Genomic DNA, 144,179 nt, shown 5'->3' on the forward strand with positions numbered 1-144,179 from the left:
TCAGGCAGCTTCAGCGCTGCCCGGTTCCCTCCCCTCCCCCCCCGGCTGTTACATTACAGCCTGCGGCACCGGCTTATGACAATACGGGTCACGGTAGGGATGGGGAGCAGTGGCGCAGGGGCGGGCAGTGCCGTTAAACCGCCAATCAGCCGCTGCCCGGGGAGACAGTGGTAGGTTTTTTTAGGGAACGCTCCCCATAAAAAGCTCGCATAGTGGGGAGCGCTCCCTAAAAAAAAAAAAAAACACCACTGAAGGGGTTAATGTTCCAAATATCTTTCCTAATATTAAGAATATATTATAGACTATATAATATATATATAGGTAGAATATATAATATACACATCGTCACCTCACCTGCAGCATAGCGGCCAGACACAGCACTGTCACCTCATCTGCAGCACAGCAGCCAGACGCACAGTCACCTCATCTGCAGCACAGCAGTCAGACACACACCGCGACCTCACCTGCAGCACTGCAGCCAGACACAGCACCATCACCTCACCTGCAGCCTAGAAGCCAGACACATAATGTCAACTTACCTGCAGCACAGCGGCCAGACACACACTGTCACCTCACCTGCAGCACAGCGGCCAGACACACATTGCCGGCACCACACATCACACAGCCCTCAGTCAGCCAGTCACACACTGCTGGCACCACACAGCTCACAGCCCGTTGTCAGGCAGTCACACACTGCTGGTACCACACAGCTCACAACCTGCTGCCAGCCAGTCACATGCCGGTACCACAAAGCTCACAGCCTGCTGTCTGCCAGTCACACACTGCCGGTACCACAAAGCACACAGCCCACTGCCAACAAGTCACACACTGCCAGCACCACACAGCCCACTGCCAACAAGTCACACACTGCCAGCACCACACAGCCCACTGCCAACAAGCAGAGGCGTAGGGAGGGCGGAGCCACCGGAGCTCCTGCTCCGGGCGCCGATTGGTTGGCTGGCGCCGCCGGCCCGCCCCCCCTCCGCAAATGATCCCTGCTACTTGTGGCGTACGCCCGGGCAGCGCCGGCGGCTGCCCTGCCCGGCGCCTGCCTCCTTCCCAGCCTGCTCGCCCGGTCCCCGCCGCCAAGCGTCACGGGCGGTGAGGCCGGGCGGCGGGCTGACAGTCACGCCGAGTCCATCATGTCCTCCTCCTGCGGGCCGCGGCTGCCTCTGAATTGCTGCTGCTGCTTAAATGATGGCTGGGGTTCTGTGGGACCGGATGTGGTCACCATCATAGCGGCAGCACTGGTCGGACATGGTGGGCTAGGTGGAGACACTGGAGAGAGACCCTCCTCCTAGCCCTGTAGCGGCAGATCGATCGATGCGGGAATTGGGGCGGTGCAGGTTCCCGGCCAGCAGCAGTAGCACTGTGCACATTCGGGAGGAGGACCGAAGGAGCAAGGAGAATCCGCAGCAGCAGCACAGCATGGGGCAGCCGCGGGAGCAGCACAAGCGAGCAGCAGAGGAGACAACAGGACTCCGGAGCAGCAGAGAGAGGGCAGCCCGGCAGCGCCGCAGATGACATGGTAAGCTAGCGGCTGGCTGCTTCGGCACTTCCCTCCTGCTTCTCTCCCTCTGCTCACGCTGTTTACTTTAATAAGGCTCATGCTGTCTCTCAAACCCCCGCCCCCCTCACTACAGACCCCCACGCAGCTTCAAAAGTACCCTCTGAAATGTACTTTGGATAGCTCCGCCCATGGCCCCGCCCCATTTACATGCCGTAAATGGGGTGGGGCCATGGGCGGAGCTATCCAAATTACAATTGAGTACTCCCACGCTCCCTCTCTCTCCCGCAAAGCCCAGCTAAGAAGTCGGCAAGTATGCTTTACAGTGTCTTCTATAGCGCAGCAGATTCCGTTACAGCGTCTTATATAGCGCAGCAGATTCCGTTACAGCGTCTTATATAGCGCAGCAGATTCCGTTACAGCGTCTTATATAGTGCAGCATATTCCGTTACAGCGTCTAATATAGTGCAGCAGATTCCGTTACAGCGTCTTATATAGAGCAGCAGATTCCGTTACAGCGTCTTATACAGCGCAGCAGATTCCGTTACAGTGTCTTATATAGTGCCGCAGAATCCATTACAGTGTCTTATTTAGCGCAGCAGATTCCGTTAGTGTCTTATATAGTGCAGCAGATTCCGTTACAGTTTCTTATATAGCGCAGCAGATTCCGTTACAGCGTCTTATATAGCACAGCAGATTCTGTTACAGTGTCTTATACAGCGCAGCAGATTCCGTTACAGCGTCTTATATAGCTCAGCAGATTCCGTTACAGCATCTTATATAGCGCAGCAGATTCGTCTACAGTGTCTTATATATTTCAAATGTAACATGCCAACACATGTTAGCCACGCCCCCAATTCCTTTCCGGGGGGGGGGCGCAAAATATGCCCTTGCTCCGGGCACCATGGCACCTAGCTACACCGCTGCCAACAAGTCACACACTGCCAGCACCACACAGCTCACAGCCCACTGCCAGCCAGTAACATGCTGTCAGCACCACACAGCTCACAGCCCACTGCCAGCCAGTAACATGCTGTCAGCACCACACAGCTCACAGCCTGCTGCCAGCCAGTCACACACTGCCAGCACCGCACAGCTCACAGCCCCCTGCCAGCCAGTCACACACTGCCAGTACCACACAGCTTACAGCCCACTGCCAGCCAGTCATACACTTCCGACACCACACAGCTCACAGCCCGCTGCCAGCCAGTCACACACTGCCAATGCCACACAGCTTACAGCCCGCTGCCAGCCAATCACACACTTCCAGTACCACATAGCCTACAGCCCGCTGACAGACAGTCACACACTGCCGGCACCACACAGCTCACAGCCCGCTGACAGCCAGTCACACTCCTGAGGAAGCTGGAGTGCTACATCCGGGGAGACACGTTGAGTCTTTCTAATTACCCCCAACTGGCATTATCACCCACTGGCTGTTTGATTGAGAACCTACTATCTGAATACTGGACACTGCATTTGGGACATTTGCTTTGCCCCTAATTAACCAGTACATCAAGCTGCAGTTCTCAAGCATTCTACAATTGATGACAACCAAAATTGCACTGGTACAATTCATTCCCCTTCTTTCCATTGACCTCCATCCATTCATCATTATGGAATGAGCTCATCAGCATATCCTGACCATCGTGGAGTGGTAATATAACATTCAAATGACATTTCCAGTTGGAATTGTGTGATTTTTGATCTGATAGCAAATACCGCTCTAAAGAAAGTTTTTCTCTTTTCTCTTTTTTATTTTTCATATTATGGATTATTGTGATATATCGTATCAATAATTATTTTTTTTATATGCTGCTAATTGCACAACACAAAATTATTTTGTTGTTACTCCCCATAAACTGCCAGTTAACACCCCCAAACAGTCACTTCCGGTCAATCACTTTGCCATGAAATTGCGTCCAGTCGGCAAACACTTTTCATTTCTGGGTGCCATATCCACTTGCTGACATTAGCAGCACCGTAACCTTGGGATTCACATGAATTAAACTCTTATTAGTGTTTGGTATGTGCCTACAATATGATCATAACTACAACATATGGATTAAAGGTATCAAACTAATACTTGTATATATAATATTTCTGGATTGTCTCCCACAGTTGCGATAGACGGATGGGACCCATTCTCGGCCAGGGTAGCCCGGAACTAGGGATGGCCATCGGTGCAGACGCCATCGATGGTTGCCATCGATGGCAATTCTGCACCCTGCCATCGATAGTGGCAAACTATTTGATGGATAACCATCGATAGTTTTAACTATCAATGGTCATCCATTATATTTGAGTGAATGGCCCGTGAGCCAATCAGAACAAAGGGGTGGGACTTCCGGTCGTCAGGTGGCGGAGCTATGCTCCGTGACTCGGCACCTTAAAAAAAGGAAACATCACTTCTCCTTTGCCATCGATGTAGTAAAACCATCTGGTACTCCCACATCGATGGCAAAAGTATTCGTCATCGGCCACAAACCAACGATAATTTTAAATCATCGATGGTCGATGGCCATCCCTACCCGGAACCACCCGGTATATGTACATATTTTTGAATGCTCTCTCGTCTCCTAATTTTTGACTAAACATGACCAGAAATAAACGGACGGAGTAAAACAGATGACTCACTGTAACTTTCATTTAAGCAGGATACTTACAGTAGCGTAGTTCACTAGGGAGAGAATGTTAATAATACAGTAAAGATGATGGACACATGAAAGTAGTGGTAATTAATCCGCTGTTCTCTATACTTAGTGTATCTAAGGTAAGACGGAGAGTCTCCCGGGGAACCCGTACGCTGCGCGCCAGAGCAGACATGCTGGAAATTAAATGTCTACTTCCGGATGCAGTTACAACAGAGTTTATGTCATATCCATCTGTAGACAGCGCGGAGATCCAGTCCAGTGTTTTCACATCATGTTTTTGTTACAATTCAGTGGAATATCTACCATTGGGATCATTGTGAGGTGCATCTAAGGGCCCTTTACAATGACGTAATCATGTTCATTCTATTACATAAAGCAGCTGTAGAAATATTGGGATGTGGTCAAAATATACACAGTAAAAAAAAAAAAAGACCCCAGTGTCCTATCAGCAGCCAGGATGCCCTATATAAGTCTCTCCGGGGTCACTTGTCTCTACCAGAACTTCTACTGTGGTCTACTCTCTAGCTTCCGGAAATAGATTTTGACTTAATGCGGTCTAATCAATGCCGTGGGTGAGCGGTGACAGCGAGCAGGGCTTCATGCTCACTGTCACCGCTCGCCCTGTCAGTATTCAACTCAACCCCCTCATACGCCAATTCCCCCTCGCTCCGTTTTTTGAGCTGCGGGTTTGCTGCATTATCCGCGGGCCTCACTGTTTGGGGGAATCCTCGCCATCCTGTGACGGCGAGGATTCCCCCGGAACGTTGAATAGGGCGAGCGGACGGTGAGGGGGTTAAACAGCCCTCGCTGTTTAACCGCCTCGTTTACCAGGGAAGCCCTACATTACCAGGGAAGCCCAGGAACAGAGCATTTTCTCCCTGAAGGAGAGGGTCAGGTAGGCAACCCTGTAAAAGATATGGAATGGGGAAAGGGGGAAAGGGAGGGGGTGGCGTGGATTTAGCTTATCTAGAGCACAGTTTCTCAAACTCGGTCCTCAGGACCCCACACAGTGCATGCTTTGCTAGTCTCCTCACAGAACCACCTGTGGTTCTTTTAAAAACTAATTATGCACCTGTGCACCTGCCGGGTGACAGAGTTTGAGAACCCCTGATCTAGACTTTAGTAAATTGAAAGCATGGGATTGGATTATAAAACAGTTAATGGATAAGAACCTGATTGCAGGATAGCAAACAGGCAGTTGTAGTAAATGCAATGCATTCTATGGAGGGAAATGTTACCAGTGGTGTACCCCAGGGATCTGTACTTGGACCAGTGCTATTTAACATTTTTATTGGTGACATTGCAAGCAGGCACACCTCCGCTGTGAGGGACGGACTTGGTACCACCCCTTCCCTTCTGCCAAGCACCCTCAGCCAATCGAGGCAGGGGTTAGGGGGCACTGGGTGTGGGGACACAGGACCCATTCTGTACATTTGTAGTGTCCCCATCATCAGACTGGCACGCTAACCATCGGTTTAACGTACAAGTCTGAATAAGGCCGAATGTTAATGCAAGGTTGTCTACCTGACCCTCTCCTTCAGGGAGAAAATGCTCTGTTCCTGGACCTCCCTGGTAATGTATGATTGCCATCACCTGTGGTGAAACACCTTCCTTATCAATTACCTAGATCCCCACAGGTGATGGCAATCATACATTACCAGGAAAGCCCAGGAACAGAGCATTTTCTCCCACATGGAGAGGGTCAGGTAGGCATCCCTGGGTAACGGCTCTGTACAGAGTTCTGTGTACTGAGAGCTCCGCACCTGTGACACAATGAACCAGGTAATCTGCTGCTGCCAACGTTGCTACATCATTAATGTGTCCCATGATATGGGAGAGAATGGCGTCGGAACAGTTCCTGATAAGACTTATCTATGCTGTAACACTGACCTGTAATATTATTATTGCTACAGAGTTTCAATTCCTGTAACTTGTATTATTTACTGTATATGGTACACCTGCACCCAGGGCCGGATTATAATGGGGGCACAAGGGGTTAGCTAAAGGTTTTGTGCATGGGAGTGGTGTAGTGCTGCAGCTTCACCTATCTGCCAATGTGACAATGATTAATCGTGCTGAGCATCATGAGCCAAGGCATACTGATTGCACAAGTGTGCAGTGCATTACTGGGAGTTGACTAAGTCCCATGACACTTTGCACCAGAGGGCAGAGGCTGAGACGTTTGTGCTGAGCTCTGATTGGTGGAGCTCATTACATGCTTATCAGGCCCATGGAGAACAGCAGCAGCAGCCTAGTCATGGGAGGGTTTTTAATCAGAGGCAGCACTGGGACAAACACAGGCTTTTCATGTGGTGTGTGTGTGTGTATGTATATATATATATATATATATATATATATATATATATATATATATATATATATATATATATATATATATATATATATATAGAGAGAGAGAGAGAGAGAGAGAGAGAGAGAGAGAGAGAGAGAGAGAGAGAGAGAGAGAGAGAGAGAGAGAGAGAGAGAGAGAGAGAGAGAGAGAGAGAGAGAGAGAGAGAGAGAGAGAGAGAGAGAGATAAATAGATAAATAGATATGTGGTTACCGGCACTCCAAGATACACATGACAACTGCCCGGGTGCTGCACTCAAAGAAATAGTTCTATCCTTAAAAACTGAGTAAAATCTGAAATGTTGGAGCTGATTGCGTCTGCATAGTCATTTTTGTGAAGTCCAAAGGAGTGCCACTTACCACACATCTCTCTCTCTCTCTCTCTATATATATATATATATCCTGGCTATGAACTACAGTATATATATATATATATATATATATATATATATATATATATATATATATATATATATATAGAGAGAGAGCAAAAGAAGAGGGCACTCACCAATCGTTGAATGAAATTTGAAGAAAAAAACGATTTATTAACGCTTACATGACAGGGCTAACGTTTCGGTCTTACACAGACCTTTGTCAAAGCCAAGCAATATAGAGAGCAGGTCCTTCCACCATGAACACCATGAGCGGTGTTTATGGTGGAAGGACCTGCTCTCTATATTGCTTGGCTTTGACAAAGGTCTGTGTAAGACCGAAACATTAGCCCTGTCATGTAAGCGTTAATAAATCGTTTTTTTCTTCAAATTTCATTCAACGATTGGTGAGTGCCCTCTTCTTTTGCTCTTTATTGTTTGGATATCTAATCCTTGGAGTGAGCACCACCGTGGTGACTCATCTGTAATAGGTGCGGAACTTTCTGGAATTTATATATATATATATATATATATATATATATATATGTCTACTGTGTATATATCCCCTGCAGTTACCCATTGACCAAGTTTATACTGCCTTTACTCTGTGTTTTGACACTGTAATATTCTCCTATGCAGTTTGCGGCCAGTAATGACAAGTGCAAGGGGGCCCCCCTGTCTAAAGTGCCGCGGGCCCCCCGAAGGCTTAATCTGGCACTGCCTGCACCAGCAAATCACTGATCTTTGGGAAAGTTGACAGTCAAAAGGCTGATATGGGGGAAGCTTGCCCACCTTTCCGTCGATTTTTGGGAGCCTTCCGGCCATTTCAGGAGGGTAGGCAACCCTGGAAAACCTGGTTTAAGTAGACACCCCAGGATTGTTTTTAAGCATCAGATAGTTAGAATCTACCTTCAGCCATAGCCAGATTAAGGGGGGGGAGGGGGGTCAGGGGATACTGGATACTGTACCCTGGGACCCACCACTATCAGCATACCACCCCCCCAAACACCACCCCCCTCCCGGCCAGAGCACAGTGACATCACTGGCTCTCCTGATTCCTGCCCCAGTATGTAATACCCCTTTCACACCAAGAAGAAAATTACCGGGTTAAAGCTTTTCAACCCAGGAATTTGCTGAAAAACCCAGGTTTTTCTTTGGTGTGAAAGCATCAACCCGGGTCTTAAATTCCGGGTCACCGACCCTGCCCTTAGTCTTTTTTACATAACATTTGTCATATGACTTTATATAACAATTGTGAGCGACGCTGATGTTTATAGTGGTTATTTTGAACATCTCTCACAGTGCTGTTGTGCACTTGTAAATTTAATTAAAATAATTGTCTTTTTAGTTGGCTGGAGCTATAATCAGCACCCAGGCATTATTAAATATAATATACATAACTCAGGGTTGCCGACTCTCCAGTATTGTCCGTGAGACTCCCGGAATCCTGGGACATCTCACAGACTCCCGGGAGAGGACCCTTTTCTCCCGCGGCAGCAGCATGATCTTCCGCAATGCGTACTATGCATGCGCTAAATCACACCGCCGGCGCGACTGCAGAGAGAGGAACTTTGTGTATGTAACGGGGTAAAAAGAAGTACTCGTCTCTCACCCGCCGGAGCCCGGGCAAGGGATTCGCTTCCTGCATCTCTCCCTGTGAGATCGGAGCCAGGTGCAGGGCACACTCGCGCAGAGAGGCATAGCATCAGGAACATGTACTCATTTAGCCAGCAGCTCTAGCAGCACACACTCACTAGTGCCCGGCTGGCTGCTCCTGATCGGGGGGGGGGACGAGGTATCTCCCAGCCTCCCTGCCACCATTGGCTGCTGCACTGTTGTCCCTAGTGGGGGCAGGGCCGTCAAGAGAAATCCTGGGCCCCGGTACAACAACTTTCTGGGGCCCCCACAGACAGAGCTCCTCTGCGGACCTGTTGTTACGCCACTGCTTCCAAGGTGGATACAGGGACAAAAATGTACACCGTAATGTCTATTACACATGTCACACACCCATTACATATTATACCACATGCCATAATGCTCATTACATGTTATGCCACACACCGTAGTTGGAAGTACACATTATGCCATACACCGTAATACCTATTACATATTTTACCACATGCCATAATGCCCATTACACATTATTCCACACACTGTAATGCTCATCGCATAATAGGGGGTTAATATGCTCGTTGCCATTGGATTAACCTGCTCTGCCAGGTGTTACATGCTCTGCCAGGGGTTAACATGCTTGTTGCCATGGATTTACATGCTCTGCCATGGGTTAACATGCTCATTGCCATGGATTTATATGCTTTCCAGGGGTTAACATGCTCGATGTCATGGAGTTACAGTACATGCTCTGTCAGGGGTTACATGCTGACTTCCAGAGTCGGATCTCAGCCCCAGCAGCATGCAGGGAGGCAGCAGACACAGAGCACCCAGCCACCCACCTTTCACCTTGGAACACAGTGACCTAGACATGGGTGGGGTACCAGGTCTGGGACTGCTGTGCTGGAGACATGGCACTGGCATCTGCTGCTGCTGGTGGTGGCTGGAATGGGAACTGTGTGTCCAGACCAGGGCCCCCCTGACAGGCCCGGGCAAACTGTACCTGCTCCCCCCCTCTCTCGGCACCCCTGAGTGGGGCAAACTTCTGTACTGAACAGCACTGAGGACATATGATAAGGATCCAAACCTTGTTCCATCCCCTGCCTTTGAGAGTGCTCCATCCAATGGATGTTTACCTGCCTAAACATGTTGGGAGTTTTAGATCACATGGGATGTTGCTATAGGTAACCAACCAGAATCTAATTCTTATTTATTTCACACCTTCTAGAAGATAATAAAAAGTTTCTGCCCATAGCAACACCCGATGTGAAATATTACTCCCATTTCCCCTGAAGTGGTCTTGGTCAGCACGTACAGAGGAAGCCACTGTATTATAACACACATGGATTATTCTGATTGGCCAAATAGGTCAAAGTGCTATAATTGCAGTGTTGTTGCAGAAGTCTGAGACATGTCCTTACTAGTCTATGTGTGATAATCGCAGGTATTTCAGCTTTATTGCATATTCAGAGGGGGGCGGACTGTCCACACTTTGTTTATATTACTGTGACTCAGCCAGGTCACAGAACACTGTGTAATCTCCATGCACCTTACACTGCTGCAGGCCATGCTTACATAGGGAGAATGTGTACAGCTGCCGTGTTACTGCTCTGAGACATTGGGCAAATAAAAGCTGTAATTGTCTCTATAACTGTACACAGGGCCTGATGATGTCAAAGTGGTAATCCACGGCTATAGGTGCCCATCTACTGATACATTTCATGACCAATCCAATGTCTATCCAATTTCCCTTGAAATCCAGAATACACCTGATCATTGCCCACACATGATGGGTAGATGGGTTGTTTAAGTATATCTTTTTTTAAATCTTTACTGTATACACTGGCCGGGGATAGAGGTGGAGGGGCAGGAGATGGGAGCCGGGACATCGGCTAGAGCCAGAACTTTTGCCATGGGGTGGGGGGTGGAAGATGACGCTGCCAGGAGCCAGGTCATCGGCTAAAGCGGGATCTACGGCCCGGTGAAGGGGGTGGGAGTAGGAGATGCCGCTACTGGGAGCCGGGTCAATAACTAGAGCCGGACCCGTGGACGGTGAAGTGTGTGTGTGTGTGGGGGGGGGGGGGCGCTGCTGGGAGTGGTGTCATTGCCACATAGTTCATTATGCCTACACGTGTAACGATGTGGTCAAATCATACACAACGGTTTGTGGATCTTCTTGCCTGCTAAAGGGCTTGATGAACGCCCTGCAGGCACCCGCATGGGAGCGGGGGGCATTGTGGAGTGTGCGGAAGGCTAGGAGGGGGACCTCCTGACCATTCCGGGAGGGTAGGCAAGTATGGCCCCAGATTACAGTGCATATACAGCCTTGGGTTGATTTACTAAGATGGGAGGTTCTATATCTATATATAGCTATAGCTCTGTCTACAACAATCTCCCATCCACAACTATCCCTCTCTTTGCCATGGTGCCATTATGAGTCTCCTCTTGGCAACAGGGACATCTTAACAGTATTGTAGACTAGGGCAAAGAAAAGCATTTGGGGCACTTCCATACCCATTCCCACTGCTCCTGTGGTCCCGTGCCATAAATCCCACTAGCTACCATACAGTGCATGGCTGTCAGCACTCTTATTGGTGGATAGCTCCAATCATCCACCAATCCGCATCCTGACAGCCATTCACTGTTTAGCTGCAGGTTGGGGTCAGGTAGAGAATGATGGACTCTGATTGGGGAAAAGTTCCAGCCATCCACCAATCAGCATGCTGACAGCCATTCACTGTCTGGCAGAAGGCTGGGAAGCAGAAAGAGAATGCTGTGCGTGATTCAAAATTAGAGCAACCGGACTGCACTCTCTACCGCTTCCAAAGAAGCTCAGAAGGCAGATGCCCACAACCCAATCCACTCCAGATTGAAGGGACCTAAAATTGGGGGGCCGTTGGCAAGACGCCCATACCTTAAAATGGCCCTGCACCCTTCCTGTTTTCTCCTACGGAGGTCACTCCCTTAAACACATGACCAACTTTTACAGTCCATACCATCCATCTCTGCTCCAGCTGCATGTTCCTGCTCTCTCTCCCAAGCACATCTGCAAAGCCTAGCTCTCACGTGCTAGGGGTCAGCCGCCAACCACCCTAAAAATGCTTCCACCATGTTGCTTCCAGAACATTCTATGGCCTTATCTTTTCATGTCTCTGCCCATTCACAATATTTTCCTACTTGCCATTTTCATTCTCATATCCCTTTATCTCCTACACCCCCAACCCAAATCTCAGGGCATGCAGCAATGCTTGTATTCCGTCATCCTGATCCTCTTGGCCTACTCACTTGTATGTCTCCTATTACTTCCTTGTCCGGACTTGATGTGTCTACAACACTACACTTGGTGCAGGCCTAGCTGATGCAGGTCCAGCCTCTTCTCATAGTCTCTGGCAATCCCAACCCAAGCACTTCAAATGGAACAGCCACCTAGAAGAGATCCCCGGTGACTCTGAGCGCCAGGGCAGAAAACCTGTGCCCAAATCTTTTACTAAACTGCCCACTGGCCATGCAACAGCTATTCTATTGGGGGCCCCTACCATATGTCTTCATGGTGGGCCTTCTGCCCGACACTGTTTAATGGAATAAGCCAAAAGGACGACAATCTGATTACGTCCCGGAGTCATGTGCACTTCTGTGATCGTTTTTGTTTATAACTAATGTACAATGTCAACATCATCCCTAATATTTTTTTTTTTTAATGTTTATTACATCGCATCTGCACTATTGTGGTTACAATGAGGAAATAACACTTGTAAGAGGTTCAATCCCATCACATCAAATAAACATCACAAGACAAAAGCCAGGGGAAGTCCTGAGCATCGCAGAAACCGCAAAAACAATGGGGAAGAAAACAAATATTGGCCCTGATTTATTATCACCCGGAACGGGGTGAATTCAGCCCTGTTCCGAGGTATGAGGGTCTGTGCCTGTGCAAGCGTTTATGTGCTCATGTGCAGACCCCGACAATTTGGGCGGACAGGCACTCGATAAGCTGCAATGTTCGCTGATTACTGAGCCAACCTCCATCAAATGATTTCCCAGTCTGTGCAAGTGTGCATAATTCTGACCCTTCCACAACTCTGTGACAGAATCAGGCTCATCAAGGCTGGTCCTGACGTCACAGCCCCTCCCTGAAAATGCTTGGACATGCCAGTGTTTTCTCTGACAATCCCAGAAAAAAATCTTCCAACTTTTGTGGTAACAGTTTTGGTACCGAGGGAGTGGCGGTGGGTGGGCATTTGGTGGGGCGGAGTTAAGCAAACGACTGCTGCTTACCAAGCGGTGTTAAATCAGGCCCATGGTGCAACGAGCTTGGTGTGGAAGAACATCACTGTCCCAAACTGCTGCTACCTACTTTCCATAACCCAACCTTTGGATTGATGTCCGGACCAGCCCATCAGGACCTCTTATTGATCTCCACCACAGCCATTGGGGACATTTGAAACATAAGAGGCAACCGCTCCCCAGGCATCATCACAACTGGCAGATCAAGGATATAACATTCCCTTATCCTGCCAACAATCTTCAAGCACCCTATCCAGTGGGACCGGCGATTTTTGCCAACATTTGGACCGACCACTTGGACTCTGGAGCTATCCCACAGCCTGTACAACTAGGGGTGGTAATTATTACTCTTCAAATTACTAACTGTTGGGCATTAATAAATTAACATCCATCCATGACCTCTTTATCTCTCACAAATTCAACCTGCTGGCAGTTACAGAAACCTGGCTCACACAATCAGACACGGCCTCGCCTGCAGCACTGTCACATGGTGGTTTCCACTTCACTCACACCTCCAGGCCTGGTAACTGTAAAGGAGGTGGGGTTGGTATATTACTGTCACAAGACGTCACCTACTCAGTTCTACCACCTGTTCCTTCACTCACATTTACATCATTTGAAGTTCACTCTATTCGGGTTTTTTCCCCTTTCTCTCTGGGTGTTGCTGCTATCTATCGCCCACCTGGGCTTCCCAAAACTCAATTTCTAGAAGATTTCTCTGCCTGGCTCCCCCATTTCTTATCCTCTGACATCTCCACTGTCATCAATATTGCTATTGACAGTCCACCATCTTTGCATGCTTCCAAACTTCTCTCTCTAACCTCCTCTCTAGGCCTCTCCTAGTGGTCTGACTCCTCTACTCATGAGGAAGGCCACTGCCTTGACCTTGTTTTCACCAGGCTGTGCTCAGTCTCTGATTTTACTAACACTCCCTTCCCTCTCTCTGATCACAATCTCATTACCCTCTCACTCTCCTCCATTACCCCAAGCTCACTGACACTGAAATCATGCAAGCCTACTCTAACCCGCAGAAATACTAATGCTATTAATTTTCCACAACTTACCACCTCCCTGCAACAACAGCTCTCACTAATTTCTACATTTACCTCTCCTGACTCTGTTTCCCACCTCTACCAGACTCTTGAAACAGCCCTTGATGACATGGCTCCAGCTACCCATTACACCCCACGTAGGCTTAGATGCCAACCGTGGCACACCAAAACAACAAGACAACTACGACATCAGTCACGTAAAGTAGAACGCCAATGGTGCAAATCTCGTAGTATGACTGATTTCCTCGCATATAAAACTAGCTACCACTCCTACTGCAATGCTTTGGACGCTGCCAAACAAACATTCTACCAATCTCTCATCTCTTCTCATGCCACCAACCCTAAGCGACTTTTTAACACATTTAAGTCTCTTCTGTACCCTCCCCCTCCTCCCCCACCGGCTACCATCAGTGCACAAGAACTTGTCTCCTACTTTAAGGACAAAATTGATAACATCCGAGATGAAATGGTATGCTCTTCCACAACCTCTAAACCTCTTTCTTTCCCACCTGAACCCTCTGGCACTTTCTCTTCGTTTGAGCCCACAAATGAAAAGGAAGTATCCGCACTCTTCTTATCCTCTTACTCTACTACCTCTCCTCTTGATCCTATACCTGCGCAAGTCATTAAAAATCTATCTCCTGTGATTATTCCAACCTTAACTAAAATCTGCAATCTCTCTCTTACTACTGGTACTTTTCCTTCTCTGCTCAAACATGCAGTGATAACTCCTATTCTAAAAAAACAGAATTCTGACCCTAACTCTCTCTCTAACTATCGTCCTATATCTCAGCTCCCATGCCTCTCCAAGCTACTGGAGAGACTTGTCTACTCTCGCCTCACAAACTTTCTTAACTCTAACACCCTATTAGACCCACTTCAGTCAGGCTTTCGCTTTCAACACTCCACTGAGACGGCACTGACTAAAGTGGTGAATGATCTGGTAACGGCTAAGACTAAAGGCCATTACTCACTACTTATTCTTCTTGATCTTTCTGCTGCATTTGACACCGTCGATCACTCTCTTCTCTTACAAACACTACACTCCCTAGATCTTAATGATACAGCCCTTTCCTGGTTCACATCTTACCTATCTGATCGCTCTTTCAGTGTTCGCTTCTCTAACTCTACTTCCTCTTCATTACCTCTGTCAGTCGGAGTTCCGCAAGGTTCAGTCTTAGGTCCTCTGCTTTTCTCAATCTATACCTCCTCTCTTGGCAAACTAATCAGCTCTTTCGGATTTCAGTATCACTTGTATGCTGATGATACTCAAATCTATCTATCAACCCCAGAGTTGTCACCAGTGGTTTTGGGTCGAGTCTCTGATTGTCTCTCTGCCATCTCATCTTGGATGTCTTGTCGCCAACTCAAACTCAATATTTCCAAAATGGAATTACTTATATTCCCACCAACTAAGAACAGTTATCATCCTGATATCTCCATCGCTGTTGACAACTCGATAATCTACCCTACCCCACAAGCTCGTTGCTTAGGGGTCATCCTCGACTCTGACCTGTCCTTTCTTCCCCACATTCAATCTGTCTCCAAATCATGGGCCTTATTCTACTTCACTCTTTCTGACAAAATCCTTCTTAGATGGACAAAACCATGTGCACTGCAGGGGGGCAGATGTAAAATGTGCAGAGAGAATTAGATTTGGGTGAGATATTTTGTTTCTGTGCAGGATAAATACTGGCTGCTTTATTTTGACACTCCAATATAGATCTTTCTTTGAAGTAAAACCCCATCCAAATCTAATTCTCTCTGCACAAGTAACATCTGCCCCACCTGCAGTGCACATGGTTTTGTCCATCTAAGAAGGAATTTGTCAGAAAGAGTGAACTAGAATAACCCCCCATGTTACATGCATCTAAAAAACATATACAAAATACGACCCTATCTCACACAAGACACTACCAAATCTCTTATCCATGCACTCATTATATCCCGCATTGATTATTGCAATAGTCTCCTAACTGGTCTTCCCAAGAACAGACTCTCACCACTGCAATCAATTTTAAATGCTGCTGCTAGGCTGATCTTCCTTGCAAGACGCTCATCGTCTGCTGATCCGCTCTGCCAGTCCCTCCATTGGTTGCCTGTATATTACCGTATTCAATATAAAACACTTCTACTTGCATATAAAGCTATTAACCATACTGCACCAGCATATATCTCTACACTTACGCACAAAATATCTCCCATCTCGACCACTACGCTCTACACAAGATCTGCGTCTCTCTTCTGCACGGATCACTAGCTCACTATTACAGGACTTTCATCGGGCTGCTCCCATCCTATGGAATGCCCTTCCACGCACATTAAGACTCTCCACCAGTCTCCAAACTTTCAAGCGTTCCCTGAAAACTCACCTCTTCAGGCAAGCCTATCATATTTAGTTCTATATGCATAACCCTCCAAGGCACTTATGTATTATATAGCTTCCCTTCTGGACTTGTAACTGCTATGCTATTACTGGTGCCTATCCTTGTGTTTCCCCCCCCCTATAGCCCTATAGATTGTAAGCTTGCAGCAGGGCCCTCCTACCTCCAAGTCTGTCTGTTGTTGCCCAGTTTGTCTTATCACTGTCTACTATTGTAAAGCGCAACGGAATCTGCTGCGCTATATTAGAAACTGTAAATAAATCAATTAATTAATTAATAGGAACGGACATTGCCGCTAAAATGTGCAAGTAGGCTCTTCTAAAGTCATTGTTTTTATCATCATTATTATTTGTCTTACCCTGGTCTTATGCCCAATTGTGTTATTTTTAATTATTGTTTATTAAAACTTTATATGTAAAGATCATCCAATTTATCTAGAAATTTTTTCTCAAAAATTACAAGCGCTGCACTTTCATTTTCTCTCTGTGGAAGAACGTGACTGTCCCGCACAGAGCCCTGAATCACCCCCACGGTGCAATGAGCTTAGTGTGGAAGAATGTGACTGTCGCGAAAAGAGCCCTGAATCACCCCCATGGTGCAATGATACTGCTTTCACACCGCAAAAACGGCATTGACCCGGTATTTTTAAACGTTTCTAAAAATGGGTCAGACAGCTGAAACCCCTTTCATACCACATATCATAAATGGTATATTACCAGTATATTACCATTTCAGTGCTGTCTTTGTCCCTTCACATTCAGACTGAAAAAAAAAAAATGGGTCTGAAATGGGTAAAAATACGTTTTTTTTTTTGAACCGGTAAATTCACTCTGAACCTTTCACGCTGCACATATTACCATTCTGAAACGGTCAAAAAACTGCAAAATACTTAGTAATAAGTGTGGTCTGAAAGGGCATGAGTGAATCGAGTAGGGAAATATTTGGCCCATGTAGTACTGACAAGGTTCCCTGGTATAAGTACCCAGATGATGTTACCCATGCCTACAATATTTCTGGATGTAATGCATTGGACAGTGCAGACACTATGGGCCTAATGCAGGCCCGATTGGAGGGGGCCGAAATTGGCCCCCGTTCCAATGGTAGTTGGTTTGCGTATGTGCATATTTGCGCATGTGTAGACCCCCTGTGTGAACGTCTTCGGCAAGTATCTTACTCGCCAAAGTGTTCGCGCAGGTAGGGAAGGGAGGAAGGCGGGCAGGGGTGGCATCAGGGGAAGACGCTGTGTGTTCCCCTGGGAATGCAGGCATGGCGTTCCCCACTCGGGACCGGCGGCAGATATCACATGACTTCAGCCCTTGCCACTTTTTTAACTGAAATAAGTCAGTTCTGACTGACTTTTATTACAAAAGGGGAGAGAAATTATTCAATAGTCGGCGACCATCAAATTATTTCTGTCCCCTTCTGCTGCATGTGAGGGGATGAGGGGATGTGTTCTCTGCTGTTATGTGCTGTGTGGTAACATCTCACAATGTGTTCAGACTGTGTTGTCACTGTAGTGGGGGATGTCATACAGATGGGGGTATGGGAGGGATGTCATACAGATGGGGGTATGGGAGGGGAGGGATGTCATACAGATGGTGGTATGGGAAGGGAGGATGTGATACATATGGGGGTATGTGAGGGGTGTGATACAGATGAGGGTATGGGAGGGGTGTCATACAGATGGGGGTATGGGAAGGGAGGATGTGATACAGATGGGGGTATGTGAGGGGTGTGATACAGATGAGGGTATGGGAGGGGTGTCATACAGATGGGGGTATGGGAGGGGTGTCATACAGATGGGGGTATGGGAGGGGAGGGATGTCATACAGATGGTGGTATGGGAAGGGAGGATGTGATACATATGGGGGTATGTGAGGGGTGTGATACAGATGAGGGTATGGGAGGGGTGTCATACAGATGGGGGTATGGGAAGGGAGGATGTGATACAGATGGGGGTATGTGAGGGGTGTGATACAGATGAGGGTATGGGAGGGGTGTCATACAGATGGGGGTATGGGAGGGGTGTCATACAGATGGGGGTATGGGAGGGGAGGGATGTCATACAGATGGTGGTATGGGAAGGGAGGGATGTGATACAGATGGGGGTATGTGAGGGGTGTGATACAGATGAGGGTATGGGAGGGGTGTCATACAGATGGGGGTATGGGAGGGGTGTCATACAGATGGGGGTATGGGAGGGGAGGGATGTCATACAGATGGTGGTATGGGAAGGGAGGGATGTGATACAGATGGGAGTATGTGAGGGGTGTGATACAGATGGGGGTATTGGAGGGGTGTCATACAGATGGGGGTACGGGAAGGGGGGATGTGATACAGATGGGGTTATGTGAGGGGTGTGATACAGATGGGGGTATGGGAGGGGTGTCATACAGATGGGGGTATGGGAAGGGGGGATGTGATACAGATGGGGGTGCGTGAGGGGTGTCATACAGATGGGGGTATGGGAAGGGGGGATGTGATACAGATGGGGGTATGTGAGGGGTGTCATGCAGATGGGGGTATGGGAAGGGGGGATGTGATACAGATGGTGGCATGGGAAGGGAGGGATGTCATACAGATGGGGGGTATGAGAAGGGGGGATGTGATACAGATGGGGGTATGTGAGGGGTGTCATACAGATGGGGGTATGGGAAGGGGGGATGTGATACAGATGGGGGTATGTGAGGGGTGTCATACAGATGGGGGTATGGGAAGGGGGGATGTGATACAGATGGTGGCATGGGAAGGGAGGGATGTCATACAGATGGTGGTATGGGAAGGGAGGGATGTGATACAGATGGAGGTATGTGAGGGGTGTGATACAGATGGGGGTATTGGAGGGGTGTCATACAGATGGGGGTATGGGAAGGGGGGATGTGATACAGATGGGGGTATGTGAGGGGTGTCATACAGATGGGGGTATGGGAAGGGGGGATGTGATACAGATGGGGGTATGGGAAGGGGGGATGTGATACAGATGGTGGCATGGGAAGGGAGGGATGTCATACAGATAGTGGTATGGGAAGGGAGGGATGTGATACAGATGGAGGTATGTGAGGGGTGTGATACAGATGGGGGTATTGGAGGGGTGTCATACAGATGGGGGTATGGGAAGGGGGGATGTGATACAGATGGGGGTATGTGAGGGGTGTCATACAGATGGGGGTATGGGAAGGGGGGATGTGATACAGATGGGGGTATGTGAGGGGTGTCATACAGATGGGGGTATGGGAAGGGGGGATGTGATCAGGGACGTGCAGTCAGGGGAGGCAGGGGAGGCAGTGCCTCACCTGTCATAAATGATTTAAAAAAAATACAAAGATATTTTAAACACATTTACTGTGCATTAAGTATCTTATTAGTATTTTTTTTAAATAATTAATGTGGTGGGACACTGTGGGGACGCTGGGAGGCATCGGGACCTGTGCCTCCTGCTGACAATTGAAAACTGTCAGCAGCGGGGGGCAGAGCTTAGGGACCTGCACAAAAAGAGGCCGAAAACCCCATTAGAAAACAACGGGGAAGCGGCACCTACACATCTGCCTCAGTGACAGGGCTGTCACTGAGACAGATGTGATAGGACAGAAGATACAGGCTGTCATACACTGACAGCCTGTATCCGCACTCAGAGCCGTCCCTATCTGCCACGATCAAAGCCTGCAGCAGTGGGACCACCCGGGGCACCAGACATCCCCTCCCCAGAAGGTATGACCTGTATTGACGGGCACCGGAGGAGGTGGTAGCGGGCATCTGCGTTGTCAGCAGCAGCGATAGTAGCGGGCATCGGCGGCGGGAGCGGGCATCTGCAGTGGTGGGAGCGGGACTCGGCAACACATCCCTGTCAAGTTGTCACCGCTGTGTGCAGATAGCACCGCTGTGTGCAGATAGCACCGCTGTGTGCAGAGAGCAGGAGACCCGGCACTACTAAGTGTGCGACCCGACAGCAGTGCGCGAGACTCAGTGGCAACGTCACCGCAGAGCATGGGGGGGATTCAGCGGCTGAGACCGGCATAGGTATGGAGCGGCAATGTGGCCGCAGTGTGGGAGAGACCCAGGGGCAGTGTGTGTGTGACCCGGCAGCATTGTGCGCGATACTCGGTGTGGAGAGGCGACCCAGCAAAGACGTGGGAGTGACACAGCAGCAACGTGGCCGTGTTGCATGGGGTATCTGGCTGAGACCGGCATAGTGCTCCGCACGAGCGGCAGTGTGGGAGAGACCCGGGGGCAGTGGATGAGATCCGAAAGAGATGTTTGCAGAGGGGCAACGTGGCGGCAGTGCAGGAGAGACTCGGCGGCTGTGGGTCCCAAAAGTGGTGAGGGAGAGTCTCAGCTTTATGAGCAGGTAGCTAATGAAAAGTCCTGACACTGGTTTCACTCAAGGAGGGGGGGTTGGTGGAGACTCGAGAGAGGTACACAGTGTCACAACCTGTCTCTCCTTCTCTTTTGCACTACCCTCTCTCCTTCTGCCTCTCCTCTTTCCCCCAATTATCTCTCTCCCTACCAACTACCTACCCCCTCTATCTTCCAGTCTCTCTCTCTCCCTTCCTCTCATCACCTCCATTCTCTTTCACCCCATCTCCTTCCCTATCCCCCTTTCTCCCTTTCTGTCTCTTTCCTCTCCCCTCTCTCTCCCCAAATCCTCTCCTTCTCCTATTCCTTCAAAGAGTGACACAATGTCTCCTCATATGAAGTCTAGATAATATCAGGGTATCAATCAGGGGTATGGGTGAAAACCGGACCAGGACAAAACCCCCGGACCGCCGGACCAGACATCAAACTCTGCATTTTGGAGCTTGTAGCCTCCGGTCCGGGGGGTGTCCTGTTCGGGGGTGTCCTGTCCGGGGGGGCTGCCTGTCACACCTGTCACCAGGGAGAGGAGCAGGGGGAGAATAAAGCCTCCCTGCATGGTCCGGGCATGTAGCAAAAACCGGACGGTCCAGACCACACAGGGAGGCTGTAATCACCCCTTCCCCATGTCCCTGGTGATAGCTATCACAGGGACCCCCCTGGACAAGACACCCCAGGACAGGACACCCCCCGGACAGGACCCTACAAGCTCCGGACTGCAGATTTTGATGTCCTGTCCGGCGGTCCGGAGTTTAGTCCGGGTCCGGTTTTTACATAGTCCCATCAATCAGAGCCTCACCAGTGACTGACCTCACCGCACGTCACTGGATGTGATACAGATGGGGGTATGTGAGGGGTGTCATACAGATGGGGGTATGGGAAGGAGGGATGTGATACAGATGGTGGCATGGGAAGGGAGGGATGTCATACAGATGGTGGTATGGAAAGGGAGGGATGTGATACAGATGGGGGGGTATGTGAGGGGTGTGATACAGATGGGGGTATTGGAGGGGTGTCATACAGATGTGGGTATGGGAAGGGGGGGATGTGATACAGATGTGGGTATGGGAAGGGGGGATGTGATATAGATGGGGGTATGGGAGGGGTGTCATACAGATGGGAGTATGGGAGGGGTGTCATACAGATGGGGGTATGGGAGGGGTGTCATACAGATGTGGGTATGGGAAGGGGGGATGTGATACAGATGGTGGTATGGGAAGGGATGGATGTGATACAGATGGGGGTATGTGAGGGGTGTGATACAGATGGGGGTATGGGAGGGGTGTCATACAGATGGGGGTATGGGAAGGGGGGATGTGATACAGATGGGGGTATGGGAGGGGTGTCATACAGATGTGGGTATGGGAAGGGGGGATGTGAGACAGATGGGGGTATGTGAGGGGTGTCATACAGATGTGGGTATGGGAAGGGGGGATGTGATACAGATGGGGGTATGGGAGGGGTGTCATACAGATGGGGGGTATGGGAAGGGGGGATGTGATACAGATGTGGGTATGGGAAGGGGGGATGTGATACAGATGGGGTTATGTGAGGGATGTGATACAGATGGGGGTATGGGAGGGGTGTCATACAGATGGGGGTATGGGAGGGGTGTCATACAGATGTGGGTATGGGAAGGGGGGATGTGATACAGATGGGGGTATGGGAGGGGTGTCATACAGATGTGGGTATGGGAAGGGGGGATGTGATACAGATGGGGGTATGGGAGGGGTGTCATACAGATGGGGGTACAAGAGGGGATCTGTACCTACAAGCACAATGCGTGCATTGAGGCTCTGCTCACTGAGAAAATCTGACAAAACAATCTGTGTGCTGAGAAAACAGCTTAGTCACTGTACAGAGCACAACACGAGGTTTCTTCACCGCACGCTGATTGTCAACACATGATGTCAGGCTCCATGTGCAGTCATCACACAGCAGCCCAGCAATCACACAGGCTATACCAGAGACAGGGCACTCACCAATTTATTTTGCAATAAGTTGTTTTATTTCTCAAATCAGCTGCATAGTAACCAATGTTTGGGTCCTAATCTTATCTTGGATGTAGCCCATCACAAGAATTCCCAGTAATGGACTGCACCATGACTAAGGTCCCAGATTAGGACTAAGACGTTGGTTACTATGCAGCTGATTTGAGAAATAAAACCAGGGTTGCCTACCTGACCCTCTCCTTCGGGATATTTCACACGCTCCAGCTCCTGCCGGAAGGCGAAAAGCCGTGCCGCACACATTAGTTAATAATGGACACAATTGTGTCCATTCACACGGGACGGCCAAGGCCCGGCCGCCCAGTTGCAGCCGGATCCCACCACTGGAAGGGACGGCTGCCGGGCTGTGGACATTCCCACCATTGAAAACTTCTGTGTGCGGCACAGTTTCCTGGCCGTGCGGGGTTTCGCTGCCCAGCAGGAGCCGGAGCGTGTAAAATAGCCCTTCAGAGAGAAAATGCTCTGTTCCTGGGCTTCCCTGGTAATGTATGATTGCCATCACCTTTGGTGAAACACCTTTCTTATCAATTACCTAGCTCCCCACAGGTGATGGCAATCCTACATTACCAGGGAAGTCCAGAAACAGGCGGCGGCCATCTTGTTCGTTCCTGAAGCCTATGCCTTGCAGCACTAGCCGTGATGTCATCCTCCCAGCCAATCACTTCACAGCTCAGCACATAAATACTGACTAGCCGGGCCAGACCGGCAGTCAGTACAATGTTGTCCTACAGAAAGCAGCTCGCTGTGCATCGTCTGACAATTCCTGCAGCTGCTCCCAGCTACAGCCTGACTCCCTGTTCGTCGTGTGAAGCCGCTACCTTTCTACTTTTGCTGGTCATCCACTGCATTCTCCAAATACTACCACAGAACATCCATTGCCGCCTATAGGGATATATGGACTTTAGGGCTAGCACCCCAAAGGTGTGATTCTCTTTTCCTCTCGTCCCGACGGTTATCTTCTGTGGCCCAGTGGCCCTGGTCCTCTGCAGCCACGACCTCACCCAGCAATATCTCCATTCTCATTGGCTTCATCATGGTCTTCAATTCCTTCATTATTGTCTACAGTTCCTTCATCATTGTCGTCAGACATATCATCATTGTCTTCAATTTCTTCATCATTGTCTTCCGCCATATCATCATTGTCTTCCTCCATATCATCATTGTCTTCAGTTCCTTCATCATTATCCTCAGTTATATTATTATTGTATCATCGCCATCATTACTGTATATCAGACTTTTCCATTAAGATTTAATTTTACTCATTGGCCTCATTCTGCTCTGTTGTTCATGCAACAGCCCTACATTAAAGCACCCAGCCTTCGTTACACTCCGGCTGGTGCTTCACCAGGTTCACGGAATGTGACAACCTGTATGGAAACACCTTTCTTATTACTTTACCTGTTCACCACAGGTGATGGCAATCATGAATTAAGAGAGACGTCCAGGAACAGAGCATTGTGTCCCTCCTGGAGAGGGTCATGTTGGGAGGTATGTACACACACACACACACACACCTCATGCGCATACACTGGATAAGATGAAGTCTTGGTCTTTATTTTGAAGCAGGATAACAGCATAGGCAAGGGTAGACAGATGTCACAGCATAATGTAAGAAAAGTGATTCTGTTTTTTTATTCGCAGAAACCAATTCCTGAGGCAGCTGTACTAGACACTTGGAGCCTTCACCATAAAGCTCCGAAAGAATGAAACAAACATGCAAAAAAATAGTGTTTTTCCAAAAGCGCCACCAGTGGTTGTCTTTCACCAATACCAACAGAGAGTTATAAATGAACTTTCCTTAATAGAAATAATGAATCCTCTCCAGTTATGTTAGTTCGTTAAATTCTGAAAATAACTCCAAAAAAGAAATGATAGTGCAATATTGTAAATACACCATTAATCTATTTATTTTTGAATTCTCATTTACATTTATTTGGTAAGATAAAGCATGTAAATCCACTCAAAATGGATATTCGGATTCTCCTTCCTCTTAGTACTCTTCTTTATAAAGGGCACTGAAAAGAGCTCAAACACATATCGACATTGTGCAGTATTGTTTAAAATTCGGAATATATTTATTTCACAAATGCACTCATATAAGATATAACATAAAAAGCATATCACCAAATGGTTTGGTAAAGATCCTCAAGAGGTGCCCAAAATGCAGTGAAGGTATCCTATTCTGTGGGATAAGGGGTGTGCTGGATCCAGTCCCGGAAACTTTCACCTAAGACCACTCCTTATCCGTGGTTAGAGTCCTCTTGAATCGATAAAAGTCATCTATTCAAGTACAATACAATAAGAAAAGTGACATACCTTTACACCTTTACCAAAACAGTGAGCAACGCCGCATGCCGCAGCCGGACCTCCTAACCGGTGTGCCGACGCTGCTGAAAATGACGTCATTGACCGGCGGACTGCCACACTGACCGCTCGGTATCCATAGTAACAGATACACACATTATTGCATTTCTATATTGTCATCCTTGACAACTACAACTGTTAATGAATGAAGCTGTATCTAATAAATCTAAACATTTCGAGAACCGCTATCTTCACTGCAGTAACACTTATTCCTTAGCGAGTACTCCTTATTAGCTATAATAATGCACAGCATAATATAGTGCTCCATCGTAATAATTTTTGTGAACGATTACCATGAACGAGGGGATATAATCGATCAATCAGTAACGCAATGAATTTAAAGAATGCCCAGCTTCAACGAAATGTCGAGCGACCGGTTGGTCGCTACTCCCCTGTTGTAAGGCAGCTCCGATGGCCGATCTATGAGCCGCCATTCGCTCCTTGAATTTGCAGTCTGTTTTCCAATATATGACTTGCCACAGGGGCAAATGATTTGATATACAACGTATGTTGTGTTACAGGTAAGTTGATGTCTAATCTGCAAAATTTTTCCTGTAAGTGGGTGTTTAAATGAACTACCTGGTAATAAAAATTGGCAGGTTACACAACTGCATTTGAGATAACCTAATGTTTTCATCAGAAAAATAAAAAGCCCATGAAACACTGGGCCATATGGAAATGGGGCTGCCCGGCGCCCCCCGCCCTTCTCCACCCCCCGCTCGCCGTGTAGGGTGTATGCACCTGGTGACCCAGTAGGTGCAAGCACCCTGCGTCTGCAAATGTGCAGAAATGTGCATGCGCAGACACACAACATTGGTCCTCCGTACGAATGCACGGAGGACCGAATGAATAAGGCCCCAAATGTGAGCCATACATCTACGAACAACTCCCAGATGACGAATCGAATGGTCTTCATTATGGCCAACCCTTGCCTCTTGAGTTGCATGTGGCTCTTCTTAATAGGATGTGGCTCCCACACCATGGCACTGCCTTTTACCTCCTCTACTTTGCTGTGTTTGACATGATGTCATGACATCATGTTGAGGGAGGAGCATGCTGTACCGAGGGTTAGGGTCCCGGAACAGCGACCGCGAGGGGTGAGAGGCTAGGCGTGGCGGTTGGACAGCAGAGCTATTGAGGTGGCCGAAAGGCAGATTGGGTATATGACTGCAGATCGGGTGTTGGAGCTGTCTACTTACCTTACCTTTTGTGAGTCTTTTTTTTTTTTTTTTAATACTGACAAAAGTGAAATCAAAACATCAATCTGTTTTTAGTGTTCCTTCTAGGAACTTCAGCGGGCAGGGCGCCGCTTCAAAGAGGGCAGCGTGAAGGGGCAGACCCCGCCGTGACGAAAAGAGGCGGGCCCGGCCCTCGCCATAAAGAAAAGGGGCAGCCCCGGTTGCTGCTGTCACAGAAGGGGGCGGCCCCGGCTGCCCCTAAGGCTTTGCACTGCCGGGAAGCGCCAGGCATCACTATCTACAGTAGCGCCGGGCTTCCCTGTCTCACCTCAGGGACGAAGGCAGGCTGTTTTAGCGGGGCACTGCCAGAGAGGCAGGGCACATTTTGCCATTTAAAAATCGGACAGCCTAGCAGGAACACTATGTTCTTACAGACACACATGTGAGATAATTACTGCGAGTAGCTTCAACCACACACGAATCAGAATTTAAACAATTTTTTTGAAAACAAGGATTGTCTAAAGTCCCACAACAACAAAATGACAGCAAAGTGAAAAGGTAATAAAGTTTTTTTGTATTGGGAAGATTAGGTAAATTGTGCATTTTCTATGTGCTTGTCTCACCCCCGGCATAACTAAAAACAGAGGTTTGACACAAGGTCATGCTCCTAGCAACATCATTCCAAAGATGCAAAAAATGAGGCGTGGCTTTGTGGGAGCCCATTTTCTGCATGGAATCGGCTATTTGTCTTACCATAACATATTTTTTGGCTCATTATCTCTTACTAGGCCACCCCAGGTCTACACCAATGATCTGTGATTCTTGAGGGAAAGGCTTAAACCTACATGTACTTTCTGATTCTGATAATTTTTTAGTTAAAATCAGTGAACCCAGAATCTTCAATATGGATTTTACCATCGGCACAACTGGGAATTCCGTGGGAAGTGCCTGATGTATGGGTCCCTTATATTCAAATCACCTAAAAATTTTACAATTATATTTAATGACAATAATCCTCAAAATAATACAAAATAAATATAGTAAACAGACTTTTTTTTTCTAACAAACGCCACACAAAATGATAAAACTATTGTTTTAGGTAGAATACAGTAGGTAGAATACAGTCTTTCCCTCCTCTGCCCACTAAATGAATCATTTTCACTTTCGATATGATGCAAGGCGTGCCCCTGTACAGGATGATTCATGTCTATTACATGCAAATTCTTATTTGGGATACCATGTTGAAACTCTTGGACCCCCTTCCCCCTATTTACTAATTAAGCAATTGAAAGCTTCTACATAGCTTAGTCAGTCTACTAATTACATGTCGTTTTTTTGGGTGTTTAATAAAAAATGGTCTCAAATAACTCCCAAATCAGCATTTTGTTGCTTTATGCACCCCAAATTTTATAGATTTTGAGAAATAATTACTTTATATCCTTTTGTAAGTCACCTCAAAGTACCCCAAAACATATTTTTCCACTTTTTTTTTATTTATTGTTTGTTCGTTTGAAAATAAACAAAAACATTGAAAAAAAAAAATCAGGCATTTAACCAGTTTAAATACACGTCCAGTACTTTCCTTATTCCCTCTAATAGCCTTCTGTATGATTCCGCAAACTAAGGGCGGGATGTAATGCCAAGTTTGGCCACAGTGCTGGATGAACTTGGACATTTTTTGAAAGGGGCAATCAGTTACAAGCAGTGGCGGTTTTTACCTATGGGATGCAGGCCACTGTAGTGAAGCTAGATGCAGTCTGTGAGACTGCACTGGTTTCACTGTGGCGGTCAGTGACTTCCTATTGGAAGTATGACCTGCCAGTCACATAAGGCAGTCTCATTAGCCGCAGCAGCCCATAGAACCAGGGGCATGCGCAGTATCTAGTATGGCACTGCGCATGTGCCGTCCCCGTTGCTAGTCATCTGTACTGTACAGGCACTGGGACCGGGAATTAACTTCTATGGGCTGCCGCCGAAGACCATGCCTTGTAAGGGCTTGCCCCTTTAAAAAAAATGTGGCATTACACCACGCCCAAGGTGCAAGTATGTTTCATGTTACTCGCACCTGATTGGACTGACCCCTTAGACTGACAACAACAATATAAAATAACAAGTAACTTCCTTCTGTAGAATTTGCATTGCAATCTCCCTGGGCAGTGTTATATAAGAAAAAGGAAGAAAAAGTCAGAAGCAACATAATAAATAGAACAATCAAAGTGCGTAAGTGGAGTGACCAAGCACATTTCACTTTCTAGATAACTCCAGCCCTGTCCCTTTACAGGAATGGTCCAACGTCCATTACATCCTCATTCCTACATGGTTAGGAAACCTTACAATTTAAGAGAAATGGACAACTTCGATTTAAAGAGACATTAGACGATATTCGTAATGATGTTGCAGGTTCCGATGAAAACTGAGTATGGTCCAGTGTGTACGTTTGATGATGCTGATTATGCATGCTGCCGCACGTTGTCAGCACATACTCGGACAGCCATGCTGCGCTCCCGCTCCTCACCCCTCGTACATGATGTCGCTGTGTGTGCACACCATTTAGTGTGTACCCAGCATAGGAGATATGGAGTCTCCCCATGCCACCTGTCACGTGGCGCTACTCACTAATGTATAATTTGCATAATCTTATTCTGACTAACTGGCAATCCAGAAGAAAAATTTATGAAGATGAGAGTTCTATTGAAGGTGGGATATTTTCCATAGCAACCAATCAGATTATATCTGTTATCATCTAGAACAGGGCTGGGCAACACCGGCCCTCCAGATGTTAATGAACTACAGATCCCAGGATGCTTTGCATTAGTTTTGCTATGTGGCCATGCTGAAACTGATGCAAGGCATCCTGGGATGTGTAGTTCATTAACATTTGGAGGACCGGTGTTGCCCAGCCCTGATCTAGAAGGTGCTAAATAATAAGAATGTGATTGGTTGCTAAGGGGAACATTCCATCTCCCATACTCCGACATTAGAGATAACTTGCCGGAAAGACAATACGGGCAATTTTTAGCAAACCGTACAATGTGCGCCCTTGCATAGGCACCATAATGGAAGTGTCACGCGTGGCTGGTTCTCACTGTCCATGACATGGGCATTACTGGGTATCAAATGGGTGTCCACCTTTTAGAAGCATGAGATCAGTTTAATGGGAATCTCATGTGCATGTGCCAGACATCCGCAATACTGTAAGATGTCCATACAGCGATGGGATCTCTTGGCGCCTGCATGGGGCCAATACTAATGGTGACAGCTGTGGCTGCAGAAATGAGTGTGGTATAACACACCGACAGTCTGGATTCCCACAGTCATTAGCCCGACTGCACAGCGGGGTAGCGCAACAAAGCCCCTTGCGGGCTTGCTGTGCTCACCACGCTGCGGGCACAGTGGCTCGCTGCGCTCGCCACCTATTTTGTTCTCCCTCTATGGGGGTCGTGGACCCCCACGAGGGAGCAGTCGGGATTCCAACGTCGGGGTAATGACTGTCGGCACTGCGGCCAGGAATGACCAGAACCAGGTCTATAACAGTCACCGGGTCAGTCCCCTCAAGATTTATTTGAGGGGGGGCATATAACCCCTGGCAATGACCATAGAAACAATTTATACACACACACACACACACACAGACACACAGAGATAGATGGATGTACAGTATGTGGGCAGCCATTGCCCTGGACCCTGTGTGCAGAGAAGCTTCCCGCCAGCGTCTGCTATGACAACCGAGAACTCATCGGTAACCCCTGGCTGTTCCGGTAACCCGGTCCCCGCATCGCTTCCAGTAAGCAGCCGCAGCATCACCCAAAAACTCCTCATTATCCCTCCTCACCGTCATTATCCCAGACCAGGAGGGGAGGGGGAGCGTCACCCGGGCAACCAGATGCGGTCACCACAACACACTGTAGCCACGGGGTGACGTCACCTCGAAAGCGAGAGCGCGTATGAGAGGGGGGCCGTCACGTGACGTGAGGAGGAGACACGATGACGCAGTCCATGGTTCTCCCTCTCTGACCTCTCACTAGCGAGCGCAGTGACGTCGCACGGGAATCGCTGTCTCCCCCCCTCTCCCCCGCTATCGCGCATGCGCGCTGCTGCGGATTCCTTTCTCCCTGGCTCGGCCTGGGCCAGTGTCACGTGCTGCGCCTGCTTCCCGGAAAGTGACGTGTCTGCTGCCGGGGAGGAGGGAGGGGGTCCAGAAGGTTCCGAAGGCTGGTTGAGTGCTTAACCCTTTCCCCCCCTCACTGGTTCAGTCATAGAGTTGTAGTAGTTACTGCTGTCCTGTGTGGCTCTATTATGTAATTATTATAATTATTATTATTGTCCTTTATAGCGCCACAAGGGATCTGCAGCGCCCAGTTGGAGAGTTCAAGTATATGCATAAAATGATTCATGGTCTGAGCATGGGCTGGGCCCCAGAGTGAGCACAACTAAACTGCTGCAGAACTTCATTAAACTTGCTGAGAGCATTAAACCACGCCCCCGTCAGCTGTGTGCACCAGACAAGGAGACTCGTCCACTACAAAAAGTGTGAAAGAACTTTCGGTACTTGTGTACTAGCACGGCGTACACATACGGGCCCTTATTCTGGTTGGTGCGGCCGGAGCCGCACACGGTGCTCCGGCCGCACAAACCAATCCCCGCCCACGAGACGGATCGCCACGGCCGTCCGTACACGGACGGCTGGCGATCCGCATAAAAATGGTGGAGGCGTACGCCTCCACCATGGTGGGAGCTGCCCCCTGCATTCGATGGTCGTCGACCATCGAAGGCAGGTCCGCACGCCCCAGCAGCTCCCGCAAGCTGAGACCACACGGACAATCGTCCGTGTGATAGCTTGTATGGGGGCTGAGAGCTGACATCCGGCGACGTCAGCTTTCCGCCCCCATGAGTTGCGTCATACCCTCATTACCATGCATACGCCCCGCGTTTGCATGGGAACGCCCATGAAACGCGGGGCGTACACATAGGGAAATGAGGGTATGAAGCCCCTCACGCCCCTATACGCCCCCTTTGCGGCGGACGAAATACGTCTGCGGCGAAGGGGGCTGCACATGCGCAGATTGACCTCTGCGCATGTGCAGACTAAAAACATTGGCGGTACGGCCGCACGCGGGCCGTACCGTCCGATTCAGAATAAGGGCCATAGTGTGGCGAGCCCGAAGCGTGGCGAGTGGACGCGTATTACTTTACATGTATTCCGCGACAGATAAATTTACTCAATCCACCTGATTTGGGGCAAATCTCACAAAATCTCACAAGTGTAAGGGGCCCTTAAGGGCGGGATGTAATGGCAGTGCGAGATGCCGGACGAACTCGGACATTTTTTTAAAGGGGCAATCAGTTACAAGCAGTGGTGGTTTTTACCTATGGGATATGCCACTGTAGTGATTGATGCCAGTTGCAGTCTGTGGGACTGCACTGGTTTCCCTGTGACTGTCAGTGACTTTCTGTTGGAAGTATGACCTGCCAGTAAGGGGATGCTCATACGTCCCCTTACTACGGAGCTCCCCGCCAGTTCCCACCACTTCGCCGCCACCGGATTACACCTCCCGCCCCCCCAAATCCTGCCCATCGCCCTGAAGCGGAGACGGGCAGGGTTCGCGTCACCCACCACCAGTAAATTGAGACGCGCATGCGCGTGGGACACTCGCACGTCCAAGTCAGATGGAGCGCGTTCTTGCAAAACCCCAGCACTGGCTGAGAGGTGCTCCATCTGTAAGGTACAAATGTATCTTGGAAATTTGTAGGTTCCTATAACAGCCAATACTGGGGGTATCCAATCAGGCATCAGGTGCAAAATATGTTATTTTTTGGAGTTCCACTTTAGACCGCCTGTAAAATAAATACATTTTCTCAGGAAAACACACAGGTTTAATGGGGCTAGTCGGATTCCCCCTATGGCAAATTTAATAAAATAAATTACAGTTAACCCTTGGAAATTCAAATCATAAAAAAAAAACATAAAATAATAACACATTAATATATCTCAGGGTACTCTTTACCTAGAAGGGCGCCCACGATTTTGATCTTGGGCATCGTAAGGAAAAAAAATTGCGTCGGTCACATCGCATGCGACCAAAAAATCGCATGCGATGCGACCGACGCGATTACCGCGATTTCCCATAGGGAACAATGTTAAATGTCCCAATTGACCCGATTTTCCATAGGGAACAATGTTAAATGGCCCACAGAGGCCAAATAGGCACCCTGAAGTGTGAAATGGCCCCCCCAATTGTTAACGCCACCCCACGATCAACGTCAATCGGAAGCGTGGCGAGCGGAGCGAGCCCGCGAGGGGCGGCGGTACGCGTCCTACGACCTTTTCATACCCCCACTATCCACGTCGGCGTGGAGTTGAGAATAGAAAGTGTGGCGAGCGCAGCGAGCCACCGAGCCCGAAGCGTGGCGAGGGGACGCGGACACCTTTACAGGTATACGCGTCCCCTCGCCGACTTCACAGGTGTCCGCGTCCCCTCGCCACGCTTCGGGCTCGCTGCGCTCGCCACACTTTTTATTCTCAACTCCACGCCGACGTGGATAGTGGGGGTATGAAAAGGTCGTAGGACACGTACCGCCGCCCCTCGCGGGCTCGCTGCGCTCACCACGCTTCGGGTTGATGTTGATCGTGGGGTGGCGTTAACAATTGGGGGGGCCATTTCACACTTCAGGGTGGCTATTTGGCCTCTGTGGGCCTTTTAACATTGTTCCCTATGGAAAATCGGGTCAATTGGGACTTTTAACATTGTTCCCTTTGGGAAATCGCGGTAATCGCGTCGGTCGCATCGCATGCGATTTTTTGGTACATGTGATGGCCGCGATGGGCGCCCTTCTAGGTAAAGAGTACCTATCTCAGTTACATGTTTCCTCAGGCAGCCGTTGCCCCTATTGTACTAGTACATGTATTAAGCCCGGTGAAGTGATAAAGTGGAAGGTTATAACGCACCAGCCAATCACCTAAAAATGGACAGGAGTTGATTAGTTTGTGCACCTTCCCATTTATTACTTCACCATTAAGCATGATACATCTGCCTCTGTATCTGCTATAGGGGTATACATAGGGATGACCGGTGATTGGGATTCTAAGAATACCAATGCCGGCATCCCGAAGGAAGTAATCCCAACTGCAGTTAAGTAATTATGCTTACCCTCCCCCTGCCCCCCCCCCCCCCCACTCCCCCCAACAGCCTAATGCTAACCTTGAGCAGCTTGACCATAACCCTCCCCACACAGACACAATGCCCAAATTTAGGCAGAACCAAATTACCTACCAGTATGTCTTTGGGGAAGGGAAATGGGGAGAACATAACATTTCCTAACGGAACTTAGCCTCTATGGAGGAAATTTACTAAGACGGGAGTTTTATTTCACATGGCATGTTGCTATGGCAACCAGATCAGAATCTACTTCTTCATTTAGCACTTTATAGAAAATAATAGATAGATTGGTTGCATATAGCAACATCCCTTCTGAAATGGAACTTCCATCTTCGTAAATTCCCCCCCCCCCCCACCCCTATGGCTATACAACAGCAGTGCTATCCACTGCGCCACCATACAGTCAGTTTCTCTACCCAATTGCAGCTACCATGCCAAGCAGGAGCACAGCAAGTCTGCCCGCTGACACAATACTGCGGGTCACGCGCACTCACAGCTCTCTATTGTGCTGCATTTAGTAAATGACTGAGCGCGTTACAAGTTTGTGTTGCACGTCTCCAAACAGACAAAGTATCTGTTTCTATTTTTACATTCTTTTTTTTTTTTTCTTTTTAGATCACTTTAGTATCAATAGAGAATCGGCTATTTGGTGGGAATATAATCGCTGGCGGTAAGTGGCCGCAGAGGCTGAGAACAATGCGGCTTTTTCAAACGAGGTCTCTCGCCGAGATTACTCATCTGAGACGCTCAACAAAAGCTCTCTCTTTCCTTTTCTCCTGCTCGAGAGGGAGAACTGGAAAGTACAACCCAGCTTTCATTTCGGCTGCTATTGTAAGTTTAGAAGAGTCAGTAATTGGCCCTTTGGGTTATGAGTCACTGTGGCTCCGTCATGTTTATTATTTGAAAATGTGATCTCGGCTAATTTCATCTCCAAGTTTCCCCCCCCCCCCCCCCCCCTACGCCCCCATCCAGCAGCAGCACCGTCCTACCCTTGTAACTACCGATAGATCTTACGGTACAGCGAGAGACAGGCACTTACACCACTCATGAGTTTTTCCATTAGACACAGGCAGCCCCTGTGAAATTATGTCACCTTCAGTGGACCAAAAAATAAGAACGTTATAGCATATGGAAAGAATGAGCTGTAATAAAATATTAATTACCAGCACAGCTGGGCGTCCCTAATCCACTTTATGCCTAAAATTTGGGAGCATAAAATACCCCCCTTCCAAATCAGACTTTATTATGGGTATACAGCTTCATACGCTGGTGACGTTAGGTGCACGTACTCAAATGTCTATGTAGTCATGTTGTGTATTATATCATAGACCTTGTTATATGCAGTGACAGCAGCCAGTGTCTATAATGCACCGAGCAGAACACTTTTCCCCCATAAGTTGCTCAGAGCTCCTGGTATAAGACAGATGTGAACACAGGTGGAGGTATTATAGACCAGAGGACGGGATGTCCCTAGGCTCTCGTAAGTAATCAGAGTTATGTCTTATTGCGGCAGATGTATTAAGCCTTAACAAGAGATAAATGCAAGTGTGATAAGGAGAGATAAACACTCAGCCAATCAGTTTCTTACTGACATTTTTCAAACACAGCCTGTAACATGGCAGTTAGCAGGTGATTGGCTGGACGTTTATCTCTCCTTATCACCCTTGGATTTATCTCTTGTTAAAGCTTAATACATCTGCCCCATTTTCGGTTATTTGTCTGATTAATACTCGTATACTTTGTCACCCTGTTTTATGTTAGCTTGAGATGTATATATATATATATATATATATATATATATATATAAATGCATAAAAGTTAAATCATAAAAGTTCCAGTAAAAGCGACAAAACGTTATTTCTATATAAGATATTTCGGTACTTATGTAATATCTGGGCTCCTGTTTTTCTCATGAGACCGCATCCCCTCGCGGGGCTCGCTGCGCTCGCCACGCTTCAGGCACGGTGGCTCGCTGCGCTCGCCACACTATATAAAATCAACTCCATGCGCAGTTGGATAGTAGGGGTATGAAAAAATGGGGTGCATTTAACATGGGAGCCCAGATAATACATAAGTACCGATATTTCTTACTGTCTAGATTAACCCCCTCCCGTCCACGCACCTGTCGAATGCCAATAAATTGATTGAGCAGCTTGCATTTTGTATAGTAACATTTTTCTATACAGACACAAAATACAACGTGGGTCACGGATGATTTTCAGGCGTCAGCTGTCGCAAAATGACCATTGAGACCGGCTTTACAGCCCTATAAACTCTTTTATCATCCAGTACAACAAACATTTGTTATAGTAATAATTATTGCCTTTTGTGTGTAATACGGTCACATCTGCCTGTGGCGTGTCCTTGCTACACGAGTGGCGACATTTCTTCCTAGTAAAATTCATTATAAATAACATAACAAGGCAACGGGGTTAGAAATCAGTTGCCGGTGTAATTCGCACCCCATCGTACAGCTCTGGCGGAGATGCAAACTAATAAAGTTTGTACAGTACATATAAATCTGGGTGTGTACGGGGGGAGACAGGGTGGCAACCGGATTCTGCTCCTTATAAAAATAACGGGCAGTGTTTGGCAAATTAAGGGTAGACAATCATGCTTACAGGAAGCACAGTAACGTAGTGACGTTATACTAATAGAGATTGCCCGTTATTTGTATTATATGTCAGAGTTTTAAAAATAATAAGTCGTTATACTAATAGAGATTGCCCGTTATTTGTATTATATGTCAGTGTTATAAAAATAATAAGTATTATTTGAGTTTATTATATTTTAATAAGGAGCCAATATACTGTATAAGTAGTATTTTATTATGGGGGCAATATTATTTTACAAAACAATATATTTATTATTATTCATAATAATAATAATTATAACAACAATAATCATAATAATTATAATAATAAGTATAATAAAAAAGTATAATAATATGATAATATTAATAATTATAATAATAAGTATAATAATACTACCACAGGTTGAGTATCACTTATCCAAAATGCTCAGGACCAGAAGCATTTTGGATAATGGATTATTCTGTATATTGGAATAGTTTTATATTTCAATGATTTCTCTCGAGTTATCTTGCATTTATGTTGTATAAACACAACAAACACATGAAATGCACACAAATATATTTTATTTGTGCATGAAACAATGTTTTAAAACATGAAAGAACGTTTGTGTACAATCTCAGGCACTGAATTTGAATGCCAAGCTATCATTTTCTTGTACATATGTCATATCTCCTGTAGTTCCAGTTAAATATCATGTCCACGGTAGTGCCCTTTACTGATGTACCCAGTAGTGCCAGTTACATAGTATGTTCCCAGTAGTGCCAGTCACTGATATCCCCAGTAGTGCCAGTTTCATATAATGTCCCCAGTAGTGCCAGTTACAGATGTACCCAGTAGTGCCAGTTACATATCATGTCCCAAATAGTGGCAGTTACATATAATATCCCCAGTAGTGCCAGTTACAAATAGTATCCCCAGAAGTGGCAGTTATATATCATGTCCCCAGTAATGCCAGCTACAAATAATATCCCCAGAAGTGGCAGTTATATATCATGTCCCCAGTAGTGCCAGTTACATATAATGTCCCCAGTAGTGCCAGTTACATATCATGTCCCAAATAGTGTCAGTTACATATAATATCCCCAGTAGTGCCAGTTACAAATAGTATCCCCAGAAGTGGCAGTTATATATCATGTCCCCAGTAATGCCAGTTACAAATAATATCCCCAGAAGTCGCAGTTATATATCATGTCCCCAGTAGTGCCAGTTACATAGTATGTTCCCAGTAGTGCCAGTCACTGATATCCCCAGTAGTGCCAGTTTCATATAATGTCCCCAGTAGTGCCAGTTACAGATGTACCCAGTAGTGCCAGTTACATATCGTGTCCCAAATAGTGGCAGTTACATATCATATCCCCAGTAGTGCCAGTTACAAATAGTATCCCCAGAAGTGGCAGTTATATATCATGTCCCCAGTAGTGCCAGTTACATATAATGTCCCCAGTAGTGCCAGTTACATATCATGTCCCCAGTAGTGCCAGTTACATATAGGACCTAATTCTGGTTTACATGCAACACTGCGAAGTTCGCAGCACTGTGTGTGATTTTAAGCCTGCCAGTCGCTCGCATTGCCACCCGCCCCTCTTTACACAGCGAATTCCCATGCACGGCTGCATATGGATGTTTTGCATAAACCTCCATTCACAGCCTTAGTGGCGAGGACCACATCATTGGATGGTTGCCGACCATCGAACGATGTGGAATGTGCATACAAAACTAAGGTGTCTTAGCTTCGCATGCGCCCTGTGCGAGGACAGGGCGGGCAGCTGACATCCGGTGATGTCCACCCCCAGCAGCCTCATTTCCATGGGAATGCCCAGCATTTTCATGGGAACACCAATGAAACGCTGGGTATTCCAGTGGGCGCGTCTATTCGCCGCCATCCCACGATGGCTGAAGGTCCGTCCCTGGCCCCAACATCACTAGTGGCGGCCCTGGTGCCAGTTACCTAGCATGTCGCCAGTAGTGCCAGTTACATATCATGTCCCCAGTAGTGCCAGTTACATATCATGTCCCCAGTAGTGCCAGTTACATTTCATGTCCCCCAGTAGTGCCAGTTACATACAGTATCATGTCCCCAGCAGTGCCAGTTACATACAGTATCATGTCCCCAGTAGTGCCAGTTACATATAATGTCCCCAGTAGTGCCAGTTACATATAATGTCCCCAGTAGTGCCAGTTACATATCATGTCCCCAGTAGTGCCAGTTACAAATGTACCCAGTAGTGCCAGTTACATATCATGTCCCCAGTAGTGCCAGTTACATACAGTATCATGTCCCCAGTAGTGCCAGTTACATATAATGTCCCCAGTAGTGCCAGTTACATATCATGTCCCCAGTAGTGCCAGTTACATACAGTATCATGTCCCCATAGTGCCAGTTACATACAGTATCATGTCCCCATAGTGCCAGTTACATATAATGTCCCCATTAGTGCAAGTTACATATAATGTCCCCAGTAGTGCCAGTTACAAATGTACCCAGTAGGTTTTTAGCAAACATTTTTGGAAACTATGGTTTTTGGAATAATTTGAATAACTGATATTTGGATAAGAAATACTCAACCAGTATTAATATTAATAATAATAATAATAATAATAATAATAATACAAATAATACATTTATATATAAAAATTATACATTTAAGTTGACAAATACATTTTTGCACCCCATAAATGATAAGTCAGGGCAGATTCCCAATAAACACTATTTTTTTAAATTATTTTTGCTTCTTAAAAATTTCCTGCTTTAAACAAAACTTCCCGGCTTGTACAATAACCCCTCTGTCTTCTAAAATCGGAGAATGGCGAAAGAGGGGATGACCTGCAACAAATCAGCCACCAGCATATGCGTCGCGGTCCAGTCATAATCTTCCTTTGCAGCTTCGCTTACACCGGATGCACCTAGTAGAATGCACCATTAGCGAGTGATTGGCTTGTGTCAATAGTTCGTTAGAATCAGTTAAAATTAAATATGTATTAAAACTAGGTAAGGATATAATATGTAAAAAGATGTTTAATGACCTTTAACATTGCCTTGAAAATGATAAATATCTTTGAAGAAAAAAAAAATGAAACATGTACATCAATACATTAGTTTTGAAAAAGTATTGTCTTATTATTATTATTATTATTATTATTATTATTATTAGAGCTGCAATAAGAGATTTGAGAACACGCAGTAGGAAAAAAGGATTTCCAAGTGGAATAAACCCCCCAACCATCGCAGGTTGGTAATAAAATTGCATACATGTGGCCCGCGACCGCGGACTCCACTGTAACAATCATACGCTGGGGATTTTTCCCAAATACAAAAAACAGAATAAATGTTAAACAAATGCTATTAATCCCCAAATTCTTCTCTGGTATTGCTGCAATCATTTATCTTTCCAGCAGCTCTTATGTAAAGCAATAAAGCCTAAATATTCAGTATATTACTGTGCATTAACACGTGGCATTGCTTACACGCCATGATTTGTGCCGTTGCACCTAGATAGACATCACTGGCTTGTGTCTGAAAAAATTTGTGGTGGGGGACAAAAAAACCCACGAAATATTCTGAAAAACCACGGTTTTTGGAATATTTAGGTTTTTCGGATGGCTGTGAATTCATAGGCCGGACAATTATCAGACAAATGCGTCACCGTACAGATCGTAGCGCGCATGTGCAAGGCCACCCTGCGATAAAATCCACCGTCTTTTCTAATCGCTGTCCTTGGCGCTTTGATTGACATGAATCCGGCATTTGTGGGTGTCATGCAGCCGATACCTGATAGCAGGGCTCTGTAAATGAGCAGCCATCCGATCAGGTCTGAATAACCCCCAATGATACTGATGCTACATTATCGCCAGAGGCAGAACTCTGGGAGGCAATGGAGTCATCTGCCGCCGGGCTCCTGCTCCCAAGGGGGCACCTCTCCACTCCCTGAAAGTTTAAATCAGTTATTTAAAAGCCAACGATATTGCTTCTGTGGCTGAGTTCTGAAATATATATGTGTTCTCTATATATCTTTCTATCCATCCATCTATCTATCTATCTATCTATCTATCTAAACAGAAATATATATTTTATATAAGGCTATATAGGGTTGTATGTGTGTGTGTGTGGGGGCACCAATATATATCTTGCCTCCGGGCAACTGGAACGAACTAACGCCAATGATTATCACATTTATCCAGTGATAATTCATCGTTACATTGACCACAATGTCTCTATGTATTTCGTGTGTTTCCCTATATCTTACATAACAGGCAGAGTGGAAACAGTTAATGGTCCGTTTACATGAATGGGCTGCTAACAATCTATTTCCAGCACATGTCATGATGGAACGCTGATTTCTGCCACTGAATGCCTCGTCTGTCACAACGTCACAATTAGGAATGTTATGTAGTATTCATTTTAAATGTCTCGACCGGTGCTTTGGATGCCGTCTCTTATCATTAAGTTTTATTTTTAAGTAACAGGCCATCGGAGTGACATTTGGGAAGCCGTTATAATCCTGCGATAATGTCCCTTGGCTTTTCTAGGAAAGTTACATGTGCGTTACACTGATTGCTGGGTTCTGAAAGTGACTCTGGGGCGGTGCTCCTGCCGCTCACCGCCTCCCAGTGACTCATCTGACATTACTAAGCCAAACCGAAACTACAGCATGACTAATGCAGAAAGGGGAGAAAGTATGTTACAAGCACATATCAGTCAGCTGAAGTAAACAGAAGGAATAGAATATACAGCGCAGCGGGGCAGATTACACGTGTGCGCAGTTATATCAGACGTTATTTATGGCAAGCCTGACAACACATAGTAATAGTTACCAACACAGATATACAGTATAATCTCTATATATATCTGTATAGATAGATATCTATATATAAATATATATATATACTGTATATATAGATAGATAGATAAATAGATAGATAGCTATATTATATATATATATATATATATATATATATATATATATATATATATATATTCTGGTGCTGATTGGGTAAATGTCCAAGAGCAAGGAGCACTCACCAACAACAGAAGTCAAAAATGTATTTTAACCCCTTGAGTGGTAGGTTTTGCTGGGGCAGGACAAACCTACCAGGGCAGGTTTGTCCTGCCCCAGCAAACCAACCACAGTGGGAAGCCGCCCTCCCTCACCTCTGCTCCAGCGTTAGTATGCCGGACCTTTCCTGCCGCCGCTAGTGTCCCCGATGCCTTAGCCGCCGGCCTGTCACATTCAGCAGTGACGTCGGCGGCAGGCTGGGGGATGTTCGCGGTGGCTCGGTAGTACTCGGGTGCCTGAGCGCTCCCGAGTCCCCCCGAACATCCCCGAGCCTGCCGCCGACGTCACTGCTACTAAAGGTATGGCGACAGGCGGGGGGGAGCGGTGCTAGAAGAGCACAGGTGATGGAGGGTTGGGGGGGGGGGTGATTGGGGAGGGGGGGCTCTAGAGGTGCTGCGCCAGTGGTGCACACCTGGACACCACTGGCGCGCACCTATTTCATATTTGTGGTATGCCCGGAAATTTTCCGAGACAGCCCGCTGCTGCGCCCAAGAAATTTCCGGGCATACCCCTCAAGGGGTTAATCCATATAAGCAGCAATAAAGAAGTCAACGTCTTTGTCAAGACAGCGACATATAGCAGCAGCAGTCCAATAGACAGAATATAGGCATATTTAACATCATTAAATATGATAAGACATCCGTTTGTTTGCAGTTCTGTTGGTAATGAAACGGCATGGACAAAACCCAACGCGTTTCGTCTCGAAAGACTTCCTCCGGGGTAAGCGGGGTGTACGGTATGTCGATCTTATGTCTAAAAATCTTTAAAAGTACGATGTATCGTGGTCCAATTTTTGTAGAGTATCTCCACGGACACTATCGCTCAAAAAAGGAATTCTGTACCAGAGTATGAATGATCCTAGTGTCTTCTCCAAGCTCCAGGAGCTATTAATACCTATTAACCCATGGAAGACAGGTCAAAGATACATCTGACGGTTGGTCCCTGACTAATGAGTCACTGAGTAGGGCCGTTCTATCGGGATGCGGTCATTTGGTCTACAGCATTATGGTCAACATGGGAAAAGGTCGACATGGGTCTAGGTCAACATGGGAAAAGGTCGAAAGGTCATTAGTTTGACAGGTCGTTAGTTTGACAGGTCATTTGTTCGACATTGTCTAGTTCGACAGTCAAATGGTTGACATGGTTTTTTTCACTGTTTTTTGAGCCGACATGTGCCGACAGGTGGTATTTCATGCCCTACTATCCACTAGGGACTTGGTGGGAGAATAAAATAGTGCATAGCAAGGCACCGTGCCCGACGCATTGTGAGCACAGCGATGCACTTTAAACTGTGTCCATGTCGACTGTGTTGACATTCAGGTAAAAAAACTGTGAAAAACCCCATGTCTACCTTTTGACTGTCGACCTAGACAATGTCGAACTAATGACCTGTCGAACTAACGACCTGTCGAACTGATGACCTTTCGACCTAGAACCATGTCGACCTTTTTCTGTGTCGACCTTTTCCCATGTCGACCTAATGACTGTTGACCATAATGCTATAGACCAAATGATCCCAACCCATTCTATGCAGCACTCCATCCATGCAATCTTGGAGCACCATCTTACTGTAACCGCTGTTAATAAATTTGGTCACAAGCTCTTTAAGTTGGATACAACATGTCTCCGGATCGCTATTAATGCGGAAAATTAGCAGGATTTGCGAAGACCGTTAATAAGGCTACTCGGATGGCAGCTCTCCGGTTTTAACAAGGTTTTCCGATCCGTACTTTTAGTGTAGACAGATGTCACAATCTGGTTGTTGACCTTTTGAATATTAACATCAAGGAAATGAACCTTAGCATAATCGATTTCAAAGGTAAACTTAATGGGACTAGATGAAACATTGAGCATTGTAATAATGTTAGTCAACGAATCACAGTCACCACCCCAGAATACTAAAAGATCGTCTATATACCTTTTAAACAAAATGATTTGTGCAGAAACCAATGGATCTGAAAAAAAGAAACCGTTCTCAACCGAAAAACAGGGCCGGCGCTACCCACTTAGCAGCTCCTGCAAAGCCATGCTGAAAAGGCGCTGTCTCCCTCCCTGCTCTGCTAAAGCTGCCTCAGCCCTCACTGTCACTGCCTCCTGTCTGACAGCGGGTGGGCGGCAGTATAAAGAGCTGCTCCCTGCACTGCGAGTGCACACAGCCTGCAAGCCGCACGAAGCGCCTGTCTGACAGCGGGCGGCAGTATGGAGAGGCCGAGCAGCACCACGCACTCACTGTCCTTCTCCTGCGACCTGCCCCCTCTTCCTCACGGACACTTGCGCTGAGGCATGTAGTGTTGTCTGTGAATGCCTGGATGACATGTCATGTCCGGATCCACCCCCTACCCCATTGCTCCCTGCGCCTGTCAGCTGTCAATCAAATGATGAACAGGCAGCAGCGCCGCCTCCCCTTCCTTCCCTCTTCTCAGTGTGCTGTGCCAGTGCCACTGCCAGTCCTCAACACTCCGCCACCTCTATCTCCTCCCCTCCTCTTCCATCTCCTCCTTCTCTCCCCTCAGTCACAAGTGCTGCACATACTTTTTGTACTGCTTTCGGATCGCATCGCACACACATTGCATGCATGCCGTGCGATGTGATCTAGCCCATAACATATGCGACACAGCACTGAGATGGTGTATGCATACATGTACATGCACCCGAGATCCTCCATAGGATCGCATGTTGCATACACTCCCACCATTGGTCTGCAGCTAGTTGCAATGGCAATGTGAAAGGGCGCAAAATGTATGGTTTGCAGGAGGGCGCCGGACGCCCTAGCACCGGCCCTGCCGAAAAATATTAAAAACTCATGTTAACCTTTTTCCATGTCGACCGCTTGACCATGTCGACCCTTTTCACGTTGACCCTTTAACCATGTCGACCTTTTACCTGTCGACTTTTTGACCATGTCAACCTTTTTCATGTTGACCATTTAACCATGTCGACCTTTTACCTGTCGACGTTTAGACCCCTTTTGACCCTGTCGACCTTGTGACTGTCTAAGATGAGTCTGTCTATGATTTATACCATAACCGGTTCATGGGTCATATTGTCAACACCATAAAAAGGTTGACGCAAGCAGTATGTCGAAGTGTTTTTTTCATACCTAACTACAGTACAACTTTAAAATGTTTCCTGTTCTGTAAACCTTAGTCACCGTGCCAGTAGTAGGACATTGGGCCCGATTCACACCTGATTGCTGCTGTGCTAATTCGCACAGCGGCTGATTATCAATACACTGCGCATGCGCCTGGACAGCATTGCACGCGCAACACCTTCCAGCGATGAAGTCCTGCTACTTTTTTTCCTTCGCTAGCCATTCGTAAGGTGATGGACAGAAAGCAGGCGTCTGGGGGTTTTAAACGGATGTTTAATGGGAGCGGCAAGAAAAACGCAGGCGTTACTGAATAAGCTCCTAAGAGTTTTAGTCATACTTGCCTACTTTTGAAAACTAGTTTCAGGGAGATTATAGTTGGTAATAGAATTTTGCACAGTACCCCATTGAGGGGGCGTGTCATGCTCCACCCAAAGGGCTTGTCTAGTTCCATATATGGAGAGATTGTGAAAAGAGATTGTGAACGTGGCACCTAGAAGCGTGGGTGTGTACTGCTACATCTGACAGGAATCATGTAAAATGACTTATATCCATATGTAGATGAGCCCCAAAGCAGTTAGTAAGAGCTACTATACTTGGTAACGTGCTGGGAAATGGTGCTGATGATTCAATGTAACTGTATCTGTCTCTCATTCCTTCTTTCCCCAAAAATGTAACAGTGTATTATGGGCTAGGTGACATGAGGGAGATTGTTAGACTAATGAGGGAGAGAGGGAGATTGTGGTTATTTCAGAGAGTCTCCTGCAGGATGCAGGAGGGCAGGTAACTATGGTAGTGTAGGGTGTGTGACCTGAATATTAATGTGTACACGGCTATCGGCACGCACCATGCACAAAGGTTACCCCATGCTGTAGTTCTGAGACCTGTGGCTGGGACGGGGGAATTTGTGGTTTCACTTTTGTGGTGACATTTGCAAGCCCTTTACTGTAGTTTCTTTTCAGTGTAATCTCCTTTTGTGGTAGACTCGCTGGTGTGTTCTGCTGTGAGAGCGCTGTCATTTTTCTGTGATGTTTGACCTTTTAACAGTAGTAAAATTATTTTTATTGGGTATTTTTTCTACAGTTATTGTTTTCTGTACAGATACAACATGAAGAAGGCACTATAAGGCTACTAGGCTTACCGTGTTTCCCCGATAATAAGACACTGTCTTATTTTTTATTTTCAGTCCAAAAAACACCATAGGGCTTATTTTCAGGGTAGGCCTTATTTTAGCCCCTCAGTCCCTGCTTTTATCCACATCATGCCCCTCAATCACCTTATACTTTAAGCACAACTGACGCTTTCCTTTCCTTCTGCATTTTTCAGCCACTCAGCCTTTCCGGCGCCGCTCAGTCTCTCCGCTTCCGCCTGTGTACAGATGCCAATCAGTCCATGAGGTGCGCAATCACGTCACATGCCCAATGCATCCCTGCATCAGCAGAGGCTTCAGAGCTGCAGCAGCGTCCATTTCATGCGGGGGGGGGGGGGGGGGGGGGGGCAGAGCTGGAAGTTTAGCACAGGGACTGGGCAAAATGGGGATTTAGCAAGGGCTTATTTTAGGGGTAGGGCTTATTCTGGACCGTTGTCCAGAAATGAGGGTAGGGTTTATTATCAGGGTAGGTCTTATTATCGGGGAAACAGGGTACCTACGCTACACCTCACACTTTTACGGCCCATACACACTAGGTGATTCTGAGCTGAAAGCCGCCCAGTATGTATGACCCGGCAACGGGCAGCCATATTTACCTACTTTCTGGCTGCCCATCAGGAGTGGCTACCTGTTTGATCACGCCATTTTACCGTTTTGCCGTCTTTCAGGCATTGCACTGTGGTGGGCGGGGCTAAAATGACGCGATTTGCCTAATTTGACCCACGGAAACCCACCCACCCCCCGCCGATGGGGGGGTTGTGGGTGCCGGGCAGCTCTCCTGGAGTGTTGCACCTCTTTCCGGGGGGCCGAGAGGGAGACTCCTGTGATGCGTGCTCCCACATCATCGCCGGCAGTTGCCCCTCATCTGCTGTTGTTACCAGCAGATGAGCGATGGGGTGGATGGTTTTTCATCACGCAGTGTGCACAGTATGCAGTGTGTCCGTGCGCGCTAAATTGCTGAAGGTCTGCGCATAATCGCTTATGCACATGTGTTTCAATGTAGACGCCTTCAGAGACTTGATTAGTCTAGTAGTAGTAGTAGTAGTATGTTTATTTATAAGCCGCCACAAAGTGTCCGCAGCGCCGTACATAGCAAATAAAAAACAAATTACAAGGTAACGTACAGGGTGTGTTGATAAAATACAGCATAAATAGGGGTATAGCTGGTAGAACTAAAATCAGTATCAGTTCTGAAGTAGGTGTCGAAATTGTCAAGGAGAATGAGGATGAAGTAGAGGAAGGGAAGAACAGGGCAGGAGCACTGGTGAGGTAAAGAGGTAGGGTGAGTACGTCAGGAAGGAGGGCCCTACTCATAAGAGTTAACGTACTAAAAGGAGGTGGGTGGACGAATGAAAAACAATAGGATAAGGAGGAACGGATGGAGGGGTAGGGTAGGCAGGATAGGAGGAGCGAAAGAGGTTAGGAGGAGGAGGGATAGGCTAGTCAGAAGAAGTGGGTTTTGAGGGAGCGCTTGAAGGAGGTAAGGGAATCAGAAAGCCTGATGGGTGGCGGGAGGTTGTTCCAGTGCAGGGGGGCAGCGCGAGAGAAGTCTTGGACACGGGAGTGGGAGGAGGTGATTGCAAACAGGGGGCGTGGAGGAGGTGGGCAGGGGGAGGTCTCATGTGAAAATGCTAGGTGCGCCAAGGAAAACGCTTGGTGTCTCCTTGTGATTGGTGGTGGCCACCTGCCTTCCGAAGGTAGGCGGCTGACGTTCTGGGACCAGGCAGCCGCTAATCTAAGTCAGCAGAGACTGATTCCGATTTGTGAGCGATACAGAAATAATTCGATGGTGGACGATCATCAAATGATTTCGGCCCACACGCAAGCCTGCAAATGGATGTTAATGCAAAATATCCATTCGCAGTGCTGCGGGGACATTCAGCATTTAGGGGGGCGGGCAGTGTTACATGGCTCGCACAGCAGCGAACTACTGCTGCTTTGAGAGTTAACCAGAATCAGGCCCATAAAACCAGGATTTCTCCTCCTGTGCTCGGCGCTCACAGCTGTCACGTGACCCAGGAGTCACTCGGTGGCTGCTTATATTCCGGTGAAATCAGGGCAGGTGCCAACATCATGCGCCCGCCCCAAGCAGGCAGCGGAACCCCTGTGTTCCGACAGCCGGCCCAGCATTTCTATGGGCACGTCGGGTGTCCACCGCGGAACACCACCCTCCTGTCAATCATGCTCGGAGCGCCTCGGCAAGGGAGAAATTTACGGAAGATGCTCCCAGCCGGGCCGTGAACATGCATAGTGGCCCACCATCGACAGACGGGCCGAATTCAGACGGCTGTGTGCAGTTGTGAATCGTCCCCTATATACAGTAGCGCTGATTGGAACTGTCGGAGTGTACAAGATCCCCCTGTGTAGCCCTTATCGCAGACCTGATGACATGACCTTTGTGGCTGTGTGCAGTCCTGAATCGGACCCTATATACCAGGGCCGGATTAAGCCCCTTCGGGGGGCCCGGGGCACCTTAGACAGGGGGGTCCCTAACACTTGTCATTACTGGCCGCAAACTGCACTGGAGAATATTACACTGTCAAAACAGAGAGTAAAGGCAGAATAAACTTGGTCAATGGGTAACTGCAGGGGGGATTAATATAAACAGATAGATAGATAGATAGATAGATAGATAGATAGATAGATAGATAGATAGATAGAATACAGGAAGGCCTGGCACTCTGGACTTACTGTAGATGCTGGAAGCTGACTGCCATGCACAAAACCTTTAGCTTTAAAAAAAATGGTACTTGTTTCCTAGCACGGCGCCCGTCGGGTCCCATCGCATACCATTAGTTAAGGTATGCGATGGGACCCGATCCAACCCGATATAATGGTTTTTAGAGTTGAGTGTACAGTTTTTACATCTTGTCGCATCGCATGCCATAACAATGGCATGCGATGCGACGCGATTACATCCGATTTGCCATTCATTCCTATGTTAAATGAACCCCCAGACCCGATTTTTAATTGTACGCCCACCCTGATGGGTAATTACTATGTGAAATGCCCCCCATTGTTAACTCCACCCCACTATCAACGCCAAACCAAAGCGTGGTGAGCGGCGGCGGTACGCGTCCTCCGACCTTTTCATACCCCCACTATCCACGTCGGCGTGGAGTTGATTTTAGATAGTGTGGCGAGCGCAGCGAGCCCTGTGAGGGGACGCGGAATACACGTCCCACACTAAATAGAATCTACTCCACGCCGACATGGATAGTGGGGGCATGAAAAGGTCGGAGGACGCATAACGCCGCCTCTCGAGGGCTTGCTGCGCTCACCACGCTTCGGGTTGGCGTTGATACTGGGGTGGCGTTAACAATGGGGGCATTTGACATACTAATTACACATAAGGGTGGTGTACAATTAAAAATCAGGTGTGGGGGTGCATTTAACATAGGAATCAGCCATCAGGGTGACTGTACAATTAAAAATCGGGTCGCATCGCATGTGATCTGGTCGCATGCGATGCGATGTGACCCGATCTTATAGACCCGATGCCATAAGATGAAAATCAGTGGCGCCCTGCTAGGAAACAAGTACCAAACAAATAAATAATTAAAAATACATGCCAACCACAGGGGGCCCCTAGATAGAGGGGGGCTCATGGGCACTGACCCCCTATTCCCCCCATTAATCCAGCCCTGCTATATACAGTAACGCTGATTGTACCTGTCGGAGTGTACAAGATTCCCCTGTGCAGCCCTTATCGCAGTCTCTCTGGCATGACCTTTGTGGGCTGTGGTTTTGGTGTATTCCCCATCTGGCTCTGTGACATTCAGTATGAGTACACTGGTAATAATAATATCTGGTGTGGTGTTACAGTGTCACGGTCATTTGTATATACAGAGCAATACGCAGCCTCATTGTGTCACCTACTAACCTTCTCACTTCTGTCATCTCTGTATGGTGTCATGTAACCTCAAATATCAGTGTAGGCGGCCGTACTCCCTGCGCTGCAGCCGGCCAGGAATCCGGGGTAGCCCAGGGCAAGTGATTGCAGATACTTGTGTTATATTCATCAGCCATTACTGGAAGGCCCATCACAGGCATTTTACAGGAATATGGGAAGAAAATTGGTGAAAAGTACACGGAGTTTACAGGCTGTTACATCTACCCACTGGGCACTTCGTCATCATTTTATTTCTATGTTAAATAAGTCATTTTTTGTTGCATAAACTGTGGCACTATCCTGTTACAGTGTATGCCACATTATCTATTAGGGTTGGGATCATTGCGTCGACCACAGGAAGGTCAAGTGTCAAGTTGACACCCTGAAAGGTCGACAAGGGTCTAGGTCGACAGGGTCATTAGGTCAACACAAGCATTAGGTTGACGTGGGGAATGTTGACAGTCAAAAGGTGGACATGAGTTTTTCTAATTTTTTTTGTTCCGAATGTCGACACAGTCAACATGGACACCACTGTGCTCCAAAAAAAAGTGAAAAACACATGTCAACCCTTGGACTTTCGACCTCCCCATGTCGACCTAATGTTTGACGTCGACCTAATGACCCTGTCAACCTAGACCCATGTTGACCTTTTCAGGGTGTCGACCTAAGGCCTGTCGACCTTCAATGGTCGATCCTAATGAATGTCAACCTTCCTTTGGTCGACTTAGTGACTGTATACCATCTGTTATGCAGGTAAAAATGGATGTCTTAAACTCATATGCATATTGGGCCCGATTCAGATCTGATCGCACCACCACAAATTCACACTCCGATTATCGAAAGACTGCGCATGCATACGACCTGTAGTACGTATGCGCGAGGCCGTACTGCGATAAAAGCCTGCTACTCTTGTTGATTGCGGGCCCTCCGCAAGGTGATTGACAGGAAGTAGGCGTCTGGGGTTGGTAACCTCCTGTTTCATGGGAGTGCTAAGAAAAATGCAGGCATACAGGGAAAAACGCTGGAAGTATCAGCAAAAATGCAGATTACAGACGTTTGTTGGTCGGATATTCATTGCAGCTGCCGAGTATCTGGCTACTTGCATCCTGTGTTGACTTGTGGCCATTGTGAAAATCATTCAATGGTGAGCGTTATACAGATGGTTTTGAACATATTTACAAGTCCGCCAATAGATTTGCAGCCAAACACAAAAGGCAAAACGTTAACGTGAGATGTGGCGGTGTTGGTGCATTCAAAATTTATTGAAAAAGTCTGGAGAGTCGCCTCTTTTTGTACCCACGTTTTGTGTAACTATATATAGGAAAAGACTAGTTGAAAGTGGTATCAAACACCGGACTAATTGTGATGTGAATATTGTGTGAACATCAATTGCTTTTATATTGTTCTATAAAATAAAAATGTATATATATTGTTTTACCAACACGTATATACTTTGGGTGAATCTTCGACCTAGCGCACCTCTGTATCTTTTATCTCTTATATATTTGGCTACATCTGTCACTCAAAGTGTGTCTGACTCTCTAACGCTGGGTGGAGCCTATGACTCACATGACTGACTCACATGACAGAGAACCAGCCCAGTGAGCCCCCTCTGCCTCCCCTTGTTACCCAGCAAAGACACAGCTACTCACCAGACACACCAGGTGAGCGCCCCCCCCCCCCCCCCCCCGCGACTCCCGGCGACCCTCCTGCAATTCGCAGCACCCCCCTCCTGCAATTCACAGCACCCACCCCCGCGACCCCCCCCTCCCGCAATTCATGGCACACCCCCCCCCCCGCGCGCGCGACCCTCCCGCGACCCCCCCCTCCCACGGACACCGCCCACCACCACCCCCCCAGCCGCCGCAATTCACAACAACCCCAGGATCAAATGCAAAACACTGACACGGCTATGGTCGACAATGAAAAAGGTTTACATTAGTTTTTGAAGATATATTTTTAATTTTAAGAATGTTTTCATATTCATTCTCATGTGTCGACATGATCACCAATGAAGTGCCACACTTATGTCAACACTTAATGTGTTGACCTGTCTGTGTGATTTTTTTCTTGTGGCGATTTGCGGCACCCCAGCGACCCCCTCCCGCGATTCGCGTCACCTCCCCCCCTCCAACGATTCGCGTCACCCACCCCCCATGACCCCCCCTCCCGCAATTCGCGGCACCCCCCGCGACCCCCCCCCCCCCGCGCAATTCACAGACACCCCCCCATTCACGGCAACCCCACGATTAAATGGCACATGCAAAACACTGACATGGCTATGGTCGACAATGAAAAAGGTTGACATGAGTTTTTAAAGATTTATTTTTTACTTTTTGAATGTTTTCATATTCATTCTCATGTGTCAACATGGACACCAATGAAGTGCCACACTTATGTCAACATTTACATGTGTTGACCTTTCTGTGTTGATTTTTTCTTGTGGCAATTTTTTTCCAGTGACAACTATGTGCACGTCAACCTAGACATCATCAACCAATTCTTTGTATAATATATAACACCTGTTCTGTTTTACTGTAGGTGTTTTAAGTCAGATCTTTTACTGCTACTATTACTGTTTATGTAAATGCATTCTGAATGACAGCAACATCCTACCATCCTTCTACAAGAATATATAACCAACTAGGTGATTCATCGCGCCCCGTGCCCCCCCCCCCCTCCTGCAATTTGCGGACCCCCCGCGCACCCACCCCTCCCGCGATTCACGCCCCCTCCCACGATTCACGTCACCCCCCGCGCACCCCCCTCCCGCAATTCGCAACCCCCCCGTCGCGCAATTCGCGCCCCCTCCCACGCTTTGCGTACCCCCGCCCTCTCCCGCGATTCGCGGACACCTGCGCCCCCTCCCTCCCTTGATTCACGGCCCCTCCCGCAATTCACGGCACCCCTAAGCCCCTCTTTAGTCCCCCGTATACTCACACACCCCTATCACTACCCAGCTTCCTGCTCTCCTGAACCGTAACTTCCACCACTGGGGAGTCGCTGACGCTGTTTTGCCCACATGCCCCTATCATGCCTCATAGCCCATCCTCCTGCTCTTATGCACCCTAACTCCCACCCAGTAGGAGGAGACACTGACACCCACTGGCAGAAGCTGCACAGTATCTCCCACCCTCCTCTTTAGTCCCCCTTATGCCCACACACCCCTATCACTACCCAGCCTCCTGTTTTCCTGTGTCGTGACCTCCGCCAGTGAGGAGCCGCTGACTCAAAAACACCCTACTATACTATTGCACACACAGACACACACCTAAACAACATGCACACACAGCCCCCCCCCCCACACACACCCACAAATGTCACTGTACCATCCACACTATCAATGTACATCTTACTCTGTAACCGCTTTTTAATTAAACAAAACAATACACACCCTCTTCCAAATCATATGCTCTCTATTTATCACATTTCACCTATAACTCAAGTTGCAATACAGACATCTTTCATACAATTCTAAACATCTTTCTCATATACAAATGTTCACAAATTAAGGGGGCGCAGCCCCTTACGACGGTGTGAAGAGCGCCCGTAGGGCGCGATGAATCACCTAGTACAGGGGTTCCCAATCTTTTTTTAATCAAGGCACCCCTAGAGTATCAGAATTTTTTCACGGCACCCCTAGGCCAATTTTTTTTTATTAGATTGTGTTTATATGCGATTCTTCATGTCAGTTATGTGATAAATGACAGGGTTTGCTTCTGTTTGTGCACATTTTATGATTGGCAGCCACCAGCACTGGTTTTTCTCATAAATAATTAACCATTAATAATTTTAGTTGGTCCTGGACCACCAACCCAGGGCACCCCTTCATGTGTCCCGAGGCACCCCAGGGAGCCACGGCACACAGTTTGGGAACCACTGACCTAGTATATATATAACTGTGGGTGGGAGCGCGGCACTCAGGGCGATGCGAAGGCACCAGGCTCCTTTACCCGACGGAGGAATAGAGTGCCAGCCTCTCCGCACACATATATATATATATATATATATATATATATATAAACAAACACAGAATACAGACATATAAACAGTTACAGTACCATATGCAGTGTAACAAATCAATTTTATAGTGTGAATCACACATCAATATATATATTCTGTAAAACGATCTGCTGAGGTCAGTTTGATTGTATCATTGTGATGTAAGAAATGTACTGTTTATGAGATGCTGACCCAATCATACGGGAGAAAATCTAATTTAAGTTTATAGTTTCATAAGTCGATGAACAGTTAAAAACTAGAGATCATACATTTTTAAGCATAAATGATTAAATGCTACCTTCCCACTATCTTATCTCTGAGCTTCTACAGCTGAAAATGAGCTATACCAGTCCTCGGCTGCACTTTGCAATCATAATAATGAGTCCAATAGTGGTCAACCTAAGGATCCACCCACTGTAATGTACCCTTTAACAACTTATAGTAAATAAACCATAGACTTCAGATGCTCATTTAAGGTTCCAGATCGTAGACTGTTGGTTGGTAAAATGTAAAATGTATTAGGAGATAATTTGTGAGGGGTGACCGAGATTACAACACATGTTAAGAGCTTATTTCAAGGGGCCCCAAGATTTCCAATGGCTAGGGGCCACCACAGGTTTTAGCAAACCATCGATGGTCAGTGGCCATCCCTTACTGTCAGTGAATGAAGAAATCTCACAGACAGTGCCGCATCTATCTGCCCTGGACCCCCAGGAAGGCCAGAGACTGGTTCAGGTTCCTTGGGAGACTGCCTTGGCCCGCCCCTGCAGAGCAGAGGGGTGTGTCAGGCAGGCAGGCTGGCTCTGCAGATATTTTTTTCTCCATTTTTTGTTCAACTGTTGCTTTATTTACCATCGGAATTGACCATGATTGGGAATAGTAAACTTGCCTGAAGCATGGCAAGCAAAGTGAGAAACAAAATATATATTGTCGTCCTTCTTTTGAGGCAATCGTTTTCATGTTGACAGTCTAACCCTGACACAGTCAACCTTTTTGCTGTTGACCTTTTGCCCTGTTGACATTTTTCATGTCGACCACACCTGTCATCTATCTATTTTCTGCAGAGCTATTATCCCACACACATTTGTTATAGCAATAAGTGGATTTGGAACCCGGAACACATGAAACTTTCTGTGTTTCTGTGAAACGTTCTGTGTTTCATTTCAATGGACCAATCTGACTCCAGCTGTGCATTATCAGAGAATGCAAGAATGTAATTAGTATAGCATTCATACATCATGACATAACAGCATCACCCTCTGCTATGCTTTCCTTGGCGTTCTCCGTGTTCTTGAGCATTGCTGGGAACAGACGCCTGTCTCACACGTTACCTTATCATGGACTGATGTGAGAGGTATTGCTCTTCCTTATATTGAGTGGAGCTGCTGGGTTGGGTTTAACCTTCCAATGCCTGACGTTCCAGCATACATGTTTGAAAATTGCCCATTACCAACACTGTCATAGATGTGCCGAAAACAGCCGGGATCTCTTCTGGCAAATGAGGGAACTGAGTGCCGTGGGCTTATTCCCATCCCACAGGCCGTGAATGCTTTGTATTTTTAGGCATTGGTGAGTTCTGTGAAATGTCTGCTATGTCCCCCGGTGGGAAATACTAATAAGTCTAAAGATACAATGCTTGTTCCAAGCCGCCTCGCTGCAGCCATAACAGAGTTGGAGAATGTGTTAAAATTATTTTTAACTGTTCCTGCCCAACAGTTGTGGACAGAGGCGATGGTGGGACTCCTCTGCCCCTCCCTACTGCCCAGGGCAAAAATAAATCATCCTAGTGTGGAACTAGGAGTCCCAGCATGCAGTCTGCGCAGAAGGGCATTCTGAAACTAGTAGTTCCCCAATGATGAAAAGTCACAGGATGCCTGACTCTGCCGTGCTTGACAATCACAGCCAGAGATACGGTAATGAATAAGTTCTGAAAACATTGCCAACTGTGCCTATTGTTTATTGGGGCAAGTTAGCAGTAGTCTAATGCGCATATTACAGTGTTAGTCATCCAGCGGTATAAATGGAGTAAGATCTGTTGGCGTCAGTATTGTAGAGGGCTCATAGTTTTCTCAGTCGACAATGGGATCTTCAATTTGCCCTTTCTGGACAAAAACAAAATTGGGATTGAGTAACAGATGGCTCACTGGTAATCTACGTCACACTAGTGGCCCTACTAATGGAACGGAAGGGGTGATGTCACACTAGTGGCCCTACCAATGGAACGGAAGGGGTGATGTCACACTTGTGGCCCTACTAATGGAACAGAAGGGGTGATGTCACACTAGTGGCCCTACCAATGGAATGGAAGGGGTGATGTCACACTAGTGGCCCTACCAATGGAACGGAAGGGGTGATGTCACACTAGTGGCCCTACCAATGGAATGGAAGGGGTGATGTCACACTAGTGGCCCTACCAATGGAATGGAAGAGGCAATGTCAGACTAGTGGCCCTACCATTGGAATGGAAGAGGAAATGAAATGGAATGGAAGAGGCAATGTCCCACTAGTGGCCCTACCAATGTGGAACGGAAGAGGCAATGTCACACTAGTGGCCCTACTAATGGAACGGAAGAGGTAATGTCACACTAGTGGCCCTACCAATGTGGAACGGAAGCGGCAATGTCACACTAGTGGCCCTACCAATGGAACGGAAGGGGTGATGTCACACTAGTGGCCCTACCAATGGAATGGAAGAGGCAATGTCACACTAGTGGCCCTACCAATGGAACGGAAGAGGTAATGTCACACTAGTGGCCCTACCAATGTGGAACAGAAGGGGTGATGTCACACTAGTGGCCCTACCAATGTGGAACGGAAGAGGTGATGTCCAATAATGGAACAACAGTAAATCCAGCCTCTGGAATAAGGCTCTGCTGTTCTCAGTGTGTGCTAGGATTATTGTTGTTAGGAAGTTCACTAGTGGTCAGTTATGGGTGAGCACATAAGTCAGTTGCTAGGAAAAGCCAAGAATGGTTACATGCGATTTCTAATATCTCCATTTCTTGGATGATTCAGTAGCATGTGTTGCTGGTTTCTCGGTTTGACTTGAATAGTTTATGAAATACATATCAACATTCTTTGCAATGTGCTTAAAACAAAACATATTTTAGTTTCTGTTAGCATTACATGTCCTGCCTTACAATGACTGAATGACTAATTCTGAGTGAAGGTAGAAACGTCATCCGGTGATAAAAAGAAAGAAGAATACTGGATAATTCTTGACATTCCCTTCTTGACAATCTGATCCGGACTAATTGCGCTTAAAGATAATATTGTCTACTATAAATCCTGATGCCAGGGACTACAGCTTGCTGGGGAATTGCTGATACTTGAAATAGGACTTCTGCCTGAAATTGTGTGTTAAAATCTCAAGTACACTGTTGTTACCATGACGCTCCTAAGCAACATGAATATATATTCATGAATACTGAGTTTCTAAGAGGTGATTTCAGGTGAAATGTCTAATTTTTGTATCAAAAATTATTCCAGCATGTTGTAGTGCTGACATGATAATGTTAATTATGCAAAATCATTTTGGACTGCATTTACTGCAATAGCCCATCCCATAAGCCATAATTACACTGTAAGGTCATACTTAAAATTAATGTTAGGGGCCCATGGCTACCACCAGACTGGTACCGCATAGAGGGCCCAAGAGATTGACAGTAGAACAAATCTGCATTGGCAGCCTCCAGCTATAAAGTGTGTGCAGCTCCTGTCTGCTTTCCGGCAGCGAGCGACAAAGTGGTGCAGACACTGAGTGCATTATTATAAAGGTGAGGTGTGCTCATCAGGCTTGCTCATCAGGCTTGCCTACTTTTAAAGTCTCCTCTCCGGGAGAAGCCAGTAGCACGGTAGGGGGGCGTGGCCTGATCTAGACATTATCAAGCCCACCCCAAGTACTGCCAATCCTGGGATTCAAGGATCTTTGAGGAGGGGTGGGGCACACAGTTTTCGGTAGCCTCCCTGGTCATCCTGGGAGGTTAGGGAACCCTGCGGCACCCTAGGCAAAACATCAACCTACATATTCCCCTCCCCGCGTAACCCACTTTGCAGATCCTGAAGGGAAATATATCTCTTAGAAGTTCCACAGTGGCAACCTGCTTTAAGTGCAGCAAGGATTGGGGATCTTCTGTCCACTACCCACTGGAGATTGGGGATATTCTGTAGACTACCCACTGGAGAATGGGGATATTGTGTCCACTACCCACATGAGATTGGGGATATTGTGTCCACTACCCACCAGAGAGTGGGGATCTTCTGTCCACTACCAACCGGAGATTGGGGATATTCTATCCACTACCCACCAGAGATTGGGGATATTCTGTCCACTACCCACTGGAGATTGGGGATATTGTGTCCACTACCCACAAGAGATTGGGGATATTGTGTCCACTACCCACCAGAGATTGGGGATCTTCTGTCCACTACCCACCAGAGATTGGGGATCTTCTGTCCACTACCCACCGGAGATTGGGGATATTTTGTCCACTACCCACTGGAGAATGGGGATATTGTGTCCACTATCCACAAGAGATTGGGGATATTGTGTCCACTACCCACAAGAGATTGGGGATATTGTGTCCACTACCCACCAGAGATTGGGGATCTTCTGTCCACTACCAACCGGAGATTGGGGATATTCTATCCACTACCCACCAGAGATTGGAGATATTCTGTCCACTACCCACCGGAGATTGGGGATATTGTGTCCACTACCCACCAGAGATTGGGGATATTGTGTCCACTACCCACCAGAGATTGGGGATATTGTGTCCACTACCCACCAGAGATTGGGAATATTCTGTCCACTACCTACCAGAGATTGGGGATATTGTGTCCACTACCCACCAGAGATTGGGGATATTCTGTCCACTACCCACCGGAGATTGGGGATATTCTGTCCATTACCCACCGGAGAGTGGGGATATTCTGTGCACTACCCACCGAAGATTGGAGATATTGTGTCCACTACCCACCGGAGATTGGGGATATTGTGTCCACTTTCCACCATAGATTGGGGATTTTCTGTCCACTACCCACCAGAGATTGGAGATATTCTGTCCACTACCCACCGGAGATTGGGGATATTGTGTCCACTACCCACCGGAGATTGGGAATATTCTGTCCACTACCAACCGGAGATTGGGGATATTCTATCCACTACCCACCGGAGATTGGAGATATTCTGTCCACTACCCACCGGAGATTGGGGATATTGTGTCCACTACCCACCGGAGATTGGTGATATTGTGTCCACTACCCACCAGAGATTGGGGATATTGTGTCCACTACCCACCAGAGATTGGGGATATTGTGTCCACTACCCACCAGAGATTGGGGATATTCTGTCCACTACCCACCGGAGATTGGGGATATTCTGTCCATTACCCACCGGAGAGTGGGGATATTCTGTGCACTACCCACCGAAGATTGGAGATATTGTGTCCACTACCCACCGGAGATTGGGGATATTGTGTCCACTTTCCACCATAGATTGGGGATTTTCTGTCCACTACCCACCAGAGATTGGAGATATTCTGTCCACTACCCACCGGAGATTGGGGATATTGTGTCCACTACCCACCGGAGATTGGGGATATTGTGTCCACTACCCACCGGAGATTGGGAATATTCTGTCCACTACCAACCGGAGATTGGGGATATTCTATCCACTACCCACCAGAGATTGGAGATATTCTGTCCACTACCCACCGGAGATTGGGGATATTGTGTCCACTACCCACCGGAGATTGGTGATATTGTGTCCACTACCCACCAGAGATTGGGGATATTGTGTCCACTACCCACCAGAGATTGGGGATATTGTGTCCACTACCCACCAGAGATTGGGGATATTCTGTCCACTACCCACCGGAGATTGGGGATATTCTGTCCATTACCCACCGGAGAGTGGGGATATTCTGTGCACTACCCACTGAAGATTGGGGATATTGTGTCCACTACCCACCAGAGATTGGGGATATTGTGTCCACTACCCACCAGAGATTGGGGATATTGTGTCCACTACCCACCAGAGATTGGGGATATTGTGTCCACTACCCACCAGAGATTGGGAATATTCTGTCCACTACCTACCAGAGATTGGGGATATTGTGTCCACTACCCACCAGAGATTGGGGATATTCTGTCCACTACCCACCGAAGATTGGAGATATTGTGTCCACTACCCACCGGAGATTAGGGATATTCTGTCCACTACCCACCGGATATTGGGGATTTTCTTTCCACTACCCACCAGAGATTGGAGATATTCTGTCCACTACCCACCGGAGATTGGGGATATTGTGTCCACTACCCACCGGAGATTGGGGATATTGTGTCCACTACCCACCAGAGATTGGGAATATTCTGTCCACTACCAACCGGAGATTGGGGATATTCTATCCACTACCCACCAGAGATTGGAGAAATTCTGTCCACTACCCACCGGTGATTGGGCATATTGTGTCCACTACCCACCGGAGATTGGGGATATTGTGTCCACTACCCACCAGAGATTGGGGATATTGTGTCCACTACCCACCAGAGATTGGGAATATTCTGTCCACTACCTACCAGAGATTGGGGATATTGTGTCCACTACCCACCAGAGATTGGGGATATTCTGTCCACTACCCACCGGAGATTGGGGATATTCTGTGCATTACCCACCGGAGAGTGGGGATTTTCTGTGCACTACCCACCGAAGATTGGGGATATTGTGTCCACTACCCACCGGAGATTGTAGATATTGTGTCCACTTTCCACCATAGATTGGGGATATTGTGTCCACTACCCACCGGAGATAGGGGATATTCTGTCCACTACCCACCAGATATTGGGGATTTTCTTTCCACTTCCCACCTGAGACTGGGGATATGGTGTCCACTACCCTCCGGAGTTTGGGTAACCCTTCTACCACTCTATGACAGATACAGGCTGATGGTCGCTGGAGCTGATGTCACTGTCCATCCCTGATAACGACTGCATTAGTCAAACCCATCTAGTTACGTAGTCACCGGTGTCTAGATCGACAGTAATGGAAGTTAGACGCCAGAGTTAGAGCAATGGGAGCGCGGTTGACATAAGTTTTCCATGTTTTTGGGGTGCTGATTGTCGACTTGGTTCATACTTTAGGGTCTGGATCGTATTATCGACCACACTTAGGTCGACAATCATTAGGTCGACATCATTGGGTCGACATGCAGGAAGGTCGACAGGGTTATACGTTGACATGGATGAAGGTCGACAGGGGACTAGGTCGACAAGGTTTTAGGTCGACCTAACGTTAGGTCGACATGGGTTATGTCGACAGGTTGCGAGGTCGACATGGTTTTTTTCACAGTTTTTTTACCTGAATGTCAACACAGCCGACATGGACACTGTTTGAAGTCAACCGCATCCCATCGCATCACTCGCTTCGCTCGCTATGCTGCGGGCACTATTTTATTCTCCCACCATGCCCTAGTCGATGGTAGGGCATGAAATACCGCCTGCCGGCACGTCGGCTCAGAAATCAATGAAAAACTCATGTCGACCATTGACGCTACTTTCAATCTAGACACTGGCGACTATGTTTAGGCATCTAACTAGACAGGTTCCGTTAAGGGTGGTCGAACATAACATGGTCCTAGACAGCATCAATCCGTTACCCGGTCCATCTGTATGGTGAGTGGTGGATCAGCACTGGCACTAAGAAGAGGCTGTATAGAAAAGGTTGCACAGAACAGAAACTTATTGCATCAGTATATACACCAAAAACACTTCCAGTTCTAGTTGCATCATCTGTATCAGTTAGGGCGTGCCACGTGCTGCTGACATAGTGGCCTACTCCACGTTTTGCACACTTATTTTTCCTCTCACCTACCAATACATTCATCTAGTAACAAGTGAGACCCTCCTGCTTGGGCTATTTTGGGCAGAACATAAGTCCAATCAATGTGCTTTTTTTTTTTTGCCAGTTTAAGGCATATCCAGGTGCTCCTCAGTGGAACGTCTCCAGACAACAACACTTACGGTTCCAAGATCAAAGTAAACTATGACCGCAGCATGCAATGATTTTCCAGCATGTGCTTCCTATAACACCTTCTGTAAGCACAAGTCCGCCATGATGTCTTGCATCAGGGGAGCGTGTTTTATCAGAGCGGGGAATGCAGAGAATTTACGTCTGCTGAGCAGAAGATAAGATGTCCCTTCAATAAGTCTTATTTCCTCTTTAGTTAGCCGCCTAGCGATGTTTTTGGAAAGTAAGTAGCATTTATAAGAGCAAGTGGAATTAACGAAATACACTTTTATAATGAAAGCCAAAGTTAATGCACACAGGCCTGATACTTATAAAGTGACATGCGCAGTGTGACCCCCCCCCCCCCTTTATTCTAATAGATCACACGGTGGAGGTCACATAGAGTAATGTAGGGTACACACCACGACGCAGGGACGTGCAGGCAGGGGAGGCAGAGCCTCCCCTGTCATAACTGATTAAAAAAAAAATTCAAAGATGATATTTATATCACAATAACACATATGCTGTTATAAATATCTTATTTGATTTTTTTCTTTAATTAGCTATGAGGTGGGACACTGTGGGGAGCCTGGGCGGCAGCGGGAGCTGTGCCTCCCGCTGACAATAGAAAACTGTCAGGCAGCTGGGGGCGGGGATAACCCGCAGGGAGAAAAGAGGCTGAGAAGCCCACTGAAATTGCATGGGGAAGCGGCATCTACTCCTCTGCCTCAATGACAGGGACGGATGCCCCTGTCACTGAGACAGATGTGATAGGACAGCGGAGCAGACTGTCACTCACTGATAGCCTGTATCCGCTGTCCATGGGCTGCACAGTGTCAGTGTCTGCAGGCAGGGGCAGCATCAGCATGTAAGTGTTTAATTGACACTACACTTACACAGACACTATTATATTTTAAAAAAATGCATTCTGTCCCCCCAACACCCCCCCCCCCCCCCCCACACACACACACACACACACAGTGATTTTTTATTTATTTTGTTCCCAACACACAACCAAGGGCCAGGCATTGGCGGGAGTAGGGGCATCTGTGCGCACCACTGTAGTAACTGCCGCCGATCGATGGCTACGGGCGGCTGCGGTAGCGGGCATCGGCGGGGGTGGTAGCGGCGGGTATATTTAATCTGCGCCCAGGCTGCTGCTGCCCCGCTCTCCCCCCCCCCAGCAGCCCTATGCCAAGCTGCAGTCCCACTACCAAGCTCCCCCTGCCTGCTGCCCCTGGACCCTGTCGGCTCAGGTGCAGGGGGAGCTGTCAGTTCTCTTCCCCGGGATGCGGGGAAGAGCCGAAGAGGAGGCAGACAGACATTGCTGGCTGGGCAATATTTGGTGGGGTGGTAGCGGCGGGTATCTCATCTGCGCCGCAGGCTACTGCCCCCCCCCGCAGCACAGCGACGAACTTCCGCTACAGCCTACCTAGCTCCCAGCATGGTCCCTGTCGGCTCAGGTGCAGGGGGAGCTGTCAGTGGTAGCGGCGGGTATCTGCGCCCCAGGCTACTGCTCCCCCCCCCGCAGCACGGCGCCGAACTCCCGCTATAGCCACTACCTAGCTCCCAGCGCGGTCCCTGTCGGCTCAGGTGCAGGGGGAGCTGTCAGTTCTCTTCCCCGTATCACATGCGGGGAAGAGAACTGACAGCTCTCCCTGCACCTGAGCCGACAGGGACCATGGGCAGCAGGCGCCGGGAGCTAGGTAGCGGCTATAGCGGGAGTTCGGCGCCGTGCTGGGGGGGGAGCAGTAGCCTGGGGCGCACTGGCGCAGATACACGGCGCCGCTACCACTGACAGCTCCCCCTGCACCTGAGCCGACAGGGACCACGCTGGGAGCTAGGTAGCGGCTATAGCGGGAGTTCAGCGCGGTGCTGCGGGGGGGGGGGGGAGCAGTAGCCTGGGGCGCAGATACTTGCCGCTACCACTGACAGCTCCCCCTGCACCTGAGCCGACAGGGACCGCGCTGGGAGCTAGGTAGTGGCTATAGCCGGAGTTCGGCGCCGTGCTGCGGGGGGGAGCAGTAGCCTGGGGCGCAGATTCCCGCCGCTACCACTGACAGCTCCCCCTGCACCTGAGCCGACAGGGACCATGCTGGGAGCTAGGTAGGCTGTAGCGGGAGTTCGTCGCTGTGCTGGAGGGGGGGGGCAGTAGCCTGCGGCGCAGATGAGATACCCGCCGCTACCACCCCACCAAATATTGCCCAGCCAGCAATGTCTGTCTGCCTCCTCTTCGGCTCTTCCCCGCATCCCGGGGAAGAGAACTGACAGCTCCCCCTGCACCTGAGCCGACAGGGTCCACGGGCAGCAGGCAGGGGGAGCATGGTAGTGGGACTGGAGCTTGCCACAGGGCTGCTGGGGGGGGGGGGGGGAGAGCGGGGGCAGCAGCAGCCTGGGCGCAGATTAAATATACCCTCTGCTACCACCCCCGCTGTTGGCAATCTAGACAGTAACAGTTATCCTTGCACTACAAGTCCCAGCAGGATTAGTTAGTTGCTGGGACTTGTAGTGCAAGGGTACCACTAATTACTATTTAAATATTAGCCGCATTTGGGGCATAGAAGCAGAGGCGCTAAACTACACAGAATTTGAAATTTAAAGACGGCCGCCGGGAGCCAATCAGAGTGCGGCATGTCTGGCTCCGCCCCCTCGTATAGTTTTTAAGAGCCAGCGTGAGCCAGCCGCAAGCAGTCTGCCAGCAGGAATGGAGCATAGAAGAGCTCCCGAAGAAAGAAGACTCAGGAAGTCTAGTAGGCTGCTGCCCACCAGATGAAGATGCTGGAAGCCCTGTCATGGCGGCAGCCACGCAAAAGAGCTTATTGGCTGCCGCCTGCCAGGTGAAGACGTCGGAAGCCCTGGCATGGTGGCGGCCACGCAAAAGAGCTTATTGGCTGCCGCCTGCCAGGTGAAGACGCCGGAAGCCCTGGCATGGCGGCGGCCACACAAAAGAGCTTATTGGCTGCCGCCCGCCAGGTGAAGACTGCTGTGTTAATAAAATTTTACTTTACATGGTGTGGGTGTTTTTATTGGTGTATTGGTTCTGCTGTGGGACTACAGGTCCCAGCGGGCCCATTAATGCCCTATATGCTGGGACTTGTGGTTCCCCAAGTCCCTGCATACAGGGGAAGGTTTGCTGTGATTTGTTGTTCCGCAGCAGAACCCAATACTTTTACACTTAATTTATCAGCCCGGTGTCCACCGCCCTGGGATATCGGGGACAGCCCCGGGCTTCAGCCCGGGACAGGTGAAGCCTGGGGGTGGGGGACCCCTTTATTGGGGGGGTCCTCACTCCCCCAGGTACCCCATCCAGGGCTGACCAGCCAGGGTGATCATGCTATGGCTAGGGGACCTTGCATAAAAAGTGTCCCCCAGCTGTGGCATGACGCTGCTGGCTGTTGGAGCCCGGTGTTGGTTCCAAAATGCGGGGGACCCCCAGTTTATTTGTCCCCCGTATTTTTTGGAACCAGGACCGGTCTAAGAGCCTGGTGCTGGTTTCTTAAATATGGGGGAACCCCACAATTTTTCTCTCCCCATATTTGGGGAACCAGGACTGGCTCAACGAGCCCGGGGCTGGTTATGCTTGGGAGGGGGGACCCTATGTATTTTTTTTTTTAACTTGTGCACACTTTACTAGACAGAACCATGCACTGAACTGGCTGGACCTGGTCTATTTTGCGTGCAATATTGGGCATTGTTTACCATGCGATTTTCATGTTTGCTATGAGATAACATCTGGATGCGATATGTAATTTGCGATTTTTTAGTCATAGCAAAATGTGTGATTTTGATTGAATCAACAATTCACATCTAAAGCCAACAAAAAAAATACAAGGATTCAAAACATGAAACAAAGTTTGTGTGCAATTTCAGGCACTGGATTTAAATGACAAGCAATGATTTTCTTGCTCATATTTAGTGGCAGTTACATATCATGTCCCCAGTAGTGTCTATTACATATCATTTCCTCAGTAGTGCTGTTACAGATGTCCCCATTAGTGCCAGCTACATATCATGTCCTCAGTAGTGCTGTTACAGATGTCCCCTGTAGTGCCTTTTACATATCATGTCCTCAGTAGTGCTGTTACAGATGTCCCCAGTAGTGCTTTTAGCAAGATTTTTTTTTCTTATACTCAACCCTCCCTATACCACCAGGGTGTGTGGCTCTCACCACTGACAACATGTTGTTAGTACTTCTTTGCTGTGAATCCTGTGGAGATGCAGGGAAATGTATGTTATTGTTTAATTAAATGGTAAACCTATCCGGTCTATACTGTATGTGTACGTGGGTAACCCTGGATCTGAAACTAGCCTGTGCCTCACCAGTCACTAACCTCACCGCACGTCACTGCCACGACGACCCGCTCACGATGCACATCGTGAACGGGTCGTCAGTGTCTCATCTGACCCGCTCACGGTGACGCGGGGGGTCCGATCCGATGGCGACCCGCACCCGGCTGTATGGTCATCATTCAGATCCTACCTGCAGCAGGTAGGATCTGAATAACGACCGACCGACCCGCGGGACCGCGCATCGGATCGGTATCGGTCCACACCAGGACAAAAAAGGGCCCAATCACCATACAATCTACATCCAATTGGTCGGAATTGGATCTAGATTGAGGGGATCGGCCCTAGTCGTCCTGGTGTGTACCCAGCATAAGGGGCCCATGAGAGCAGCAAGGAGCCCCTTCTCCAACTTCTTCACATCTTACCTTGTGCGGGTGTGCATGGAAAGATCGACATGCAAAACAAAAATGTCAACACACAAAAGGTCAACACTGACAAAAGTTCAACATGCAAAATGTCGGCATTGTCAAAATGTCAACACAAGCAAAAGGACAACGCGAAAAGGGTAGACACGTGAAAAAGCAGACATGAGTATTTACTTGAGAGTCAGTGTTGACACCTGTCGACATAGACCCCCAATTAGTGTAGAGCGTACACTCGCATGGCCCTCACTGCGCTCGTCACACTTTAATGTTCACAATCGGAGTCCACGTGGATGGAGACAGAGCCGGCCTTAGGCATAGGCCAACTAGGCAATTGCCTAGGGCATTTGGAATGCCTAGGGGCATCAGCAGCTTCTGCTGATTAAAATGATATGCAGCATGCCTATTTTGTGTGTGTGAGTGAGGCTGTTAGCGGCTGTGCGAGTCCTGTCTGCGGGTGGGTGGGTTGTGCAATAGTGTTCGGCATATGTTTAAGGGGCATTATGTGTTTCATGTATAAATGCATTAATAATGTGTGACATGTGTAAGGGGCATAATGTGTATCATGTGTATAAGGGCATTAATAATGTGTGACATGTGTAAGGGCCATTATTTGTGTCATTATGTGTATGAAGGGCATTAATACAGGTTGGCATAATGTGTAAGGGGCATTATGGTTATAAGGACATTAATAATGTGTCATGTGTAAGGGGCATTACTGTGTGGTATTATCAGGGGTGCCTAGAGAATGGGGTAGGGGGTACAAATTACCCAGGCCAAAGTCTGATGAAAGGGCCCAGTGGGGGCCCCAGGCCCCGTCCCCTTAAGTGACAGCAGCAGCTGCAGCTCTTCTCCTCTATCCAGCACACACTGTTTTATGCTGGGTTGCAGTGTGGCCATGGAGGTGCTTAAAATACAATATTTTCTCAGGATTTTTTTCGGTACTTGTTTCCTATCTGGGCGCCCGTCGTGGTGATCGCGGGTACATTTATGTCTGGCCGCGACGCGATGCCCGCGATTTCCCATTGAAACCCATGTTAAACATGAAAATCGCGTCGGTCGCGGCCGGCCATAAATGTACCCGCGATGCCCGCGACGCGATGCACCCGATTTCCCATAGGAATCAATGTTAAATGGCCCGACCGACGCGATTTTACTGTTAAATGCCTCAATGGACCCGATGTGGCCATAGGAATCAATGTTAAATGGGCTACAGAGCCCAAATAGGCACAATTAACCCTTAAATGTCCCCCCAAATTTTTAACGGCACCCCACGATCCACGCCAACCCGAAGCGTGGCGAGCGCAGCGAGCCCACGAGGGGCGGCGGTACGCGTCCTCCGACCTTTTCATGCCCTACTATCCACTAGGGCGTGGAGTGAGAATAGAATAGTGTGGCGAGCGCAGCGAGCCACCGAGCCCGAAGCGTGGCGAGCGCAGCGAGCCCCGCGAGGGGACGCGGATACCTTCACAGTTATACGCGTCCCCTCGCGGGCTTCCCAGGTGTCCATGGCGACGCGGACACCTGGGAAGCCCGCGAAGGGACGCGTTTACCTGTGAAGGTATCCGCTTCGGGCTCGGTGGCTCGCTGCGCTCGCCACACTATTCTATTCTCACTCCACGCCCTAGTGGATAGTAGGGCATGAAAAGGTCGGAGGACGCGTACCGCCGCCCCTCGCGGGCTCGCTGCGCTCGCCACGCTTCGGGTTCACGTTGATGGCGGGGTGGCGTCAACTACTTTTGGGGGGACATTTTTATGTTCAGGGGTGTTTTTGCCCCATTTCCCATTGTTCCCTATGATAATTTGGGGAAATTGATCCATTTAACATTGTTTCCTATGGTAAATCGCGGTCATCGCGGGTAAATTGAGGCATTTAACATTGTTCTCTATGGGAAAATCGCGGGCATCGCGTCTGGCACATCACACCCGATTTTTTATCGGCCGCGATGCCCGCGATGGCCCCGATTTTACCTCCGATGCCCGCGATTTAAATCGTGGGCGCCCAGATAGGAAACAAGTACCTTTTTTTCAAAGGGTATAATGTGAATAATATGAGGAGTAATGTACTCGCGGGGCTCGCTGCGCTCGCCACGCTTCGGGCTCGGTGGCTCGCTGCGCTCGCCACACTATTCTATTCTCACTCCACGCCCTAGTGGATAGTAGGGCATGAAAAGGTCGGAGGACGCGTACCGCCGCCCCTCGCGGGCTCGCTGCGCTCGCCACGCTTCGGGTTCACGTTGATGGCGGGGTGGCGTCAACTACTTGATCCATTTAACATTGTTTCCTATGGTAAATCGCGGTCATCGCGGGTAAATTGAGGCATTTAACATTGTTCTCTATGGGAAAATCGCGGGCATCGCGTCTGGCACATCGCACCCGATTTTTTATCGGCCGCGATGCCCGCGATGGCCCCGATTTTACCTCCGATGCCCGCGATTTAAATCGTGGGCGCCCAGATAGGAAACAAGTACCTTTTTTTCAAAGGGTATAATGTGAATAATATGAGGAGTAATGTACATAAGGTAAAGTGGTACTACTGTGTGATGTAACGTGAATAAGGGACACCATCGCATGATATAATGTGAATAAAGTTGCACTACTGTGTGGCATAATTTGAATTGGGGGTACTATTGTGTGGCCATGCCCCTTCCCAGCAAGAACACACCCCTGTTTGGGCTCCGCACCGAATGGGTGCGCTGTTTCTATTTAAAATATTGCGGGTAGGAGCACCAAAATGATGACTGCAATGATGAGGGTTGATGATGCTGGGAAAGGGGAGCAGGGTCAGAGACGGAACTAGTGGCGGTGCTAGGGGGCAACCGTCAAAATCTTGCCTAGGGCATAATTTAGGCTAGGGCCGGCTCTGGATGGAGAATTATGAAGTCCAAAAAATTAAGCAACAAAAAAAAAGTGAAATACTCATATCGAACTTTTTGTGTGTCATCCTTTTTCATGTCGACTTTGTTCATGTCGATCTTTTTTCAATAACGAGCTTTTGGTGTCGACTATTGACCTAGACAGCAAGTAGATCCCCCTCCTCAGTGGTGCCACCCAGTGCTGTTCAGTAAGATGACACCAAATAATAAAGGTTCTGGCACAGTGCTTTCACGTTGGGCACCATGATTCTGAAGCCTTGCACATTCGCTCGCAAGCGCCCCTTCCGAGGAGAAATCATTAGATGGTGAGCAACTGATGTCACTGTTTGCAGCAGTGACATCATCAGCCCGTCCCGCGCAGGCCTGCATTCCCCAGGGCCCGCCCAGCGTTTTTATAGGCATGCCCACCGTTTTTATTGCCATGCCCACAAAATGCCTGGTGTCCACCTAAAAATGCCTCCTGGGTGCCGATCACTATGCCAACGCCCCGGCGGGTGTCTGCACATATGCCTTAGCGCCTATGCACACATACCCATACTTGCCTACTTTTGAAAACTAGTTTCAGGGAGATTATAGTTGGTAATAGAATTTTGCACAGCGCCCCATTGAGGGGGCGTGTCATGCTCCACCCAAAGGGCGTGTCTAGTTCCATATATGGAGAGATTGTGAAAAGAGATTGTGAACGTGGCACCTAGAAGCGTGGGTGTGTACTGCTACGTCTGAGAGGAATCTTCCAAAATGACTGATATCCAAATGTAGATGCGCCCCAAAGCAGTTAGTAAGAGCTACTATACTTGGTAAAGTGCTGGGAAATGGTGCTGATGATGCAATGTAAATGTATCTATCTGTCATTCCTTTTTCCCCAAAAAATGTAACAGTGTAATGTGGGCTAGGTGACATGAGGGAGATTGCTAGACTAATGAGGAAGAGAGGAAGATTGCTGTTATTTCAGGGAGTCTCCTGCAGAATGCAGGAGGGGAGGTAACTATGATGTAACAGTGTAATGTGGGCTAGGTGACATGAGGGAGATTGCTAGACTAATGAGGGAGAGAGGGAGATTGCTGTTATTTCAGGGAGTCTCCTGCAGAATGCAGGAAGGTAGGTAACTATGCCTGCATGTAATATATCTTTCTATGTGTAATATCTCCCCCTGTGTGTGATATCTAATGTCTACATCCAGGTGTTTGATTACAGCAGAAGGTGTGCATATGTACACTCTTTGTACATTGCTATGTTTTGCACACAATTACATAGATTGCCCAACACCTTTGATACCTAACTCTGCGCATTGATCTTATAGAATATTCCCACATGGAATGGTGTGGACCCTGAGGAAAATATGCTGGAATTCTAAGACTGCAGACATCAGTCATTCAGCCGTTGTGATGCAGCTCAGAGTGTGTTCTGAGTACACGTCACCCGTGCTTGTGTTACTGCATGCAGCAATAACTTAGGGCCTTATTTTGGTTCATTCTTTCTGACAAAATCCTTCTTAGATGGACAAAACCATGTGCTCTGCAGGGGGGGCAGATGTAACATGTGCAGAGAGAATTAGATTTGGGTGAGTTATTTTGTTTCTGTGCAGGGTAAATACTGACTGCTTTATTTTTACACTGCAATATAGATCTCACTTTGAAGTAAAACCCCACCCAAATCTAATTATCTCTGCACATGTTACATCTGCCCCACCTGCAGTGCACATGGTTTTGCCCATCTAAGAAGGATTTTGTCAGAAAGAATGAACCAAAATAAGGCCCTAAGTAACTTAGGGCCACACTAAGTTGCACATAAACGCATGTCTATTGGTGGTCGCCCTCTGAGAGTTTATGTATACAAACGCTACAAACTACGTCCTTTCTGTACTTCCATTTGGCTTAATGTGCAAATTCTGAGATGCCCAGTGTTAGCGCTCGTGCATGCTGTAATAATGTGTCTTTATTTGTCACTATTGATTGCACCATCAAAGCTTGTGCAGCCCTTTAATAGGTGTAGGGGATTGCATGTGACTCAGAAACAGCCCTTACAGTGGTTTCAACTGTGTGCTGGAATAATAGGATACTTTTAGGGGCATCCAATTGGGCAAAAGGTTTTTCCCACAAATAAACTGAAGATCTTGTGCCCAAATTTGGATTACTGTGGGTATGTGCGTCCCCGATGCCCACTGTATCCAAGTAAATGCACACAGTTGTTAGAAGAAAAAAGTCAGATATTGACCGGTCCAGTGGTCTCCATGGCTCATAGTGATCTTCCCTCCATCTTTCCAGACCGCTTGGAAACAGGACTGCCATTAGAAATTATGGGGCTTCCAACAAAATTGCCAGCCCCCCTCCAGACACAAAGGGTGAGATTTAATAGGATGAAAGATTCAGAAAGTGAGAGATTTGGGAAGAAATCTCCTGTTTTTTTTAAAGCGGCAATCATTTACACTGCAAAATCAAACTGGTTTTGCTGTGTAAATGATTGCCGCTTTAAAAAAACTGGAGATTTCTTCCCAAATCTCTCACTTTCTGAATCTCTCATCCTATTAAATCTCACCCCAACTGTCTGTATTTCTTTATCCCCGAGGCCTGCACACACAGCCAAACACTATTGTACACAGACAACCACATTTTTATGCTGAGAAAGGCAGTGCACTATGCTGTGTAAAGTGAAAAATAGACACTAATGGCAGTGTAGAGTGAAAAATTCACACTTCTGTGTGGTGTAATGTGAATAACGGACACTATTGTGAGGTGTAATGTGAATAGCAGGCACTTCTTTGAGGTGTAATGTGAATAACAGACACTACTGTGCGGTGTAATTTGAATGACGGACACTAATGTGCTGTGTAAAGTGAATAATGGGCAGCTCTGTGAAGTATAATGTGAATAATGGACACTACTGTGAGGTGTAATGTGAATTACAGACACTACTGTGTCGTAAAATGTGAATAACGGACACTACTGTGAGGTGCAATGTGACTAATGGACACTACTGTGTGGTTTAAGGTGAATAACAAACATTACTGTGCGGTGTAATGTGAATAGTGAACACTACTGTGTGGTGAAATGTCAATAACAGACACTACTGTGCGGTGTAATGTGAATAAGGGACACTACTGGGCAGTGTAATGTGAATAGTAGACATTACGTTGAGGTGTAATGTGAATAACAGACACTACTGTGCGGTATAATAATAATAATAATAATGGACACTAATGTGCTGTGTAAAGTGAATAATGGGCAGCTCTGTTCGGAATAATGTGAATAACGGTCACTACTGTGAGGTGTAATGTGAATAACGGAAACTACTGTGAGGTGCAATGTGAATAACGGACACTACTGTGCAGTGTAATGTGAATAACCAACACTACTGTGCAGTGTAATGTGACTAATGGACAATACTGTGTGGTTTAATGCGAATAACGGATAGTACTGTGTGGTGTTATGTGAATAACGGACACTACTGTTTGATCTAATGTGAATAACAAAACTACTGTGTGGTGTTATACAAATATGGGACAGTCCTGTGTGGTGTAATGTGAATAACGGACACTACTGTGTAGTGTAATCTGGATAACAAACAATCCGTTGCAGTGCAATTTGAATAATGGACACTACTGTGCGATGTAATGTGAATTGGTACTATTATGTGGCCACCCCTCTTCCCTATGAAGCCACACCCCTTTATTTTTGGCTAGTCCTGTTTTTCATCGAGGCTGGGGGGTACAGTGCACCCAAATGTGTAGTTATGGCACTGACTGAGGCTCCATTTGTCCTCCCTGTTGGCCTACTTACAGACCCTTAACTGCTGCATAAGTCTCACAACTTGTGAGTCACAAGTATATCAATGAAACACAGAATTAATGTGTCGGCAGCTAGAATTGGTTACACAATTATTATACATTCGATTTTTGTTGGAGATTCTATCCTACGGGTCTCAGTTATACTGTATACAGCGATGTCCTAGAGGAACGGATACATCTGAAAAAGCAAGGTAGCACCTAATCCATATTAAGACCAAAAGGGTGTCTGGTTTGGAGCCCATTAATCCAGTAGTCGTCTTCCTGTTTCAGCGTCAGGGTACAGTTACCCTATAACACAGCGCTGGCTCTCCCTGTTATATCTGATACTTACTTACTGGCGAGATAATATGACCTAACCTAGACCGTCCCAGACTACCGGGCCCTGGTTACGGGTATAAACAAATACTCCTTGGTGGCAGCTTCAGGCTACATCACTTACAGCCATCAATTCTGTATATTAGGCCAGCAGAGGGGACTTACACAGTGGTGCCTCCATAGGTAATACTTGTATCGCATGCTCCAGTAGGCTCTTATCTGTGGTTCATCAGAGTATGGTCAGAGCGTGTTAGAATAGAACGCAACCACTACAGTGATGTGACCGTAACATGCCTGTAAGACAGACCACCTCCATGTGTCTGAATGGCCACCTCCCAATCACCGCAGAGGAACTTCTGTTTGTGCAGGCATCTGAAATCGGAATTGTGTACTAGCGCAGGACGGCACACGCAGAAACACAATTAATCACTCAACTACATCTGATATCAACATAGCACAGAATCAGACTGCAAACTAGCACCAATAATGAATTACAATGCAACCTATTCATAATCAATTCCTTCTCAAATGGACATAACCATGTGCACTGCAGGGGGGCAGATGTAGCGTGCAGAAAGAATTAGATTTGGGTGAGTTATTTTGTTTCTGTGCAGGGAAAATACTGACTGCTTTATTTCTACACTGCAATATAGAGATCACTTTGAAGAAAAACACCACCTAAATTTAACTCTCTCTGCACATGTTATCTGCCCCACCTGCAGTGCAGCATGGTTTTGTCCATTTGAGAAAGAATTTGCCTCTGAGAGTGAACCAGAATAAGGCCCTATGACACAGATACCAAAAAAAAAATTTTGTTGCACCTTGGGCAGGGTGTCCCTTAAAAATCAGAAAAATCGATGGGACACCCTCTTTTTTTTTCCATTTGCTATTCTGAGAGCTTATGCAAAATATGAAGTTGATCGGACAACTATTACCCGTGCCCCAAGAGGCACAAAGTTTTAGATTTTAGGTGACTTTTCTTAAAATTGCTTCAAATACTTTTTAAGTGAGTGCATATGATTTTTTTGTTGCAAAGGTGGGAATTGGGATCTGTGGCAGGGTCTCTGAACAACATAATACTTGTCACTGGACATTTTGTGTATAATATACATATATCATATACAAACACACGCAATGTCCAATGATGAAGTAGTATATTCATTTTTTACACATTATTAAAACTTTAACAGCAAGTAATCCAGGGTTGCCGACTTTTGGGCTGCCCTCTCCAGGAGAGGGCAGCCAGCACCAGGAGATAGAGGGCGGGGCTGACCACTGGGATGAAAAAGGGGTGGAGCCAGAAGTGGATCTAAAAAAAAAAATACATGTCATTTCAGCAGAATACGCTCACCACTGCTTGTGCCACTTCTCCCGCTGCCGCTGTGTCCAGCGCTGCTCACAGAGCCCTGTTGTGGCTTTCATTTACATAATAAGTCATGACATTGCGCTTGTAGGACCCAGCGCTTCATGACTTGCGCATGTGCAGTCCGACTTTTCAGCTTGCAGGCTGAATACCCGGGAGGATCCTGGGTATTTCTGTGAGACCGGGAGAATGGGGCAAAAACCGGGAGACTCCGGCAAAATCACGGAGGGTCGGCAACCATAAAGTATTCAGTAATAAATAAAATGGAAGAATTGTAAACTTACTCGCTTTAATTTTTTTTTTAGATAGAAACCTAAAGTTTACAATTATTTCAGGGAATAAGATATTAAGGTCTACAGACACACACACACACACACACACACACACACACATAAAGGAAATCATGGTATAATGGTCATCACATTATTTTTCTGCTGAGGTAAATATCACAACAAGGATAATCCTTTTTTTAATTGATCACACGCACTACTTACTAACAATTTCTACGCGCACAATGCTTTCTACTGTACAAAGCATTGGGGTGCCGGATGACGCTCCAACAGTGGGGATCCCGAGAGTCAATATCCCGACGTCGGGATCCCAACTGCCGGTGCTCCGACAGGGGGGATCCTGACTCACAGGGGCTATTCTCCCTTGTGGGGGTCCACGACCCCCACAAGGGAGAATAGAACCTGTGGCAAGCATAGCAAGCCACCACTCCCCCCCTCCCCCCCTGTCCGAGCTCCAGCAGTCGGGATCCCGAAGTCGGAATACTGACTGTCAGGGTCCCCACTGTCGGAGCGCCATACCACACCCAAGCATTGTCCCTGTGAAATACTTCTTGACACATTGGCAGAGTCTGTCATGATTTAGCAAGACTTCTGCACAGTGGCTGACGCTGCGCCATGTGCAACTCCTCAGTGCTGGACAAAGACTGCAGGAGAGAAATCATATTAGTCTTCACCTCTGACACTGCCTCCATAGGCATAAAGGGCCTTATTTTAGTTCACTCTTAGAGGCAAATTCCTTCTCAGATGGACAATACCATGTGCACTGCAGGGGGGCAGATGTAACAGGTGCAGATTAAATTAGATTTGAATGGTTTATTTTGTTTCGGTGCAGGGGTACTAACTGACTGCTTTATTTCTACACTCCAATATAGATCTCACTTTGAAGGAAAACCCCACCCAAATCTAATTCTATCTGTTACATCTGCCCCACCTGCAGTGCACATGGTTTTGTCCATTTGAGAAGGAATTTGCGATGCCCTTGGGAGCGTGCACCGTGTATTGGGGCCTTTAGACACAGTTGCAGGTGCGTTGCGATATCGGCAGGATCGCATCGCAGCGCATGCGATTTGCGTGCAATGCGATCCGGGGGCAGTACAAAAAGTATGTGCAGACTAAGTATTTTAGACTTTTGCAATTTTTAGTAAAAAAAGTCCGAAATCCCACATTTTCCGAAAATCCCACATTTAATAGGGTGCAAATTGCGGTAGATCAGAGACACCTCTATGGTGTCGCTCTTTTTGCCATGTAAATTGCACATTCTGAACTGTCGATTTTTTTCAATTCACATCCAGATGTTTTCCCATTATAACTTGGAAATTTAATTGGATGCAAATTTTGGAAAACTACCAAAAATCGCAAGTGCTGAAGACATTAGGGATACGGCCTACACCTGACGCTAGTCATTTCTTTTAGCTGATAATACATATAGATATATTTAAATCTGGGTGTCCCGTAGTAAATCAGCCTCTAATACTAATACTGTAGCTTGTGATATGAAGTGTCAGGGTGTCTGTGGTGCAATCTCAGGCAGGTTACATTCCTCAGACTGGGAAGGCTGCTGAGGCCAATGGGGATTATGACAGGTGAGCGTAATGCTACCGCAAGGTGACAATGAGGAATGTGTAGTCTGCAGAGATCATTGTGAGCAGCAGACACACATTCCGCCACGCTGCAGTTACTGGGAGGTAATAATCCAATACCGCCTAGGCATAGACAGGGCCAGATTAAGCCTTGGGGCACTTAAAACAGGGTGGCCCCCATGCTACACCTAGAACCTTATTCTGCTCCACACGCAACACTGCAAATTTGCAGCGTTGCATGTGCACCGAACACCGCCCACTGCCCACAGTGCGGCAGCCCCTCGCACAGTGCAATCCCCGGCATTGATGCGAATGGATGATTTGCATAAATAACATTTGATGTTTCCCCATTGGTCTCCCTTCCCCCCACCCACGTCACCGGGCCGGTTTGCATGGGAACACCCAGCTGCAATTGATTGGCTGGTACATTATATCTTCCCCCCAGAATCAGTGAAGTAGCAATTCATTATAACCTGCAAGTAATTAGGACTTTGCAGAAACAATCAAATGTAATAGAGGCTGCAGCAACATCTGTTGCATTCTGTCCCCAGTCAGGGTCCATTGTTAGGGTGCCAGCATCACTAACCTCTCTTTGGGCGGGATGTTATAACATCCGCGGCCCCCCTTCGCCGGACATCGCATTTTTAATAACGGCATATGCTATAACATATGCCGTTATTCATGCAAGGGACAGCTCTTGCGGTAAGAGCTGTCCCTTGCGATGCGGTGCCGGCACTGGACTTCCGGGTCTGTGACCCGGGAGTCCATCTGCGCATGCGCAGACCCCGGCGCCGGCCGCAGGGCACGCTGGGAGGGATCCGTGACGGATCCCTCAAACAGCGCTGCGGTAAGAAGCCCATAGGCTTCTGCAGGGATTCGCCAGCTTTAGCTGGCGATTCCCTCCGCAGCGCTGACACTGCGGAGGCGCCATATAGCATATAGAAATGCGGTAGAAACCCCGAAAACTGGGTTTTTACCGCATTTCTGCTATATAGCATCCCGCCCTTTATACACTATGGTTGAATGTTCTTTTTTGCTAATCTCGTTAGAGATTAATTTTAGAACAAGGAGGGACATGATCCTCTGACACATTTGATTCTTTGGCTTTCAAAGACATTGTTTGTCACAGCTGTTGCCAGGAACAATGACAAGGTGTGGCAATCACTGGGTATGGATAACATACATATAGGCAACAAATCAGCAGATTTTAGCAGCCATTTTGTCGCTGATACTTGGTGGTTGGTGTTAATGGTTTGCAGCTGATTCTCCATGTTATGGCCTACAGCAAAATGGTGACGTGCGCTGTGCAACCATTTTATACCTACTTATTTTACTATTTCCCACAACTGGGGTTGGTCACTGGAAGAAACTCAAAAACAGGAAGACCATAGTGCAGCAATGTCTGAATAAGAAATTGATTTATTATTCAGTTCACTGTGCATGGATCTGATCACCCAGTGGGCTATTCTGCTTGATTTTATATACCACATGTGAGTGTATTACAGGGTTGCCGACTTTTAAAAGCTCCTCTCCGGGAGAAGCCTGGAGAGGAGACTTTCAGCAGGAGTTGGGGGCGGGAATTAAAGGTGACATCACTAAATGATGTGATTATGACACTTTAGCCCGCCCCCTCCCCAGAGATCTGCAGAGATAAGGTAATTTTTTTTTTTTTAAGCCTACAGCACCAGGTATTCTCAGGCGGTCTCCCATCCAAGAACTAACCAGGCCTGACCCTGCTTAGCTTTGGAGATCAGACGAGATCGGGCGTGTTCAGGGTGGTGTGGCCGTAGGCTAGATAAGGTAATTTAAACGTTGCCAGTGGCGTATTCAGGGGGGGGGGGCACCCGGGCACGTGCCCCCTGTCATTTATTTGCAGCTGAGGACCAGGGCTTTCCAACGAGCCCAGCCCCATGTCTCTAGCCCCCCGGGAACCGGACATATCGCCTGGCGAACCTGTAGCATTTTTTCCCCATAGGATAATATGGGACTCATCAATTCCGACCCCCACCCGGTTCCTATGGCTGCCAGTTCCTGCCCTGGCATCACAGAAGCTTGGGGTTTCATTCAATTCCAAATCGCTGGGCCTTCAATATGATACCAGGCTGGTCCAAATCGGTCAATTGGTTCCAGAGATATTGCGTGTAAACTGATTTTTTTATTTTTGAAATGTAATTTCATGGCTGTTCATGTTCTTTGAGGGCAGATTACTCTGGAACCAAACGTTCCAGTTTCACTGGACCAAAATCATTCAAAGCCCACTCAAAAGTTCTTCAATATAATACTTGTCTCATGTAAATGGGTCAGTTGGTTCCGAAGATAAAGGCGGTTAAATGAGATAACTGGTTAAAGGGGGGAGGGGTGGTTTTCTCTCCCCCTCACACCAGAAAATGCAGGGACTAGGCTGGTGTAAAAGGGGCCAACCTGGGAATGCATTTTCTGGTGTGAAAGGGGTATTATTTTAAATAGCCGGGACCTGCAGTGCTCTGAATACAGCCAGGCTCTGCCACTGTCAGTGGCTATCACTTCTGCCTGGCGGCGGCTGTCCCCCATTTACCACAAGCATGTATTCCCCCTTGGCAATGAGCATGTAATCCCACATGGCAACGAGCATGGAACCTCTGGCAATGAGCATGGAACCCTTGGCAATGAGCATGTAGAGAAGCAGCACTTATGTAGCATAATTTTTAATAGGCATTATGGTGTTTGGCATAACACATAATGGACATAATGGCGTGTAACTTAACGTGTAATGGACATTATGGTGTAAATGTTTAATGCGAGCCTTTGGTGGACAATGTCCCTGTTTATGAAGTGTATTGTGAATTCTGTCTCAATCCGTGTGACATTATGTGAATTTTGGCTCAATCCGTGTGGCATTATGTGAATTTTGACATAATCCATGTGGCATTATTTGAATTTTGGCTCATTTCATTTGGCATCATGTGTAAGGGGCAAGTATAATGGGGTCTAGTATTTTGTAGCATAATGTGTAGAAGTTGTATATGGTGTTGACACGCCCCCTGTTGAGTGGCCACACACCCTTTTCCGGAGCGCGCCTTCGGCGTGCGCACAACTACGTCCTTCACTTTTGTCGCCATGGTGGGCCTGCGTACTTTAAAAGCTAAGGGCCTATTTTTAATTCCATTCCCACCCTCTCTTAGCATGTACACTGGCACCACTAACACCGCCCCTCCCCCACCCAAACCCTTTTTTATCATTGGTGCCCCCCCTGTCATTTTATCCTGGATCCGCCCCTGAACGTTGCGGTCAGGGGTGGAACCGCAATCAGGGGGGGGTCCCCTAGAATCCAGGAGGGTTGGCCACCTTTCCGGGGGGCCGGGAGGGTGACCCGATTTTCGGGACCCTAATGTATTAAATAAATGTCACTTTTTACTTTGTAAGACGTTTCTGCACTATATATTTCTTATCGAGTCCATAGGGCTAATTCATGTGGAAGATCTTGCTGCATTGAACAGAAAGACCTATTGATATATGTGCACTATTTCTAATGGAATGTGAGTGAACTGAATAATAAATCAATTTCTTATTCAGACATTGCTGCACTACGGTCTTCCTGTTTTTTAGTTTCTTTTAGATCTAAGAGACTCCAAAAGAGAATGATCTAGATTTACTGTGTAAGTGACATATACATTCTTTTTGTGTTAAACTTGCTAGTGGATTTACAAAAAATCTGTGTTTGTATCCTATGTTTTAAAGCTTTGGTGAAGGCTTTCTTTGTATTTCCTGGGCTGAGTGTCACTATTTGCGCTGTGGGTTGTTGAGTATTTCCATTTGCTGTTGTTTGTCACTGGAAGCCACACAACACTGGCGCTTTATTAAGCTTGATTAAGCCTTAAAAATAGACAAACGCAATAGTAATAAAGAGTTATAAACGTTCAGCCAGTCAGCCGAACTAACTGTCATTTTTTTCACACACCGCCTGTAGCTTATTGGCTGGACATTTATCACTCTTTATCACCCTCCTGTTTATCACATAAGGCTTAATACATCTGCCCCAATGGTGCTCTATTGATACAGTCTCTCTTCTCTGTATGATAGTCTGCTTCTATATCATATTATTATTATTACAGTCTCTCTGTATGTTAGTCTGCTTCTATACCATATTATTATTACTACCGTCTCTGTATGTTAGTCTGCTTCTATACCATATTATTATTATTACCGTCTCTGTATGTTAGTCTGCTTCTATATCATATTATTATTATTACTGTCTCTGTATGTTAGTATGCTTCTATATCATATTATTATTATTATTATTATTATTACTGTCTCTGTATGTTAGTCTGCTTCTATATCATATTATTATTACTACCGTCTCTGTATGTTAGTCTGCTTCTATATCATATTATTATTATTACCGTCTCTGTATGTTAGTCTGCTTCTATACCATATTATTATTATTATTACTGTCTCTGTATGTTAGTCTGCTTCTATATTATATTATTATTATTACTGTCTCTGTATGTTAGTATGCTTCTATATCATATTTTTATTATTACTGTCTCTGTATGTTAGTCTGCTTCTATATCATATTATTATTATTACCGTCTCTGTATGTTAGTCTGCTTCTATATCATATTATTATTATTACCATCTCTGTATATTAGTCTGCTTCTATACCATATTATTATTATTACTACCGTCTCTGTATGTTAGTATGCTTCTATACCTCATTATTATTATTACCGTCTCTGTATGTTAGTCTGCTTCTATACCATATTATTATTATTATTACCGTCTCTGTATGTTAGTCTGCTTCTATATCATATTATTATTATTACCGTCTCTGTATGTTAGTTTGCTTCTATACCATATTATAATTACTACCGTCTCTGTATGTTAGTCTGCTTCTATACCATATTATTATTATTACTGTCTCTGTATGTTAGTCTGCTTCTATACCATATTATTATTATTACTACCGTCTCTGTATGTTAGTCTGCTTCTATACCATATTATTATTATTACCGTCTCTGTATGTTAGTCTGCTTCTATACCATATTATTATTATTATTACCGTCTCTGTATGTTAGTCTGCTTCTATACCATATTATTATTATTATTATTATTATTACCGTCTCTGTATGTTAGTCTGCTTCTATACCATATTATTATTATTACCGTCTCTGTATGTTAGTCTGCTTCTATACCATATTATTATTATTATTATTACTACCGTCTGCTTCTATATCATATTATTATTATTACTGTCTCTGTATGTTAGTATGCTTCTATATCATATTATTATTATTATTATTACTGTCTCTGTATGTTAGTCTGCTTCTATATCATATTATTATTATTACCGTCTCTGTATGTTAGTCTGCTTCTATATCATATTATTATTATTACCGTCTCTGTATGTTAGTCTGCTTCTATATCATATTATTATTATTACCGTCTCTGTATGTTAGTCTGCTTCTATACCATATTATTATTATTATTACCGTCTCTGTATGTTAGTCTGCTTCTATATCATATTATTATTATTACCGTCTCTGTATGTTAGTCTGCTTCTATACCATATTATTACAGTCTCTCTGTATGTTAGTCTGCTTCTATACCATATTATTACAGTCTCTCTGTATGTTAGTCTGCTTCTATACCATATTACTTTTACAGTCTGTATGTCAGTCTGCTTCTATACCATTTAATTACAGTCTCTCCGTATGTTAGTCTGCTTTTATACAATATTATTATTACTGTCTCTGCATGTTATTCTGCTTCTATACCAAATTATATTAATACCGCTTTCACACTGCCTAAATGTTTTAAAAAACGGTATTTTGAAAGTGTATTTAAAACGGGTCTGAGCCTTCACATTGCAGTAGATTACCGTTTTAAATACCGTTTAAATACCATTCACATCAGTCAACTGGTTTAATCCCCTGAACACGTTTCAAGGCAGAATGCAGGGGACAGCCTATCACAGGTCTGTAGTCTGTTGTTTTTACTAAATACCATTTCAGAGCCATTCTCACTGCATAAAAAACGGCTTTGAAACGTGTAGGACTCTGCTTTTTAAACGTTTTGAAATACCGGTTATCTTTAACCAGTAAATGAACTCTGACGCTTTCCCACTACAGTTTTAAACTTGTTAAAATGGAAAAAAAACGGCAATATACCGTTTACCAATTGCGGTGTGAAAGGGGTTTTAGTCTCTCTATATGTTAGTCTGCTTTTATACCATATTATTATTATCTCCCTGTATGTTAGTCTGCTTCCATGCCACATTATTATTATTACAGTATCTGTATGTTAGTCTGCTTATACACCATATTATTATTACCATCTCTGTATGTTAGTCTGCTTCTATACAGGTGGAGTATCCCTTATCCAAAATGCTCGGGACCAGAAGAATTTTGTATAACAGATTATTCCGTATTTTGGAATATTGTTATATTTAAATGAGGTATCTTGAGGTATCTTGTATTTATGCTGTATAAGCACATAAAACACATGAAATACACACAAATATATTTTATTCGTGCATAAAAAAGGTTTTAAAATATGAAACAAAGATTGTATACAATCTCAGACACTGAATTTGAATGCCAAGTAATCATGTCCTTGCACTTATAGTGCCAGTTACATGTTATTTCCCCAGTAGTGCCAGTTACAGTTATCCAGAAGGTGTTTAGCATAAAAAATAAAAGTACATTTTGGAGACTATGGTTTTTGGAATAATTTGGATAACGGATATTTGGATAAGGGACACTCAACCTGTACCATATTAAATTTTACAGTCTATCTGTATGTTAGTCTGCTTCTATACCATATTATTATTACAGTCTCTCTGTATGTAAGTGTGCTTCTATACCATATTATTATTACAGTCTCTCTGTATGTTAGTCTGCTTCTATACCATATTATTATTACAGTCTATCTGTATGTTAGTCTGCTTCTATACCATATTATTATTACTACAGTCTCTCTGTATGTTAGTGTGCTTCTATACCATATTATTATTACAGTCTATCTGTATGTTAGTCTGCTTCTATACCATATTATTATTACAGTCTCTCTGTATGTTAGTCTGCTTCTATACCATATTATTATTACAGTCTCTCTGTATGTTAGTCTGCTTCTATACCATATTATTATTACAGTCTATCTGTATGTTAGTCTGCTTCTATACCATATTATTATTACTACAGTCTCTCTGTATGTTAGTGTGCTTCTATACCATATTATTATTACAGTCTATCTGTATGTTAGTCTGCTTCTATACCATATTATTATTACAGTCTCTCTGTATGTTAGTCTGCTTCTATACCATATTATTATTACAGTCTCTCTGTATGTTAGTCTGCTTCTATACCATATTATTATTACAGTCTCTCTGTATGTTAGTCTGCTTCTATACCATATTATTATTACAGTCTATCTGTATGTTAGTCTGCTTCTATACCATATTATTATTACAGTCTCTCTGTATGTTAGTCTGCTTCTATACCATATTATTATTACAGTCTCTCTGTATGTTAGTGTGCTTCTATACCATATTATTATTACAGTCTCTCTGTATGTTAATCTGCTTCTATACCATATTATTATTATTACAGTCTCTCTGTATGTTAGTGTGCTTCTATACCATATTATTATTACAGTCTCTCTGTATGTTAATCTGCTTCTATACCATATTATTATTACAGTCTATCTGTATGTTTGTCTGCTTCTATACCATATTATTATTACAGTCTCTCTGTATGTTAGTCTGCTTCTATACCATATTATTATTACAGTCTCTCTGTATGTTAGTCTGCTTCTATACCATATTATTATTACAGTCTATCTGTATGTTAGTCTGCTTCTATACCATATTACCGTATTATTACAGTCTATCTGTATGTTAGTCTGCTTCTATATCATATTATTATTACAATCTCTATGTATGTTAGTCTGCTTCTATACCATTTTATTATTACAGTCTATCTGTATGTTAGTCTGCTTCTATACCATATTATTATTACAGTCTCTCTGTATGTTAGTCTGCTTCTATACCATATTATTATTACAGTCTCTCTGTATGTTAGTCTACTTCTATACCATATTATTATTACAGTCTCTCTGTATGTTAGTCTGCTTCTATACCATATTATTATTACAGTCTCTCTGTATGTTAGTCTGCTTCTATACCATATTATTATTACAGTCTCTCTGTATGTTAGTCTGCTTCTATACCATATTATTACTACAGTCTCTCTGTATGTTAGTGTCCTTCTATACCATGTTATTATTAGTTTCTCTGTATGTTAGTCTGCTTCTATACCATATTATTATTACAGTCTCTCTGTATGTTAGTCTGCTTCTATACCATATTATTATTACAGTCTCTATGTATGTTAGTCTGCTTCTATACCATTTTATTATAACAGTCTATCTGTATGTTAGTCTGCTTCTATACCATATTATTATTACAGTCTCTCTGTATGTTAGTCTGCTTCTATACCATATTATTATTACAGTCTCTCTGTATGTTAGTCTGCTTCTATACCATATTATTATTAGTTTCTCTGTATGTTAGTCTGCTTCTATACCATATTATTACAGTCTGTATGTAAGTCTGCTTTTATACTATATTATTAATACCGGTCTCTCTGTATGTTAGTCTGCTTATATACTGTATTATAGGAGCACGGATGTGTGGTATAGACCATATTATAAGAGCACTGATATGGCAGATGTGTGGTATAGACCATATTATAAGAGCACTGATACGGCAGATGTGTGGTATAGACCGTATTATGGCCCTTATTCTAGTTGATTCGGACGGATGCCTATAATCTTACCACATTCGGACGGTGTGAGCGATCCGTACGGACGGTGCCTACCGTACGGATCGCTCACACTGTCCGAATGCGGTAAGATGCCAAGCGAACGGACCGCGAGTGGATTTTCGTGTGAACACCTCCTCCATCTGTGGGAACCTCCCCCATTCTCCGATGGTTGCCGACCATCGAATGATGGACTGAGCGGTCAGACAGCTCCGAGTGCTCCAGACCACACGGACATTTTTCCGTATGAAAGCAGGGATATGGGCGGGCAGCTGGCATCCGGCTATGTCAGCTGTCCGCCCCCCACACGTGCGTCACGGCCGCATTACCATACGTACGCCCAGTGTTTTCATGGGAATGCCCATGAAACGCAGGGTGTACGCATATGGTAATGAGCCCAAACAGCCCTTCACGCCCCTCTCCACCCCCTGCTCGGATGGTTCAGACCGATCATTTTCTGCACGGAACTCACGCCGTGTTTGGACGTGCGAGGCGTTCGCAGAGGCACAGATACGCCTCTGCACATGCGCAAACACCAAACATCGGCTGTCCGACCGCACACACAGCGGTCCGACTCAATCAGAATAAAGGCCTATAAGAGCACTGATACGGCGGATGTGTGTTGATGTATTACAATTTTTTCCCTCATAATGCATCAATCTGAGACAGCGGAGGTAAATTTATTTAAAAATGAAAGGCTGTGATGTTGCTTATAGCAACCAATCAGATTCTATCTATAATTTTCTAGGATGCAATAGGCTGAGGCAGCATGGTTGCTACGGGCAACATCACTTCTGTTCATTTTTAGAACTTTAGTAAATTCACTCCCTACTGTTTTTTCATGTTCAGGGATCAGGACAACATTAAAAGACTAATGCTGAGTACACACCTTTACGATTTGGGCTCCATTCCCCCAATTTTGATACAATTTAATCCGACTATGTAAAAGAAAGCAGAATTGGGCCTGTTTTTAATGCGATTCCAATCCATCGCGCATCCCTGCTGGACCTTTGGTCGATTTGAAAATTTTACCTGCTGTAGTAAGGATTTCACAATCTTCCTTCGTCTGGGTACAGATTGTGACCATATCATGTGCAGATCAGGAGCAGATCGTGATCAGATCGTGAGCAGATCGTGAGCCGATTGTGAGCAGATTCTGAGCAGATAGTGAGCAGATCGTGAGCAGATCCTGTGCAAATCCTGTGCAGATCATGTGCAGATCATGAGCCATGTGCAGATCGTGAGCCGATCATGTGCAGATCGTGAGCAGATTATGTGCAGATCATGAGCAGATCGTGAGCAAATCCTGTGCAGATCATGAGCAGATCTTTAGCAAATCCTGTGCTGATCATGTGCAGATTGTGAGCAGATCCTGTGCAGATCGTGAGCCATGTGCAGATCATGTGCAGATCGTGAGCAGATTGTGAGCAGATCGTGAGCAGATAGTGGGCAGATCGCGAGCAGATCGTGTGTAGATCATGTGCAGATCGTGAGCAGATCGTGTGCAGATTAATTACAGTGGTGTAAATATGTATGTATACTGTATGGGTTATGGTGTAGTGGGTCCACAATGTCTAGGTCAATACCTGGAAATGGTCAACATACCATAGGTTGACATTGGCAGAAGGTTGACACCGGCTAAAGGTTGACTTGGACATGGTCGACACTCAAAAAGTTGACGCAAGTTTTTAATGGTTTTTGGCTATGTCGACATATGTCAACATGGACACCATATAAGTGTGCCACTTCCCCTCATATGGCTCACACTACGGGCACGGTGCCTTGTTGCACTTGGCACACTATTATATTTTCCCTCTATGCCCACTCGGATATTAAAGTATGAACCAAGTTGGTGTCTACACGCAAAAAAGTGAAAAACTCATGTCGACTTTTTGAGTATTGACCATGTCAATGTCAACCTTAAGCTTGTGTTCACCTTCTGTCAACGCCGACCTATGGTATGTCGACCATTCCCAGGTGTCGACCATGTGACTGTTGACCTTGACATTGTCAGCCCAGGGACTGTATAACAATGCTAGTAGTCGTCCCCCCACCCCCCACACACACACATACACACACATACACACACACTGGAGATGGGGGAGCATGCAGTATGTATTGAGACTGGAAAGGGATGAATATCTATATATATATATATATATATATATAGACAGGTTGGTGTCCGGCAACTCCTCCGCTGACAGGGGCAGCTATGGTACTTGCCCAGGTGCCCGTGCTGAGGGCGAATTCTCACCCACAAATACAAACAGGCAAGAAAGCACGTCACTCCGGGTCTGGTGTCAACAAACAGAATTTTACTGCGCAATGTCTACGCCGTTTCGGGCTGGGCCCGTCTTCAGGACATTAACCTGAAGACGGGCCCAGCCCGAAACGGCGTAGACATTGCGCAGTAAAATTCTGTTTGTTGACACCAGACCCGGAGTGACGTGCTTTCTTGCCTGTTTATATATATATATATATATATATATATATATATATATATATATACTGTGCCATATTTTCGGTTGTTTATCCTCCTGGCAATGTTCTGTGCCTTGTGCCTCTCTCTCTCTCCCTCTGTATGAATGTATATATATATATATATATATATATATATATATAGACTTTTGTTTCAGTCCGGCACTCTCCCCTGCTCAGTGCAGTGTACGTGGGTGCCTTCCGGATACATGCATAGAAGTCAGTTTCAAACAAGCAGCGGCACTCCACGATTTGCTGTGATCAAAGATTTATTCCAACGTTTCGGGGCGTATTCCCCCCGTTCTCAAGGATACAGTTGCACTGTATCCTTGAGAATGGGGGGAATACGCCCCGAAACGTTGGAATAAATCTTTGATCACAGCAAATCGTGGAGTGCCGCTGCTTGTTTGAAACTGACTTCTATATATATATAGATAGATAGATAGATAGATAGATACTGTGTGTGTATATATATATATATATATATATATGTATTAATATATAGTATATTGTGCCATCATTCAGTCTCAGTTGTTTTTCCTCCTGGCAATGTTCTGTGCCTCGTGCCTCTCTCTGTCCTCCTGTCACCTGTTTACAAATGACAGATAAACCCTGTACAAGTGGCACGGGGGATTTTTTAGATATCAGTCACATTTAGAATCCTTCTCGTCCTATCTAGTATACATGTCCTGATGTCTATATACCCTAAATGAAACATGTCGTTCTTAAAGGACATTATACACAATAAAGAAAATGATTATCTCATTGGAATTGATGGGTATTTCATTATCTAATTATTAAGTTATTTGTACTTTACAATACTTGACCATTTTAGACTTCTTGTCTGAATTCCCTTGCAGCGGGTATTAACTGACATTGTGCAATGCTGGTCTATAATGAGTGTAAGCTCTGTGGGCACAGCCTATGTATCTGTATTACTGTATGCCCCTGGTACTGTTACCACTACCCAGTAACTTCAATTGCCCCTGCCATATGCAGGTTATATATCATTATAAAGAGTCTGTGGGGTAAATTTGCTCGCGGATGGGTTTGGGGGATGTTTGAAGACACCATAGAAAAACCAACAAATCTCCACATGACCAATCAGAAGGCGAGGAATCACCATCCACTTATATTGTGGGGAAATAATTTTTATTAATGAGGTAAACAAATAAAATGAATAATTCCATGATGGGGCAATATTATTTGAACAACTGGAAAAAAACTTGTGTTGTTTTTGTTAATTTTCTCTATAGAGCAATAATATTTATTTATGAATTATGTTGCAGGGACACTACTAATTCAATATTCATTAAAAAAATTATGCAAGGGGCCTAAATGTATTATTATATGACGTGGGTGCCATTTATATGACCGCAAAATAACAACTGTTACCCCTGTAATAAATGTGCACTCTTTTATGCCAATGGATAAAATAATAATAATAATGATAGTAATAGTAGTAATAATTTTTTGCTTAAAACACTACTGGGGACATCTGTAATAGCACTACATGCTATTACAGATTATATGACATGCCAGTTACATGATATGTAACTGGCACTACTGGGGACATGATATGTAACTGGTACTACTGGGGACATATGTAACAGCACTACTGAGGACATGATATGTAACTGGCACTACTGGGGACATCTGTAACAGCACTACCGGGGACATCTGTAACTGGCACTTCTGGAGACCTCTGTAACAGCACTTCTTGGGACATCTGTAACGGCACTACTGAGGACATGATATATAAGTGCAACTACTGGGGAAATCTGTAACAGCACTACTGGGGACATCTGTAACTGGCACTACTGGCGACATCTGTAACTGGCACTACTTGGGACATCTGTAACTGGCACTACTGGGGACATCTGTAACAGCATTACTGGAGACATATGTAACTGGCACTACCGGGGACATCTGTAACTAACACTACTGGGGACATCTTATAACAGCACTACTGAGGACATGATAAGTAACTGGCACTACTGAGGACATGATATGTAACTGGCACTAAATATGTTCAAGAAAATGATTGCTTGGCATTTAAAATCAGTATCTGAGTACACAAACGTTGTTTCATGTTTTGAAACCTTGTTTTACGCACAATTAAAATATGTTTGTGTGCATTTCATAAATGCAAGATACCTTAAGATACATCATTGAAATATAAAAATATTCTGGATTACGGAATAATCCATTATCCAAAATTATTCTGGTCCCGAGCATTTTGGATAAGGGGTACTCAACCTGTAATATAATAATAATATTGTATCACAGCATTGCTGTAAATGACACCCATGGGTCACTAGATTGTGTATATCTGTGTTTGCTGTGTAATCACCCCCCATTGCGGTTCTCTGTCTGTCTCATTACCACTTTCTGTGTATACTTTGCAAAGAGTAATCTTATATCAAGTTTCCTTTAATGTCCGGAGTTATCACACTTCAAATACGCTCCTGGTACTAACACTAAATGGATCCCAATTTACTATAAATTCTAAAAACAAAACCAACTGTTCATAGACACTTAAAAGCTTTTTGTAGAAATGGTGGCAGAAATAAACACCTTACTGTATATGGTTGTGACTCTGGCAATATATGGGAACCTCTCGGAGTAATGGGAGACCCCGCAGGCTCCTTGGCAGGAAGGGTAAACTCCCAAAAATGAATCGTCACAAGTTTTGTGTTAGAAGAAAGTTGTTGTTTTTTCTTATTTTATTTTGATAAATATATTTCATCATTTACTAGAAATCTAAAATAGACTGTTGATAGTTATTAATATCATAGCTTATATATATGGCGCCACAAGGCTTCCGCAGCGCCTCACAATAAATAAATAGCAAGGAAACAACGACTTGCAGTACAGGACAATTTAGGACAAGTACATTGTCTTTATTTTCAAGAAAAAAACGTTTATATTATATAAAGTACAGTAGTTGCAACAGTGAATATTTAAAAACAGATTAAAGTATAATAATTATATTAAACTTTATTTAAAGGCCAGCGCAAGTGGTCCACAGCACTGTTCAGAGGACAGTACAGGATAAAACAGTACTGTACAGAAACCAGTATAATAATACAGTAAACAAATAGCACTGCAAGGCAAAACAGAGAAGGAGCTGGGGTGTGAGAGAAGTAGGATATGAGGAGGGAGGAGGGCCCTGCTCATGGGGCTTATAGTCTAAAGGGAAGGAGGAATAAATGGAATACATAATGAGTGAGTCAGTGTAAGGGGGGGCAGGAAGGGGGTGAGTTGGTGGGTGCGAGAGGGTGAGGGAGACTATGGGAGAAATTTACTAAAGGAAATTTGTAAAAAATAGGTGTATTTGTATCCAGAAATACACTTATTTTTGACATTTACAATCCGGAAAATACGGCAATTCGTATTCGTATTGATAGCACATCAATGCGAATACGAATTGCCGTATTTTCGGGATAGTAAATGTCAAAAAATAAGTGTATTTCTGGATACAAATACACCTATTTTTTTCAAATTTCCTTCAGTAAATTTCCCCCTATGTGGCGGACGGGCTATGCTTTTATGCACAGGTGAGTGTTTAGTGCCCACTTGAAGCAATGCAGGCTGGGATATAGTCTGACATAATGAGAAAGATGGGATGGGGAAGCATGGGGTGGACTGGGATCCTGGCAAGAGATAGGGTAACCAGAGGGTAGGAAATATGGTGATCATTGGCCGGCTGGAGTGGGCGAGAGGCAGTGAGTAGGGAGATGAGGTTGGAGATGTAGGGTGCAGTAGAGCTGGAGAGGGCCTTGTATGTGACAGTGAGGAGTTTGTAGGGGGTTCTGTAGGGATAGCGGAGCCAGTGGAGGGATTGACAGAGAGGGGAGGCAGATGTGGAGCAGTGGGAGAGCAGGATTGATGGAGATTATAACACATTAAATCTCTCTCCCTCTATATGTTTATATTTTAATATATATATTTAGACATATAATATTGGGTCAATATATATGGGTTCTATCTATCTATAGCAGGCTTTCCCAACCACGGTCCTCAAGGCACACCAACAGTGCAGGTTTTAGTGATATCCAGGCTTCAGCACAGATGGTTTAATCAGAATCCCTCAGATACTAATTAAGTCACCTGTGCTCAAGCCTGGATATCTACAAAACCTGCACTGTTGGTGTGCCTTGAGGACCGTGGTTGGGAATGCCTGATCTATAGGGTCCTCCTGTCAAGGAAATATTAGGTTTATTGCTACAATAGGGTTTTTTTTCTTCTGCTCCAATTATTGACACTGTAACCACCTCCTGGGAGGCCTACATGTGGCAACAGAGGCACCAATGTGTACAGCGTGGCACTGCCCCTGGCAGAGTAGTGGGCACTTGGTGTTAATTGAAATTAAAGACACAGGGTGAGGGGTTATACTGGACTGTCTGGATGAAGCATATAAAGCAATGAGGGTGATACACTACAGCAATGCACAAAGTGAGCGTATAGAGTGTTATGTGTATGCTTGGCGGGTACAGATAATACAAATGGACTTCCATGTGGGAAACTGACCTAGACACATACAGACATGCTATATATGATGTTTATACAGAAAGAGAGAAGGGAACGAGGAAATGGGAGAGGGGGACATAGAAGGAGAGAGAGTGAGGGGGGAGGGGGGGGGGGGCAGAGAGGGAGAGAGAGAGAGATGGGGGACAGAGAAGGAGAGGGAGAGGAGGGCAAGTGAAAGAGAGATAGAGAGGGGAAGTGAAAGTGGGAGAAAGGGAGAGAGGGAGGGGGAGAGGAGGGCAAGTGAAAGAGATAGAGAGGGAGATGGGGGGAGAGAGGGATAGAGATAGAGGGGAAGTGAAAGTGGGAGAAAGGGAGAGAGATAGGGGGAGTGGGGGACAGAGAGGGAGGGGGACAGAGAAGGAGAGAGAGGAAGGGGGAGAAAAGGGAAGTCAAAGTGGGAGAAAGGGGGAGAAAGGGGGGGGGGGGGAATGGGGTCAGAGGAGAGAAAGAGAGTGGAAATGAGAGAGGGAGAGATGAGGGCAAGTGAAAGTGGGTGAGAGACAGAGCGAGGGGGGTGAGAGCGGCTGTATCGGGCACAGATTATGCAGCAAGCCGCCCGCGGGCTATTCTGCTGCTGCCGGGTGCAGGGGAGTGGCACCCCCTCTGTCCGCGCCTCCCGTACACACAGGGCCACAGGCTCCCGTGGATGACACGCCGGCCTCACCCAGCGGCAACCGCCGAGCTCTGGAGACAGGCTTCCCCCAGTGTGTGTGGCTCCTGCTCCCGGGCCCGCCTCCCCAGCTTGCATCACCGGCCGGGACTATTCTTAGAATGACGTAAGGCCGGGCCAGCATTCCAGAACTGCCCCCTCCACTATATAAGGGGGTGATGCAACTCCCAGCCTGGGAGAGAGAGAGAGAGAGCAGCGCCGGGCACACGGACCTCCTCTGCTGCCAGAGCCGGGGGCTTTGTCTGCCAGTGCCCCCAGCACCACACAGCAGGTAAGCCGGACTCTGAGGGCTCCTGGTCCACAACTTTATCACTTCATCCCTCACCCGTCCTGCTGCTCCCCAACTTTATCACTTCACCCCCAGATGTGCATCCCTCACATACCAACTGTCCCCCCCTCACCCCACAGCTGTACACCCTCACCCCACAACTGTGCTCCCTCAAACTCCGGGATACCCCATGAGTCATTTAGAGACTCTTCTGTAACTTTCTCCCTGTCACTGCCCCGCTCTCTAATAACTGTTCCGCTTTCTATTAACTGCCCCGCTGTCTACTAACTGCCCCCCGGTGCCGCACTCTCCTCTCACCCTGATGGGGTTATTATAGTGCTACTTTGTTAGCTCCTGTGCGATTGCGTTATACTGTTACATTATTACCGCTTGTATCACTGGAGTTGTGGTGTTCCTTTGTTGTGTGACTGATGTTAATTTGGGGTCTATGTACTAATAGAAAGACGATGGAGAGAGACAAAGTTCCAGCCAATCAGCTTATACCTGTCAGTTTTTCAAACACAGCTGTAACATTGTAAGGCGGAGATGATGGCTGGAACTTTATCTCTCTCCACCACCTCTCTCGAAGGCTTAGTACATAGACCACTTTATATAGTGTTACTTTGTTACTGGAGTTATAGTGTTGCTTTGTTACTGGGGTTATAGTGTTACATTGTTACCATTTGTATCATTGGTGTTATGGTGTTACTTTGTTACTGGGGTTATAGTGTTACTTTGTTACTGGGGTTATAGTGTTACTTTGTTACAGGGGTTATAGTGTTTAGTGTTACTTTGTTACTGGGGTTATAGTGTTACTTTGTTACAGGGGTTATAGTGTTTAGTGTTACTTTGTTACTGGAGTTATAGTGTTTTTGTACTGGGGTTATATTGTTACCCTTTTGGAGCACTAGGATTCAGTGTAACTTTTTTTCACTGGCGTTATAGTGTTACTTTGTTACTGGGGTTATAGTGTTACTTTGTTACTGGAGTTATAGTGTTTTTGTACTGGGGTTATAGTGTTACATTGTTACTGGAGTTATAGTGTTTTTGTACTGGGGTTATAATGTTACATTGTTACCCTTTTGGAGCACTGGAGTTAGTGTTTTTGTACTGGGGTTATAATGTTACATTGTTACCCTTTTGGAGCACTGGGGTTATAGTGTTACTTTGTTACCTTTTGTATCACTGGGGTTATAGTGTTACTTTGTTACCTTTTGTATCACTGGGGTTATAGTGTTACATTGTTACCTGACCTGATATACCCCAATACCCCTAATTACTGACAGCTTCCTCTAACTTCCCCTGCCCCCTCCGCAGAATAAGGCAGCTGTGGAAGATGTTGGGGCAGATACACTACAGGTTGTGTGTTGCTATGTGGATGTGTTTATACCATAGTTATTGTTGTTGTCTGGGAACTTGTAGGTTGTTAAAAGTTCTACAGCACATGTTTTTATATGGGACCTTTTCTGTGTTATACTGTAATATAGTGCAGGTTATAGATGTAATATACAGTGCAGGTTATTATAGTTGTAATATACAGTGCAGGTTATTATAGTTGTAATATACAGTGCAGGCTATTATTGTTGTAATATACAGTGCAGGTTATTATAGTTGTAATATACAGTGCAGGTCATCATAGTGTTGTATACAGTGCAGGCTATTATAGCTGTTATATACAGTGCAGGTTATTATACATGTTGTATACAGTGCATATTATTATAGCTGTTATATACAGTGCAGGTTATTATACATGTTGTATACAGTGCATATTATTATAGCTGTTATATACAGTGTAGAGTATGATATATACAGTGCAGGTTATTATACATGTTGTATACAGTGCATATTATTATAGCTGTTATATACAGTGCAGGTTATTATACATGTTGTATACAGTGCATATCATTATAGCTGTTGTATACAGTGCAGGTTATTATAGTTGTAATATACAGTGCAGGTCATTATACTGTTGTATACAGTGCAGTTATTATACTGTTGTATACAGTGCAGGTTATTATAGATGTTATATACAGTGCAGTTATTATACTGTTGTATACAGTGCAGGTTGTTATAGCTGTTATATACAGTGCAGGTTATTATAGATGTTATATACAGTGCAGGTTATTATAGATGTTATATACAGTGCAGTTATTATACTGTTGTATACAGTGCAGGTTATTATACATGTTGTATACAGTGCATATTATTATAGCTGTTATATACAGTGCAGGTTATTATACATGTTGTATACAGTGCATATTATTATAGCTGTTATATACAGTGTAGAGTATGTTATATACAGTGCAGGTTATTATACATGTTGTATACAGTGCATATTATTATAGCTGTTATATACAGTGCAGGTTATTATACATGTTGTATACAGTGCATATCATTATAGCTGTTGTATACAGTGCAGGTTATTATAGTTGTAATATACAGTGCAGGTCATTATACTGTTGTATACAGTGCAGTTATTATACTGTTGTATACAGTGCAGGTTATTATAGATGTTATATACAGTGCAGTTATTATACTGTTGTATACAGTGCAGTTATTATACTGTTGTATACAGTGCAGGTTGTTATAGCTGTTATATACAGTGCAGGTTATTATAGTTGTAATATACAGTGCAGGTTATTATAGTTGTAATATACAGTGCAGGTTATTATACTGTTGTATACAGTGCAGGTTATTATACTGTTGTATACAGTGCAGGTTGTTATAGCTGTTATATACAGTGCAGGTTATTATAGTTGTTATATACAGTGCAGGTTATTATAGTTGTAATATACAGTGCAGGTCATTATACTGTTGTATACAGTGCAGTTATTATACTGATGTATACAGTGCAGGTTATTATAGATGTTATATACAGTGCAGTTATTATACTGTTGTATACAGTGCAGGTTATTATACTGTTGTATACAGTGCAGGTTATTATAGATGTTATATACAGTGCAGTTATTATACTGTTGTATACAGTGCAGGTTGTTATACTGTTGTATACAGTGCAGGTTATTATAGATGTTATATACAGTGTAGAGTACTATAGCTGTTATATACAGTGCAGGTTATTATAGCTGTCGTATACAGTGCAGGTTATTATAGCTGTTGTATACAGTGCAGGTCATTATACTGTTATATACGATGCAGGTTATCATAGCTGTTATATACAGTGTAGAGTACTATAGATGTTATACTGTATATAGGACTCCTTATATATACAGTGCATGTTATATGGTGAGGGTAATTATTAGTGTTATTATAAATGGGTACTTATGTAGTATCTGGGCTCCCGATTTTTTGATTGTATGCCTTAACTTAAGGCATACAATCAGATGCAATTCCCGAAAAATTGCGTCCATCGCATGCAACCAAATCGCATGCGATGCGATCGACGCGATTTTCCATTGGATTCAATGTTAAATGGTTCATACCCCCCACTATCCAAGTGGGCATGGAGTTGATTTTATATAGGGTGGCGAGTGCAGCTTAACATGTATTCTGGGTCCCCTCGCGAGGCTCGCTGCGCTCGCCACGCTATATAAAATCAACTCCATGCCCACTTGGATAGTGAGGGGTATGAACAGGGACCATTTAACATTGAATCCAATGGAAAATTGCGTCAATCGCATTGCATGCGATTTGGTTGCATGCGATGCGATAAACGCGATTTTTCCGACCTGATCAAAAAATCGGGCGCCCAGATACTACATAAGTACCTATAAATGTTCTGTAGAGTGTAGATTATTATAGATGTGGTTATATTGTAACTCTAGTGCATGTCATATTTTAATCAGTGGCTCCAAAACTCAGGTCTCAAAACAGCAGTCCAGGTTTAAGGGATATCCATGTTTAAGCACAGGTGACAATACCTTAGTTATGGGGAGATGAGGAGGGAAAGACGACGGTCTTCCCATATGATCTGGGGATGCGATAACGGTCCTGACCATACAATGAGGCTGTCATCTCTCTCCCCATCTGCCCAGTGACAGCTGTCATAGACGTTCCCTGGATGTGACACCCCGAGATGGGGATAGACCGTTACCCGCACTACCATCTCCACGGTGCTTCAGAGTCTGTATGGATTGGGTTTTTTACCCAATCCCAGTGGTGGACTTGATCATGGCCTCTCTGTTCTCTTCCTGAAACTGCCTGACCCCTCTCTTCTGCTTCTCCCACTTGCACGTGAGGAGAGAGGGCCCTGCTCGTGAGATCTATCTCTTTGTCCTGCGTTGGGGAGGGAATCCTGACAGGCATGATGAGTCTCTCATCTGATGCACTTAGGGGGTTATTCTTGTTCATTCGCTAAGTGCATGCGTGAATGTGCGCATGTGCAAACTCCTGGATCAAACGCCTTCGGCGAGTTCAATTCAGGATGGAAGGGCAGGAGGTGGATGCAGGGGACCACCCAGTGTCATGGGCGTGTCCACAAAAATGATGGCTGCAGCCATGAAAACACTGGGCAGTCCCCCTGCGAAGACAGGCGTGTTGATGACTGGTTGGGGCGGATGACGTCGATATTCGCCACAAATTCGTTGGAAAGTGTACTTGAGAAACGTGAGTCCAGGCTGAATTTTCTTTACGAACAATGAAAAAAATCATTTGATGGGACCAACCATCAAATGATTCATTCAGCCACATGCTTGTGAGCAGATTCGGGTGGCGGGTGGTCAGGCGTTCGGTTAGGAGGCATTACAGTACCTGCTTGCTAGTCAGCAAATATGCTGCATATCGAATAGGTCTGAATCACCCCGAAAGTGTGGACAATAAATATTGACGTGATGGTTTTCTCTTCTGTTCATTCACTTTGCATTTTTGTTAATTGATTAAGTGTCAATAGTTTATTTTTTATCAATAAACACTAAGGGGTTATTCAATTAGTGCCAACAGCCAATTTTCATTGGCGTTTGCATTAGACCTATTCAATAAAAGGTGCAGATTTTTGGACTGTTGGAGAATTATTTGCGCATCCATGAGCTTTAGTGAAAATGCCGATGTTGTCGATATTTGTACCACTGATGCAGTTTAGACTTATTTTGCAGCTATCTCTCCATTTTATCTCGCCCATAGCTTGGTGAGAGATAAAGTAGAAAGAAAGAGCGCGTAACATGGCAGCTATGAGCTGATTGGTATGTTATCTCTCTCCAGGCTTTGCTAAATCTGTCCCTTAGTTCTGTACCTCCTGACACACCGTAGAAGACTGTCTGACCGCTCACCTGCTATAGCTATCCCCACTTTATGAATCACTCTATAATAGTCAGTTATTTCATTGCTTCTGGTGGTTCAGTGGGTCTGTGATAAAAGCCGGGTGTGGATTGGGATAATGCTGTTGTGTGGTTTCTCAAAAAAAAAAAAAAGTGTACACACCAAAAGCCTGATTCAGGTTAGCTCTCTAGGCAGCATATATCCGTTGCCTAGCAAGCACCTTAACACCGCCCTGCAAATGGCCGCCCCCCCACTGGCACCCAAATCCCTTCCCTAGAATTCTGCCGCCAGCAGGAGAAATCATTTGATTGTCGCTACGGTAATAAAATTAGACTGACTTTTATTACAGCCGCTAGTCATGTGACGTCAGTCGCCTGCCCCACACAGGCATCGGCCCACCTTTGCTCCCAGAGGAATGACCAGCGTTTTCATGGGGACGCTTATAAAATGTAGGGCTTATCGCTGCAGCCTGCCCCTAGCCTCCCATTATTGTGTGAACGCCTTCACCTATGATCAAGCCTGAATCAGGCTGCAAGCGACTGGATAAGTTGGGTATCAGGGACCTGATTACAGAACTGATAGATAGTGAGACTGCAGCAGCATTGCGGAAACCTAAGCTGACAATCTAGCTGTGTCACCGTGGTGCGAGCAATGCGGTATAAGGAGTGTCCTGCTCACCCACAGATGTAGCGTTCGGGGGTATCTTTGTCTTCCAAATACAAGTCTGCAGACTATATTAATGAAGACCACTTGGAACATCTAGCATATGACAGAGTTGGTCAGTAACTTACTAAGGGGAGAATTCAGTGGCAGATGTATTAAGCCTGGTGAAGTGATAAAGTGGTGATATGGCACCAGCCTATCAACTCCTATCTGTCATTTTTTTCAAACATAGCTGATTGGCTGGTGCGTTATCACCTCCCACTTTATCACCGCTTTATCACTTCATCGGGCTTGATACATATGCCCCTAAGTTACTGGTAATCTGTCATCAGGACTCGCTGTCACCTGGCTGCGCACATATCAGCTTGGGGTGGATAAAGCCGATTGGCAATGTTCGAAAATTCTGAACTTGACACCAAATAATGAGGGGGGGGGGGGGACTGCATCATAACAAATCTTTTACTTTATATCCATAAAACAAAAAACTTTCCTTTGAACAAATCACAAATTTGTTGAAACTTCTCTATTGGCTCAAACACGAGGTTGATAAATCAAATGAGAAAACTTCTCTGGTTGTGTTTTGTTTACGTTGCTATGGAGATCCGCAGTTGTTCTAACGTACAAATCTCCCTTATTAAACATGAAACTTGCATAATGGAATCATTATTGTACTGACCTACAAGTAATCCATCATTCATTTCTCCCCTGTCTTGGGGAAACTCCCCTGTTCTTAATTATTCTAATAGTCATTTTTTTGTATGAACTTAGATCCTATATAAAACAAAAAGTTAACACTGCTCCTAACCTCTATGGGGGGGAATTCAAGTGTTGTGCGGTCTGGCAACCGCCACATTACTGTAATGATGATCTGTCATTTTGGCACGCTGGTAACTAGTGGCAATATAATGCATTAAGAGGCAGATTCAATAAAGCTTGGACAAGTGATAAAGCTCCTAACTGTCATCATTCAAACTCAGCCTGAAATATGGCAGTTTTGAGAAGAATGGCTGGTACTCTACCCCACTTTTCTTTGTCTCTGTACAAGATTTGATAAGGCCAGAGCCATAACTAGACATTTTGGTGACCACACTGAATCCTATGAAGCCTAATTTGAGAGGTCTTTGACATTTATTATCCTTTCTTTTATATCACACTTTTAGCAGTCATACCAGGACCTCTGGTCACAACCTCCTCTATTTAAAGTACACATTTCAATACATTGTCATATCTAGTATTCAAACACATGACCTTCCATATTGCAGTCAGGCACCTTGTTTGATGAGCTTTTTGCTATTATATGAGAATATAAAAAAAGAAAACTGAAGAGGGTTACGGATGTGAGAGGGAGATGGGGGCAGCCAGGTGATGCTGGGAATCAACAAGGAGGTGGATACAGTGGCTGGGTCAACCTATATTTAGTCAACATACATTGAGTCGACACCTATAGGTGGACCAGCCAAAAGTCAACATGTTTTTAAAAGGATTTTTTATTTTTTTTTAAAGGTGGGTTTTCATTCCCTACCATCCATCTATGTGGCCATGCTGAAACTGATGCAAGGCATGCTGGGATGTGTAGTTCATCAACATCTGTAGGGCCGGTGTTGCCCAGCCCTGCACTAGGGTGTAGAGCCCCAAAGCATGGCGAGCGAGCGTGGTACACTTATACAGTGTCAACATCGATGTACATTGACATAGACACAAAAAAAAACCCATGTAGACCCAAATTCCATGTATACATAAGCCATGTCGCCCTTTTATAGGTGTCGACATATGGCTTGTGTGTTGACTCAATGTATCTCGACCAACACTGGGTCGACCTAGGGAGGAAGGCTGTTTAAAACAGGATATCATTCAGTGCTGCAGAACAATGCGGTGGCCTTGCGGTGCCCAGTGGAGTGGCGCGTATAATGGAGTGTATGAATGCTGGTGCCCTAAGACAAGACCCCCCCACATACGCAGGTACAGCTGTAGCCTGATCTCCTTGGGAGGGATGGCTTTTCTTTACACTTCAATGCTTTCACTTTGAAGGACCTTTGTTCCCTATTAGTGTAGTGGGGAAGTGTGACACCTCATCTGACATCTGTCCCCACTATATATTCGTCACCTTCCTCGTTGCTGACTGCAGGCAGCGCCCGTTACACAACCAGGCGGTGAGGTGACGCAAGACACTGGGTCTGTATCCTCTCCCATACAGCAATAGTGCCATGTCAGACCGCCCTGGGTCAGTGCGAGGCCGTGACCTGCTGACTGTCAGCATTATCCCCATGTCATCATCAGCTTTCCTTATTGCAGACCAGTATCCTCATGTCAGGCAGTGTATAGGTGTCACCCATAACTGAAGACATGGACATGATTTGTTTTTAGGTTACAAATAATTATAAAGTAGGGGCATAAGCAGCGACTGCAGAATCATCACCGGGGGTCCCAGATTTGGTGCAGTCTGATAGGTTAACAATCCTAACCCCTTGCTGTATGGTGCAGGGACCATGCTGGTACTTGTAGTTCTGCAGCAGGCTTCCTCCTTCTGTTGCACCATAGACACCTCTGTCTGCAAATCAAACTGGTTAATTACTAATCTGGCGCTAAAAATATATCCGCTTCTGTAATTATAAGCCAGAAAGTGCTATATATACATACGTCTGATGACCTTTGCACTGAGAGCACAGCGATATCTCTGCGCAGGATTTCTGGCTGACGTGTGTCATTACTGAGGCTCGTGCCTCTGATTTATGTCATTATTTCACTTTTATGTTGTGCCCTAGTTGTGTTATCTGTTATAGGAAGTATGCGCCCACAACTGTCCCCCCAAACCCACCCAATAAAGCAGGATGGATCCTGTGTAACTTTATTCTGCCTCACTGGTGTAACTCCCACAGGGTTCTGTAAGATAGACGCTGACCTAGAACATCGCCTCTCTGCCCAATCGCCACCCATGTTACATACTAAGGGGCTCATCTACCAATAAGTGATCAAACTTGTTGTGTATTATAAATGGTGCTCCAGCCAATCAGCTCTTAACCATTACGTGTTTGAAAACTGACAGTTGGGAGCTGATTGGCTTGAGCACCAGTTATCATATGCAATGATAAATGGGGCCCGAAGAGTATCATATGCATACACTCCACTTTTTATTTATATATATATATATATAAAGTGTCATGCTTGTTGGGGTATGTCCCGCCCAGATCCGGGAGAGAGTATTGACCATGTTTAGGATGATAATACCATAGTCGACCACTAGTGGTTTATGGCGTCTAGTTAAATGTCTCAACTTGGTTGACCGCAAGTGAAGGATCGACGGGAACATGGGGACAGTATCAAGGTGGACACAAGTTTTTTTTTTTTGCCGAATGTCACAGGGGGCGAATGCCTTTCTCATTGTGCTGTATGGGCCGGTTTGGAGACGCCCTTTCCATAACTCTGCGCATGACAAGCCTTGCTAATCATTCCTTTACAGGCTAGGTTCAGGACCGAGCTACCTCCTGAATAATGATGCAATTATTTTTTTGCTTTTCAGAAAAATGATGCTGCAACACCCAGGACAAGGAATGGCTGCGGAGGTCAGCGCCACCGCCATCGTACCATGTCTGTCCCCAACAATGGCCTTTGCCTTTGAAGACTTCACCAACCTAACTCCCCTGGTTAAAGAAGAACTGAGGTTCGCCATCCAGAACAAGCGGCTGGCCAGCCGACCGCCATGCTCGCTGGACAACGTCATTGTAGCGGACAGGCCCATAGAGATGTCCGTTGCGAAGAGAGAGGTGCGTTGTAGCGATGCGTAGACTTCTGCTGTAGCCGTTCTGTGATAGGGCGTAAATAGTGCCAATTCTTGGCAAGCGCAGTGAGGTGACACACTCGTAGCATGGCGAGCGGGACATTGATACTGCGTCCATGTCGACTTACATCGAAATTTGGGACAACAAATAAGGGAAAAGCTCATGTTGATGTATTGACTGTCGCTCCTCGCCAGTATAGTTCTGGCGTCCAGCCGCAGTTATAGACTGTCCAATAACGAGCAGGTTACATGTTTAAGTGAACACTACATCACTTCTGCCGACTGAGCAGGAACCGAACCCTTCATACAGCTAGTATCACTTCTCAGAAGCCTCATCTGTGGCCAGCTACTGTCTCACTTGTTGCAGAGGACATAGGTCCTGATTCTGGTTGGTTTGCAAAAGCAAAATCCGTCTCCAATGGACAAAACCATGCTGCACTGCAGGGGGGCAGATGTAACAGGTGCAGAGAGTTACATTTGGGTGGGGTGTGTTCAAACTGAAATCTAAATTGCAGTGTAAGAATAAAGCAGCCAGTATTTACCCTGCACAGAAACAAAATAACTCACTGAAATCTAACTCTCTCTGCACCTGTTACATCTGCCCCATCTGCAGTGCATATGGTTTTGTCCATAAAAGAAGGAGTTTTCTTTGCAAACCAACCTGAATTACCCCCATAGTTTCACTGGCAATACCGTTCCTTTCTGGGGAGTACAGTGTTGCCCTACAGTAGGGTCCCTTAGCCACTAGCATCATAATATCGTTCCCTGAGAATGTCGCCTGATTCAGTGACCATCTCCTGTTCCTTTTTCAGTATGTGCCGGAGGAAGACGATCGGAAGAAAAGGAGGCGAGAGCGAAACAAGGTCGCAGCTGCAAAGTGCAGAAACAAGAAAAAGGAGAGAACGGAAAGTTTGCAGAAGGTGAGAGAACGTCATACATGCGGGCACATTCCTCTGTCCCTTGTCCGCCGTCTGACGCCTTAGCCGATATTGTCCATGAACAATATCATTAACCATTCACCATGAACTTGCTGGAACTCTCTGAGCAAACGATATAGTGTGTACACATTAGCTGATAAGCATGAAAATATCGGTAATGATCTTGTTATCGTGCATATCGTTAACAATAATCGGCTAATGTTTACGCACCTGTACTTCTGCATTACCTCTGACAGTGCAACCTGTGCACATCGGTGGTGGCCATTTTGAGAATGTAGCCTATCAGTTTGTTAGAACCTGAGATGTGTTTTCAAAATGGCTGCCTCTCTAGTCAATGGGGTCACTGATTTAATTATGCAACTCTGAGGGGTAGACATTTACTAAATTTACTAAGATAGGAGTTATAGTGAAGATGGGATGTTGCCCATAGCAACCATTCAGATGTGACTTATTTATTTAGCACCTATGAGAAGATAATAGCTAGAATCTAATTGGTTGCTATGGGCAACTCCCATCTTAGACCATTAACCCTGAAATGACTTGGTTAAAAAGTACATTCCTATTTCCAGACTGAATGTCTGAAGCCCCATACACACTAGGTGATATTGTTCACAATATCGTTCAAAGGGTTTTCTGGTACGTCCAATCCATATCGTTAACGATGCCATACCCTCCTTCCATTAGGTACAAAATGGTCTGTTTCTGGACTTCCTTGCCAGTGACAGTTACAGAGGTGGGACTGCACCACTGTCCAATATTCAAAAAGGGGAGCCACATCTACTGCCACCTCAAACATCACCATCCTGGACTCACTGACGGTTGATGTGACCCCTCTCTTTGAATTTTGGACTGTGCTGGAGTCCAACCTCTGTAACTGCCACTGGCAGGGAAGTCCAGGAACAGAGCATTTTGTACCTAATGGAATGGGTCATGTTGGAGGGTATGCGATGTGTGCTCCCGTGCATAACACCCCCTCCCTCACCTGAACATGTTCAGGTGAGGGATTCCTCATTAACGATGGTCATAGTGCATTCGCAGCATGACTGTTGCGGCCCGCTTGTCCCCGGCCAATATCGGCGTCTGTGGGGACTCCTTAAGTGTGTATGATGCTTATTTGTTTTCGATAAATAGATTACTAAGCAACCACTGGACCCAATAAAGACCCGGCGTACGGGAGAAATCCATCTTATACCTTTAACCTGTCCCTGATAACAGATTTGTTACTTAAGGCCAGATTCTCTAAACTTCAAAAGTGATAAAATGGAGAGTGATAAATCAGCTTCTACTTGCCATGTCACAGACTGTGTTTGAAAAATGTCAGACAGGAGCTGATTGGCTGGCTGTTTATCACTCTCCATTTTATCACTTTTGAAGCTTAGAGAATCTTATTCCTTCATAGAATACTTTGTTGTTGCACAGCCCCACCTGCTGGCTGTAGCACTTATTGCAGGATAGAAAATGAAAGTTACGATAGGAATGGCCATTGGTGTCGTTTTACCAATGATGGTGATTTTGCAAGTAGTCACTGAAGGTAACCAATTATACGATGGATAACCATTGATGGTTATCCAACCGATGGTTAACCCTTTTCTTTGACTGTGGCTCAATCAGAATCTGGGGGCACAGCTCCATGGGTGTTAGGGTGTGTCCAAACACCTTTTGGAGGGGGAATCTTTTATGGCCATCCCTAAGTAATGCTCCCCCTACTGTCAGGCACTGTTTATCTGGCTGTGCTGATTGGTCTGCTGTAGGCTTGCTGCTAATGACTTACCTTGTTTCCCTTTTCTTAAGGAATCTGAGAAACTGGAATCTATTAATGCAGACCTGAAAGCCCAAATCGAGGAGCTGAAGACGGAGAAGCAACACTTAATATACATGCTGAACCTGCATCGGCCCACTTGCATCGTCCGGGCCCAGAACGGCAGGACGCCAGAGGATGAACGGAACCTTTTCATTCAGCAAATCAAAGATGGCACCCTCCAGAGCTTAGTGACTGAGGGAGTGAACTGAGCGTGACTGTATTGTAAAGAAAGTTGAACTTCAGAAACTTCCTTGGGCCCTCAGGGGCCCGAAGCGCATCAGAGACCCTTATAACTGCAGGATCTCTGCCCGAAGGGGCAGCCTGTGTTATTGGGGGGATAGCAAGTGAAAGGATAGAACATTCGCTGGATGTCCGCCATGTGCTCTACGCCTCGGGGTGTTGGCGGCTCTTCTTGTGGCGACACTATGGCCTTCACGCGACACTCTGTGCAATTGTTGTATTTGTTGCTGGCAGCGGAGAGAATCGAAAACCATTGAAGTGTTTTGGAAGCAATAAAGAATTGCTGCCAAGCAGCAGGAAACCCACAAAAGTATTTCGGGGGACGGGAACGTCCGATGAACTGCCTTAGCGTTGTCTGCGGATGGTGCACATTTCTTCAACATTGTAATTCTTAGGAATTATTTTCTTTCTGTTTAGATTTGAATTAATTTATTCTCCAATTTTTCCGTGTGGTCATCACACAAAAATGGATTCGTGATATGTACGTGTTGTGGAGGCTGCCATCTTGCGGGTTGGATCACCAGTCAGCCTATCAGCTCAGTTGTGACTACATTAGTTCTTGATGGATTGATAAGCTGCATTCTCATTGGCCCGACTCGCAAAACGGCCACGCCCATCATTTTCACCCAGCACCAAATCTCTTGATAATCGTGCGGTTGTATACTTAGTGCAGTGCATCACTGTTGGGGCGGGATACGTGGATGAAGGCGGGGCTGATATGCAGGTTGCTACATTAACAGTAATGAGGAAGCTGTGCATGCGTGTAAGAGTGGAAATGTTGAGAACGTCAGCCTGCAAGTTATATAGATAAGTAAAGTGACACAAGGAACTGGTTGGGCAATTACTGCCAGCCCCGCTGCTGCAGCATTAACCCCTCAATGCCACTGATCCATTGTATTTCCTCCATAAAAACTCATCTACGTCAGCAATCCGCACCTCTACGCCCAGGATCCAACGTCCATGGACATCCTGTACATAGACAATTAGGACACGTTTGTGTAGGAAGCAGTAGAAAACAAATGAATATTTAGACCTACTAGATCACAAGTTCTCAAAGTCGGTCCTCAGGACCACACACAGTGCATGTTTTGCAGGTCTCCTCACAGAATCAAGTGAAATAATTGGCTCCACCTTTGGATCTTTTTAAAGTGTCAGTCGGTAATGAGTGCACCTGTAGGGTAACCTGTAAAACGTGAACTGTGTGGGGTCCCGAGAACCCAGTTTGAGAACGACCGTACTAGATGCATATATTTTTTTCCATTGTATAAATTCAGATAGTGGGTCAGCCATTTCCTAACGGGACTCATGAAGTTACACTTGTAGCATTGGTGATTAGCGATCATACAGGCTGCCTGCAAATGTGTCGCGACAAGCCCACATAAAGACTATATAGGCCAGCGTGCGTACTTCATAAATGAGACCCCTCCCACACATTTCAATTCGATGTTTGCTGATTTGTTCTAATCATTGTTAAAATGCTGCTTAAAATTCTGAATTCCAGTCAAATGACTGCTAAATGTAATGGCTGGCTAGTTCCGGAGGTGCGGGACTTTTCTGCGAGTCGGACGTTTTGATTTATTTATTTTTAAAGCAGCAAACATCTGCAAAGCAAAACCATATTGGCTTCGACCTGGTAAATGATTGCTGCTTTAAAAACAATTGACCCGAATCTTACAAAAGGCCGGCAACCTTCAGTACTCGGAGGCCAGTACGTGGGCCCTTAGGGTCAACCATTACCAAATGAGAAATAGGATCACAAAGTATTAAAATACAGGGAAATAAACAATTAAGGTTGGCAAATGGTGGCTCCTCCAGTGGCAGGACTACACATCACAGTAAAACAGGTTTGTGGGGCATGCTGGGATTTGCAGTTCCACTAGAGCCGAAGTGAACTTGATATGATCAATATGATGGGGGTGGAGTATTGCAGGGTATCGGGAAATGTTTTGGAAGTCCTAAACCATTGAGTTTCTAATGAATTTTGCAACGTGCTGTTTTAACGTACAATATTGAGCCAAATTACCTCAGACGTGACTTGTCCACGCAATGCAGGAATATGCGCCAGACGCCGCGCTAACGTGTGACTTTTATATTCTGTAACAGAAGTGTTGGGATGTGTGTTATGTGGATGGAGATCTCATTGTCCTGCTCTGAGAGTATGTGTGACCTTGGCCCTTATTCAGATCTGATCGCAGTACAAATTTGTACTCAAAATGGGCAAAACCATGTGCACTGCAGGTGGGACAGATGTAACATGTGCAGAGAGCATTAGGTTTGGGTGGGTTATTTTGTTTATGTGCAGGGTAAATACTGGCTGCATTATTTTTACACTGCAATTTAAATTTTAGTTTCAACACATCCCACCCAAATTGAACTCTCTCTGCACATGTTACATCTGCCCCACCTGCAGTGCACATGGTTTTGACCATTTTAAGAACAAATTTGTACTGCGATCTGAATAAGGGCCCTTGTCAGCTGGAATGAATGAAAACTGCGAAACTGGAACCAAACCTGCTAACATTAAATGCTGCGTAGACTGCGAGCGTTCGGGCCTTTGCCAGACATGATCTATATCTCCGCTGAGTGGAGTCTGCCTGTTTTTTTAATTTATTAGTTTTTTTTGCCAAAAGAATTATTGTAGCGAGATTGTATGTCCCCGGAGCCAGAACCGCCATGAACATGCTCTGTTCATGCCCTTTTCCACCACAATCCCGAGTCTGATCTGGTAATTGGAATGTGGTTCCAATCCGAGACAGACAACATTCCCTTCTGCTCTGACCCATGTTATTTCTATGTCGGCGCTGTTCAAACTGCACACAGGGGCAGTCTCTGCCGGTGCTTGGCGATTACATCATCTCCAACTGCCGTGGTAGTGGCGAAGGAGAATTACAGTGAGGTATGAGACTATAACAGAAATATGGTAGCATGCAGGGAGCAACTCCTTTTCGCAGCCAGTGAAAGCCGAGGTGGTACAGGTCAGTCTCTTGCAGAAACGGACCCTATTGAATAAAGCCAGAATACACTTTTTATTTGTGTTTTTATGCTTCTGTATAACTTTTTTTGGGGTGTTGGAGAGTGGGGAACCCTCTACCCGCCAGTTCATCCCCTGCGCTTCAGCATTTACGCAAGAAAGAAAATTTCAGGATAGATTAACTAAAGTTTAAAAAAAATCCAGAACCTACTAGGTAAATCTGTTTGGTTGCCATGGTGACACCTAAACTGTTTCTAATTTATTTATTTTACAAGTTTTAGTAATTCTATCCTATGATGATATTACGCAGCACAGCCCCGAGGGCGGCTGGCATCTAGAACGTCGTTATCTAGATGTCAGAATTTTATATTTTCTAGAATTAATTCTGCAGGGATGTCTCACAGGTGGATTTTATGGGGTAACTTTTCTCTCCCGTCACCCAAAGACGCATCTCTGTCAAGTAATCATATGGTTCCTATTATATATAATATATATCCCAATCTATTACATGTGACGCAGGCGTCGTGTAATCTAGTTTGGCCTTTGTTAGTCCCATGTGTTACTGGCATGTATGTTAATCTAGTTAGCACTATATATGTATAAATATATATATATTTTTCACTTTATGTAACATCTGCAGGTTCAATTATCGTTGTGGTACTAAGTTTTTAAGTTGCTCACGATATTACAGATGTGAGGAATTGCATGTTTTAATGTATGTTCATGGCAAATTATCGAAATTAGGTACTTTATTGCCAGTTTTATATTATGAGGGTTTTTTTGTGTTTTTGATACTTTAATAAATATATGATTCAAAACGATTTTACTTTTCATGGTCTTAAATTGCACGGTGTGGTCTATTATTATTACCAGTTATTTATATAGCGCACACATATTCCGCAGCGCTATACAAAGAATATTTGAACACTCACATCCGTCCCTGCCCCAGTGCAGCTTACACTCTATATACCCTACCACATGTACACGCACACACAGACATTGTTGTGTGTGTTTTGTTTGGAGCCAATAAACCTACCAGTATATTTTCGATTGTGGGAGGAAACCGGAGGAAACCCACGCAAGCACGGGGAGAACATACAAACTCTATACAGTTAGGGTCATGGTGGCAATCGAACCCATGACCTCAGTGCTGTAAGGCAGTAATGCTAACCATTACACAGTCCTTGCTGCCCTACCGTTTATTATATGTTGCATAATTATCTGTCTGCAAATGTGTGGGCGGCCACATAGGAGTCCTTATGCAGGCTTCTTTCGGCCAAGCAGATCCTGCTGAACCTGCTTGGCCATTATGTGTGGCCCAGCACTTGTAGTATCCCTGCTTAGTGGGTGGCTGCACATAACTGTGAGTTTCCAGACCAACCAGCAGGTCACATGTTCCAGGTCATCTGGCACTTGCACGTTTTGCCCCATAGCTCCAAAGCAAAGCAATCGATTTACACCAGTTTAATTATGCAAATGTATGGACCAAGAGTTTTCGGGCCAGATTCTCTAAGCTTCAAAAGTGATAAGAGAGTGATAAACAGACAGCCAATCAGCTCCTGCCTGACATTTTTTTTCAAACACAGTCTGTGACATGGCAGGTAGGAGTTGATTGGCTGGCTGTTTATCACTCTCCATCACTATTGAAGCTTAGTGCATCCAGCCCTTAATTAGGTATATGATGTGCCCTGCTCCTGCAACTGCACCCTAGAAATAAGTTACTCACAATAATCATGTTTATTTAAACATACTTGCCTACCTGACCCTCTCCATGAGGGAGAAAATGCTCTGTTCCTGGACTTCCCTGGTAATGTAGGATTGCCATCACCTGTGAGGAGCTAGGTAATTGAAGGTGTTCAAGAAAGGTGTTTCACCACAGGTGATGGCAATCCTACATTACCAGGAAAGTCCAGGAACAGAGCATTGTCTCCCTCATGGGGAGGGTCAGGTAGGCAAGCAGCGGTTACTCTATTAATATATAGATTCCTCAGCTCTGCACCGCCATCTGGTGGCCACCCTGTAATTACAATTAGTTAGAATGAAATCGAAAAAATTAAAACTTTATTACCTTTGCTGGGAGGGGAACAATTGTTATATTCACCAGATTAATCTAATTATGCTAGCACTAATTAACATTGTAGATCAGATAGATCAGATCCCCAATTCACTCAGGCCGTGTCCACATAGCCACAGTTTAGGATGGCTGAGCATACTTGCCTACTTTTGAAAACTAGTTTCAGGGAGAATACAATTGCTAGTAGAATTTTGCATGGCGCCCCATTGAGGGGGTGTGTCATGCTCCATCCAAAGGGCATGGCTCATTACTGGCAGCAAACTGCATGGGAGAATATTACACTGTCAAAACACAGAGTAAACGTGCCCATACACTAGTAAGATTTATCTTCAGATCTGGCTGGTTGGAACAAAAACATGGTTATGGATGAGTGACAGTTTGTCAGTTTTCCAGCATTTCCAAGCAAATGGTCAACTGTCATGTGCTCTCCTCCATAACCATGTTTTTGTTCCAACCAGACAGATCTTCAGATAAATCTGCGTGTGTATGTCCACCTTAAAGGCAGTATAAACTTGGTCAATGGGTAACTGCGGGGGGGGGGGGGGGGGGTGTTAATATAAACATACTTTATATATAAAATACCACATGAAAATCCTGTGCTTGTCCCTCTGTACCTTACTCTGTAGGAGCCCTGACAGGCTCAGCGCTGCCTCTAATTAAAAACCCTCCCATGACGAGGCTGCTGCTTCTCCTGTCCTCCATGGGCCTGAGAAACATATGATGAGCTCCACCAAGCAGAGCTTAGCACAAGCCTCTCAGCCTCTGACCTCTTGTGCAAAGTCTCATGGGACTTAGTCAACGCCCAGTAATGCACTGCACACTTGTGCAGTCAGTGTGCCTTGGCTCCCAATGCTCAGCACCATTAATCATTGGCAGATAGGCAAAGCTGCAGCACTACCTAACTCCCATGCACAAAACCTTTAGCTTCATAAAAAAAACACAGGGGCCCCTAGATAGAGGGGGGCCCAGGGGCACTGACCCCCTGTGCCCCCGCCCCCCCCCCCCCTTAATCCAGTCCTGGCATGGCTATATCCATATATGGAGAGATTGTGAAAAGAGATTGTGAATGTGGCACCTAGAAGTGTGGGTGTGTACTGCTACATCTGAGAGGAATCTTTTTAAAATGACTTATATCCAAATGTAGATGAGCCCCAAAGCAGTTAGTAAGAGATACTATACTTGGTAAAGTGCTGGGAAATGGTGCTGATGATGCAATGTAAATGTATCTATCTCTCATTCCTTTTTTCCCCAACAAATTTAACAGTGTAATGTGGACTAGGTGACATGAGGGAGATTGCTAGACTAATGAGGGAGAGAGGGAGATTGCTGCTATGTCAGGGAGTCTCCTGCAGAATGCTGGAGGTTAGGCAGCTATGGGTCTGAGTCTTTGGGATGACTGTAGCAGGAGATCCAATTGGCCGGTGACATGGCCTCCCCCTATCCCCTCGGTTATGCGCATTGTGATGGGAAAACTCGTCCCTTTAAATCCACCACATGGGTTCAGGTCAGGACATATTGCAATAGACACAATCAGTCACATGATACCATTTCACTTTCTGTTCCTGTAAATAAGGATGGAGCTGATTGCGCAAGGCTGGGATTTGGCAGATAGGGCCGTGCGCTCTTACACATCATCTTGTCATTTAGAAAACATTTCATAATAGTATTTAAACTAAAGACAACCCTCCGATACATTGTTTATCCAGTCTTTCCATGTGCAAAGTTACATTCTGATCTGTTAGGACAACAGGAGGTCTGGTGTTTAGTTATTATTATTATTATTATTAAGGTGGGCCGCAAACTTTTATTAAGTCATCGAAGCCAGCAATCCATAGTTGCCTACCCTCCTGCATTCTGCAGGAGACTCCCTGAAATAGCAGCAATCTCCTTCTCTCCCTCATTAGTCTAGCAATCTCCCTCATGTCACTTAGCCCACATTACACTGTTACATCATAATTACCGCCCCTCCTGCATTCTGCAGGAGACTCCCTGAAATAGCAGCAATCTCCCTCTCCCTCATTAGTCTAGCAATCTCCCTCATGTCACCTAGCTCACATTACACTGTTACATCATAGTTACCTCCCCTCCTGCATTCTGCAACATTACTGACAGTTAATAGGTTGCTTTATTGTGAAATAATTATAATTGAGTGTACTATTGTGTGACTAGTCCCCTTCCCAGTGAGAAAACACTCCTGTCCATATTCCAGTTGTGGGGGACATCCATGTTAGCTCTTTCTGACACGGAACACCAAAATATTTAGTTACGGCTCTGCAGGGGCATTGTAATAGAAGGAGCCCTGTGTTCAGCCTCCTCCCTCCTGTGTGTTGGGCATTAAGCAGCCCCAAGGTGCCGCCTTGCATGTGTATCATGTCCTCAGATCAGCTATTATGTAAGTGTGCATTCTGATACTAGGTGATAATCACATCGCACATTAATACACCAAACCAGTATGTGTCATTTACTACACAGTACTGAGCAGGGGCCAGGGCTGCCACTAGGAATTTTGGGGCCCGCGACTGATTTCCAGTCCCCCCCCTTCCCCCGGAGCTGTCAATGCGCTCCCCCCCCCCTTCCCCAGAGCTGTCAGTGCACGCCCATCTCCCCCCCTCCCCAGGGGCGTAACTAAGTTTTTAGCGCCCCCCCCCCCGCCGGATGGATCGGATGGATTTTCGGCGCCCCCCCTCAAACACCCCCCCCCCCGCCGCCGCCGCCCCCCGCCCCCCCCCCCACCTAACCTGACCCCCCCTTCTTACACTTACCTGTCCCCGCAGTCTGCATCTCGCCCGGCTCTCTGCCGGGACCTGCCTGACGTCACGGTCCCGGCCGGCTCCTGCTGCTGCAATGAAAACTGACTCTTAGAAAATGGCTGCCCCCATACTGCAGACAGAAAACTGTCTGCAGTATGGGGGCAGCCATTTTATAATAGTCAGTTTTCATTGCAGCAGGAGCCGGCCGGGACCGTGACGTCAGGCAGGTCCCGGCAGAGAGCCGGGCGAGACGAAGACCACAGGTAACTATACCTCCGCAGCCCCCCGGCGGCGCCCCCAATTTCTCTGCGCCCCCCCGCCACCGCGGGGGCTGCGGAGGTATAGTTACGCCACTGCCCCTCCCTTAACTTAACACCAGACTCAGTCCTCACTCAGCAGGTCCCGAAGCACAGGCTTTTTCAATGCATAATGCCGGCGGCCAATTAAAATGCAGCACCAGCTGGTGAGCCATAAGAGCTTGTGTACTGGCAGCCGCTCTGATTCGCTAATGGTACACAAGCTCTGATTGGCTCAAAAGCCGGTGCATCATTTTAATTGGCCGCCGGTGTCCTCCATTGAAGAAGCCTGTGCTTTGGGACCTGCTGGGTGAGGACCGAGCGCAGTGCAGGCAGCATACATACGAGGGTTGCTGTGGGCAAAATGAGTGCCCCCCCCCCCCCCCCCCCCCCCCCCCCGTCAGCGGTCCTGGTACTGAGTGTGACAGATTTTTATTAATAGCTGGTTAATGGCTTATTTATCCCAGATGACTCCCCCTCCCCCAAATCCTACATAAATGGGAGCAGAGTTCATCTTGCTACCCGGATCCCAGTCTCAGGTTTGGTAGATAATTGTTGAATCCTGTCTGATGATTTGTCCCGTCCTTTTCTCTTTGTATCCTTCTATCTGTTTTCCCTTCAGGTTGCGCTTGATAAATGACAGGTTCATTTGGGAAACGTCTCCCCCTTTTTCCAATACTCGGCTTGATACATCTCCCCCAATAGTTCCTATGCACTTAAAGTAAGAATTCCATATGCTGATTTTGGAAATCCAAATCAATGTCACCAGTTTGCAGATTATGGGGAATATGTACAGAGGATCGACGGTGGGGAAGCAGACGGACAGAATACCAACCCCGGCATCCTGAGGGAGAAAATCCCAACAGGGGTCAGGTAAGTGTTCTTACCTTCCCCCCACCTGCCCTTACCCTCTCTCCCAGCAGCTGAACCCTTTTTGCTGGTGTGTTCCCTACACGCGAGGAAGTATAATAACAAATGTATGGAGCGAAAACCTCCGGTTCCGCGCGTTTCATAAAAAATTGCTGAATATGAACAATAAAAAACATGAGAAATACAAGAACAAATATATAATATTTGATTTCTCAAAATAAAGCAAAAGGAAACAATATAAAATCATGAATATAGTTTAAAAAATGTAAAATGTGAATCGTGGTCATACGTCGCAGGTGGTCAGTGTTGTTGGGGGTTATTAGCAAGTGACCCCTGGAATCTGCCCCACAATGCATTTCAAACTCTGAGTCAAATGTATTAAGCCTTCAAAAGAGATAGATAGTGATAAACGGCCAGCCAATCAGCTCCTAACTGCCATTTTTAACTATTGACTGACCTCATATACATTATGTGGGCTGGTTTCCCGGCAGTTGGGGGGAACAGGGTTTACAGCAACAAACTTCTCTTATACTATTCTTAGACCGCAAATGCCGTGTCGCACACGGGATTAGGACAAGGGTCCCATCCCCAGAGCAACACGGCAATGCGGTCTGAAAGTTCCGACATGGCATATTGCAGAGTCGGTGACGTCACATGGGGCGGAGCTGGGCGGCGGCGCGTCATTGGGGGCTCGGGAGGAGGCAGTACTTGGAGCTGACAGTGCTGCCTCCTCCATACTGTGAACGGGACACGGGTCGTTCGACCCAGGCACCCGTTCACACTGCACTTGACACGGGTCATAGCCGTGTTCAACCCTGGTCATTACCAGGGTTGAACACCCGTGTTGCTCGACCCATGATGGCCTTTTCAGACCTCACCTTGACCCGTGTAGGGGCCGCAAGAACACGGCAATAACCCGGGTCTAGAGTGCAGTCTGAAAGCGGTATTAATTTATTTACTTCTCCCCATGTAATATTATTATTACATGGGGAGAAGTATGTAATTACTAGAGACAGGATTATATGCATTTGCATATTTGCATATGCATTTGCATATTTTGCCCATTCTCACTGGTTATTGCATATTTAACCTAAAATCTAGTGATGGTGCATATTTTAGGCCCCGTCCCCTTTCCACCCGCGAGTCACAGCACTGCTTTGCCCTGCTGCTGCTGACCAGGCAGTGGTAGAGTGTGCAGGCTGGGGCAATATGTGCGCAGTGTGGGGAACCTTGGATGAACGCTATGTCTGACACTGCTCTAGGCTGCCAATCCATGTTGATAAAAGTCAGTCAGGGCGGATGCCATTACGAAGCTCCTGAACCTTTGACTGCCCCTGGCCTGGGACTTTACACCAAGAGACAGACTTCTGCAGCAGAGGAGTCGGGCGGACGGGTTGTGACATCACGCGGAAATGCCGTGTCACAGTGAGTATGCGGTGCAGGGAGGAAGCCTTCCACTGCGCCGCCCTCACACGCTAAGTTGACATTTGAACCATCGGCGCTGGAGATGAGGGTCTGTGTAGTTGATGTAAGAAGAGCTTTGGACACTGCAGTATGCTATAGCAGCCAGGAAGAAAAAAAATCCTGTGAACAGCACTAGACATCTGCAGATGTTGTGGGCCTATTTTTGAGGTTTATTTGCAACTAATTGTATGCTGATTTTTAAATAAATAAGTTAAAAAGTACTTTTTTTATTATTTAATGTAGCATATTTTAACACTTTTCATGCATATTTTAAGTATTTTTCATGCATATTTGCATGCATATTTCAAGCTTTTTATGTTGCATATAATCCTGTCTCTAGTAATTACAATTTCATATGGTGGCTAGTGTATAACACAGACCCCCTGACTGGTGACTAGTGTATGCCCAGCCTTCAGTCTAGCGGCTACTAGTTTATATCAGCACTGTCAAAGTGTTGGCTAGCTGCCCCATCCCAAGGCATAGGTAAATGCAGCAGTTGTGCGCAGGCAAATTATATTGAACGCAATATAATATACTATTTTACTAGGGCGACAGCCACACCATGCAGTATAAGGGATGGGCGAGAGCTGATATATATTATGTGCCCAACTGCCGCAGTTTTCCATAAATGTCTGCTGTGTTTGTGTTTAATAGGATGCAGTTTGCATCCTATTAAATGTGCGATTTTTGGAAAATGTGCAAATTCAGAATTTTTTTTGTAAAAAAATTTGCAAAAGTCTAAAAATTGCAGGGGGTTGACAGAGCATCGGTCCGGAAAGACGAGGGAGCAGCTGCCAACAAGGCATCTTTCGTACCATGAATTCTGTCAGGAGATTTTACACCGCAGCTCAACCGGGGTTGACACAGCAATAACCCGTATTACTTGGCGGTCTGAAAGGGGTATAAGTAAATTAGGGTGATGGAGCAATAGGATGGATTTTGGACTTTTAGCAATCACAATTAAAAATAATTTTCTTTTGACCTGCTTCTATGTCTTCTGCCACTAGATGGCGCACTCAGCAAGCAAGTTTATACAATGTTTGGTTGTATCGTCAAATTATACGCCCATCGCCTCTGGGATTCCCATGGTCACTAGGTCAACTCAAATAAGGTCAGCCACTGAAGGTTGACAGGGCTTAGGTCGACACCTGAAATAGGTCGGCCTGGCTAAAGGCAACAGGTTTGGAAGCTCACACAAGCATTAGGTCAACAGTCAAAAAGTCGACATGCGTTTTTTCACTTTATTTAGACGACATGTTCTGACAGGCGGCATTTCATGCCCTACCATCCACTGCGCCGTGGTCTGAGAATAAAATAGTGTGCCAGGCACAGCAAGCCATTTAAGGCGACGTGGCACACTTAGATTGTGCACATGTCGATTATGTCGACATTCGGGACAAAAAAGAAAAGAGAACTTTTGACTGACAAACTTCCCATTGTTAACCTAATGCTTGTGTCAACATTCCAACACTGTCGACTTTCAGTGGCCGACCCAATGTATGTCGACCTTAATTTAGTCAACCCTATGACCCATACACACTGTGCGGCTTTCCCCCCTGCCCGGCACCGTTAATGGGGGGGGGGGGGCAGCGGCTTTGCATAGCGCAGTGCTATGCAAAGTCGTCCTCAAAGCCGCTCATCTGCTGGTAAAACCAGTAGATGAACGGCTTTCTCAAGGATGATGTGGGAGCCCGCAGCAGCACTCACCGCTCATCGCCGGGACATACACATTGGGCGGCTTTGAGCTGAAAGCCTGTTTTAAGCAGCTTTCAGCTCAAAATCTCCCAGTGTGTATGTGCCTTTAAAGATATCTTTATGTACACGACCTTCCCTTTTCCTGTGTGAGTGGGGTACGCCCTTTTATTTCTGGATCCTCACCTTCTTTTGCAATCCTTTTATACCTGGTTTTTCACTTGATTTTCATGTGATTGAATTCAACACTTCAACTACTCATAAAAACTGTATCATCAAACCTGAAAACCGAATCCAGCGCCACCCGCCACTGCCTATATGTTCTCTGTTTATAAGAAATAGGAAATGGCGACTTCTGCTTCCAGGGGTCATTTACTGACAGCGCTGTCACTTGTCCTATACAATCATCCTCCAGCATGAGTCAGTGTGAAACCAAAAATAAAAGTGCTGTATATGGTGGAGGAGACGGTTTCACAGCCTCTCACTAACTAACGCTGCTGGGATCTCAAAATAACTTTATGATTTTCTGATTTATAGGAATGATGAAATGATTGACCTCAAGACATATTCGGTAAATGTAATATTAGGTTTGTAATAAGTAAATATACCGTCACTGTACAGATGGAAGATGCCTATTGGCTAATCCTCAATCTCCTGCTGCAGCTGAGGACTGTCTGGGCAGCAGCCTATGGCGTCTGACTGTATGGGGCACCATGAATGGGGGAGGTGGGGTTATGGGGGTTCGGCTGCATACCCTAATTATAAACATAATAAGAGCCGCTAGCATGCTGAGACTTGTAGTGTCGCACAGATAAAGAGAGAATGCAGGTGCACACTGTGAACATGAAGAACTGACAATCAGAACAATTAAGGAGTAAAATTGGGGTTTCTAGTTGGCCGAGAACGGGACTGCCATCAGGAATTTGGGGGCCCGGGACTCATTTCCAGTCCGGGCTCCCCCTCCTCACTTGACTTGAGGTAACCCGGCTCCTGCTCCCCCATCTCCTCTTCCGCTGAGCTGCAGGCCAGAGGTCCTGGAGCGCAGGCATCTTCAACTCAGGATGCCAGCGGCCAATTAAAATGCAGCACCGACTGGTGAGCCAATCAGAGCATGCGTACTGGCAGCCACTCTGATTGGCTGTCGGTATGCAAGCGTTGATTGGCTCAAAAGCCAGTTCAGCATTTGAATAAGCCTGGGTTGAATAAACCTGCTTTGTTCAGCACAGTGGAGGCAGTCGGGGGGGGGGGGGGGGGGAATGAGCAGAGGCCAGGGCCCAGGACAGCTGTACCCACAGCACCCCCCTATTGGTGGCCCTGGCCGAGAATATGGGGCCAGATGACCTCATCAGGTAAATCCCGAGCATCCATAAGGATGGCTCACCGCCATGTGTTTCTGCGTCACGCCGTATTGGACAGTTACAGTATGTCTGCTGGGCGCTGTGACACCTCTTTCAGACGGAAGCAGCAAATGAATTGAATTAATTTACTCCCTCTATAATTATTATACTGGTGTATAATAATTATAGAGGGAGTAAAACAATTCAATGCATTAAGATAGCATTAAGCCCCATACACACTACACGACTGCGGGCGACAGATATTGCCCATACAGATATTGGCCGACGATACCATTCGGTGATGTCACCGGGACCTGCTGAACATGTCACTTGTCTATATTGCCATATTGATCTGCATGTTCAGTAGATATCACTCAACATTAACTACGCCGTTGCTTGGTGATCTTCCCTTCCAGCGATGAGTTTGGTTTATGATCCAGGATGTCTATGTTCCTGGTCCTTGCTGTCCATGGTAAGTGTATTATCCTCCTCCAACACCATTATTCAAAGGCGTCTATTTTCCTGACATCTGCTTTGTAGAGTGTCCAGGTTTCACATGCGTAGGTGGCAATAGGAAGATGATTGCATTCACCAGTCGCATTTTTGTTGCAATGCTGATGTCGTTGCTCTTCCATATCTTTGTCATTCCTAGCATAGCAGCGTGGCCAAGTGCAATTCAGCGTTTGATACATATAATAACATACATATAATAACCAGCACCTGGAGGGCGGCAGGTCGCCCCTCACCCCCAGCATGGAGGGTTAGCGAACTGTGGTACCTGTGTAAAAAACTATGCGCGCGGCGGCGCGGGAAGCGCTAGTTATTTTCTATTCACTGTAGGGACCCCGCCGGCCGCGGCCAGCTTATACACAATAACAGCGCCGCAGGTTCCCCCGGCGGCACGGACACCCCTGCACGCACCAGCACTCAGCCCTGATAATAACATATACATATAATAAGTAACATAAACATTTAGGGCTAGAAATATCAAGCGATTCTTTCATGCCTGAGATACATGTTTTAAGGCATTACCTACAGTATATGTCCCTCAGTCTGTTGCCTCATCCAGTGTGCAGGCTAAATCGCTAACGCCGTGCTGGTGACAGCCGCGCATAAGCGGTATAAGTGACATACACATATTACTCTGCTGCATACTGCATATCGTCTCTAATTGATACAGGACCCCACAGGGGAAGATGGTTATATTTATTATAAATCCTGAATAAAGAGACGGCATTGTGAATTGAGGCAATTTCTATAAAACATCACACAGACTGAATTTGTTACACGACAATACCTTTTACTGTAACAGATATCAGACACACATGTAGCTAAAGAAAGTGATACTGTTGCAGAAATGTGAGCCCAATAACAGCAACAACTGCTTTCCCACTGCAGACCAGTTTAAAGTACTGGTAATCTAAAATGGTATTTAAAACGGTATTAGCATTCCCACTGCAGCAGATTACCGTTTTAAATACCATTTAAGTACCATTCCCATTGCAGTGAACCGTGTAAAATGTAGAGTGCCTAACCCCCCCCCCCCCCCCAGTGTAAAGAGTGCCTAATCCCCCCCCCCCAAGTGTAAAGAGTGCCTAACTCCCCATACCTGCCCTGTGCCCCCACCTCCCCTCCCCTTGTACTTACCTGCACGGGGATGCAGGGCAGTGGGGAGGCAGCGGGGGTCCATGCAGGGTCCATGCGGGGTACAGGCAGTCCCAGTGCCTGATGAGAACTAGTAGTTCTCACTTTGCGCATATGTAATGAGTGCACGTGCATACTAATGAGCCGCTCATTACATATGCGCATATGTAATGAGCGGCTCTTTATTATGCACGTGCACTCATTACACATGCACAAAGTGAGAACTACTAGTTCTCATCAGGCACTGGGACTGCCTGGAGGCTAAATAACGTTTAATGGTGCCCATACACGGTCCGTTAAACGGATCCGTTTGGGTCTTAATTAGCATGCATCGTATCGGATCGCATGCCTAGTGCATGCCTAGTGCATGCAATGCGATCCGATCCGATGTTTAGCTAGTACAAAAAGTATGTGCAGCACATACTTTTGTACCGTACTATGTGATGCGCGGGAGCGCGCATCGCATAGTACAAAACGGAAGGTCCGGGAACGGTACCTTAAGAGGCATTCCCACTGCCTCTTAAACGTTATTTTAACGTGTAGGACTCTGCTTTAAAAACGGGTTGAAATACCATTTAACTTTAAACGGTATTTCAACTCTGGCACTTTCCCACTGCAGCCTTAAAACGGTAAATTGCACTGAAAATCGTCAATTTACCGTTTTTTAGCTGCAGTGGGAAAGGGGCATTCACTCACTAGATTATTTCTAGACAGCTATTGTTATACCATTTGTGTGTTTCTGTTTCTCCAATAATAGGACATATATCAACACACTTTTGGCAAAATTATTTATGCCAACTTTAATACACATTTGCATGAGAGTCACCGGACCGTAATAAAATACACACACGCAACGGTCAGCTCCATTTTAATTTATTGTCACTTTTTCTTGCACTTTTCACAGTTTTTTTTATATATTTTGCAGCTTTTAAAAATGATAAAACAATAAAAGTTAAGTTTTAATATTTTTCGTGGGACACCTAACAAATACACAATGTGCTTAATAAGCCAAGAGTCAGCTAGGAGTTCCCCTTGTAGGAATTCTTTCTTCTTTTTTGTCGTTGATTACATTAATTCCTGAGCAGCACCCCCCTATAGATATCAAGCCTACATTAGGGCAATATACATACTTTATAGGGAAAATGTGATTAATGTAACATAAGTCTTGACTGTGCGGATTACCCCCCTTTGCCCCTTCCCCCCCCCCCTTTTTTTGATCATTATGGTGTGTGCCAATGCCAAAATGTGTAATGGGCATAATGTAATTGGGCCTGTGTGACCACAGCAGATCGGCCTGTTTGGACAAATGCCAGGGCCGATTTTTGGTCCCAGTCCGGCCCTGCCCTTATGTATTCTGCCGGTCAGTCAGGGAATAGTTGATCATTTCCCCATATACATGAGCAAAGCAAACACTGGCCCTGGGGTTCCTTTGTGCCCTGAATCACAGTAACCAGTAAGGATTAAGATTTTATCCATGTAGCCACCATCAGACTTTGAAAGCAAGGTGTCTGATTGGTGGATAAGATTGAGTGGCCATTTTGTGCTGGAGTCAGAGTAAAGGCCTCCCTAGTATGCACACTGGCTGGCACAAGATCCGACAAATCCCTGTGGCAGCCATGGCGATCTCCGGATCCGATGCGCACGGGCACCTTTAGTAAATCTCCCCTGCGGTGTATTTTCTGCAATAAAGGGAAGGTAATCAAATTATAAATTCTGCTGCTTTTGTCCTACACAGACGTTAGAATCATTGTCAGGAAACAGTGTGGCTGTAAATTACTGTAACGTCAATGTGCTACTTGTCGGTAACTTTCTAAGCCGTGGGTGTTAGCATGTCGTCAGGCAGTTCCTGTGAGCGCGGCCCTGTCGCCTCGCAGCTACTCAGCCGTCACTGTGAAATTCTGTGGTGATTTTCATTGAAAGTTTCCCGCCTGACCTAGACGGCTTCTTCTGGGAACCTGAGGTGACTGTAGCCCCATACACAGAATCTCAGGGCCCTGCAGGTGCGAAAAGATGCATGATGTCAGTTTCGTGACAAATAGCGACCCCCGACCGCACCCCCGACCCTGCAACAAACATATGCCGACTAAAGAGGACTTGTTGTACCACGATTAGAATATCCAGGAGAGAATCCCATCAGTTCCCCTAGTGCCTATACCCAACTCGCCATCCCCATCCTGACTGTAACCCACCCTAGTTGCCCTGTTGTTTATCCAACACCAAGGGGAGGTGTCAAACTGCAAAAAGAGGAAAGGTGGAACATTTGCCTTCAGCAACCAATAAGCTTCTTCCGAGCATTTTACAATAATGCATTTAATAAATGCAATATCGAAGTTGACTGGTTGTTATGGACAATGTCACCACTTGTACTCTTTAGAAAGTTTGATAGATCTTACCTTAATTTTCTATAGCTCCCACTAACATTAACCTCTTACTAGGTTTAACATTGGGAGTACATACAAACTCAACACAGATCCCTTCAAAGTAGATCAATGTTACATTCAAGTAACATCCTGCTGCTGGTCTAGCGGCCTCTGGTGAACCAATCGTCATGATACATTCCCAAAATGACCATGCGCGTTGGTTTTCAAATTGGGCCGATGAGCCCACTTGAAATTTGCCCCTGGCACCCTGCCCAAATACCCTGCAGGTTCCTGCATTGCTGACTACATATTGGAAGGGGCTCTATTTAAATGTAGGACCTGGATACATTTATATAATGTGTTAGTATTAGGGATGTTATGGAACTATCTAATGAAGTACACCTGGACGTTGATGATGGATGGACCCATATTTGGCCAAACTTGACTCACTGAAATCCAAGAGTTCCCCAGACATTCCAAGGGATTAGATCGGTATACAGTGCACCAGCCAACAGTGGTCAGTTGGTGACGGAATATCCCATCAGCATTATGTGTAATATCACACTCCAACGTTGCCTCGCTCCATCACTGGTTAAACATCTCCCTGTGGATCTTTTGCTAATGACTGCAACATATGAAACTGCAGCAATGATGTCAAAATATAATAAATGATATAAGTATAAATTCACAGAAAGGCATTACTCTGCTACAACATGACAATAGACTCATTTCATATAACTGCAGTCTTGTTCCACAAACAGATCTAGCACAGCAGACCAGGAATGGAAAACTACTACTACAATGAAGGCACTAACATAGGTAAGGGAAGGGGTAAGAGGAGGAGAGAGAGGAGAAGAAAAAGAGGGAAAATTATGTGAAAGAGAATTTAAGGACAAATTCTTATGTACAGGGTTTGGGTTTAGTTCAGGAATATATATAGGACACAGCGGTCACGAGCAACGTTTCGGTTTATTTAACCTTTTTCAAGCTTGGGATCTTGAAAAAGGTTAAATAAACCGAAACGTTGCTCGTGACCGCTGTGTCCCTGACAAGACCTGTGAGTGCCGCCGTCCCTCGTTCTCTACACATCGCAATCTCGTTTTGCTTAGGAAGGGACCCGGGCACCTACTGGAGATTACTTTTGGAGTGCCGATCCCCCCCCCCCCATCTCTCTCTCTCTCTCTCTCTCTCTCTCTATATATATAAATATATGGTCTCCTTTGTAAAGTGCAAAGGAATATGCTGCACTATATAAGAAACTGTTAATAAATAAATAAATGTATATATATATATATATATATATATATATATATATATATAGACTTTGGACAAAATCACGGCACTCCAAGGAGTTTTCAAAAGAAATATATTGAAGAAAAACAATATCCCCTATATATATATATATATATATATATATATACAGTGGTCGAAGTGGAAATTTTGAAGTGGGGGTATGGAAATTTTGAAGTGGGGGTATGGAAAAGTAAAGAGTGAATATAGTGCGCACCTTCGGACACCCCCCTGTCCATCAACGTCCCCTGCCAGACTGCCCCGTTGTACAGGGGTATTACAAAAGCACAATATGTGCTGCTGAGTGATCAGAGAGCATCCTGAGGGGGGAAAAAACTTTTTTTTTTTTATCTTCAGATTAAAGTGGCGGTATGGCATACCCCCGTATACCGCCCCACTTCGACCACTGTATATATATATATATATATATATATATATATAACAAAGGAAAAATAAGTGCGCAATCAATTGAGAAACCTGAAGGCTGTCGAAAATGTCAAAATTATCCACACAGTGAGGACAGATGAATAAAGTCCCAAATTTTCAGTTTGTTTGCACCCAAGGAAACTCAGTTGTCCTGGCAGCTCTCAATCACCTGAATTTCACAGGTGTAGAAAACACTAATGGGCCTTTCCACATAAATATACACGCTTCCTTGTTATGCACTGGTCTTATTATTATTATTTTTTCTAAAGAATTATGCCTTTATAAAATCATGGTAGTACCGACTATTAGATAAAAATGTCGTATATTATGCTCTGCCGATTTATAATTACTTGGAACATTGATGAAATATTGTTAGCATCTCTATAAACCGACTATTAGATAAATAAATATATCTGATATCACACTCTACAGATCTATAAATACTTGGAATATCGATAGGAATGCCGTTAACATGTATATTCTTCTTTTTTATGCTTGTGACCGCCAACTAATTAATTATTATCTGTCTCGTTATAAATTTATACAGCCAATGAATGTCTGTGTTATATTTTTTAAAAGTAAGAATTTTTTCCTCATCTCTTTTTTCTCATTTTTCTCATCTTTTTATGTGTGCGAATATTATTCGGACTGATGGTCCAAAAAGTGAAGATATATCGTTTGATTGCCAAGTGTATAGCATACAGAAATCGCTTGGAACAACTATCACTGCAAAGAGAGAAACGTATCACCACCGCGTTCTCCAGATAAAGATTGCAGAATTGATCTTTTTCACATGAATATGTCTCATTATCTTTTGATGATGCCAATAATATTGGACATGTAATAGCGATTGTCTTGTGATAATATATGTTTTCTTAATATTTTTCTTTTAACGCAAATAACATTTTTTAAATAATGGCAAATTTGCACGGAGATGAAATACATTGCGATATTTATCGATGTGTCTGTGTAAATGAAAAATATTTTATGTCGTATTTTTGTAATAGATTTTGTATTTTTTAATACGTTTTTTAATGTTAATGTATTTTATATATGAATTGTTGTATGTAACATATATATTTCATGTAGCATTTTGCACTTTAAGAAAGGGATATTCCCTTGGAGACCGCTGCTGTCAGAAATCACTACATCAGAGCTTGTAATTAGCCGATGGATTTCAGCTGGAAAAGACAGCCGCGGCCTTTAAAAGAGGACTCTGACCAACGCCAGGCCAGCCCTCTGACGAAGTACGTGACTACGAAACGCGTTGGGGCGTGGCCTGGCGTTGCAGTCTGTCCACCAGCCATGTTTAGAAGCTGAAAAGCCCGAGTGTAACCTCTCCTACTTTTGTGTTGAGTATAACACGTTCTATGCGAATATCTTGCGGTGGTATACCGCTTATTGTGGTACGTTATTATATACCTGCCTTTTCTTGAAGAAATACTATGTTCTTAAAAATAAAAGTTTTATGATATTGCACTATGGAGCGCTCTCCTCTCTTCTTTTAATATATATATATATATATATATATATACACACTAAACATTGGCACTCACCTTTCCTAGTTTTGGGGTTCCCTATGGGTTGTGACCACATTGTTTAAATAGAAATTGTAGGGGCTCTGCACTCACTAAATTGACTGATATTAATGAACAGTGGAGATTTAGTTCATGAATTGAGCCATGCATTTAAGCCTGCAGCCCCCTTCACGGGACCCCATATATATATATATATATATATATATATATACATATACATATGTGTGGGAAGGTCCAAAGGATAGCACCCCCAATAGTATGTACGCCCAATGCAAACGAATTGTAGAAGGCAGCACCCGGAGGCAAATAAATACATAGAGATGCAGATATATATATATATGGTGCGGAGGGTGCCACTCAAAAGCACTGCAGGGTAGGGGCACTATTGGCAGCACTTGTCAATTATCTTTTCTAATTACTTTCACTTGTAGCTTCCCTCCTTTTTGAAGCCCGACATCTCCTGAACATCTCTATCTCCTTCCCCCCGCCCCTCCCGTCGCTAACATCTGTTTAACATTCATGAATAGAGACAGGATTATATGCAACATAAAAAGCTTGAAATATGCATGCAAATATACATGAAAAATACTTAAAATATGCATGAAAAGTATTAAAATATGCTACATTAAACAATAAAAAAAGTAATTTTTAACTTATTTATTTAAAAATCAGCATAAAATTAATTGCAAATAAACCTCAAAAATAGGCCCACAGCATCTGCAAATGTCTAGCGCTATACACAGGATTTTTTTTCTTCCTGGCTGCTACAGCAGATTGCAGCGTCCAAAGCTCTTCTTGCATCAACTACACGGACCCTCATCTGCAGCGCTGATGGATCAAATGTCAGCATAGCGTGTGAGGGCGGAGCAGTGGAAGGCTTCCTCCCTGCGCCGCATACTCACTGTGACACAGCATTTCCTCCGCAACGCTTGATGTCACAACCCTTCCGCCCGCCTCCTCTGCTGCAGAAGTCTGTCTCTTGGTGTAAAGTCCCAGGTCAGGAGCAGGCATAGGTTCAGGAGCTTCGTAATGGCATCCGCCCCGACTGACTTTTAGCAACATGGATTGGCAGCCTAGAGCAGTGTCAGACATATCGTACATTAAAGGTTCCCCACACAGCGCACATATTGCCCCAGCCTGCACACTCTACCACTACCTGGCCAGCAGCAGCAGGGCAAAGCAGTGCTGTGACTCGCGGGTGGAAAGGGAGCAGGGCCTAAAATATGCACCATCACTAGATTTTAGGTAAAATATGCAATAACCAGTGAGAATGGGCAAAATATGCAAATGCATATGCAAATATGCAAATGCATATAATCCTGTCTCTATTCATGAACTTAACTTGATAACTTCAGAGCTTGTTACCCAGTCACACTTTCCTTTATTGCATTTCAAGATGCTTATAACTGGGATAAGTAGCTTCATATACTTGGAAATCTCCTGGTTTTTGTGCATGATCAAATATCTAATCGAATAGGATGTTTAAGTGGAATGCAACAGGTTATGGGTTTGAATCCTGGGTATGGAAGTATATTGAAATGTAGGTTATATTAAAGGGTTTTGTAACAGAATAACAAAAAGCTTTGAAGTTAAGTACATGATAGTGATGGGGAGCAAATGTCTTTCTGGCACAGGACACCAAAGGTCTGGTTAGGACTCTGGTAATTATCAGTAATAATTTCACTTATCTTAATAAATGCAGACAGATACTGTTCTTTTATGTTATTCTGGGGCATTTTATAACTGAAGCAGATTTGGTGGTCACCAACGTGGGGCTGCTCAGCTTCCCCAGATACTGCACATTGGTCTGGGTGGAATATCTGCTGGGGTTTCACACTTCTCTTGTCACGTTTCAATGATTTTTTGGCTAAAAATTTACTTGTTTTTTTTCTGTCCTATGAGAAAACACTTTCTGTACTAATGACTGTCATGACTGTGACATAAATTATAGGAGGGGGGAGGAGGTTATCAGACTTTTTTCCATAGTTGTAAATACACAAAATGCTATTTTATAGCAACTGAAAATATATTAACAGATTGCAATGTATTTAAAATTAAAAGCACCTTACTCACTAACTACCAAAATAACTCATGCTGCTTTCCCACTGCAGACCAGTTTAAAGTACTGGTAATCTTAAATGGTATTTAAAACGGTATTAGCATTCCCACTGCAGCAGATTACCGTTTTAAATACCATTTAAGTACCATTCCCATTGCAGTGAACCGTGTATAATGTAGAGTGCCTAACCCCCCCTTCCCCCAGTGTAAAGAGTGCCTAATCCCCCCCCCAGTGTAAATAGTGCTTAACCCCCCCCTACCTACCCTGTGCCCCCACCTCCCCTCCCCTTGTACTTACCTGTGGGCAGTGGGGAGGCAGCGGGGGTCATTGCAGGGTCCATGCGGGGTACAGGCAGTCCCAGTGCCTGATGAGACCTAGTAGTTCTCACTTTTCGCATATGTAATGAGTGCACGTGCATACTAATGAGCCGCTCATTACATATGCGCATATGTAATTAGCGGCTCATTAGTATGCACGTGCAAACATTACACATGCACAAAGTGCCAACTACTAGGTTTCATCAGGCACTGGGACTGCCTGGAGGCTAAATAACGTTTAAGAGGCATTCCCACTGCCTCTTAAACGTTATTTAACCGTGTAGGACTCTGCTTTGAAAACGGGTTGAAATACCGTTTAACTTTAAACGGTATTTCAACTCTGGTGCTTTCCCACTGCAGCCTTAAACGGTATTTTGCCCTCAAAAATCGGCAATATACCGTTTTAAGGCTGCAGTGGGAAAGGGGCATCACTGTATAAAATAACTAACTGTATAATTAACCAAATAACTATTTTCAACAAAACAACTAACTATATAACTGACAAAATAACTAACTAACTAACTAAACTAACTAACTAACTAACTAACTAACTAACTAACTACTGTATATATCTAACAAAATAACAAAGTGTTTAAAAAAGTAATTCATTGTATAACTAACATACAATGTAACTATATTACACAGAGTTTCCTAAACTCCACCATTAAAGTCCAGGTTTTAACAAAATAATTAATTGTATAATTAACAAAATAACTACCTAACAAAAAATGGCATATGAATTTATAGAGGATCTTGCTGAGTTTCCAATGACTGGAATAGAATGAATATATTTTGGTACTTTTGCTTCCCAGTCAACATTATCTGAGCGCTGTGTCTTTTTTATTAATGCTAGATCAGCTGACTTCATTATACTATTCTGGTGTGAAAGCAATAACACCAATTTAGATTCAATGTACCAACGCGTTTCACAGGAAACATGTTTGCTCGCCAATATGCCCCATATAGATAATAATATCTTGCTTTCAGCATTCATTTCCACTGTGGTGATACATAGTGCAGTTCAGCAAACACAACTCTCTGTCCTGATATGAGGCCTAGGCATACAGCAATCACAAAGCTATTAGGGCGGGATGTATTAAGCTGAAAATGCATTAAAACCCCTGTTTTACCACATTTTTATATGCACTAAAACCCAGCCACACTGTTACCGTCGGGCAGGGTATCGCCCCCTTTGGATGGTGATACCCTATAGAAGCCTATGGGCTTCTTTTTGCCAACCGCCACCTCCGTCGCCTTGCCGACCCCCCTCTCCCCCTCCCCCTGGCTTACCTTCCTGCTGCAGGTCCTCCTGGACCCCTGAAGGTAAGTCCCTCCTTCCCCTAGCAAGGCAGCCAGACGTCCTTCCGGCTGCAGGGGGGAGGAGGAGGCGCAGGGGACAGCCACGCTGAGCTGAGCATGAGGGGAGCAGTAAGTGGCTGGAAGGTGACAGAGACCCCCAGCACACCACAGTACAGGTATCGCGGGGGGGCCTCCGTCACGGCACCGCAATGCCAGCTGCATATCTTAGTACATATGCGCTGGCATCATGGCGGCCGTGCGGCGAAGTGCGGCGATGTATGTTAATACATCCCACCCTTAAACTTATACCCTCAGGATCTGATGAATTTGGAATGCTGGAGAAACGCATCCGTTTGTATTGTACAGAACCCGCGCCATATCACACACATACGGAATGTTGAGCCCCTTTGAGAACTTATGAGTAATTATTTCTGTTTTTTAGTGATTAAGAGTAAATAAAAGATCATTTTTTCCAGCACACCGGTCGTTTATCATGCTAACCAGCCAACAAGGTTGTCTGATTGGAATTATATCACTGAAGGTCATGATTGAAGTATACAGCGCAAACCTACAGTATATTCCCCACATAGTCCAAGAGCAGTTTGCTTCGCTATAGCAATCCATCCACTTCTTAAAGGAAAAATGCAGAATATGGGGATGATGACGCGTTTCACCAATATTCTTGATTTGTGCTACTATACAGTATGAGGAAATGGGAAATTGTTAGCCACTGCATCTCTAATGAAGGGAAGTTTATGAATATTGTAACGTATTATTTGTGGGTGTTCACATACAGCACCCCCAATAAATAAATAAATCAAAAACAACATGCATAGATATAGTTAACAACAACAGAAATATTAGGGCTAATCGAGCACACGTGGCACCCATGGAGCTTGCATCTATGTATCAGCATGCTTAGATGACATCAAATGCTGACATTCAATATTTTGGACAAAGGGGAGGAGAGGAGCTGATCTGGGGTTCTGTGTTGAGTGCAGGATGTGAGATACAAATTAGTTTCTAGCGGTGAAGATTGCAGACTGTACACATGGTAGAAAGTAATACACTCCACAATAATTATTCCTTAATAATCTATGTATGTTTATGAGATGTCTCAATGGAGTAAAGTGCTAGAACAGGGCAGAAGTCAGTGGCGTAACTACTGTAAGGCAGCCCCAGCAGCCGCTTGGGGGAGCAAGCAGCAGCGGGGTCTGTGTGGGCGCCAGCACCCTCTCGACCCACTGACATGCTGCTACCTGCCGCTGCCCACTGACTGAGCACTGGAGGCAAGTCAGCCGCAGCGCGGTTGGGGCCATGGCAGAGATGACAGATTCCCCCCACTGATTCAATTGACTGTAAACAGAGCCAGCTATTGGCTACTGTGTACAGGATGGGCGGGCGGATGGGCATGCTAGGGCAGCCTGGTATGCGTTGGAGCCAAGGGAAGCAGCAGTGTCTGCTGGACTCTCTTCCTCTCTCCTGCTTCAGCTTCTCCGTTATGCATGTGACGTCATCACGTCACACACTGGGGAAACACGCTAGAGAGGAGCCCGGATGGGGGAGCCACAAACTTTTTGGCAGGGGGGGAGCAAAATTTATAGTTACGCCACTGGCAGAAGTAATAGTAGATTGGGCTTTGAAGCGGGATTTATATTTCTTTTCCCCATTTGCACACCCCCACCATGGCCACGTGTCCCAGAAATGGTCACCATATGATTGCAAAAGGCACTTCACAAGGCGAAACGCGTGCATGGCCTGCACATCTGCTTGTTGTTCTTTGGTAAACAACCTTTAACTATTTATTATGACGGACGATATACAAAGTACATAAAGTAGAGAACAACTTCTACCCAATGGCTTACAAGTTTCTAGAACGCATGGAACCAGAGAGGAGCTGTTGCATTTCGCTGGGGTAACTTTTCAGCAGGTGAATGTGCATATACAGCAGATGAAGACATTGCCCAGGATTCCATGATGAAGGTTAAACATAAAAATTGCACTGCTGAAGGGTTGCATCTCCGCAAAATAGCCTCCGCATAATTCCACTGCATTAAATTACATGAACAGTTTCTCAAGCCATCCCCCATGGTGGTTTACGGTGGCTGTGTCCTTTACCAGCTGGATGGGGAGGGGACCTCTGAGTGACTGCGGCTCTTGTGGGTGAATGGTACATGTGTGGAAGTGCATGCTGAGGGGGGCATCAGTCAGCCTTTCAGTGCCACGACCCCCAACCCACAGCAGGGTCTCCAGGGGCTCTTGCTACACTTATACTTCCCATACAGGAGCAAATAGCTCCATGAGTAAGGTGTCTCAAAGCAATATGGAAGGTCATGTGTTCGAATTCTGGGAATGACAGTATATTGAAATGTGTACTTTAAGTATAGGTTGATGTGAGTGAAGGTCCTGGGTATGACTGCTAACAAATGTGTGATTTAAAAAAAAAAACAACAACAACAACAACAAAAAACTTTATTTCTAGGAAGTCACATATCAGTGAAATTCCTCCCTCAGATTACCAAAACTTCATCATTATTATGCAGGGAATTTTCTATCAAAATACCTCAGAATTGTCTCAATTGTTTTTCTTTCTACTAAAATGAATCATTTTTATTCTACTTGATTCAGATATATAACAAGTTTGACTAAGAAGAATGTGTGGCAAAAAAAAATTATTTCAGCCATCTCCGATGATTATGATGATGACGGTTCACGTGTGGTGTTTGTACATATGGGACTTGCAGCTCAAATATATTTCTGAAGAATATTTCAGGTTTTTCATATGATCACTTCCTGACCCATACCTCCCAACAGTCCCGATTTCAGCGGGACAGTCACGATTATCAGGGCCTGTCCCGCTGTCCCTCCCGCGGCCGGCAGTGTCCCGCGGTGAGGGGGGGCTGTTGGGGTCCCCCCTGTCGGCTGCTAAGCAGCGGGGAATAAACGTTGTGCGCATGCGCACAGCGTCTATTCCCGCAGCCAGGGGGCTGGGGGCATGGCTAGAGGCTCACAGAGCCTCTGGGTCATGCCCCCATAGCGTCAAAATGGGGGCGTGGCCTCGCGGAAGAGCTGTGGTATAGACCACGCCCCCAAAATTAGGTCACCCCCCCGAAAAAAAATTGCAGCCCCCCCAGGTAAAATCCGCCACTGTCTCTTCCTAAAGTGAAGCCAGATGGCATCCCACTGGGAGGTATCCCCTCCCTCCGGGATGCCTCTCTCTGCGCAAATGCGCAGCAGCCCCCAAAACGGGTTTTGCGCATGCGCAGTACCGCGGACCATATTGCGCATGCGCTGGGGCTGCTGGAGGCTTGGGCCAGCGCATGCGCAGTATGTATGAAGTATGTATGAAGTACTGTGCATGCGCTGGCCCCGTGCAGGGGACTCGGGAGCGCGGCGGCCGGGGAGCAAAGCGGTGGCCAGGCCGGCAGCAGCGGAGGGGGGGGGGGGGGGGGCGCATTGCGGCAGCCCCCCTCCTCCATACTGATAAGAGCCGCCACTGCTGTATTCCGTTAAAAGGAGCACCCATCAATTGTACTAGACCCTTGATGGCTAACCTTGTCACTCCAGCTGTTGTTGAACTACACATCCCATCATGCTCTGCTTCAGTTTTGCTATTTGGCCATGCTCAATCTGATACAGAGCATGCTGGGATGTATAGTTCAACAACAGCTGGAGTGTCAAGTTTATCCATCAAGGTACTAGACCATTGTCATATCACTTATGTAAGTGGCACTAATATGTAAGTGGCACTACTGTGGACATCTGTAACATCATTGGGATGGGCCCCCTTCAGCTCTGGGCCCCCTCTGGATTCCGACAGTCATTTGCCCGACGTCAGAATCCCGACTGTGGGACTCAGACAGTGGGGGGAAAGGCAACAAAGCCCCTTGCGGGCTCGATGCACTCACCACGCTGCGGGCACAGTGGTTTGCTACGCTCACCACCTGTTTTATTCTCCCTCTATGGAGGTCGTGGACCCCCACGAGGGAGATTAGCTGCTGCCCATCTGCCGGGCTTTTAGCAGTCTGGATTCCAACGTCGGTGTAATAACTGTCGGAATCCAGGCACCCCCAAAATTCTTTTGGTCCTGAGCACTTTGGATAAGGGATACTCAACCTGTACTGTGCAAATGTTTTATGCAGGCGTGGATAAATGCGCCACAGTAAGAATCCTTTAATTGTTCATAGTTTATTTGTATCAATTAACATAATACAAAGTGAATGAACAGCAGATAACTCTAAACCAGATCATTATGTGGTGTAACCGCCCTCTGCAGGCGTCATACCAGCATCAGGTCTTCTAGGTACTTGCACATAGTTTATGAAGGAACTGGTCAGGGAGGTTGTTCCAAATATCTTGAAGGACTTTACCCCAGATCTTCTGTGGTTGTAGCTTGCTCAGAACCTTCTGTCTCTTCATCTAATCCCAGACAGAGTCCATGATATTGAGATGAGAGCTCTGTAGCGGCATCATGTGTAAGGGGCATTGTTGTAGTGGCATTATGTGTAAGGGGCATTGCTGTAGTGGCAATATGTGTAAGGGGCATTACTCTAGTGGCATAATGTGTAAGAGGCATTGCTGTAGTGGCATTATGTGTAAGGGGCATTGCTGTAGTGGCATTATGTGTAAGGGGCATTGCTTTAGTGGTATTATGTGTAAGGGGCAAAACCACCCTCAAGTGTTTTAGTTCATCATCTGATTTTGTTTTGGTTAAAAATTGAAGAAGAAAAACATTGATAATCATTTAAAATTGATTAAAACATCTAAAGATCATTCGATTGTTTCGATCCAAGACCCAAAATCTGGATTCAAAATCCAAATTCTGAACCATGGGTAAGATCCAAAGTGGGACTCCACAGGAGATCTGGACCGGGTTTATAGTTTGGTTGGATTCACAAAATTCAGGTGGATTCATGCTTCAGGGGAACGGAACCGCCCGTTTGTAGTTATCACCTGTTAAAAATATATCTGACACAGTAATCTATTTACAAAGCCTTGGAGAGGGATAAACTGGACTGGGATAAAATACCAACCAGTCAGCGCCTAACTGTCATTTTTCAAACACACCCTTTGACACCGGAGTTAGGAGCTGATTAGCTGCCATTTTATCTATCTCCACTTAATCACTCTCCAATGCTTAGTAAATAGACCCCACAGTGCTTTCACTGGACAGTCCGATGCATCCCTAAAAGGAGAAATATCCTGATATTATGTCCTGATATAATGGTCACCATTTTTCTCCCACCATGAGCTAAATCTTGGAAACATACATAACATGCTAAAATGTTTTCTCTAGTGTTGACTATAAAAACAATATCACATGATACAATAAGGCAACTTTATTAAAATAAATCAAAAAAGTTAAAGATACAAATCTGAACTTGTGACGCGTTTTGTGGCATCCGACCACTTCCTCAGACGGTGGTACTCTTAAGTCTACCTTGGCATGGGAAATTGTCATGTTTGAAGTATAAAGCAGTCACTGTTAAAGTTCTTTCAATCGCATTATCAGCATGTTGGCATGCCGAGATTGCCCCAACAGTACCAACATTTATAATGCTTATAATCAGCATTCCTTCATGAGTGTGAGCCCTGGTAGGACATGGTGCCCCTTCTATCCCAACAGCACTGAGACGCTCTTACTGCTGGGTTACGATACAACACAGAAATTCCTGTATGAGTAAGCTGACGTGATTTGTAGTGAACCAAAACCACAAAGCCAAGTGTCGTGTAGAATGTGGAACCTTTCTCATTTTCGAGAGAATGGGTTGAACTGCTGAGTGTGGCTCCAGCACATGTGACACTGGCCATGTGTGGGGTCTGACAACTGCAGTGTCTGAACATTCAGATCTGCAAAGTTTCATTAGAATTAAAAGAAATTAATTTCTGCTGTTGACTATAAGTTTCCACGTAACACGGGACATCTATAACGATAATGTGTCTTAGTTGTTCGGTGCCAAAATGTATGTCACATTTCTTTGATTTTTACAAACCACAAAAGTGTAGATTTCACTGCTACACAATGACTCAGTAACTGTCAGAGATGTTTGCCACACAGCAGTACCTCTTATATATTTTATGCCACACAGTAGTGTAATTTTTAAAAATTACACAATACAGTTATACCCCTTATTCATGTTATGCCACACTGGAGTACATCATATACACAATATGACACACAGTAGTACCTCTAATATATGTTATGCCACACAGTTGTGTCCTTTATACACATACAGTTGTACTCCTTAGTCATGTTACATCGCACAGTTGTCCATCATAAACACACTATAACACACAGTAGTAGACCTTATACACATTACGCACACAGTAGTACCCCAGTTCACATTAGGCCACATAGTAGTACATCATATACGCATTATGTCACAAAGTAGTAGACCTTATACACATTACGCGTACAGTAGTACCCCTTATTCATGTTAGTCCATACAGTAAAGCCCCGTATACACTTTATACCACAGTATTTCCCCTTATACATGCTACACCACAAAAGAGAACCTTATACGCAGTATGCCATGGTAGTGCTATTCTCACAAATTATACCACAGTACAGCCGCTTATATACATTATGCCAGGTAAAGCCCCCTACACAAATTATGCCAGGTAATATCTATTAGCAGAGTTGCATTGTTAGAGAATATACATAAAAACACTGCAGCTAACATACTGGTGCATACATAGGCGGGCAATCACAGGTTTGTCAAATGCACTCTGTGCTAAGCACTGTCCCCACACCTGTTAGGATCCGTAGAGTCCCCGCCAACCCTAACTCCGTTGCCTCCGGATAGAATTGACGGACACGTGCAAGGGCTAAGACTTCACCTATAATAGCCGCGTTCGACAGAGCCCGTTAGTCAGGCTCCGCCCCCAATGCCACTAGGTCTTACTTGTGACAACGCGCCCGTCAAGGCCAACGGAGGACAACATGAACTACTAACTACAACCACAGGCGAGGACTCACTAGACTAGGAGATGATAGAACTTGCCACTTAAAGGCACTGGGAGTAACAATACTCCAGAGATGGTATTGAAGCAATAAACGATATGTGGAAGTAACAATATTCAAATGATGGTATAAGAACAATAACAGATGTACAGGAGTAACAATACTCAAAAGATGGTACTTAACACTAAATGGCATACAGGAGTAACAATACTCAAGGATGGTATGAAAATAATACTTTAATGAACAGGAAGAAATGAGATGAGGATAACCCCCACTTATCTGAGAGAGGTAGATACGGAACGGGAAGGGTTAATCCTCAGCAGCAACGCAGGTACAGATACTGGAATGCTGGAAGCAGGACAGGAGCCAAGACCACCAGGAACCAGGGAACCGGGAGCACTCTGACCAAGCAAGGAAGAACTATCGCCGGCGTCAGAGAGTGGTGCCCGGGAGTTTAAATAGGGCGCCAAAAAGGCGTCCCCCGCAGCTGCTGCAAATCAGCTGCAGACTGTCCCCGCCTTCCCGCGGACGCCTGGCGTCCCCCGCCGCCTAGGCAACCGTTGCGGCAGGGGAGGAAGGAGTTGTGAGAACACCGCTGAGTGCGCGTCAACGTCCGGCGGAAGTGCGGGGCTGATGACGCGGCGGCGTCCCGGCTGCCTAGCAACAGCCGGGGCGCTTGGAGTCAGAAGTGCCGGAGCAGCGCTACTTGCACCCGCATCCGGCGGAAGCACAGAGGGAATAACGCGACGGCGTCCCGGCCACCTAGCAACAGCCGGGGCGCGTCGCCCACGGATTACCGGAGCCGCGCAACCAGAGCTGCTCCTAACAACACCCTAATTATGGCCCTGGATCAAAATTCTATGGTGTTTGAAATTATGCTTTCAATATTGCTTGAGCATCTGTTAAATTTAAAGACAATTCACAGAATTAGGCTACCCTCAAATTCCTATCATTAGCTGGCACTATATCTTTTGATCTCCACTCATTTCTTTTTATTCAAACAGATCTAAGAGATCTGAAGTAATTATATTTAGTTTGGGACTATTCTGAAAACTCTTTGCCAGATTTGAATTATGAATAACTAGTGTCCAGCCCCTCAAAATGATGGGACAACATATCAGTAGTGTCAGCGATGTCCGCATGAACAGAGCAATACTTGAATTGCTCCATCAGGCACCATCTAGTGACCGGTGGCATGCAGGCACCATCTAGTGACCGTTGGCACGCAGGCACCATCTAGTGACGGGTGGCACGCAGGCACCATCTAGTGACCGTTGGCACGCAGGCACCATCTAGTGACGGGTGGCACGCAGGCACCATCTAGTGACCGTTGGCACGCTGGCACCATCTAGTGACCGGTGGCACGCAGGCACCATCTAGTGACCGGTGGCACGCAGGCACCATCTAGTGACCGGTGGCACGCAGGCACCATCTAGTGACCGTTGGCACGCAGGCACCATCTAGTGACGGGTGGCACGCAGGCACCATCTAGTGACCGTTGGCACGCATGTGAAATTAACCTTCTAAGACACTATGGAATCATCAATGTAACAGCCTGATATGATTTGCCTTTAAAGTGACTTATCCAAGTGGGTTTTTCTATTTGATTCGCACAGGCGAGAGATGTTTAGCATCTGCGCATGCACATTTATGTATATACGTAGGGGCTCGGTGCGAGCAGGCGTGGCAAACTACATGCTGCAAGATCAGGTAAGAGAGCGCAGGGCACATATCACTGCAAGAATAAATATTAGCCTCTATTGTGCACGTTCCTACATGCCCTGGTTTGGCAGCTCCGCAGAGACACAAGTAGGTCATATTATGCTGGAGATGTTTTTCCCCAGTAACATTTACCATCAGAACCATTGAACCCTCTGACTCGTGTGAGGGAAATTTGCTGACTGTTCCGTATCCGCGGAGATATCTTATACTAAGAAGACTCCTCAGCAGTACCATAAGAACGCATAGATCCCTTCTGAGCTTAGCCCTAAGTGTCCATAGCACTAATGTGTCATTGTCATGGGATAATTGGTAATAGCTCAACGCGTTTCCCTGAAGTAAAATCCCCAGGTTCTTCAGGAGCTCCTGAAGAAACTGGGGGATTTTACCTCAAGGAAACGCGTTGAGCCATCTGAGAGGGTCATTTGAGCTATTACCAAGTGAACTGGTGGACATTTCTATGGACACACTGCACTGATCCAAAAGAAAAACACCTTTTTATTGGGAATACAAATTCATCTCCTTAATACAAGTGCATCCGGAGGCTCATCCGAGGCGACCTAAGAACGGCTTGTTTATCCAGGTTTATCATCAAACAAACATCTTATGTTGGGAACGTGGACAATACCATCTACCACAGGCATGTCCAAAGTTGGCCCTCCAGATGTTGTGAAACTACACATCCCAGCATGCTGTGCCACAGTTTTGCTATTAGAGAATGCTAAACCTATTGCAAAGCATGCTGGGATGTGTAGTTTCAAAACATCTGGAGGGCCAACGTTGGACATGCCTGATCTACCACCTCTCCACTGATAACCCATCTGAAAACTGCTGGCTACCTGGTCAATCATCTGTCGCTTTACATCTAAAGGAGACATATCCCAAATATCTCACAAAGGGCCAGATTCTCTAAGCTTCAAAAGTGATACAATAGAGAGTGATAAACAGCCAGCCAATCAGCTCCTACCTGCCATGTCACAGACTGTGTTTGAAAAATCTCAGGCAGGAGCTGATTGGCTGGTTGTTTATCACTCTCCATTTTATCACTTTTGAATCTTAGAGAATCTGGCCCAAAGCACCTTCAGTGGTAATATGCTCTATAACCTGATTTTAATATAATATGCTTGTAACAATGGAATTCCATATGTAATTTTTATATGTATTTTTGGATTAAATTGATATTATAACATTTTTTTAATATACTGAGTTTATTTATTCACTACTAACAGCCGGCGCTGGTACACCTGCCTTTTCTTTTAGTATCACATTGTATTGGGGCTGACAGCCCCAGTACCAGCTGCCAGTTAGAGGCACGCTCCTCCCAACCCTCTTTGATATTGTGCAGAGAGACCTGGGTAACACCATGCTGCACTGCAGGAGAAAGATGTAACATGTGCAGAGAGACCTGGGTAACATGCTGCACTGCAGGGGGAGAGATATAACATGTGCAGAGAGACCTGGGTAACACATGCTGCACTGCAGGGGACAGATTTAACATCTGCAGAGAGACCTGGGTAACACCATGCTGCACTGCAGGTGGGGCAGATGTGACATGTGCAGAGAGACCTTGGGAAGGCCATGCTGCACTGCAGGGAGACAGATGTAACATGTGTAGAGAGACCTGGATAACACCATGCTGCACTGCAGGTGGGGCAAATGTAACATGCGCAGGGAGACCTGGATAACACCATGCTGCACTGCAGGGAGGCAGATGTAACATGTGCAGAGAGACCTGGGTAACACCATGCTGCACTGCAGGGAGGCAGATGTAACATGTGCAGAGAGACCTGGGTAACACTGTGCTGGACTGCAGGGGGTCAGATGTAACATGCGCAGAGAGACCTGGATAACACCATGCTGCACTGCAGGGAGGCAGATGTAACATGTGCAGAGAGACCTGGGTAACACTGTGCTGGACTGCAGGGGGTCAGATGTAACATGCGCAGAGAGACCTGGATAACACCATGCTGCACTGCAGGGAGGCAGATGTAACATGCGCAGAGAGACCTGGATAACACCATGCTGCACTGCAGGGAGGCAGATGTAAAATGTGCAGAGAGACCTGGGTAACACTGTGCTGGACTGCAGAGGGGCAGATTGGTCATGTGCAGAGAAACCTGGGTAACACCGTGCTGGACTGCAGGGGGTCAGATGCATCATGTGCAGAGATACCTGGGTAGATTTGGGTAGGGAGTGTCCCAACTGAGATCTAAATTGCAGTGTAAGCATAAAGTTGGCTAACATGTGTGGGCTACATGTACAATCAGCCAGTATTTACCCTGCACATAAACCATATAAACGTATTTGTTCCCCTTGCATGCAAACTCAGACGCCATGTTTTTACACGTTTGATCACACAGCCATCAGAAAATATAGGCCCCAAAAACGGCTATGACGCGCCTGCGTTTTTCCAATCACTACCCATAGACTCCCTGTTACCACCTCCAAACTGCCACTACCTGACCAAGTCAATAGTGGCATTACGGCAGCACCATCACGCATGCGCACTGCGATTGCAGCGCATGGGCAGTTTGCAGATAATCGCTCTGTTGTGTGAACGTCGGCCATTGCGATGGTGAGACCGATGGTTTTATTTACAGATACACAAAGGGCGCGTCTCTGCATTGGCAGACTCAGCCGCACAGCTGTACACCAATAATGTGCCATTAAGAATTTCAGAATCAGCCCCTTTAGGTTTACAAGGAGAGGAGCTGGGCCTGACAGCAGGGGGCAGTGTGACGCACGGGACAATTCTTGCAGGAGGTATATTTAGTGATTTCTGTGGTTTAGACTGATTCTCCTTTAGGTTCTCGCACAGCACGTATTTCTCTTCCCACATGTGGCAGATGTGCAACTAACATTAGTCTGAAATAAACAAGCAATTAATAACCCAAATGGGGAAGTAGCTGGCATGTCATTAGCATGTTGCGGCTTCTCAGAGACAGCATGCCCCCGGCGTGTGCGCTACGGGGGGATCCGTGGCATTGAAGTGCATTATGTGTAATTGGTGTGCACTGTGAGGGCTCTGTGGCATTGCAGTGCATCATGCATAATAGGTGTTTGCTGCGGGGGCACCGTGGCATTGCAGTGCATCATGTGTAATAGGTGTGTGATGCGGGGGCCCTGTGGTATTGCAGTGCATCATCTGTAATAGGTGCTGCGGGGGCTCTGTGGCATTGTAGTGCATCATGAGTAATAGGTGTGCGCCATGCGGGGACTCTGTGGCATTGTAGTGCATCATGCATAATAGGTGTGCACTGTGGGGGCTCCGTGGTATTGCAGTGCATCATGCGTAATAGGTGTCTGCTTCGGGTCTCCGTGGCATTGCAGTGCGTTATTTGTAATAGGTGTGAGCTGCGGTGCTCTGTGGCATTGCAGTGCATCATGCATAATAGGTGTTTGCCACATAAATAACTGTATAATAAGTAAGTAAATAAGTAAGAAAATATGTATTACTGCCCTATGGTTTGAGCAGCTCCGTATGCAATGGCATAACTATAAATTTTGCTCCCCCCTGCCAAAAAGTTTGTGCCCCCCCCCCCTCCAGGCTCCTCTCCAGCATGTTTCCCCAGTGTGTGACGTGATGATGTCACATGCATAACAGAGAAGCTGAAGCAGGATAGATGAAGAGAGACCAGCATACACTGCAGATTCCCTTGGCTCCGACACATCCCAGGCCCCCCTAGCACGTCCATCCGTGCCCATCCTGTACACAGTAGCCAATAGCCGGCTCTGTGTACAGTCAATTGAATCAGTGGGGGGATTTGTTATCTCTGCCAGGGCCCCACCCGCGCTGCGGCTGACTCGCCTCCAGTGCTCAGTCAGTGGGCAGCGGCAGGCAGCAGCATGTCAGTGCATCGAGCAGGTGCTGGTGCCCACACAGACCCTGCTGCTGCTTGCTCCCCCAAGCGGCTGCTGGGGCTGCCTTACAGTAGTTACGCCACTGTTTGTATGGTGGGATGTGTACAGATAAAAAATGGGGTCGATTGTAATTACTGCTAATAATGAACGTGCTTGCCTGTAAGGAAAAAAGGGGGAAAAGAATGAGCTAAAAGGATTAAAAAGCGTAGCTGCTTAAATGTTTACAGCCCTTCGATGAGTGGCTTGGTTTGATGGTGCAAAAGAGGTGAAACAGCTCCGGGGAACTTTCCCTACAATACCTTCTGTTCCTTTTGTGGGGTCTGTGTAGTGCTTGTCGGAGTTCTTCTCTGCGTTTCCGTCTCCCAGTTACCATCTTTCCTGTTCGATCAGCAGCTGGTGCTGGCGTTACGCAGCGCTACTACTGAGGGCAACAGTGGGCATTACATAATAGCAGTGCTACTACTGTGGCCAACAGTGGGCATTTTGTGTAAGCCATGCCACTACTGTGGACATTATGGGGGTGATTCTCTCTCTGCACATGTGACTGCCCCACCTGCAGTGCACATGGTTTTGTCCATTAAAGAAGGAGTTTGATTTTGCAAAACAACCAGAATCAGGCCCTATGTGTGTTTAAGGGTTCTACTACTGTGGGCATTATATGTATGAGCAGTGCTACTACTTTGGATATTTTGTGTAATGGGGCACTATTGTGGTGTATAATGTGTATAAGGGGTATATATTGTGGTACACTACACTTAAAGACACACTCCATTTACAGTGGCCACATCCCCTTTTCTGGAGCGTGCCTCTGGAACGCACATAACTACATCCTTTATTTCTCCATACCCTTACTTTAAAATTTCAATTGCGAGCACTGGTCCATATGTAATATACCTCCGCTAATTCCAACGAAAATACACCTGGAAAATACAACTCATCTTCCAGGCGTATTTGGCGATAGCCTGCATGGATCAATCAGATGGCAGTGTAAAAATTTATTTAAAAATAAATATTAAAAAAACGGCGTGGGGTTCCCCAGCACGTCCATAACCAGCCCCGGTCCTGGTTTTAAAAATTCAGGGAACAATTAAAGTAGGGGTTGCCCGTAATTTTTAAAACCAGCACCAGGCTGAAGGGCCAGTCCTGGTTCCCAAAATATGGGGGACAAAATGACTAGGGGTTCCCCATATTATGGGCACTGGGCCCAACCAGCCAGCATGGTAATGCCACAGCCGGGGTCAACATTCCCCCGTCCAAACCATTATCCCCCTGACCAGTCAGCCCAGGGAGGGATCCTGGGGGAGTGGGGATCCCCCTAATGAAAGGGTCAGCCCCTCCAGGAATAACCCTGCCCAGGCTGAAGCTCAGGGCTGTCCCCAGTGACCCAGGGTGGTAGGCACCGTGCTGATGGCATTGTAAAAAATAGATAAAAACTATTGTGTATTGTTATGGAACTATGAGTCCCAGCAAGCCTGCACTGCATGCAGGGACTTGGTGAACCACAAGTCCCAGCATGCAGGGCATTAAAGGGCCCACTGTTACTTGTAGTTCCACAAAGTACAAATAGTTAAATAAAACACTGACACATATGGCAAGTAAAACTTTATTACACACAACAATTATCCACTCATACTCTCCTAGGGATTCCCACGTTGGCCTGTCCTCTTGTCCATGTAGAATCCAATATGGGTTCCAGTGGAAAGAAATTATACGCACCCACCATCTTCTCTGCTTCTCCGGTTCCACAGGAACACTGTAGACACAAGCTGAGCTTGTGTTTACATCTGTGGCTCTCCCTACAGACCAACCAGGAGTGGAGAAATCCCAATGTTGGGAACCAGGACCGGACCCGTATTTTGGGAACCAGGACCGGCCATTGAGCCTGGTGCTGGTTTTAAAA

At 45.7% G+C, this 144,179-nt stretch overlaps 1 protein-coding gene and 1 pseudogene across 1 annotated transcript; one reads left to right on the forward strand and one right to left on the reverse strand.

Annotated features, from left to right (window-relative positions):
* Positions 1-77,646: 77,646 nt before the first annotated feature.
* On the reverse strand, positions 77,647-77,765 carry LOC146065242 (5S ribosomal RNA; annotated as a pseudogene).
* Positions 77,766-92,292: 14,527 nt separating this feature from the next.
* Positions 92,293-109,140, forward strand: ATF3 (activating transcription factor 3). Its single transcript, XM_083175608.1, has 4 exons — positions 92,293-92,723; positions 102,112-102,355; positions 103,182-103,289; positions 105,099-109,140. Exons 1-4 carry the CDS (start codon positions 92,611-92,613, stop codon positions 105,315-105,317), a joined length of 684 nt encoding a protein of 227 aa, XP_083031734.1. The 5' UTR covers positions 92,293-92,610; the 3' UTR covers positions 105,318-109,140.
* Positions 109,141-144,179: the final 35,039 nt, after the last annotated feature.

This window comes from Crinia signifera, chromosome 3, assembly GCF_055691185.1.
Source record: "Crinia signifera chromosome 3, ASM5569118v1, whole genome shotgun sequence".
Lineage (NCBI taxonomy): Eukaryota > Metazoa > Chordata > Amphibia > Anura > Myobatrachidae > Crinia > Crinia signifera.

Excerpts from the sequence above, each read along its gene's own strand:
- ATF3 (XM_083175608.1), top strand. The coding sequence starts at position 92,611 with ATGCAACTCCCAGCCTGGGAGAGAGAGAGAGAGAGCAGCGCCGGGCAC. Across the intron at positions 102,356-103,181 it reads TGTCCGTTGCGAAGAGAGAG|TATGTGCCGGAGGAAGACGA; the intron begins GTGCGTTGTAGC and ends TTCCTTTTTCAG. Across the intron at positions 103,290-105,098 it reads GAACGGAAAGTTTGCAGAAG|GAATCTGAGAAACTGGAATC; the intron begins GTGAGAGAACGT and ends CCTTTTCTTAAG.